General features: G+C 41.1%; 1 protein-coding gene across 3 annotated transcripts; it reads left to right on the plus strand.

Annotated features, from left to right (window-relative positions):
• The first annotated feature begins 5,754 nt into the window (after window positions 1-5,754).
• On the plus strand, window positions 5,755-69,999 carry WDR37 (WD repeat domain 37). 3 transcript variants are annotated; one of them, XM_050942259.1, is made up of 17 exons: window positions 5,755-6,118; window positions 14,125-14,156; window positions 17,087-17,264; window positions 19,860-20,024; window positions 23,086-23,182; window positions 26,956-27,051; window positions 27,214-27,278; window positions 28,780-28,863; window positions 32,350-32,485; window positions 34,119-34,190; window positions 36,289-36,333; window positions 39,062-39,138; window positions 44,197-44,434; window positions 45,012-45,153; window positions 64,309-64,443; window positions 64,802-64,916; window positions 66,671-69,999. In XM_050942259.1, the coding sequence occupies exons 3-17, from the start codon at window positions 17,127-17,129 to the stop codon at window positions 66,800-66,802; spliced, it is 1,737 nt and encodes a 578-aa protein (XP_050798216.1). In that variant the 5' UTR covers window positions 5,755-6,118; window positions 14,125-14,156; window positions 17,087-17,126; the 3' UTR covers window positions 66,803-69,999. The 3 variants fall into 3 exon arrangements, with proteins under 3 accessions (XP_050798216.1, XP_050798217.1, XP_050798218.1); XM_050942260.1 differs by lacking the exons at window positions 14,125-14,156; window positions 19,860-20,024 and having other exon boundaries at window positions 5,758-6,118; XM_050942261.1 differs by lacking the exons at window positions 14,125-14,156; window positions 19,860-20,024; window positions 28,780-28,863 and having other exon boundaries at window positions 5,761-6,118.
• Window positions 70,000-118,752: the final 48,753 nt, after the last annotated feature.

Consider the following 118,752-nt stretch of genomic DNA (forward strand, 5'->3'; position numbering starts at 1 on the left):
GCTTATGATATCCACCCGTGGGTTGGGGTGCCTAAATTAACCGGGTTACACCTTGAGCCCACGGAAGGGTAAAGGTGGGGTGCCCTAGAGTGTGTAGGTAACACCCCCTTTCACCCTTCCTAAGTAGGAGAAATGACATAAAATTAGAAAAGGGAAATTTGGGCTAGAAAAAATTGTTACCCTGTGGAATAAGCTTTCAAGGGAAGCAATGGAAGCACAAGTGCCTGGGACATTTATAAATACTGATTAAACTTCTAGTGAGTAGGTAAAATATATTTCTTTGACTGAGTTCTTCTACATCAGCAATTTAAGAAACAGCAACAAAGAGGTAAGGTGGAAGAGGAGAATCAGAAGGCAAAAAGGAAGAGAAACAAAGGAGTGTTAGAAGAAAAGTAGAAAAAAAGATGGGGGGGAGGGATTTTTGTGTTTATTTTTTATTTAAAAATAAAAAAAAGCACAATCTTCACTGCTTTAGCGTAAGCAGGGAGGAGAATTAGACCCCTGGCCTTTCTTGGTTATGAACTTTCTGTGAGGTGTGCAGATACCAAGTTGATGGGTTTGCTCTTAAAATAATCCTACATTATTTAAGACCAAGGGCCATGTCAGCACTTAAAATTTAGGTTGACATAACTATAATGCTCAAGGGCATGAAAAAGCCACACCCCGAGTGCCACAGCTAGGCCAACCTAACCTCCACTGTAGACATGGCCAGATCAACAGAAGAAAGCTACCATCCCTTGGAAAGGCAGTGCACCTACCGAGATGGAAAAATCCCTTCCATTGCTGTAGGCCGTATCTACATGACGAGGTTATGCCATCCTAGCTGTGGCACCATAACTATGCCACTATAGTGCCGATAGTGTAGACATGGCTAAAGTGACCTTACAGGTTTCTTCTTACTAAAAACTATCCAATCACAGTGGTTAAGCAACCTTAGCAGAATGCTTCTGCTAAATGATAAGCAGTGAATGAGTTAATAGCATTGAAAATGAAAATATTATATTTAACCTTCAAAGTTAACACCCAATTAGAGGAATGTGATTGTTATTTCCTTGATGTAGTATTTCAGTCTGTCTGCAGACTCATTAAAACAGTGCTGGTATCTTTATAACCATAAAGACTAGAAACTTTCTTTAAAATTTGTAAGTTCTGCAGAAACTGATGAGGCCTGGATTCCAGGCTCACAATGGCCAATTCAGACTATTATGAGTGTGAAAAGTAGCACAGCTTTTAACTTTTAAAATATGAAATGTGCAGTTAAGACCTCCACGGTGTGTAGCAAAAAGCCAACTTTAAGGTCAGTACCAATTCTTTACTTTACACAACCAGAGCACATCAGTGTCTCCATTTGCATGACATGCTTTATTTCAGTGGTAACCATACAAAAGATCACATACAGATATAAATATTTGAATTTTATACTTTGGTGGGAGGGTGTCCCTTTGTCATGTGATTTACTTAAGGTCGTTCCCTAGTTGCTTCAAACATAGTTGGTCATAAATGTCTTTTCATCAACCATGCACGAAATGATCTACATTTATTACTTCCTTACTGCAATACATGTAGAAAACCCAGTTATACATATTTTGTACCATGCATTCGGAAGAGGAGGTAGGAGAAGCTGAATTGGGCAAAAAAAAGTAGAGGTAGTATCCCAAGCTCCACTCATTTGAAATGCCTATCATAATACATTGCGCAGATCATAATGTGATTCCCTAACAATTAAAATGGAGTTAACAGGGTTGGAAGTAATATCTGTATTTTAGATAAAATATATTACCAGGATTATTCCCAAAACATTGTAAACCCAAGAAAATCAGAGTTAAGATTAAATTTAAAACTAATCAAAATCTATTCAAGTATGTGTCAAAGTTAGACTCAGGACTCACAGTTTGTCAGACCACTCTGTTTTATTAGCATAGTGCTCTGCTAGTAACACCCAGATTATGTGAGCACCATGCAAGACACAAACTATCTTATTTATACAGATAAAAGGGTGAGAACTTAACAAGATAACAAAGGAAGCAGAATCTGATACATTTACCTGGCCTAGGCATGCATATCTTATTTCCTTACTATTACCGATCTTCTGCTAATGTTTCGCCATTAGCACCATTGTTTATGCCTAATGTTTCTTTTCCTAGCACCTGCATTTCAACATTTCTTATTTCTGCTTAAAGATACATACAACATTTCTTTAATCCATTCTTATTTTTACAATATAATTCATTCTACTTTCACAATCCCTCCTTTTGGTCAAACTACGCCATGACCAACATTTTACTAGGTTCCACATATTAACCATACTTTATCTCTTTGTTCATCAGCGATATTCAAAATCATCGTTTTAAGCACTCTGTTTTGGGGCAGTCACCTGGGTGGCATGCCTTACACAATTTTGGATACAACAGGAGACTAACTGAAAACATACAAAAATTATTAGGATTCCAAACAGGATAGTCAGGGCTCCCTGAAACAACCAGTTTCCTATGCCAGAGAAATTGAACAGGTTACTTAGCCACTTCCATAAAGAACTCAGCTCTTCACGGGGAAGATATGCGATTTGTTCTAAGTGACTAGCGCGATCTATTACCTCATTGGTATTGACAGGTATAAACACACAACATTGTTTTCCAATGACAGCACGAGTTCCTCCTTTGGCCGCTAGCACTATGTCCAATGCCTGATGGTTTTGGAGGGTCACCTGTCGGATCGCCCCTGTTTTTTTGGCCAGGGCTCTTAAACTTTCTCCAGTTTTATTTGCCATTATTTTAACTACTGCTTGTAACCTCAGGAGCCTTTTTGCATGGTATATTTCTCCTCCAAGTGGGATAAAGAAACTACCAATAGCCTCTTCCCAGATGTCATTACTGTTCCATATTGTGTTCAGTGGACAAGGTCCTCCAGTGAGGTCTGGGGAATTGAGTGGGATAGCCAGGACAAGAACACCAGTTTGAGAGTGGGCTGGGATGTGGCTGCAGACCCAGCATTTAGAAATATTAAGGGTCTGGACTATCCACACTTGCTGCTGGATAAAAGAATTGTCATTGTGGACTCCCCAGACCTTAAGAGACCAGCAGCCGAGGAACAGGCGCCACCAGAGACGCATGTTGGAGGCAGGGCCCTTCTGGTTCTGGCAACCTCAACTGAGGAAACTGCAGTCACGGTTTTACGTCCACCGGGCAGCAGGCACTAGGCTTGCTACTGCTTCTTCTGGGCCTTGCTTTAGGTCGTCGTCTGCCTCTAGGAACCCTTAAGAGAACGTAGATTTTAAGGTATTGCAGGCTGTTCCTCTACGTCTTCTTCTGGAGTCAAAATTGACTCTGCATGGTCCTGAGGTGATGATTGGTTCGCGGGGCTGGTGCATTCTTACACTGCAAAGCATGTATCCACTCTGTGATGCCAGACAGTTTAACAGCTGTCTGGCTAGTAAGCAGTGCCTGATGATTCCTTGATGTTCTTTAAGTCTCTTTACTACTTCTTCCTTGACTCTAGCTATAACAATGGCCTTCACACCTTATCTTTTCCTGATGCATACATTCCTCATTCACACAAACAGACTGAGAATACAAACAGCAGTATTTTATATCGAGCAAAATGGCATTGCAAATTAAACCTTACTAAGTTTTACAATCAATAATCAAGACAATTTACATTGAGACCCAGGCCTTCAGTGTTTTTCTAATTTACTTAACATAGACACAATAGAGAATCCTGTCTCTTACTAACTAAATCTTAAAACTAAGTGTTAGAGAGGGCCCAATTTGTAATGCATATGGGAAAACAGAATCTTATAGTCCCAGAGGGTCATTTCTTTCTGCTATTCAAAAAAGGTGGCTAGCAGGATGAAATCAACTTATACATTAATTCTTATGGGACATTATAAAATCCTGCTCCTACATATCCCCCTTTTGACACTAAGATTATTAATCGCCAGTGTCACTTCTTATTTAGTTCACGTAATAGAAAATACTGGGAGGTGATTTGGGCCTGTGGCTTTAGCTTTGCATACATTCATTTTATCCACCAGCACATTTTAAACATTTCAATTAAACACATACAATTTAAAACCAAAAACAATTAGAGGTAGTATCATTAGTATGCCAGTAGTTGTGGGAGACCATCCAAAGAATATGTTATACCAATGGTAAGCTGTTATGTCTTTCTGCAGTGGCAATTCTTAACATGTCCCCATTTGCATGTATAATATGAATGGTCCCGTTTCCCACATTGTTTTTTTCTAGGAACTATGTTACATTTTTACCTTTTAAACGGATGATTGGTAGCAAGCTGAGATTTTTTGGTTGTGGCAAATGGTAAATGTGATTATTGGTAAACACAGTACTTACATTACATGTACATTTGCCTACTGGTGGGTTGCTACCCATTATACAATACTTTGGTCTAATTATTAATTTTATCCCACATACAGGATCCTAGTGAGATGCCTTTACCACAGGGCTTTGGAGCAACAGGCATGGATAAGCAACCCACTTTTGAAAGATCCCAGGTGCAATCTGGGGAGTGGGCTTTCTATATCTTTGCTTCCAGAGCCTGTTGGTGTGTGATTTTAACAATTTCTTCACTTAACAAATTTGGTCTCACCAAACTTTCCCTGGGTCTGTTGTTCTCTCTAGGGTGCAGGGACATGGAACAGCAATGCTGAGTAAGGTTGAACCACATATGAAAAATCATCTTCCATACCTGGAAGGAATCATTTGGCTAGGAAATGTGTAGCTAAATGCGATCAGCTTTATTTCGGCTTGTGGATCGTCTCTTAGCTAATCCCAGATGCTTTTGTTTGCCTGTAACCTTTAAGCTGAACCCTCAACAAAGCTATTTTGGGTGCTTAATTTTTGGAATAACTCTTTTAAAAATCTAGCAAAAGCCAAAAAGTTCCAGATGTATTTTCTTCCTTTTTTGATTATAACAACATTTACTTTTTAAGAACATGACTGGATTGTTGGTGTCCTACAAGGTTTGCGCATATGCTGTTTGATTAGCTGGTGGCAATAGCTAATTTCCTTTGTTTTCTTTTGAGCTCTTTCTCAGAGTTTGGGGGGGGGGTAAAAAGGGCTTGAGGGTACCCCAAAGGGAGACATTCCCAAGTGCTCCTTCTTGGGTCCCAGGGTTAGGTTTTTTTTTTGTTTTTGTTTTTTTTGCATTTGGGTTGTGGCAACATTTACCAAGCCAAAGTCAGAGAAAAGCTGTAACCTTGGGAGTTTAATACAAGCCTGGAAGGGCAAGTATTACTTTTTAGAATCCTTGTGGGCCCCCAGCTTCTGCACTTGAAGTGACAGACTGGGGATTCAGCCTTGACAAAGTCTTTAATGCATTTTACCCTAAAATGCCTGACCCCCACTCTCAGTTAATGCAGGGTTTGCCCAGGCTGCTAGTATCACCTGTGGTGGGAGCTACACTGTGATTTTTCTTCTAATTTCTCTTTTTTAATATAAAAAAGGTATTGTTACACAATCTAAAAATTAAAAAAAACTTTAAAAATATATTTAGGAAGTACTTAAACTGTTAAAGCACTATGTATGGTGTAGTGAAGTCTCATTTTCGTATCTAGTTATACGAGAGTTCAAAATATTTCCCCCCAACTCATCCCCATGACACCAAAAAGCAGCACGAATTGCTCTCTAAGGTGCCCAACGCATGCACAGCCTCTGGCTCCGCACGTGCACACGCTGCCCCACTGAGCTGCACAGACAACAACCCCACCACCCAGCGAGCCGCTCCGCGTCCGCAGCAACCTTCCGCCCGAGCACTGCAGACACCGACCTCCTGCTCACGTGATCTACACCGTGGCTGTCTGTCCCTCGGGCCGCCCCGCTCTGCCTGCAAGCTACGCTCTGCGCAGCCCCCTCCCTTCTCTATGGTGCGGGAGGAGGCGGCGCTTCCGTTCGGAGCCGGATGTTGGCGGGTTTCTCTCTTGCGAGCGGTTTCTTGGTTCTTCTCAGCTCTGAGACACTTCGGCCCCCGGCCCAGCTGTCACCCCCTTCCGCGGGTCCTGTCCCCTTCCGCGCTAGGCCCCGGCGCCGCCCGTCCTCTTCTCCCGTCTCCTCCACTTCCTCCGCGGCGCTCACTGGCGAGTCGGCCCGGCCGCGGGTGACAGGTGAGTGCGGGGCCTCGGTTCCCCCCCATCCTCCGCCATTTTCCCGCCCACGGAGGCTGCCCCCGAGTGGGGACGGGCGAGGCGGCCGGTGGGGGAGGATCTCAGAGCAGTTTGTACCCCCCCCTCCCGGCCTCCTTTCCCCGGGACACGTTCCCTTCTCTCCCTGCGGCGTGAGGCCCTCCCCATTCCTCCGCGACACAGGGGTGGGGCGGGGCTGTGGGCAGAGCCGCTTCCTTTCTCCTCTCGCGGGTCGGGGTGATGGTGGGGAGGGGTCTGAGTGGGCCCTGGCTGTGGGTGAGGGGCGCGAGATCGCTCCGTAGTGGGGTGGAGGGGATGTCGCTGGGGGGCACTGCTAGGGCGGCACAGGTGCGCTGAGCCGCGGGTGAGGGACATCGCCAGCGCCCCGCATGATGTAACGATACGGGTTTTAGACAGGTTGCGGATGGACCCTGGCCGTGCCCTGTGAGCTCTTCACTGTGCGGGGCTATTTGATTTTACAGTTATTGCCCTGAGCTGCAGCAGAAATAACCTCCCCATTTCCCCTTGATCAGGGCTGAGTGCTGATCACATGCCCAGTACGTGAGGAATAAGTTGACTTGAAGAATTTCCATTATTGTATTTTATCTGTGAGTTAAATGGCTGTTACAGATTCCACATGCACAGCATAAGTCAAATGCTGCCACTGCTCAGTTAGCATACAGTACAGCAGGGTCATCAGGAAAATGTTTATGGACCCAGGCAAATTATCACTCTTCCCAAGGTGACATAAAGATCTTTTAACTGTGTTTATAAATTAAGATTTTTAAAGCTTCACCAGCCATGTTTCTCCCTCCTTCTCTGGAGTGGTCCCTTTCGAAATGAATTTCCAGGCGTTATCAGCATGTTTAGGTGTTTCATTTTCTTCCTAAAATTAGGAAATAGAAAAGCTTTATACAAAGACTAGAATAAGTGTTGTATTTCAGGAATTAATGCAGGTATTATATCCCTAATTGTTGTGTTTGTAGCAAAAACTTTTACATGTCTTGTCTTTGACAAATTGGAAATGCTATCAAATTCAAAAGTAGACACTTAATTGTAGTCATCATTTTAATACATCCATGGAAGGTTTATCTAATGAACTGGCATAGCTCCTTTGAATTTATTTCAACTCCACTGAGTAAACCTTTCAGGGAAACATAAATGTGTGGTGTTAAAAATATTCCTTCATTACAGCAAAATCTCATTTCATTTCTATATAACAAGTAGGTTTAGAAAAAATGAGTACCCTTTACTATGTTTGCATGATAAAAACTTAGTTTCATCAGTAACATACTTAGTTTTAGGAAGCTTCCAAACTGCACTCACTTTTCTGTTTTTTGTGTGCCCTTTTACAGCTTGTATAGGTCAATGCATCATGCTAGGAAAGGCGTATTTACAAACTGGAACCAAATTAACTAAATCAGTTTTAATTAACAACTTTAAAGTTGTTTCAATGTAAGTCTGTGTGAAGTCTTATTTCAAATAGTGTCCTATTCTGATTTAATTTAAATTGTTCTTTTCCCAATTTAAATTAAACTGAAATAGAAAACTCTTAATCTGAAATAAGTATCCATATGTAGATTTGCACTTAAACTGTGAATTAAAACTGATTTAGTTACTCTGGTTCCAGTCTGAGTATAGACCAGCCCTTTGTGTCTTAACAAACGTTAAATGTAACTTTGTCCTTGATGTGCACGAGGACAGTTGTTTGAAAACATGGTAGCTGGTTTTAGTTAATCCAAGAGATTAGTGTTAACCATGACCAGCTAACGTGTTCTTAAAAATCACTTGTCCATGTCTATACTAGTTACTAAATTATTTATCATGTTAAGTAAAACATACTAGTACTGTCTAATATAATATACTTCCCAGTGGAGCTGTGGCCTAATGCTGCACTTCATTTTAAAACGGAGTTTGCTTAAATAGATTGTGTGTACTGAAACTGTTTTGTTGAACATGAGATGAAGTGGTTAGTTTGGAACAGAATACTTTATTCACATAGTAATACTTGCATAGCTTACCAAAGTGTAAAAATGACCGAATCCTAGGATCGTTGTAATAATACAGAAATATTCTTTTCATCAATAGATCTTAAAGTGCTTTGTAAAGGAGGTATGTGTCAGATGGGAAAACTGAGGCACAGAGGGATATATAGACTTGTCCAAGGTCTCCCAGCAAGTCAGTGGCAGAGCTGGGTATAGAACCCTGGTGTTCTAAGTCCCAGTAAGGTGCTCTATCCACTAGGCCACCTTCTCAAGCATTTGTCAGGAGAGACTCACAGTGTGCTAGGGGTTCTTCCAGTAACTACACTGCTCTACAGCCAAAATGCTTCTGAAATAAATGTAGTCCAACTTTACTAATTCTGGGTCACTGAGAACGAAAATGATGCTTAAAATTGTTGATTGGCTCTAGTTTTCAAGATATGCTATTGGGTCAGTATATACGACCCTTGACTTGGGAATGGCGGAGGATAAGTGAGTTATAAAGGGAAGGGATCTCAATTTAAATCAGAAATGACTAAAATACATCTTTGACTGGATCGATGAATAAATCTATGACTGGGTTTGGACAGTAGTTGCTTTTTAGGCAAAACAATGAATGATGCAATCTGAAGCTGGTATTGCGTCATACATGATATGAATTGCATCACGTTATTCCTAGAAGTCATGGATGATGCAATCATAACGAAGCTTACATCACTCTGCTGAACAAATTGCCCTATATCAGCTCTAGAAATCACACAGTGTCGTGCTCTCTTCTTTGTCAGTGTTTGATTTTGCAAAGGGACCCATTTCTGTTTAGCCAAAGAGAGCAGAGATGCCTCGTACTTGTGTGAACAGTGCAGATAACTTCTGCTATGTATGTGGTGAAGTGACTTTTGCATCACAAAAGTGCAGTATAACCACTATGGTTAAGAAAGCCTATCACTATTTTGGCTGCAAAATTGGAGATCAGGACAAGAGGTGGGCCCCACACATATGCTGCAACACTTGTGCAACAAATCTTCGCCAGTGGTTGAACAGGAAAAGGAAATCTATGCTTTTTGCAGTGCCAATGATTTGGAGAGAGCCAACAGGTTATACCAGCAATTGTTACTTCTGCATGGTGCCTCCAGTTGGGAAAGGGGTGTCAAAGAAGAAAAAGTGGACTGTGCATTATCCAAACATTCCATCAGCTATACGCCCAGCATCCCACGGAGAAGGACTGCCGGTTCCTAATGTACCAGAATCATTCTCACTTGAGTCAGACGAGGAAGAGGATGAAACTTCTGGTCCTGAACCATCAATGTCACAGGACCCACATTTTCTCCCATCCTCCTCCTCTGAACCACACCTCATAACACAAGGTGAACTGAATGACCTTGTCAGGGATTTGGAACTACCCAAGAGTAAGGCAGAGCTGTTAGGCTCCAGACTACAGCAGTGGAATCTCCTGGCAGGCTATCAGGGCAAATGGAGCCCATCAATGCTTGCAGACTATTGCTGGACAGTGACGAGAGATGCTCCATTTAATGAATACAAGAAGCGCCGAGTAGACACTGAATAGGACTAAACTATGTACATAATAGTTTTTTGCCTTTTGTTTCATAATAAATTTTATTTATATAACCCTTTTGCTGATTTTTGAAGTGTTACATAAAGAGGACAGGTGAAATATTATCATGTAAAGCAACCATAAACACATGAAAAGACCTAGGTTTACAATTTATGATTAAAACTCACTATCTACACAATATACATAGACATAAAATGTAAAAACTTAAATATCTTAGAAACAGTAGCCAATCAGTTGTTTTAATTGTCATAATTGAATTCAGCACATCAAAATACATAATAAATATCACATTTTATCTCTGAAGCAGACGATTTCTCAAAAATTGTAGACCAGTGCTATTGGTCATTGTTGTCTATTCCTGATTCATTGATAGATGCTACATTATGTGGTGTTGAGTCTACAGTCTTTTCATAATTTAAAGAGCAGTGCTCAGTTTGGATGTTCTCTGGATTATGTTTGACCAGTTTTAGAGTTTCACTTAACGTTTGAAGTTGGAGGATTGGCATTGCAGTGCTTGTGTGTGCCACTTGAATAGCATTTGAGTTTTTGTGGTGTATAGTGGATATGTTAGAGCTCTTACAGATGCTTTGAGACAAGGTGTTGTATAAATGTTGGATTATTCTTGCTAGTGCTTGAGTGAGCTTACTGAGAAGTATTACCCTTGGAAAGTCCTTGATGCATATGTGTGTGTGTGTGTGTGTGTGTGTTTCAACTGTTTAACCAAGAAAACACAATAATCCAATAGCCAAGTAATGTACACACGAGGTTTATTACTGTTAGAGATTAGTCTATTTTAAAAAATGAAATCTTAAGAGCATTATAGCAATTTAGCTACTGAGGTTTTCAACACCTGGATACTGTTTATCCAGTACCTAACACAGTGAGGTCCTGGCCCATGAATGAGATGCCTAAATTCTACCCAATAAGAATAACAACTCCTCAAATACTCATAGCTTTTGTATTCACTTGGATTCCTCATTGCTTCTTGATGGTCAAATAGCTGTAGCCATTAAAAAAAAAAAAAAAAAAAAAGCCCTTTTCTGTTTGATTTACAAGAAGACTGCATCCTACTGTTAGATTTGCATTGTGATGCATAAATTTGAGACATCCAGAATTGTTTGGGGGGAAGTAGTTTGTATCTTTCTAAGAAATTAAAATCTGTTGAAATAGCATGGAGGCCACTTAAACATATCTTATTGGAATATCAGGCAACGATTCACTGAAAAAACGTGCCTTCAAAACTCTTGTATAAAGTTATCAGGTCACTGCGAAAATGTCATTAATATGAACTAGTGTGCTGTTGAATAGCTCGTGTTGTACCTAGGGAGGTGAGCTTTATTTCTGTCAGTTAAATTGAAGCAATAAAGATGTGCTATAAATTTGTCTACTGGGTAGATTTAGAGATTTGTCCACTTTCAGTATATCAAAATTTTACATTTTCTAGGTCTAGCTGTTGTCAGAGTCTAGATACTGCGCTGTGAGATCATTTTTTTTTTTAAAAGCCTTCAATATTTCTGTATTACTATTCCAGGTGAAAAATAATCCCTTGAGAGAGAATAAATTCATACATTTAAAAGGATGGTGTCACTTTGCTTTACCGTGGGAGGCACTGAGTTGGTATCAAATGAGGTAGAGCATTAGACTGAATCTCAGGAGACCTGCCTTCAATTCCTAGCACAGTCATAGACTTGCTGTGTGTGACCTTGGGCAAATAATTTAATCTACCATTTGTGTCAGTTCTCCATCTATGAAATAGGGATAATAATTCCCTGCCTCCCATATAATTATGAAGCACTTGGATACTATGTTGATGGGATCCACATAATTGTTATTGGATGACAAACATATACTTCAGATTTCAGCTAGGCTAATGAAAGTTGGAGCCCTGAGATGAGTCTGGGGCAGTATTTTCTGTCTCTTCGGCACATGGACTTTTCCCTAGTACATTGCACTTGCACTTCACGGGTGGGTTCTCTTCCTGTCTTTCACATTAGCCTTTGTCTAGTTGGCTGAATCTTATGGCTAGTAGCTTCCTAGTTAACTTTTCAAGCCATGGCATTTATAAAATTCATAAGAGTCATTTGTCAGCGAGCCTAATGGGAAGTTCACAATTACCATCCCTAGAGAAGTTCCTTATCCTTCTAAAAGTAACCCAATACTGGAAAAAATGTAGTAGTTTGTTATAGCAAGTAAATATGTTGTCACAATAGCTACTGAGAGTTTACACTATTACTGTCAGGGTTTTAAAGAAAACTGCATGTTAGTTATGCCATAATAAACTGTATGTTTTGTGTATGTAATGTTGAAATTGACATTGCCTGTGTTGCAGTCTACAATTTTGTTTTCTAAATTATAATATGCTACAATGTATGTTGAAACTAAATTAGTCTTGTAATAAGTGTCAAGTAGATTAATTATTTAATCACTCTTACAATGCTTATCCTTAGCTTTAGCATTGCTACTATGATATCTGATATGGCATAATGTTTTAAATGTGTATTGATTTAGAAGAAACAACTATTCTTTTATCCTAAAAAGCCAGTTGGCCTGACTTTCAATCTGCAGCACGCTTGGAACTCCCACTGAATTCATGGGAGCTGCGAGTGCTTAGTTTCCCTGAAAACCAAGTGTTCACAGAGTACCTCAAAATGAAAGTGGTGTATTCCCTCTGATTCCTAGAGCTATATGCACACTGAGAACATATCTGCATAAGCTAGGAATTAAATTAAAAACTTTTGTTAATTTCAAAATCAGTCACATATATTGAAAGGCTTGCCAAAAAATAATTAATCACTCTTATTTTCAAACGTGACCTGTGGGAAAACAATGACTTAAGTGTTTGACATCAACATATTTCATGGGACTTCATTTTAGCGATTATCCTCCTGTTCAACAGTAATAAGGAAATTTCAGATCTAGTTTATTATGCACTGCACACTAAAATAGCTAGTTATTATTCTGAAACTTAATGTTTGATAGGGAGATATTCAAAAGTACTTAAGGGATATAGGAGCAAAAGGTAATGGGACTATTAAGTTCTTTATTTGCTTTTGAAAATCTTCCTCTAAAGTATTCAATATCAAAATAGATCGAACTTAACAAAATTGATCAGGGAATGAGGAAAATGAACTTGGTTCTTAGGTAAAAGAGATCTTGCTGTAAACTCTTCACATTCTCCCTGACCTCCTCCCTGTTTTTTTCCCCCAACTCTTACGTTGTTTTGAATGAACAAAAAAGGAGATGCAGTGCTTTAGTCATTCCATCTGCACTCTGACGCTTCATAGAACGAATTTCCTCTCTGGCTTGTAGCAACAAGCTTTCCCCTTGCATTCTTTCCTTGCATTACACAACTTGTTCAACTCCTGAACAAAGAGCAACAGAGAAGAAACATGCAAGCAGAATAGGCTGATTGTTGCAGTAAGTTACTTTCTGAAAAGAATGGAAGTCTAATTTTAGTTTGCACCTTCATTTGAATTAGTGACTGCCGCTTCATCACCATAGTTCAATAAAGCACAACAGTAATTTGTTACACAAATTTATTCCGACGCTAACAAAATACTGTAACTGAGTCAATATATGGTAACTTTCATTACAGCAAGGTAGGTGATAGAGCTTTACTTTCTCACATTTTAAAATGTTTATTAGTTGTATCAAAAAAGGATAATTGAAATATATGAATAATATGGCATTGTAAGAATAGGTGATTATTCAAAACATAGACTGTACTCTAGAGTACATCATTTGTCCCTGCTTGTGCTGATTGGTAGCAAATGAGTTTGATACGCATCTTTATTATGTCAAGGCTTGACAAATCACTATGGGAGAAAATACTATCCAGGCATTTATTATAATACATGAACTGTCCCAAGCTGCTTGGCAGAATGAGTATAGATACTCATTGTGCTGATTTTTATAGTACATGTGTATTAGCACTCAAACAACATTCTAGCTGCATTTTAAACAATATTGCATTATTAGATCCCGCTGCTGTTTTCAACACAGAGTTTGTTTGTTCTTGATCAGCTGCCCCCCTTTTACACTAAGAATTAGCTTGAGAAGTTCCATTTGGTTTGGGACCAGGGTTCAGGAGGCAAGTGGATCATTGACCCATGCTGGCTCTTCAGCCAGGTAGCACTATCAGCAGAGAAGAGATGAGTGTAGCTCTTTTTTTCAGAAACCATTGATAACACTCCTTGAATCAGCAGGAAAAAAAAGCCAATATACTTGACTAATCAGACTAACTACATAACATGACAATTTTAAGTCTTTCTCCTTGTTTGGGTCAAATATGGTGCTTAGTATTGATGTGTGGTTGTTTTTGTTTTTTTTTTAAGTCTGGCATGTTTTAGTTACTAAAGAGTTCAAGTTAAAGATGTGAAAGACTTCGGTTTATGTGCTGTTTTACTAATCAATATTTAATATGGTTTTCATAGGATATGTAACATGACACTGATACTCTGGACAGGTAACTTTAATTGTTTGAAAGCATTACCCAATAGGGGGCATCCAGGTAACTGCCAGTAATGAGCACCTTTTATTGTTTTATGCTGTAGGATCATATTGCCAAAGATCTTTTTTGTGAAGCCTACACCAAAGAAAATATAGCTTATATTGTGATCACGTTTACCTTTTACAAAGTTGTAAAAATGATTTTTTAGTTAAAATGTTTTCATATTTAAAACATTTAAAGGGATACTGTCAACTTAGCTAATTCAAACAGTCAATTGTTTAAACAAATCTTAAACCAACACATACTATTTAAAATTTAAAAAAATTCTTAATTATCGGGGTTTTTGTTGTTGTGCTTTGCTCCTTTACTAAAGGTTTTTATGGTGGACACGGGAGTAACAACAACTCTAAATGTACTTAAGCCCATCCCTTCTGTTTCCCCTCCCCTCCCTCTGTATGCACATGCTTGCCTGCTGCCTCTTCAATGTCACCTTTGCTGCTGCTGTACTAGTAAACACCTTCATGCAAGGGCTTGGGAAGAGTGCATGTGAACTGTCTCCAGAGTAGTCCATGAGTCTTGTGGTTGTGCTGGTGCATGAGAAAGAGTGTGTGCAACTGATCATTAGTGAAAGTGTTAGAATGCTATCAAGTGGACAAAATAAACTGAAATAGTAGAGACATGTTTTCCTCTAATCTTTCAGTTATCGTAATATTAGTAACAGGTACACATTCTTCAGAGAGAAATGATTTTTTTCTCCAAGTTGACTGTACCAAGTTATTTGTTTTTTTTTTCAATATGAAATGTATTGTTATGCAGCTGCCAGAACTAGTGGGGGAAAGAATTCTAGAAAGGACTGTTGTGAAGCAGTCTGTAAAGACCTACCAAAATGAAATACCTTGGCAACACAATGGCAGATGAAAATTAATAAGCCAAGGCAGTGCACATGGAGAGGAATAGCGTAACCTCAAAGCATCCTTGCTGATCAAGGACAGTGACTCAAAGTGAAACATTTAAAACTGATTAAAATAAATTGTTGGGTGTATCTTAGAGTTGTTTGCTACATCAATCCTATTTTTATATGTAACTAAGTTTCCTTTTATGTGATAAATAAAAAAGGAAACTTGGATGAAATGAGAAACATCCTACACAAAAGTACAGTTCTCTCCCTCCTCCATGCATCCCAATGATTTTGTGAACTTGGTTGTGACTAGTTCCTTCTAATAAACCACAGACAAAAAAGAGTGAGGAGGCAATGTGAAGTACCCAGTGAGACTTAGTGGAAGTATTTTAGTGAAGCAAAGATACTGTTGTAGCCTGGGTTTTATTTTAGATTCATTGTGGGTTTGGTACTGGAAGACAATTTAGTGGGACTCATAGAACTGAGATGATGCATCAAGGGGCCCAAAAGCTCTAAAAAATAATCTTTGTATTTTAAATAAGAAGAGTGTGTGCGTGTGTGAGAGAGAGAGCATTCAAGCCTTAACTAACAGTTGGAGACCATCAGATTTTTTTTTTAACTACAGCCCGTTTTTTATTTTTTTTTTAATATATATAAAAAAAATCAAAGCAAATTGAAGGACATTGTTTACTTAGCCCATAATACTTTTCAGTAAGTTACTTTTGTCATTGGCTGACTATCTGATAATGTAGGATTTAAAAATGCTGAAAACCAAATGAGTTAACATGTAATCTTGTAAAGAGTGTGATGGTGCTCATTCCTAGCTTGCTCAGGCTTTAGTATTTTGGCAGATCTGAAACTGGAGATGGCCATGGATTTGATTTAATTTTTCTACTGATTAACTTCTTTAGGAAGTTCAGTTAATAGCTCAGCCTTAATAGCTGTGCCAACTCTGCTCTCCTTTTGCTATTCTTTGGGTTGTGATTACTTTTTCAGAAATCATTAAGGCTGGAGAATGAATAATGTTTTCAATTACCTCAATGTTACATTATCAACAAAGTTTTAAATCAGTGAGAACTTTAGATATTTGAATTGCTTTATAGTAAAACTGAGATTGCACAAACTTAAATGTTTTGAAACTGATACTTAAACCAGTTTTAAAACAACTATTATAATTCCTGGATTTTTTTCAAAATTAAACTAAATCTTTGACAGCAAAGTATATGTTCTCCAATAGTTTATGCAATAAATAATTTGATTTTCTTAAATTGAGAAACACTATGGGTCATGCATAGTAAATTTAGCTGAAGAGATACTGTCAGGTATATAACTTGGCTTTTGTTTAAACAGCCTTATGAAACCTAATATTTATAGAAATGTTTTGACTAACTAAAAATTAAATGAAATTGACTGTAAACAAATGTGAAACTGACAAGGCTAGTTTCTCGGTGCAAGCTGAGTGAATGTTGGAAAATCTAGATTTTCAAATTTTTCAACCTTATTTTAAATTACTAGTATTAGAGGTAAAAAGCAAGCATGCTTATGGAATTGTGTAGACTAACAAACAGTGGTTTTATATATTTGTAACCTGACAGTGTCCCTCAATTATCAAGTCCCTGTACTTTCATTTTCCAGCTGGGTTTTAACTTTGCATGCATTTCAGTGAAATACAATATGAATATTGGTTGTTTCCTGGAAGCATTTTGGAGCTGTCTCTAGATTTTAATTTGGGAAGTGGTTAGTAATCACAAGATAGTGAAATTATTTTTTTCATTTTGTGGAGGGTTAGTAACGAATGAAAAAGTGCAGTGTAATGTGATTCCATTCTCTGCTTCTAATTATTCAAATGCATATACTTAAACTCTTAAAAATTAGTTACTTAAATTATAGCTGTAACTTTAATGGAAATCAGTCCCTCCTGGAAGGACTTAATGAAATCTAAAATAAAACTAGAATTCAATAGACCTAAATGTTTCCATTCCAAGAAATAATTTTTACTGTGGCCTGTTATGTAGAGCAAATTGTAATGCTTAATACTTGTCCTTAGTTTATCATAGGCACCTAAGTGAAGTTATTTCCTTGAAGTAATGCCCACAGAAAGTGGAAGTTTTGCAGCTGCTCGGCAAGCAAAGCAGAAGCGCAAATCACACAGTCTTTCTATACGAAGAACCAACAGTTCTGAGCAGGAAAGGACGGGATTGCAAAGAGAGATGTTGGAAGGGCAGGTAAACTTAACAGATTGATATTCAAGAACTAATTTCTTAAAACTCTTTACAAATAAAGAATGGAACTGTCTTATTTCTTTGTGTACAAAAAATAAGTACAGACTTAATTCATGAAGAATATCTAGTTAAACTGGAACTTTAAGTGGACAGATGTTAATGGAAAAACGTTACAAATTATGCTGTAATACCCTGCCATAAAATAAATGCCTGTAAGAACATAGCCTAGCCACATTTATTGGGAAATTGGTTTTAAAAGTGAAGCCATGTTAAAAACAGTTGGTACAAATCATGCTCAAGTATAAATGAGATCATTGTGCACTTCCTTTAGGGCAGGGAATGACAAATCCAGGATTCTTGTGTAACCTTCATTTACCTGATAACAGATACAAACTTGACTCCATTTTAACCTGAAGTAATTTTGAATGCTTTAGTAACACACTTTTTCAATACAAATGTAGAGTTTGTAAGGAAATGGGGTGGGAAGAACATAATATAAGTAAGTTCCAAACAGCCATTAACTTCATATACTGGGTAATATGGACTTGGCAAAGAATATCAAACTTCTAACTGGATTGTCCAGGACAGATGACTTTTGAAATACTAAAAACAACAGATCAGAAAAGTCTGGACTTATTTGTAGTCACAAATCTTCAAAGGAAAAATAGGTCTAACTGTGCGAGGTTCTCTGAAAAGTTACCCCCTCTGAGGAGACAAAGGTATATTGCTTCATTTTGCTAGACAGAAGCAAAAATCCTTGTAATCAAGCCCATAATGTTACTCATTTAGAGTTGGTAACAAGCTTTTTCTAAGTTTTGGGTTAGTTTGTAACTTACTTCTAAAGAAACCTGTACTGTGTTTAACTTTATAGTTAGTCTGTATTTTTTCAGCTTATTATATAAACATCCATTTTTGTGTGTCATATTTTCTGAAGTACTGAGTAAGTAATGTCCTTTCTGAGACTATTTTCGTACCTTCCTTCCTGATGTAAACAAGCAGTGATAAGGGACAGTTGAGATACTGGCCTAGCAGAGAGGGCACATTGGGTAATTTTGGATTACTCCAGGCATGGTCTAAAAGCAACCAGGACAACAAGGGCAAAGCTTGAGGGGTTAAGAGCTGCTGACAATTTTACTTTTATATGGTAAAATATTAATATAAATTAAAGATGGGTAGTTTTGTTTAATATCAAAGAATACAAACAGTTAGTAGGCTGTTAAGCTAAGGGGTATGCCTACACAATAATGTAAGCCTAGGGTTAGTGGGACTTGAGTTAGCTGACCTGTGGCTTGAACGTCTACATTACATTTTAACCCTAGCTTAAGGATCTTCTGACCTGTACTAGGGCTCTTTCTTTAGCTGTAGGCTCCTGGTGAACTTGCTAAACTCTGCTGACAAGCACATGTGTGATATTGTCTAATAGCTGGTTTACATACAAACTTTTAATGAAATCTGTTTCATAAAACAAATTATTTCAGATCAAGTCTGTGTATAGATGCTTTTTTATTTCAGAGTAAAAGTGGTTCAAGTCATTTTTAGCTAACTTGCACTAAAGGTAACTAAATTTGATTTAAATTCACATTTTTTGTTTCAGTATAAGTTTGTTTGTAGACCAATTTGATTTGTCTCCTTTCTTTAACAGTTGTTCTTGTCTATCCCCAGTCTTGTCTTGTCGTAGATTGTGCTGGGACATTAATTTTTTTGTTTGTACAAAACCGAAGTAGTTTTTGAGGATAGAGGTTGATTAAAGTGGCGCACATATTGGGTCATCTAGTCAATCCCCTTGGTATCCTGATTAGATGAAATGTTATTATTTTATTAATAAATGTTGTAACTTGTTCCATTGCTGAAATTTATCCTCCCCCCCCCCCAGTATTACTTCTCCGTCCTCAGTGATTGCTGACTGTAGTGACTTCACTTCCTGATTGTGTTCACTTCCCCACCAAGTGAAGTAAGCTGTTGTTGCCTCTGGAGAAGCCTTTTATCCTCAGCCTAAGCATTCAGATGAAAAGCTTTCTCCTTAATAGCCTTTGAAGCAGCTGATGGTGTAGCCTGTTGGTAGTGTCCTTTTCCCTGCTGCTAGGTAGCTTCTGACCTAAATTTTACAGTGCCCCTATTTTATTGTCAGCTTCACAACAGAAGTTGGGACTACACTCACTTGCTTTTGTTGCCTGGCTCTGTTTTCCTTGTACCTTATACAGTCTACTCAGTGTGCTCTTTGTAGCTGCTTAAACTAGGAAATAGAAGCAGAGGTTTGAAATTTAAATGATTAAAAATTTGGATTTTGCCTGTTCACTTTTCTTTTTATAAAATGTTTTGTGATGAATCCCATTCTGAAGTTTGCAAATTGAAACTTGAGTCTGGAAGTTAGTTCATATTCTCAGTGTAATTGTGGCTATGTTGCACATATTACATACCTTAACCTAAACTCATCCAGGTGTGCATAGCATGGACCTGTAGGTGAGTTAATATTGGATTATTTTCAGTTTTCAGACTTAACATTGCATTAACATAGGTTTATGTGGATTTAAGAGATGCTGTCACTTGGTGGTCTTTATCCTATTTATAACATGTCTTGCTGGTTCGCATTTTTTCCAGAGACAACATTATTTGGAGTGTCTGATAAATCTATCTTTGGAGAAACTTAAGTTTGCTTACTTTTTACTGGCAACTGGGACACCTGGTCAGGCAGGCGATTGTGGTTTAAGGGCTCAGAGTTTTGAGCTATGCAAATTATTTCCCATCTGCTTAAAACACCCACAGGTATTACTAAATTTGCTTCTTTATATCTTGTGAGTGTAATAATTCTCACTTTAGTGAAAACTTCTCTAAAATAAAACATACAGCTGTCAAACTGAAAATGTAACACAATTAATAGCTCACCTTCAGTTATTGTGTAATAACAACAGAAGAAAGGAAAGAGAAATGTCTCAGCCATAGTGCAAGGATGTTTTACAGTTAGACACATAATGAATTGCAAAACTGGATATTTGAGGCTAGGTAGCTGATTTGCATAATCAGGGTGTATAGCTGTTTTTTACACTGTTCTGGCTATTTGTAATCCTCCTTCTCTAGTACACTTTTTTGTATTTAGCAGTTCTAAGTAGTTTGTCTTCAACAGGAAATTGCTTCAGTTTCACTCCATCTAAAGAGATTCTACCATGTATGAGAGAAGATGAAAACAAAAAATGTCCTGTAAAACTGATGAAAGTGAAATGATATCTTTTAAAGAAGCTAAATCCTTTTGATTCATTACCTACTTCCTTCTGTTTTACTCACCATCCTCTCAACAAGGCAGCCAAAGGGCTTGGTAGCAGAATTATTTGTATTAAGAACAGCACATAGAAATCCTACTGCTCAAACAGAGCGTGAGAAAATTGCTTGTCCCAAAGACATTACTATCTAAATACATAACACATAGAGTGGAAGAAAAGTACTATGTATCCCCATGTTGCAGATGGGCCAATGAAACAATGAGATTTGCCCAAGGTCAATACTGGAATTCTGTGGCAGAACTTAGAATTGAACCTAGATCATTTAAGTCCCTGTCCAGTGCTGTTACTACAAGAACGCCCTTCCTCTCTTGAATAACTGTCGTATTTGTGTATACAGGGGAGTATCCCAGCTCGTCTATTTGAATTCAGTTCTGAATACAGCGTAAAGAAATGTGTTGCATTTACTATGGAGAGAAAAGTCTTGATCTGTAGAGAGGGAAGGAGATTATTAGAAATAATGAGATGAAAGGAGAGAGGAGATAGAGATGGATGATGGGTGGCCAGAATAGCTAACTGTTCAAAGTGAATGTTTTTTGAAATTTGGCAACCCATTTTGTTTTATATATATTTAATTTGATACTTTGTTTATTACAGTTGGAGAGTACTTAGGTTAATAAACTCTTCAACTGTTTTTAATTAATTTTTTGTACTTCCAAGATATGACTACTTCATAAACTGGAAACACCTTAAGCTATAATATAACATACACACTTTTAATTTATAAAAGCATTTATACAGGAAAAAACAAGCAGCATCTTGGTATAAATTGCCCTCTAGCAGAAAATAAGAAATTCATTTAACCCAGCAGGTTAGATATTTGTCCTTTACAGGCAAAACAGCATGAAAATTAAGCCATTATTACGTATGTGTAAAATACAGCCCAAGAGTTTTCTTGCTTGTGTTTTACATTACGAATTCCAGTTTTTCTCTGTACTGGAGAATGGGAGAACTGCTGAGATTGATTTAAGAGATTTGAAATTGGTGCTGTAGTTTCCCTTTTCCAAAAGGAGGTTTAGTCAAATTGTTTATATTTTTTGAGTTGTTTGTTGAAACCTGTTTAACTGAAGACTCCGGATTACTAGATGAGAAAGCTCTTTCTGAAAGAGTAAACATCTTCTCCCTTTTAAGTTAGGTCTGGGAAGCTACACTTAGATTTCAGTGCCACCCACACTTGTGAGTCTTGTGTTTTTGTTGAAAGTTCGGAGTATAATTTTCTTATGGTGGTTAACATGGGTAGGTTTTGGGGAAAGTTGGTGGGTTTCCCCCCTTTTTAAATAGAGATTTGAATGAAGAAAATTTAGAAGGTATTAAGATAGCATAGAATGATACAAAAGGAGCAGTGGGACAGGAGGCTTGAACAGAGTGATGGTAATACAGAGGAATAGGAAAAAATGAGCAGAGACATGGTAGGCAGGGGATAGCTGTGCAAAAGCTTGAAGCTGAGAATGAGGAAATTTTGATGTAGAAGACTTGAGTGAGTAGTGTTAGTCATGGAAAAGAAGATTTTTAGCTATGGCATTTTGCATAAACTTGAGCACAGCAAGAGGGGCTGTAGTAGTCAGTGTAGGAAGCAAGAATTTTAGCCATGGAGGTGTGGATGACTGAGTTTTTGAGATGTCAGGAAATCAGGTGTGATTCTATTCAGGTCTCTCCCTACACATAGAGGCTGTAAGCAAGTCACAAGTTGAAAACTTGGGTAATTAGGAGGATGGTGATATCAAATGTTGTAGACAAGAGGAAAATGGAGTCCAGTTTTCAGCTACAGTGTGTTTGGACTGGTGCAGAAACATTACATGCTAGATTGGCTCCATTCCTATTCCCTTTCTTTCAATTCAACTTGAAAGTTTATCTTGGACAAAGAAAATAAACTCCCTTCTCTTCAATTTAATTTCCAGTTTTCCAGTTATAATGCTGCATTATTTGGGGGTGCCAACACTGCTGGAGAATGTTTTGTTAAAAGCAAACTTTCTTTTGGAATTTAGATGATAAAATCTCATGCAGCCAGAAGAGTGTGAGTTGACAATAGTTGAACTTGTGATTCCAAGAAGTCTTGAGGTTTCAGGCTTTTAATTATTACAGTTAGAATTACTTGAAGTTAATGTTGTTTTACTTTTGCATGTGTATCTGCTGACTTGCTCTATTAAAAATGTAATAATAAATAAAAATATGTGGTGTTGTATGTTACAGAACTTCATAGGTATTGAATAGCTTTATTTAAACAATCAAGATACCAGTTAAAAATCTCAGGTCACCACAATGAAATACTATATTTTGTCTTACTCTTCAGCATCAGACTGAGTGAAAATATAAGCATGCTACAATAGCAAAATAATTTACATGTTAGACTGTAATTTTTTGCATTGCAAATTTGTGCTCTGCTAACAAACTAGTTTTAATAAAATAATTTCTGAACATTAATAACTTTGGTCCTCAGCAATGCAACATTCATATTATATCATAACTTCAGTATTTACAGAATTAACTGCTGATAGTTTTTTAAAAAGTAAACTTAAAACTTGGTATCAGTGTTAACATTTTTTCCCCTCTAGGATACTAAACTTCCTTCATCTGTTCGGAATACACTCTTGGAGCTTTTTGGGCAAATAGAGCGAGAGTTTGAAAATCTTTATATTGAAAATTTGGAATGTGAGTATGATTTTCTTGTAACTTGAAAACTATGTGGAATTAGATTATAGTAGGATTCATTGTGGTCATAAAATATTCTGTGTGCTAGAAAGTAATGTACTCTTATTTTGGATGTTTCAAACAGCCCAAAATCATATCCCTAAATTGGAGTCTGCCCCTTTTCTGAAAAAGTGCCTTGGGATCTTTTCCCCAAGGAGTTAGGACACCTGTTGTCTTACCTGAAAGACAGAACTCTGGTAGCATTGTGCTCCTTAGCACCATACTAGGGAATTGTTTCAGTATTGATTCAGAAGGGAAACCTACTGTCTCCCATACCATCAAGTCCAGCCCCCTGCTTGAAGCAAGTCCAATCACCAGACAGCTTTTTGCCCCAGATCCCTCAATGGCCCCCTTGAGGATTGAACTCATAACCCTACCTTTAGCAGGCCAATGATCAAACCACTGAGCTTCCTGCATGACACAGGTGTTTTTAGAGGTCTCCAATCAAGGTATTAATTGGACCTAACCCTGATTAGGTTGTGAGATCAGATAGGATTATAGTTCTAGAATGTCTACAGGCTCTTATTTGTTGTTAGTGTGGGCTACTTTAGTAAAGAGGATTCACAGTAGGTATATTAGCATTATGTAATACCTGGGGTTTCCTGATTAGTTAGTGTATTATACACAAAAAAAATTAAAAGAACATTGTTGCAAAGTCAAGCATGCAAAAGTTGGGAAATGCCTAGGGTCTTGTTGAAAAAAGTATGTGATCATGTAATTTAAGACTGCATCATAATGCATATACACAGCTCCTTGTTTCCAGCCATTGTGCCCAGCCATTTGCAGTTTCCCTTCCCAGCTCTTCATCGATCTCTGTCCCTGCCCTGGCCTACCATTATGTCCCATGCATGTTCCCCATCCCAAACGTCTCTAATTTCAGTGTCCGTCCCGTCCCCCCCACATACACACACTCCTGCACTCACTGTCACAGTCTCATTGCTGGGGCTTTCTCCCCCAGTTACTCATTTGATACGTCTCCTCTTCCACCCACTGGCTCCCAGTCCTACTCTCCATGTCCAGCCAGTCCCTCCTCCCTTTCCCCCGGGCTCCTTGTGCCAATTCTACTGAACCAACAGGTCTGCTTTGTCTCCCTCTACATACAAATCGACCACCTTCCTCCTCCATGCTCCCTGAGCCCAGAAGAGTGGTCATTGAGAGCTTGCGGGGTGAGGGAGGGGAGTGTGTCCCTGATCTCTTTAGGTGCCCAGGCCTGGCACAGCCTCCAGCAGCCCAGAACTGTAGTTTCAGGGAAAGTCCTGCTCTGTTCTAGGCTGGAGACTGCCCATTGTGGACGGAATCTTTAGGGAATTTAGCTGCTCAAATCTAGGTTTCTACTGAGTATGTGCAAACTTGCTATTTTTTTTCCAAATGCCTGTAATTTGGCCAAATATTGATGGATTTTCACAGAAACAGCAAACTGTACATCCCTGGCACAAAGGCCACTTCACCAAATTGAGGTCTCTGCTCTAAAATATGGAAGTGTTAAGAGCTTTTGAGAGAAAAGGTTCTCAGACTTGAACTTGGGCAAAACATATTTTTCCCTGGCCTTGTTCTCTGAAGTGGCTGAATCATTTTGGCTGAAATTTTCTAATAAACTTTAGCCTGAAGCAGACACCAGGCATGGAAAACTTCAGTCGGGCAATTAAGTTTGGCAAAGTTATAAACAATTGAAAACAGTGTTTTATCATAGGAAGCATAGGGTAACCTTAGTTAGTGGTGCTACCAGCCCTGCTTATAAAAAACTGTATAGTATAAATGGTGAGTGTGGGTAGTTTAGAGAAGTAATGGTAAAAGTACATTGTGCAAGACTGTATGCACACAGTATCGGAACACTTCAATGAAACACATTAAATACATAGTACAAACATCAAATCCTTCTTTTAAAAATAAGTTAATCTTAATTAAGTTAATCTTAATTAAGATACTTCTAGGAATAAAATGCATTACTACTGGGAGAATTCTGCGCCAAAAATTAAAAATTCTGCGCACAATATTTTAAAATTCTGCATATTTTATTTGTCAAAATAACACAGTACAATCACACCAGTTTCAATTATTTTTGGTCATTTATTTCCAAATACCTATCAGTGAGTGTGTCTGTAACAATACAGACAACAAAGGTTCAGGAAATGTTTTTTGACAAATTCCTTACTAGGCATATTAATACAGAACTGAGTAGTAATTCATTTAAACTACTGTTCTGTATTGTATTTCCTGTACTCCACAAAGCAGTGCAAAGGCTGGGAGGAGTCAGGTTACAGAGGAGCTGAGGGAGAGGGAAGTAAATTGCTGGGAAGGACCCTGGGTGTGAACTTGGAGGGTTGTTTGGTATGGGTGGGGAAAAGTATGGAATAGGTGTTTTGTGAGGAAAGGGAGGGATTGTTAGGGAGCTTCCCTCATGCAGATCCTGGGTGACCCCTAGCCTCTCCCATTCTGTCAGGCACATCTGCCCCTGTCCCCATGTGTTCCTGCATCCCCATATGTCCTTGCACCCCCTGTCCACATGTCTCTCCACCCCTGTCAGACACTCACTTCCTCCATCCCCATGTGGCCATGCACCCCTATCCCCATGTGGCTCTGTACCCCCTCCTCATGTGGCTCTGTGCCCCCACACAGCCACTCCCTTGTCCCTACATGTCCCTGAACCGTCTCCCCCGGCCTCCATGTTGACCTGCACTTCCACTCCCATTCAGCCCCTGCCCCAGTCTGTCCTCCCCCACTAGCCCTTATGATCCCCGTCTGACCCCCCCAGCAGCACTCCCATGCTGTCTGTCTCTCCATAGCCCCTGTCTCCTGACCTGTGAAGAAGGTTCTAGAGGCTCTTTCTCTTCCCTAGCTGGCTGGGAGCTGCTGTATTCTAGCACCACAGCGCCCTATGGTGGCAAAAGGTGGAACTGCAGCAGGATTTTCGTAGAAGCTTTTTTTGAGCAAACAATTTAAAATATGGCTCATTAATGATGTGTATACACAGTAGTGCAGAATTCCCCCAGGAGTAATGAGTGTTCTTGTTTAATCTTATTAGCTTCAATATGCTGTTGCCCTGATGGATCTTTTTGATTTTCAGCAATGCACTAACTTCAGATGAATAGCATACAGAAGGAAAAACTCTGCTTTATAACTTAATAGAACCTAGAAATGACTTGCTATTTGTGGATGAAATAACTGCTGTGAGGCCACAGACTTCCATTTACTTCCTGAATTTCCATTTTTTGAGTGGAGTTAGTTTGATCATAGAATCATAGACTATCAGGATTGGAAGGAACCGCAGGAGGTCATCTAGTCCAACCCCCTGCTCAAAGCAGGACCAATCCCCAGACAGATTTTTGCCCCAGATCCCTAAGTGGCCCCCTCAAGGATTGAGCTCACAACCCTGGGTTTAGCAGGCCAATGCTCAAACCACTAAGCTATCCCTGCTCTCCATGGGTTCTACACACATTACAGGTATTGTCCTGTTAATGTTCAGTCACATCTGCTAGCAAACCATAATGAGAAGTGACAAGATTATTTGGCAGTGTTTCCTTGGAACCTGGGTTAAGGTTTATCATTGGTTGGGAAGTTCAGCATGACATTTTGTCTTTGTTTAAAACATGCAGACTGCTTTTATAAGCTTATAAGAATCTACGCTTGTGACTCATAAAATAGATGACTTAATACCACAAAATTCCTTAGAGTACAGTATTTTAATGATCTGCTTTTAATTGCTTATTTATATTAACTTTTTTTGCTACTGTTAGTACGTCGAGAGATTGATACACTTAATGAGCGCTTAGCAGTTGAAGGACAGACAATTGATGGAGCTGAACTGAGCAAAGGACAACTGAAAACAAAAGGTAAGATAAATATTAATAAATATTAGGTTTTCTGTAGCTTGCCTTTCATACTTAGCTTTACAAAATTTACAGTTTAGTTAAAGGGAATTCATACCATTGCACAAAGAAGTTAACAAACCTATTACCCGAAATATTTTCCTTTGAACTTATTTGTCTCAACAGCCAGTCATAGTACCAGTCAGCTTTCACAGAAATTGAAGACCACTTACAAGGCATCTACCAGCAAGGTATGAGACAAACTAAACCTCTCCTTAATGTTCATGTGTACTTATGAGACTAATGTGGTTGTTTTTACATTATAACATGTTGTGTGTTAAGCAGTATAGTTCCATTTCTAAATAAACATGCCTAGTAAAGAATAGTATCTATGTTGGATTCAGCAGTTATCCCTTCAGGAGTGCTATACTAAACTTCTGTAAGATATGATTTTTAAGAAGGCTAATAGAAATTGGAGTGCGGGGGGGGGGAAAGATTTTATGGCAGTGTAAACTACAAAAGAGTTATTGTATTTTCATGTTGAAAATACAGAATTAAATAAGTTTTGACTGTGAGGACTTCTTTGGGAATGACCTCTAAAACTATCCTTAGAAGGCCTTGCAGTTGAATTAATTTAGTGTGGTTTTGAGCTTTGTCCTATCGCAGGTTGTCTATTCTTGATTTTCAAGTATGTGATAATGGATAGGATCCCAACGTCTCCATCATGCTCCTTTCCAATTGGCAGATAGTGCAAGAAGGGGTGCCTATCTCTCTGCAAAGTTGCCACAGTCTTCCCATTTATGTCCCAACTTTGACATTTCTCTCCATTTTTAATCTTATTTTTCTGTCTATCTTGTATGTTTTATCTACTCGTGTTTTGTCCCTCTCATTCCCAAGCCACTAGGTGTCTACACACTGCTCTTTTTTTGCTTGGCATGAGGATTATTCATTGGTAACTTCCTGGGGAAGGGTAGCAGAGGTCTTTGCAATGAAAAATGGTGCCTGACCTTGTAGATAAAATACATGAACTGTTCCCGTGGTTAGCTTCATTATGTGCTGCTGTGGGAGTATACAGGCATTGTGGGAGGTTTTTACAGGAACCGTTTACTACTCTACTTGGAAGTGTGGGAACATGGATACAGTATGGTGAAGCTTATGCACCTTTTTCAGGCCCCACTCTCTTCACTGCTCCCTTTTCCCCCTTGAATTAGTCTGACAGTCTCAAAGGCCTGCCAACAAGCTGGGAAGACATTAGTATAAGAAAGTAACTGCTAAAAATTAACACACTGCTAATTTTTTGGGTGAGTCAAAGTTAACATTTTGTATGTAATTTAGATAAATAAAAAGTAAGTAGATGCACTGGGCTGACTTTAAAGTCTGTATAATGAGCATGGATTTCTTTAGACAAAATTCATATATAGGAGAAAAAAGTGGATAAGAATGGGATGTTGTTTTTTTTATCATTTAGTCCAGTCTAACAAGTTTGTTCCCTTACTCCCTGAAGATTTTATATAGTTCCTATTGTCATGTATCAGTGTGAATGTACTGATGTGATGAGAATATACTCTCATTTTTTGTAATGCATAAGTTGCAAATTCTTTAACAAGGCTAGTTAAAATCTGGGCAACATAGGATTAATTGTACAGTTTTGTAGTCACAGAATAGTATTTCTCATTTTGATGAATATGCAGAAACTACTGTTTGTAAAGCAGATGTTGAATATTTATCTTCTCTTAATTGCTTGCAATGTAGCATTCAAATTCTTTCCCGGGGAAAGCAGATGGATCTCGCAACTTCTGCGTGGGAAACTGGGAAATATGGGGTGGAGACTCATGGGTAACTGCTTTGCTTCCCAGTGTGCCAATATGCATGTACAGCTAAGTAGTGGCGAATGGTGGAACATGCAGAATCTCATAATTTTTCATGGGTATCATAGCTGTCAACTGTGCCATGTCAGAAGACTTTACTCTCTTCATTGTTACTCATTTACTGCTCTTGCTTATAGATACAAAACAATGAATCAGGAGAGTGTAAAAGACTGCAGAGCAGGTAGCATCTCTTCCCACTGCGTTCTGCAGAGTTTAACCTCTGCAATTGGTGGGAGTGAGCTCATTTTGAACAGTCACTTTTCTGAGTGGGAAGGTAGTCACTCTTTCTTTGGCTTTGTAAAACAAAGAAACTATAATGTGCTGAGAGACAGAAGTTCAAGAAAGATATACAGAATAATATCTGGTTAAGAAAAGAAAACTTCTCTTGCACTCAAACACCATAGGAAAATGTGCCAAAAAGCTGTAGGATAGCAAGTGCATGGCTAAGTCAGAGGGAATGGAGCCTCAGTTTCCCACTTTGAGTGTCAGACTGCTGTATTGTGCTTCACTGATCAGGTTCTTCATTCTTTTTTCTACTTGATGCTGTACTGTAGTTAAATGCAATTTTGACATTCGCCTTTCGAGGTGTAGTAAAGGAGTAGTAAAATATTCCAGTAAATAAAATCATCTGTATTTGAAGTGGGAAAGCAAAGGAAAACAGATTCGGTTTGTTCTCTCTCCTGTAAAGATAATATCTGGTACAGAATTCTTATTCCTGAGTTTTAGCTCCTCGGTGTGGCACATTAAAAACTGCCCAGGCTTCAAAAGATTGTTATCACTAAGTCAGTAATAGTGGTCTTGGCTGTGAATCAACCATCAGTGGTGGCCATACACCAATCTGAGGAGAGTCAACTACTGTGTTTGAACATTACAGTCAATTCTTAATTGGTGGTGGTGGTGGTGGGGTGCTGGGAAGGCTGCTTCCACAAAAACTAAGACAACCCCAAAGAACTCATGCATAGAAAAAAATCATGGCTCAAAATCAGAAACCACAAACTTAGAATTCTAACATAAACACCACCTGAAACAAACCCATCAAATTTGTGCCAAGTGCCAAATGGTTTTCAGAGAAGCAGAATTACAAGGTAAATAACTAGCTTTTCCCTTTGCCTGCGGAGGTTGTGAAATCTCCATCTCTGGAGATATTTAAGAGTAGTTTAGATAAATGTCTATCTGGGATGGTCTGGACAGTATTTGGTCCTGCCATAAGGGCAGGGGACTGGACTCGATGACCTCTCAAGGTCTCTTCCAGTCCTAGAATCTATGGGCACCATTTTTAACAGAATTCTTACTCTTGAAGAGTAAGTAATTTAAGGATATTTCTAACAGAAACATGAAGCAATGATTACTAAAAAGGGCTTTAAAAATGAAGGCAAATGCCAGATGCTCAAAGTATGGTGTGTCTAAGTACATGGCTTAACAAGCCTGCCTTGTTGAAGCTCTTTCCCAGAGAGACTTTAATGACAATTGGAAAAAAATGCGTCAAACTTAAACTGACAGAATCTTTTTCCAAAACTGAAGATAAAATAACGTTGTCTAGGTTACTTTGTAATGGCATTTTCAAGGGGGAAGTGTGGGCTCAAGAGCTGAAAGGTGTGTGTATATGTAACTTTGAAATTTGATAAACAGTTGAGAGGTATGTTAGTCCTCTTTCTGTAACTTACTTCTACTGTTCTGCTTTGCATACATGGCTCCATTTTGTTTTAAGGAGTATATTAAATCTGAAAGCTGCATTTTTAAGATTTGTCTTGAAGGTTTTATGATTAATTCTGCAGTATGGTTAAACTACTAATCTCTACCTTGTTTTGTGAGGATTAACCTGTTTCCTTTTAAATGCATCCTTAAGTGATTGTTGCTTCTGTTGATTTGAAGCTGTTCTGTTTGTTAACAATTTAACTTTGACTTTATGGAGGATTTCATCATTAGAAGACAGACATGCAAAAAACCTGAAATATTTTAATTCTCAATATTCTTCCAGGCTTTCTCTGTTTTTTGAAGTCTATCTTTCCTGAAACAATTTCACTTTGTTTTAATCACGTGATATTTAAATGCCATGTCTGCCTTGCTCAGTCATCACAGATTTAATAGAATTTCATTCTTAATAATATTTTTCCTGAGTAAAACCTCTGATAGAGGAAATTCTTTGTAGCTGAAATGTAGAGTTAATTATTTAAGATCTATTTGCTTTTAAGTCCAGACATTTTAGGGTTTGAATTAACAAGTGTCTGACTACATAACTTAAAATATCTGTTCATAATTATACTTCTGTTAAGAATTTTTTCAGGATGTATCATTTACAGAGTTTGTATCCAACTTTGGGGTACCATCTTCCTCATAGTACACTTGTTAAATGAGCCCCAAAGCTTGTGAAAATGAAGGAGTAGTCCCTACAGCATAGATGAGCAAAGCTTGTTTTTTTTATCCCCTTTGTATTGGGGGATTTTCTATTTATACAAGCTTAATTTCAGCGTATTTCTGGAAGTCTGTCATGTTCTGACAAGGCAAATCATATTTCTATCTTGCTTTCTCTTCTTTATATATTACACTTCCCTTTGACGGAGTTTATCCAATTCAGATACCGTAATATGGATGGGTCAACACTGTTTTCAGTGTTCCTGCACTAATATAATCATTTATTTTTCTGTAAGATGGGTATATTTCCCCTTGGTTCTGTTATCTGCTTTCTTGTTCTGTTAATGCTTACCTAAATACTAATTTTGATTTAATAAAAAGTTCTTCGTAACAGCACTGAATCTAAGGGAATGTGACCCGCAAGTGGCTCAGATATAACTTTGTTAGCCTCTGATTTTTTTGACACTTTTGTGAAAAAATACTTCATTATCATGCAAAAAGGACTGCCTGTATATGCTAACTCGTACATACTGCAAAATGTTAGACTTAAAGCTAATTGATTTTTTTTTTTTTTTTTTTTTGCAATTTTGAAGAAAAGTGGATCAATATTTTTGGATTTTTTTTACACATTTTTGGCAGTTCTACATATTATATGCAAACAAATTTCCCCAGACTTATATAATACAATACAGTTCACATCGGACAGCAAAATACAAGCTATCCTCAGGCGCATAACCATTTGTGGGAAAGGAAGGGGAAATTCTTATAGCCAAGGACCTCTTACCAAACTGAATGGAAAGCTTAGACATTGGGCCAAATTCTTCTCTGTGGTATCTGTGCAATCTCATTGTATTGCATTATTCTAACCCCGGACAAAATGTGTCCCACTGTCTTTATAAGAAAACTTCAAAGATTTATTTTTCTTCAGTTAAAGGTCAAGAAACTCTCTTGATAAATAATGAACCATAAGAAAAGTGAGAGCTGACTATAAAAATGTTATCTATTTATGTTAACAAAGGCTGTGTATACTGCCTTTTTGGGAGTGATTAATAATTATCTGCAGATTGATAAGAAAAATAAATTGTTGTCTCTGCTGTTATAGATTGTATCCAGTTTCAAAACTACAACATCAAGGGCAATCTGTCAACTGGTGAAGGAGTATGTTGGCCACAGGGATGGTATTTGGGATGTCAGTGTCACGAAAACTCAGCCAGTCGTGTTGGGGACAGCATCTGCTGGTAATGTTTTAACTCTGGTATCTCTCACAATGTTTGTGTTAGATTCAGTAAGTGTGATTAGATTTAAAGCATAAGTGAAAGTTTAGTTGCATTCTATATATGAGAATGTCTTCATGGGTCTTTTATGTTAGATCTGAATTAAGTTGCATTTGTTTGGCTAACTGTCCTTTCAAGTAGTTTATATAGTTACCCTGATAATAGAATTATATTAAGGAGGTTCAGCATCTTAAGCTCTCTAAACAAAATGAAATGGATTTATCTGAAATTCTGTTTAGCTGGGCATATGTGGGAAAGTTCAAGCATCCTAGTTGAGTGTTCGCCTTCAACCCTGTGTTAGCAGTGATCCACTTACAATTTAATGGCTATTCAGTGTGCGAAAAGGAATGGATGTAGTATCATTTAGGGAGCTCCTTTTTTACCCATTCAGAAGTCCTATAAGGTGGTTTTGGGTTGTTGTTAACTTTGAGGGTACTCGCATGGGGTACCACAATTGAGGGAGATGACTTATTGTTAACTGTGTACATATAACCTGTGTCTGGTTTTGTGTGTGTTAATGAGCCCTTTAGGAAGCAGTATCGTTAATATAGTGATGACAGTTCTCTTCTTTGTTTCTGTGGGATCCAGAAGTGCAGTAATGATTGCTTCCGTACATTTAATTGAATGGTGTCTGAGCCGTACAGCTGAAAGTAAACCCTGGCTTTTGATGCTACTTAAGCATCTAGAAACAGATGAAGATCTGTAAGGATCACAGATTGAGGACCTTATTAATACATATTCTCCTTTAGTTGAGAGGCAGATACTACAGCCATCAGTTCACACTTAAATGTTTTTTTGGCAAAACCAGCATCACCTCCGTATGAGCCCCTATCTTGGATGGGCATTGAGAAAGTTTCTTCTTGGCTGGATAATATGTTATAATTGGTGCTACTTTAGAGAGTAGATCAGCATGTGGAGATGCTTAGTGGTTTGCAGTGTATGGAGCACTTAACCTGTGTGCGCCACAGAGTGAACGGGCTATTGCTTCTCGGTACAAATGAGTTGTTTTAATTAATTAAGCCCTGTGTGTTTTAGGTCCTCATTGAACTTAGAAACCTCCTTTCTCCTTTTGTTGCATCTCTGCAACAGATCAGCATGGATGCTCTTTACTTGCAAACTGAGGACTCCTATCTGTTGAAAGGCCTTCTTGAGTGAATGAAGCAAACACTCTTGTGGGTTCTGTTTAAGTTGACTTATTTTTTCCCCATCACTTCAGTTGTGCAGTGTTTTTAATGGCATAAAAACATCCTAAAATTGATGGGTAAATAGTTTCATTCATCTTTTTCTAAGTAATAGAATACAACTTCTAGAAGTAGATCGTGCCTGTTAAAACTCATCTCAAAGTAACTTGATTTAAAGTAGCAGCTTCCTGTTAAATGTTATAATTGACACTAACCATTTTTTTCAAGTTGCAGTGAATGGAAACTTTGAAAATACAATACGGCTTTCCTTTAAGTACTTAGTCAATTGAAGTTTATTTCATTTGTCCTTCTAGCAATTACACTTTTCACTGTAAGGCTTGTATAATAGTAGTTGAAAAATAAAATTTTGCATATACTTGAAATGCTTACAAATGCTTCTGCTTTAACCTTTGTAGACCATACTGCTTTGCTGTGGAGTATAGAAACAGGAAAGTGCCTTGTCAAATATGTAGGGCATGTCGGATCAGGTAAGCGCATACGAGGTGCTTGGAGTGGTGTGTGTATGTATGTATATGTATTTGTATACACATTAATCTTTCTATAATGGCTTCCATTATAAAGGTTCCCAACTCTATTAGAAAACTCCATTGTAAAGGTTTCAGAGTGGTAGCTGTGGTGTTCTGTATCAGCAAAAACAATGAGGAGTCCTTGTGGCACCTTAAAGATTTACAAATTTATTTGGGCATAAGCTTTCGTGGGCTAGAACCCACTTCATCAGATGCATGAAGTGAAAAATACAGGAGCAGGTATAAATATGTGAAAGGATGGGGGTTGCTTTACCAAGTGTGAGGTCAGGCTAACTAGATAAATCAATTAACAGCAGGATACCAAGGGAGGAAAAATCTCTTTTGAAGTGGTAAGAATGGCTCATTACAGACAGTTGACAAGAAGGTGTGAGTAACAGTAGGGAAAAATTAGTATTGAGGAAATTAAGTTTAGGTTCTGTAATGACCCAGCCGCTCCCAATCTTTATTCAGGCCTAAACTGATGGTATCCAGTTTGCAAATTAATTCCAGTTCTGCAGCTTCACATTGGAGTCTGATTTTTAAGTTTTTGTTGTTGAAGAATTGCCACTTTTAGGTCTGTTATTGAGTGACCAGAGAGATTGAAGTGTTCTCCTACTGTTTTTTCAGTGTTATGATTCCTGATGTCAGATTTGTGTCCATTTATTCTTTTGCGTAGAGACTGTCGGGTTTGACATACATACTACATTTATTTAGTTTATATGCAGAACACTTAAACTTGATGAAGGTCCAAAATTATCATGTTAATACAATTCTCATTGACTTTTATCTTTGTGTATAAACTAGTCTATGTAGGCTTATGTGACTAATAGTTTTAGAATCATAGAATTGTAGAACTGGAAGGGACCTCAAGAGGTCTAGTCCAATCCCCTGCACTCAAGGCAGGACTAAATTATCTAGATAATTCCTGACAGGTGTCTGTCTAACTAGCTCTTAAAAATCTCCAATGACAAAGATTCCACAACATCCCTAAGCAATTTATTCCAGTGTTTAACCACCCGGACAGTTAACAAACTGTTATGTGCTCTCTTCAGTCTTCTCCAGACTAAACAAACCTCTTCCCTCATAGGTCATGTTTTCTAGACATTTAATCATTTTTGTTTCTCTTCTCTGGACTTTCTCAAATCTTTCCACATCTTTCCTGAAATGTGGCACCCAGAACTGAACACACTACTCATAGCTGAGGCCCAATCAGCACAGAGTAGAGCAGAAGAATTACTCCTCGTGTCTTGCTTATAACACTTCTGCTAATGCATCCCAGAATGTTCTCCCCCCCCTTTTTTGTAAGTGTTACACCGTTGACTCATATTTAGCTTGTGATTGTCTATGACCCCCAAGATCCCTTTCCACAGTATTCCTTCCTAGTCAATCATTTCCTATTTTGTTTGTGTGCAATTGATTGTTCTCTCCTCCGTGGAGTACCTTGCGTTTGTCCTTATTGAATTTCATCCTATTTACTTCAGACCATTTCTCCAGTTTGTCTAGATCATTTTGAATTTTAATCCTATCCTTCAAATCACTTGCAATCTCTCCCAGTTTGGTAACTTCCACAAACTTTGTAAATGTACTCTCTGTGCCATAATCTAAATAATTGATGAAGATATTGAACAAAACCGGACCCCACTCGATATGCTTTCCAGCTTGACTGTGAACCAGTGATAAATACTCTGAGGGAACAATTTTCCAACCAGTTGTGCACCCACCTTATAGTAGTTCCATCTAGCTTGTATTTCCCTAATTTCTAATAAGAAGGTCATGTGAGACAATATTAAAAACCTTTTGAAGGTCAAGCTATACACATCTACCATTTCTCCCTGTCCACAAGGCTTGTTAACTGTGTCAAAGAAAGCTGCTAGGTTGGTTTGACATGATTTGTTCTTGACAAATCTGTGCTGCTTTTACTTATCACCTTATCTTATCACAAGCCTTCAGGATAAAATTTGACTCTTCACTACTTTACAAATGTTTTTACTATTTGACTTCTTTTCTAAAAGTTTTTTTCCTGTAACTTTGGCCTAAAATTTGGTTTTGTTTTATGCAGTAAATTCTATAAAGTTCCATCCAGCGGAGCAAGTAGCTCTTACAGGTATGTAGAATTTTTGTTTCATGTATTGTGCTTGTCATAAGAAAGTAAAAACAAACCACTCTTTTTACTGTAACACCCTGTGATAGCTTTTGCTGAGTAGCAGATATTTTTGATGTTATCCCCATTTTTCCCTCTCCAATTCCCTACTATTTATTAACTCATTCTAATTTAATAAGCTTTTGGTGCAGAGAGCATGGCTTTTCTGATTTGGGAAATATCTAGTAGTCCTTAGTGTGCAGATTGGAATAATAAACATCACATTGACATTTTACATTTTTATTTTCTATTCTAATTTTCTTCAAATAAAGAAAAAACTAATAATACTTTTTAATATTAATGAACCAACTATAGACTTCAAAAGGCAATAATGGAAGGATATTCTCTGTATAGTGGCTGATATGTTATGAGTGTGACAACTTTCTCGTTGGCCATAACATCATCAGTACTGCGCTGTGTTCAAATCTGTAGGATGTGCTTAATCTTATGGTTCATATGATTCAGCGATAGATGTTAGCTTTAGGATTCAGGCGACTGAGATTCAGTGCCTGTTTTGCTACAGGCTGCCTGTGTGACCTCTGGGGACAAGTTACTTAATATCTCTGTACCTTACTTCCCCATAGGTAAATGGGCATAATGGAACTTCCTGCTAAACAAGGATGATGAGGAAAAACATTTTCAAGATTGGGAGGCATACAAGGGTTCTGGGGACCATATACATATCTATGAAAGTGAATATTTCTTTCCAGCCAATCATGTGGTGGTTTTTCTCTAGCATTTATAGTTGACTCTGCTCAAGCTTAGAGTTACATAATAGTGAGGACCATACCATAATCACATGTCCATTTTGGTCAATTTCATGGCCATAGATTCTTAAAAATTGTAAATTTCAGTGTTGTAGCTGTAGCATTTCTGACCCCAAACAGGGTTCTGTGGTGGGGATTCGCAAGGTTTTTATAGAGGGGTCGCAGTATTGCACTCTTACATCTGTGCTGCTGCTGACGATAGCGCTGCCTTCAGTGTTGAGCTGGCTGGAGAGTGGTGGCTGCTGCTTGGGAGCCCAGCTCTGTAAGGATGACATGGTATGGTATTGCCACCCTTACTTCTCTGCTGCTGCTGGTGGTGGCCCCCCTACAATAACCTTGCAATTCCTCTCTCCCCTCCCCTCCCCCCTGGTAGCCCCCTTTTGGAGTGGAACCCCCTCCCAGGTCTCCCCCTGAAAATCTATATAGTATAGGGTAAACGTACACCAGATTTCATGGGAGAGACAAGATTTCATGGTCTGTGACATGTTTCTCATGGCCATGAGTTTAGTAGAGCCCTAGTAATAGCAGTAAGGTTGAAATTATAAACCTCGCTTTCCTTTCTCCAAAAGCCAAAGCTGAGTTTTCTCTGTTTAATTTGAAGTTGCTCAAGCAAGCCACTTTTGAGAGATGGAATGCTGAAAAATGGCAAAGTTCTTAACCGCTAACTATTTCTACACCAGTGGTTCTCAAACTTTTCTACCAGTGACCCCTTTCACGTAGCAAGCCTCTGAGTACGCCCCCACCTTACAAATTAAAAACACTTTTAAAATGGTGTTAAATATATTAAAATGCTGGAGACAAAGCGGGTTTTAGGGTGGAGGCTGACAGTTGGCGACCTCCCATCTAATAACCTCGTGACTGCCTGAGGGGTCCTGATCCCCAGTTTGAAAATCCCTGTTCTACACTGTCCTCTAGTGTGAAGTAATTTATAATTGAAAAAAATAAACCCAGAATGCTGAAGGTAGGAAATTATCGGATAAAGTTTTAACACCAATCTTGATTGTGCCCTTGTTTTTACCAATCCTCGTCCTCCTCCTAGCATTTCCGTGTAGGGCCACAAATCCTCACTAAAACATGCCAGAGAAGACTCATTTAGAACTACCAACCACATGTGCTGGAGATTCCACTATGAGCCAGAAGCCATCTCACTTCATACTTTCTTGTAGGGGCAGTAACAGAGACCAGCCTGTACCTTTTTCGTTATTACATAGATGAGCAGCAGATCCCACAATATCCTGTGCACCTTCACGTGAACTTGAAATCCTCATGGAATGTACATTGTATAGGCCATGGGTGTGTGAGAGTTATCCTTATTCAAAGAGAGGCTATTGTTTCTAATGCACGTATGCTATCCTGATTTAGGTTTCCATTATGCAGCAACCAGTAGGTCTGTAACCTTACAGAATTTGATGCTATACTGAGCTACCTCAGGTAGAAACATATTTGTTGGTTTGGATTCTACTTAGAATCAGACTTAATTTTTGTGTCTGATGATAAAAATTCTTGGATGACAATGGGAAAGAAGGGGGGGAGATAATTCCTTTTTATTTCCTAAAGCATTAAAGACACAACATCAGTTGTTTTACTAATATAAAATCCATATTTAAATTTGCTAGTAACATCTTAGTGTTTTGGAACAGAAGACTAATAAAATGTTCAAGCATACACTATTTTCAACGGTATGTTTTCCCTAAAAGAAAGTGAATGTTTTCGAGGAGTAATTAAGTTGGATTACTTCTCCCCTTTTGTGTAATGAATCATGTTCTTAGCAAACTGTCAAGCCTGGGAAGCAACCATTTATGCTGAGTCTTACCAAACTTTGTTAGAAAAAAGTGTTATTCATGCAGCATAGCCAAAATGTGAAAACAAAACATTTTCTTTATTGTGTTTATGGAAATATACTTATTCAGTTTATTTCTGTGCAGCATCTGGAGACCAGACAGCTCACATTTGGAGATATATGGTACAGTTGCCCATGCCTCAGCCAACAGCAGACTGCAATGTAAGCAATAAACTTACACAAACTAAAAATTGATCCTAGGGCAACTTCATCCAATTTAGGTGGTGTGATTACATGTAAAAGTGTAATAGACTCTTTTATTTAAAGGGATATTTTCAACTCAACTTTGGCCCAAATGTTACATATTTGTAAAAAGACAATTATAAAACTCTGCGGTCAATAGATTAATTTCTGTGGCCTTCCTTTAGTGTTTCCAAGCAGTATATTGCAGCACTGAATCTGAAAGTGCAACTGACTTCATTGATTTTTTTTTCCAAATGAAGAAAAGTGCATAATTAAACAGAATAGTGACAAGTAAAATTTTGCGTTGTAATCCAAAATATAGTTGTTAATAAAGTTGTAGAAAATAAGATTAAAGTTGAGTGCATCTCTAACCACTTTGAAAAAAAAAATTGTTGAGACACATTAGTAGGTTGTTCATGGGTCACATGTATCAGTCTTAACTAGCGTGAATAATGAACTGGTATTTAGCTTAATCTTGTATCCATTCATCGATATTTAGACTTAACTCAGTAGAAGTTCACTAATTTGTACTAATAACAGCGAGGCCTATTATGGATTACCAAACTTTCTGAATTAGTCCCTGATCCTGCAAATGCTTAAATACATACATCCATGGGACTATTCACAAATGTAAAATTACTCTCATTTAGTAAAAGCAGCAAAGAATGCTGTGGCACCTTATAGACTAACAGACGTTTTGGAGCATGAGCTTTCGTGGGTGAATACCCACTTCCTCAGATGCATTCCTCTCATTTAGTGACTCTTATAGTATCTGGGCTTACATAAGTCCCAAATTCAGCAAAGCACTTATGGGCTTTAAAGAGCCTTAAACGTGTTTTAAAGTTAAACATGTGCTTAAGTTCTTTTCTGAATTGGGGCCTTAGAGAGCAAGTATAATAAGGATAATGCCTCTATGTATTTCATTAAAACTGATCTATACTTAGTAAAATAGTCTGGTTTTTTTTTTTATTTTAAAACATTATACAGATGTACTGTAGTACATTTTCTAAAAGTAATGTAATATTAGTAATTATGGTCTCACTTCAGTCTTTTGCTATTAAATCTTTGCCAAGAACTAGGGGGAGTCTGTCAGTTATTTATATAGTTATATAACAGACATCTGCTAACTTAATTTTGCTCATCCACAAAGCCGCTGTGTTCTACTGTACAGATTCTGGTGCAGTGTTTTACTTGAACTGCCAGATAGACAATCTAATCTAATCTAATGAGACTGAGCTCCATCAATGTATTTGAATGTGCTATACATTTTGGGTATGTCTACTCAGCCGAGGAAAACCCATGCCAGCTGACCCAGACTGCGGGGCTGTTTAACTGCTGTGCAGACTTGCAGGCTTGGGCTGGAGCCTTGGCTCTGGGACCCTGCAAGGTGGGAGATCCCAGAGCTCAGGCTCCAGCCAAGCCCAGAAGTCTACACAGCAATGAAACAACCCTGCAGCCTGAGGCCCATGAGCCTGGGTCAGCCATGGTTTTTCTTTGCTGTGTGGACATTTTCTTTTAGGCTGAAAGGTACCAGCTACCACACAAGAAACCCTAGTTTTTTGTTGCATGTATAACTTAAGGTATTGTCTTCCATTGTATGCGGTATCTTCACCCTTTCTGGTCTATGGTACTAGTGTCTCTGGATTTCAGGCCCACTCTGATATCTGCAACCTATGTGTAGGGTAGGTTAGATGGTGTACAGGTTAATATGCAGTCTGTCCTTGGAGGCTAGGGTATGTAGGAATTGTCAGTGTGATAATGCCACAGTAGGGTTTCTGATGTGTGAGACTAGTCTGTTTTAACTCTGATTCTCATGCACTTGTGCTGCAGTGTTTTGGTTACAAACACTGTAAAGGAATGTTTCATTCCAACAGTTTCTTTGATATGTTTAAGATTTCAGTGTAAATGCTTCTGAAGGTATTTAAAATCTTTTTAATAACTGAAATTTGGGACCTAAATTGCATGTGTGTTATTGCTTTTTTTTTTTTTTTGTTAACCACATAACCTTATCAGTCCCTCTAACTTGTTATCAAACTAAATACTCATACTTAAAAAATAAAGCTGTTAAAAGTATGTTTAAACTGGATATTTTGCTAGTGGATTTCTGTGCAAAGAATCATATACCCTCCTTCCAGAAATTGAGGGCAAAACATAATAGTGAGCTAATATGTGACTCAGTCAAGTAATGAGTGGATATGCAGTTAACACTGTCAGTATTTCTGTTGTAACTTTCAATTTTTAGCTGTCTGAATGCCGACCATTTCAGAGTATTTCTCACTGATTTGTCATGGCAAATATAATTCCCTTTCAAGTTTGCAAGGATCTATTGTAGATTTTCAGAGAGAGAGCCTCTCTCCCCAGTGAGTTTAGCTAGTGGAAAAGGTTGGGTGGAAATTTTTACCAAACTCATGGTGAACATTTTTATTATATATGGTGGTTTACTTTTTTTTGGCACTTTCCATTTTCAAAGAGCTATACAAATGCTCCTCCTAGCACCCAAATCTGTTAGGAAAGTAGTGTTTTCATTTTGCAGATGCAAAAACTAAGGGGATGTCTACACTGTGAAGGCTATACCGGATTAGCTACAGTGCTATGGCTATGCTCGTATAACCCTGTAGTGTAGACGCAGCCTACACTGACGAAGAGTTTTTTTTTTCCATTGATGTTAGAACATCACATCCCTAGTCAATGGCAGCTAGACTAAATGGAAGCATTCTTCCATTTACCTGTTTGCGTCTATACTGAGAGTTAGGTTGGCATAGGTATGTCTCTCAGGGATGTGGATTTTTTACATCCCTGGCCTACGTAGCTATGTTGACCTAAATTTAAGTGTAGACCAGGCCTCTGGCACAGAGGTTGCTTTTCCAAAAAGGGAATTATTATCAGAATGAAGAACAGAATTTTGGAGTTTCTAGCTCCCAGTCTCTTGCTGCATACACTGGACTACACTTGTGTCAAAGGAAATGTACGTTTAGACTTACGCGCCCTGGCAAGACCTTCTGATATAGTAATTAATGTAAACTTGTAAACTACAAGCAAAACTAGATGCTTTGATAACCTCTTACAGGTCTTCCTCTGTGTAAGATGCTTGCGGGGTAAGAATAGTTGTGGTACAGTACTAATTTGTACTTCCACTACAATGAGAAAATCTCTGTTCGCAAGAGATTGGCCACTAAACAGTGTATTTAAAGATTACAATATTGCAGGATTTTTCTTGGTATCACCAAGATAGCAGGGAAGAATTGCAGGGATGGGAGTGGATGACTAAGGGTAAGTAAAGGTCTGTCGAAGAGTTAAAGGAGTAATAGATTCATAGATTCGAAGGCTAGAAGGTCTGATGTCCTGTATAATACAGGTTATAAAACTCCCCCAAAACAGTTCATAGAGCAGATCTCCAAAACATCCAGTCTTGATTTAAAAATTGTCAGTGAAGGAGAATCCATCAGCACTTGCGTAAATTATTTCAATGGTTCATTACTCTCACTTAAAAATTATAGGTGTTATTTACATCTAACTGGTGTGTGTGCACCATCCATGCATTGATCCCATGTCTTGTGGCTCTCTCTCTCTTTCTGTAAAACCTTGATCTCATACCTTGTTCCATTGTGTGTGTGTGTGTGTGTGTGTGTGTGTGTGTGTATGTGCACATTAATTTCATGTCTTGGTGTGTATGTCATGGATTGACACTAAAATTGGATGCTTTCGCTTACTCCCACCTGTCTTCCCTGCATCCCCAGCCTTTTCTGCACGGGGAAACCGAACCCCGATATTATTGCGGATGAGAACAGGGGAAGTTCCAAAATTAATAGAATGACATTTGACTCACCTAGCATGTGGAAGAGGAGTGGGGTGTGAGGGGAGAAGTGTGTCTGGATCTGGTCTTTAATCTCCTCTCATTATAAGGCTCAAGATTCTGAATCTCTCTGACCTCCCAGATCTTTGGGGTGTTGGTAACTCAGCAGGAAGATACTGGGGTGTCTCTACTGGGGGGCTTCCTGGGAATGTGCTTTGGCCCTGGGTGCTATCAAGTCCTGTTCTGTTCTGTGGTGGGTTTGTCAGCAAAAGTGAAAGTAAAATGAGAGCGGCTTGGACTTGGTCCCCAGGAAGCTGCTTGGCGTGCTTTGGAGTCTGGGAGATGCAGAGACTTGATGGGGAGCGAGGGGACCCCAGAAGCTCAGCCCTCTGAGGAGAAACTGCAGTTGAGGAGATGGCACCACCACCATGTGCAGTCCAAGTCAGAGTGGACCTGAGGATGTGGCCACTGGGCCTATCAGGAGCCCAGCCAGCCCTGGTGGAAGTGCTTGGCCCTTGCCTTCATTCTGCAACCACAGACCCCCAGGAAAGGAGGCTCAGCAGTGCCTGGTGCTGGTGGATACAGGGGGGGATCTGATTTGTAGCTGGGACAAGGCACAGGAGTTGCTGTGGGATGGGAAGCGGAGCAGTTGCTTCTGTCAGGGAGGCACCGGTATCCTAAACACCAGCTGCAGACAGGCCATGTGGCGTAAGAAATGGGGAGGAGCAAGGTCTTTGGTGACTGTGACCTGATGCCTCCTCCTAGACCCCTTTTTGCCTCCACATCCTCCCCTTTCCTGATTTTGCCCCTTAACCTCTCTGTGACTCTACACATACTTGCCTTCAACCGCTCTGCTTTCCCCTACATCCTCTCAGTAATATTGTAAATGCTATTTACCCTAATTATTTAGTGCTTAATCATAATATATAGCTCAGTGTCATCTAAGAGATACATATGTTCTAGTGAAATATAGTAGGCTACCCCTTGGTAATGCACACTACAAAGGCTTTGCTGGAACAGCTATATTGGTATAGTTATACCAGCAGAGCCCCTTAGTGGAGATGCAGCTTATGGCAGCAAAAGGAATACTCGAGGGTTAAACCATCTCCCTCATGTAGCTGTCTGTGTATCATTGTTGGTTTTATTGCTGGTATTGCTATGTCAGGGGAGTGGGTTTTTTTAAAGTACAACTTCCCATTAGTAAATAGAAAAGATGTTCATATATATACTCTTGTGATTAACAGCAAATGTCTGGGGAAGATGAAGTTGAGTTTTCAGATAAAGATGAACCTGATGGAGATGGAGATGGTTCCAGTGACTGTCCCACTATCCGAGCTCCGTTAACCTCCCTGAAAAGCCATCAAGGAGTAGTCATAGCAGCTGACTGGCTGGTTGGAGGGAAGCAAGCTGTAACAGCTTCCTGGGATAGGACAGCAAATCTGTATGATGTGGAGACATCTGAACTTGTCCATTCACTAACAGGTATCTCTTTGCTTATACGAAAGCTTTTTAAGATTGCTGGATTGTGTCTTGGTAATGATCACTCCTTCCAGACATCACAATCTTCTGGGTGAGTAATGTGTCTTTTGGAGGCAGGAAGGGACTTAAACATAAAGCTTAAGCTACAGGGAGGAGCATAAATATTACATCGCTATTTATGTATGATATTAATTAATTGAATGCCATGAACATGTAATTATTCTCCTTTGAGCATGTGGTAAAACGTGTAAAATTGAGCAATTTTTTTGAAACTTAGTGCTGCAGTTTTTCTCAATACTTCTTAAAAGTTTCGTTTTTCATACCTGTGCTACTTCAGATGTCAATAATATATGGCTACTTAATTATCAGATGAAATGACTATTCATTAAATTGTATCTTCCAAATACAACTCTAAATGTCTGCCACAGCAGTAGCATTACTAATTACTGTTACCAGACCAATTACAATTTTTTACCATTTTTGGAAAAATTGTGTCTGAGCAGCATTTCATTCCAAATGTTTGTGGAAATGAAAAGTCTTGCGTTTTCGTTACCTTATGTGTTCTCATCTGTGGTTGTAGGGCATGACCAAGAGCTAACCCATTGTTGTACACATCCCACTCAACGTCTTGTGGTGACATCATCACGTGATACAACCTTTCGTCTGTGGGATTTCAGAGATCCTTCTATCCATTCTGTGAATGTCTTTCAGGGCCACACAGAGTAAGTGACAGTTGCTTCACAGGTTTTTTACATATTTAGAAGGGATTAAATGTTTTGAGTTGATAAACTGTACCAAAAGATTCCTGTACTTTTTATGACATTAAGACCATCTCTGTGTTAGTTTAGGAAACTTTGCCTTTCACAGAAACCCTTTAATACTCTCCTGCAAATGTAATACTGTGGCATTTTAAATACTAAAAAAGCAATAATTGCACTTGCTGTGTTGTTGCTTACACAATAGGTCTCTTTTTAATTAGGCATCTTTAATAAATAGTTCATACTCTTTTTACATTTAAATTTATTGTAAATTCTTGTTTGTGCAGTGCAGTGTGGGTAGTTTAGGAGCGCTGCTGTAAAATATTGATTAAGAGAAATTTCCTGGCCCTTATATGTTATCTTAATGGTGAAATAAAGGTGACTTGTAGAGAACCAAGAAAACAAATTAATGGCAACATTTTAAGTTTCTATTCTTCTTTTTCATTTTGTAGTCATTTGTAAGTATAAATTGTGAAGTTAAAAATTAGAAGCATGCAAATATTTCAGACACTGTTTCACCTATCCAAAATGACTGATCTGTTTAACACCTTTTGTGATGAGTTTTTTGAGATTTGATGCTGATCTGCTGGCTTCTACTGAAGATAAGCAGAAGTAGCTGTATGAGTCTCTAAATATGGTGGCAAAGCATACCCTTTTTGGAGTAAAACAGTAATGAGGGAGGTGAGGAAAGCAGAAGGTAAACATTCTAAATATCTTACCCAAGTTAAAAAGTGGTATAGATTTTAAAGCCTTTGCTGCTTGTGAAGTTTGAAAGCAAAGCTTGACTACCAGAAGGGGTGTGTGGGGTGGGAGGGGTCGTTTCCCAAAAGGTGAGCACTGACTTAAATAGGAGTTTCCTTTTATTCTCAATTAGATATTTCCATGTTGCTTAATAATAATTTGAAATTTGCTATATCAATAGTTTTTGTAAGTGCCTACCTCCTGCTGTTCCAAACTCAGATACACTATCTCAAACTATGATGGGTGCCAGTGTATCACAATTAGTCATTTGCTGATCTGTTTTTTCCCTTACGGTAGAATAGACTGAACCATGGCTTGAGGGCTGGAACTGGTCTGTGGCCTCGTTAATTGTGGCCTATACATAAGAGAAATTAGGTTTTGTGCTGCTCATACTCCTTCCCCCTGTGCTTTAATACTCATAGTTATACATACAGAGCACAGAGGGGAAAAAATGTAATTTGAAAATTAATGCTTTACCGGTGTATTAGATCCCTCACTATATGCTCAATGATGTCATATGGCATGGATCTTTAGAGGCTGAAAAAGTTGAACAGGATAGAAGACTTCAGATGAAAAATTACCATTTGCAGATTGTGGCGGGGGCTATGTTTTTAACACTAGAGACAAATTTTGTCCATTCTTTGGTCACTCTTCCTTCAGCTTCAACCACCACTCCTTTCTCCATTTGCCGTTCTCTTTTTTATGTGTAATTCTTTTGCATGTTTGTCACCTTTAGAGTCCTGCATCAGAGTTTGGTCAGCATTATCTTACTGATTTTATATAGCACTTTCTCTCCTGCCAATAATTAATTTTAAAAAACTCTTACTTTATGTATATCAATTATATTTTTATCTACTTTACTTTATTTTTGGTATCTTTATATCAGAAGAATGCTTTTACAGCCTTAGAACCTAGAGATGCTTACAATTCATACTTTGTGGACGAGATGATGCTTTGCTCTAAGCAGGATATTATTCCTGAGAGATATTCTAAGCTTGCTTGTAAGAGGAAAGTTCTGTAGTTCATAGATGATGTACTTCTGGTCCATGTGTCTGTTTTTATGTGTTGCACATAAGTCCCACAATGTGCTAGCACAGTTGAGTATGCTCTGCTCCCATTATGTAGTGTGAGAGCAGCTCTTTTGTCTACTGGAATGAGGTATAAGAGAAGGTAACCCCATTGTAGCACTGACAATTTTATTAGGCTCACACATTAAAAGGAATAGTGCATTTGTCATGGTGACAGGGCTAGCTGCACCTCTGTCCCCCTTGTGATCTCTCAGTGTAGACCACAGGTGTTGGGCCTCTGTGTCTTTACCTATCCAGATTTGGAATTTTGCAGTTCTCCAACTCATAGCCCATGTCATGGCTTGGAGTACTTGTGTATCCTCTGTGTTATCACCCAGAGGTTGGAGTTAGGCACCTCTGATTCTTCCCCTTGGGAGTCTTGACCAGTGGTATATAGTGACCATAAGCTTTCTTACATCAGAAGTACTGTTTGTTTAGCAGTAGGAACAAATCTTTTAGAGAAAAAGGATTTTCAGTCTGCTTGTATGTCAGTCTTACCTGAAGTCTTAGTACTCCTTGATGGTAACCTAGGTAGGCCTAACTTCTTCTTCATCCCGAACAGTTTCCTTTGTGTAACTGGTTCCACTGAACAACTACAGGCTCTCTTGAGAGATTATCACTTTAAATTCTGGGAGTGGGTAGTTTTTTGTTGTTTGACCTGGTCCTTGGTGGTTCCTAGTCGGTACCAATTTTGTAAACTGGTTGAAGACAGAAGTAGAATCATCAAAGCTTGCAGTTCTAGCATTGTTCCTTAACAATTTTTTAAGTGTCAGTTGATGGATGGGTAACTGGAGCAATCTACGTTTTCCCTGCGTGTATTCCAGATTTTTTTTCCTAAGACTATTCACACAACATCTTCAAGAACTGTCGTGCTATTTATAGGCTGATTGGTTTGGGAATATGTAACTTATCTTTTATCTAAAAGATCCAAGGGAACATACAAGTACTTTTTAAAAATTGACTGTGTATGTATATAAAAGTAGTGTGGGTGATGTAGATTGTGAGGAATAGATAGTATTCATGTAAATGATTTAACTTGCCACTTTTGTGTTTTTTCTCCCTGAAGTCACACATTATTATTGCCACTTGTTCTGGTTGAGATTCAGAACCACTGTTGGATCCTGTTGGTACATGGATCAGAAATAAGTTTTCCTTCCCCCATCAGAAGAAATGTTTTTTCAGTCATTTTTATTTTTAAAGTGGGAGTAAAACTTTACACTTCATGTTCAGGTGGAGCCTAGCATCTGCTTGGTCATCTTAATCAGCAGGAGATAGTAAGTAATCTGAGACTAAATGTGAATTTCTGTAAGATTATAATTCAGAGGTATTCTGAATACCCTTCTTACCTGTGCCATGTAGAGCGTTCATCACAGAGCCCTACAGTTAAATATTTGCAATATTTTGTTCAAACTGCTTTCAGATCATCTTCCAATAGATGGCACCATAACCCTTTATTAAATGCTGAAAATGTTCCATGACAACACTTGGGCACTCAGCCTCCAGAAGAGTCCCAAATTTAGGAAAAGAGAAGACAAACCAGAATGAGATTCTCCTCAAACATCCATTGATTTAGCCGCATAGAGCTGACACTAGTTTCTCTGTTTTAGATAGGTTTATGCATCAAGCAGCTGCTTGTGTAAAAAAATTGGAAACATGCATGAGGGAGGGAATCTAAACTAGGTGTTAACCATAAACAGCTTTTTTTTCAGCACAATATTAAAACTCAAAATGTAACATGGCTTAAAAGTACAGTCTCTCTGTCCACATTGAAGGAAAACAGTCTTCAAAATCATTTGTGTTCAAAGTGTAATATCGCATGATTTTTGTGAGCATCTTTAAAAATCATAAATTGCAGCTAACATGTTTTCTGAGAGCTATCCAAAGTCTTTCAAGTTGAACATTGAATTATTATATTGCTGCACACGTGCTAAGCTAATTCTAAAGCATGTTACATTTTTATAAAAGCACTCTACATTAAATATACTTCTTGAATTTTTGCTCTCTCTCTTAAAAAGGTAACAATGAAAAATTAGACTACCATTCATGTAGTCTTGATTTTAACAAATAGGGAGGAACTCGTTGAGAATTTGAAAGTAGAAGGTAGCTTGGGTGAAAGTGATCGTGAAATCATAGAGTTTGCAATTCTAAGGAAAGGTAGAAGGGAGTGCAGCAAAATAGAGACAATGGATTTCAGGAAGGCGGATTTGGTAAGGTCCCTACTTGGGGACAACTGAGGAGAGTTGGCAGTTTTTCAAAGGGACGCTATTAAGGGCCCAAAAGCAAGCTATTCCGCTGGGTAGGAAAGATAGAAAATGTGGCAAAAGACCACCTTGGCTTAACCACGAGATCTTGCATGATTTAAAAAATAAAAAGGAATCATATAAAAAATGGAAACTAGGTCAGATTTCAGAGGCTGAATATAGGCATACAACACAGGAATGCAAGGGCAAGATTAGAAAGGCAAAGGCACAGAATGAGCTCAAACTAGCGATGGGAATAAAAGGAAACAAGAAGACTTTTTATCAATACATTAGAAGCAAGAGGAAGACCAAGGACAGGGTAGGCCCACTATTCAGTGAGGAGGGAGAAACAGTAACAGGAAACTTGGAAATGACAGAAATGCTTAATGGCTTCTTTGTTTCGGTCTTCACTGAGAAGTCTGAAGGAATGCCTACCATAGTGAATGCAGATGGGACGAGGGTAGGTTTAGAAGGTAAAATAAAAAAAGAACAAGTTAAAAATCACTTAGAAATGTTAGATGCCTACAAGTCACCAGGGCCTGATGAAATGCATCCTAGAATACTCAAGGAGCTAATAGAGGAGGTATCTGAGCCTCTAGCTATTATCTTTGGAAAATCATGGGAGACAGGAGAGATTCCAGAAGACTGGAAAAGGGCAGATATAGTGCTAATCTATAAAGAGGGAAATAAAAACAACCCAGGAAAGTACAGACCAGTTAGTTTAACTTCTGTGCCAGGGAAGATAATGGAGCAAGTAATTAAGGAAATCATCTGCAAACACTTGGAAGGTGGTAAGGTGATAGGGAATAGCCAGCATGGATTTGTAAAGAACAAATCGTATCAAACCAATCTGATAGCCTTCTTTGATAGGATAACGAGTCTTGTGGATAAGGGAGAAGCGGTGGATGTGGTATACCTAGATTTTAGTAAGGCATGTAATACGGTCTCGCATGATATTCTTATCAAAAAGCTAGGCAAATACAATTTAGATGGGGCTACTATAAGGAGGGTGCATAACTGGCTGGATAACCGTACTCGGAGAGTAGTTGTTAATGGTTCCCAATCATGCTGGAAAGGTATAACAAGTGGGGTTCTGCAAGGGTCTGTTGTGGGACCAACTCTGGTCAATATCTTCATTAATGACTTAGACGTTGGCATAGAAAGTACACTTATTAAGTTTGCAGATGATACCAAACTGGGAGTGATTGCAACTATTTTGGAGGACAGGGTCATAATTCAAAATGATCTGGACAAATTGGAGAAATGGTCTGAGGTAAACCGGATGAAGTTTAATAAAGACAAATGCAAAGTGCTCCACTTCGGAAGGAACAGTCAGTTTCACACACATAGAATGGGAAGAGACTGTCTAGGAAGGAGTACGGCAGAAAGGGATCTAGGGGTGATAGTGGACCACAAGCTAAATATGAGTCAACAACGTGATGCTGTTGTAAAAAAAGCAAATGTGATTCTGCGATGCATTAACAGATGTGTTGTGAGCAAGACACGAGAAGTCATTCTTCCGCTGTACTCTGCGCTGGTTAGGCCTCAACTGGAGTATTGTGTCCAGTTCTGGGCACCACATTTCAAGAAAGATGTGGAGAAATTGGAGAGGGTCCAGAGAAGAGCAACAAGAATGATCAAAGATCTTGAGAACATGACCTGCGAAGGAAGGCTGAAAGAATTGGGTTTGTTTAGTTTGGAAAAGAGAAGGCTGAGAGGGGACATGATAGCAGTTTTCAGGTATCTAAAAGGGTGTCGTCAGGAGGAGGGAGAAAACTTGTTCACATTAGCCTCTAAGGATAGAGCAAGAAGCAATGGACTTAAACTGCAGCAAGAGAGATTTAGGTTGGACATTAGGAAAAAGTTCCAAACTATCAGGGTGGTTAAACACTGGAATAAATTGCCTAGGGAGATTGTGGAATCTCCATCTCTGGAGATATTTAAGAGTAGGTTAGATAAATGTCTGTCCGGGATGGTCTAGACAGTATGTGGTCCTGCCATGAGGGCAGGGGACTGGATTCAATGACCTCTCGAGGTCCCTTCCAGTCCTAGAGTCTATGAATCTGTTTGATGCATGTATACCAGACGTAATTAAGAGAAATCAGTAGGTGCAATTCACAAAAGAAACTAAATCAGACTTCCAGGCTTGATATCCTAGGCACATGACAAAAGGCTAGTCTTACTTCCAAAGAATGCATCTGTTTTGGTGTGGAGTTCCAGTGGTTAATTACCTTCACAGTTTAAAAATTTGCAGTTTATTTCTGGTCTGAATTTGTCTAGCTTCAGCTTCCAGCCATTGTATTTTGTCTGTTGGATTGAATAGCCCTCTACTATCAAATTTCTGTTCTCTGTGTAGTTAGTTACAGACTGATCAAGTCATCTCTTAACCTTCCCTTTATTAAACTAAACAGATTGAGCTTCTTGAGTCTTTCACTGTAAGGCATTTTTTCCGGTCCTTAAATCTGTCTCATGGCTCTTCTCTAAAGCCTCACCTCCAATTCTTCGATATCCTTCTTTAACTGTGAATGACAGTACTGGAGTATTTCAACAGTGGTCACATCAGTGCCAAATACGGAGGTAAAATAACCTCTCTACTGCTACTCCTCTTTCTTCCCCTGTTTATGCTCCTAGGATCTTATTAGCCCTTTTGGCCACAGCATCACACTGGGAGCTTGTATTCAGCTGATTATTCACTATGGTCCCCCAAATCCTTTTCAGAGTCCCTCCTTCCCAGGATAGGAATCCCATCCTGTTAAGTATGGCGTACCTGCTTTACGTCTGACTGCTTTGAAATGCATATTGTTTGCTTGCAGCCAGCTTACCGGGCGATCCAGATTGCTCTGTATCAGTGATCTGTCCTCTTCTTTACTTCCTATGCCCCCAGTATTTTGATCATCTGTGTACTTTATTAGTGTTGTTGTTTTCTTCCAGGTCAGTGGTAAAAATATTAAATAGCATAGGGCAAAGAACCAATCCTTGAGTACCTTGTCAGGAAATCATCAAGTGGTGTGTTTCTATTTGTGGTTAACCAGTTTTTAATCCATTTAATATGTGCCATGTTGATTTTGTACGTTCTAGTTCTTCTTCAAGTGCTTGCTCATGTCCATTGCATATTAGGGGTATGTGCTCACCACATGCACCGGTGCTAGAATTTTTCTCTCAGCAGTATCTGGGGGACCGGCCCTGGTGCCCTTTGGAGTGGCATCTGCATAGCGTGGTATAAGGGGTGCTGTTGGCTTCTCCCACCCTCAGTTCCCTCTTGCAGCGAGTGAAGGTGCTGGTACATCTGTCACTTTGGCTAGCGTTGTTTCTTTCTCTGTTCTTGCGAACTTTGAAACCCTGTAAAATAGTTACATATAGTTAGTAGTTCCTTAGTTACCCTTAGTAGTAGTTCTTGAACTCTTCATTAATCCCGGACAAGAACCAAGCCGGGGGTCAGGACATGCCCCGGTCCCCAGGCTTTAAGCCCTGCACTTTCTGCAAATGGCCTATGCCCGTCAACGATCCACATACCAGATGCCTACGGTGCTTAGGCAAAGGACACATAAGTGACAAATGCTGTATCTGCAAGTCCTTCAAACTTAGGACGAAGATGGAGTGCGACATCCATCCAAGAGCACTCCTAATGGAGTCTGCACTCATTCCGGCACTGGAGCAGAGGTTCAACTCCACACCGAGCGTGGCGTCTGTGCTAGTGTTCCCCCGGTGCTGTCCACAAGCTGGCACCGGTCTCCCTCAGTGGCTCCGCTTAAGAAGCCGAAAAAGACTGAGAAGAAGATCTCCTCTCTCCCACAAGGGAATGGAAAGGGCAGGGAGAGAGCCAAGACCTGTGTCGGGCAGCTCAACATCCCCCTCGGGAAGTCGGGCCCCAGCTCAGGTCGAGCGATGCAGCCCATCCCATGCTTTGCCTGCAACTCCAGATAACGATGCCTGAGGCCTTTCAAGCAACTCAGGAGATCCTGGCACTCTCTACTTAGACTGTACCAAGCCTTTCTGTAAATGAACTCAACTCTTCATTGCTACAGTGTATAGAATTAAGGGTCACCCAGTGTCCCCGCAGAGGATTTCCAATTGGATTACCTCGTGCATAAGGACCTGTTACAACCTGATGGGGGTTCTGCCACTGTCAGAGCCCACTCGACAAGAGGGCAGGTGTTTTCGGTGGCCTTCCTGGCGCACATCCCGATCCAGAACATCTGTAGAGCCACAACGTGGTCCTCTGTTCACACATTTACGGCTCATTGTGCCATCACTGAGGAAGCCAGGGACGACACTGGGTTCGGCAGAGCTGTGTTACAATCTACGTGTCCGTGAACGCCTACCCACCTCCAGGGGTACTGCTTGGGAGTCACCTAATATGGAATGGACATGATTAAGCACTTGAAGAAAAGACAGTTACCTTTTCATGTAACTAGTATTCTTCAGGATATCTTGCTCATGTCCATTCCATGACTGCCTTCCTTCCCCACTGTTGGAGTTACTGGCAAGAAGGAACTGTGGGTGGGGGGACCTGGCAGCACTCCTGTAACCTGCCATGCGGGCACCACTCCAGAGGGCACCAGAGCTGGTTCCCTATGGATACTGCTGAGGAAAAAACTTCCGGCACCAGTGCATGTGGTGAGCACATACCCCTAATATGGAATGGACATGAGCAACACATCTCGAATACCAGTTACAGAAAAGGTAATTTCCTTTTTCTTAATTAAAATACAGTTTGGTATCAAGTCAAAAGCCTTGAATGAGAGCTGCTGAGTACTCTAAAATCCACATGATGACTTACGTTGTGGAGGTATGATAGAGGGAATATTGGAGTTGGAGCACTGCCTGAGCATTTGGAAGGGGAAATGGGGAGAAGGAGAATGTTGGAGATGCTGAAACTGTGCAGGGAAGAATGGGGTGGAAGGAAGGGAATAGACCTGTTCACTGGGGGATGTTGAGAGCTTCAGCACTACCCTTCATAACTCCCCACTGAACCCATGCCATGAAAGCTCTGTCCTCTTTCAAAATATGTCCCACTGACTCTATGCTTGTCCGTGCACTGTACCTGCCTCCTCACTCTAGCACTTCAGCCTGCAAGTTTCATGCCAGCACCAGCCTCTGCATGATGAGGAGAGTTGAGAAGGGAGGACTAGGTTGTTTGGGACAAGTGGAGAAACAAGAAACAATGCAGGAACAGTGAAGGGAATAATATACAGCCAGTGGCATTCAGTTACCTGGATAATCATCGCTAAGGAGCCAGAAGTGGTGGAGAGGGAGAGCTGGGCTGTGACCCATGGCGCTGTTAAGAGAAAAAAACATTGTTTTTAAACAAAGGGAATTAAATGCTAAACAACTTTAACATAGAGTTAAGGTTGCTCAGTAGTGTGTCAGGCCCTCACAGGTCACATTCAGATATGCTCGCATCTCTGAAAACCAGGAAATAGAGTTAAGGCACATGCTACTCTACAACGCAACCTTACTCTGCCCTCTTCGAGTGATGCCCCAACATTCCAGTAACACACACACACCCTTACAGATGTCATGGACTGCTCTGGGAACAGAGTACATGAGCACTTGGACAAAGTGTAACACCATAGCTCTAAGACAAAACTTGAGGTTATGTTAGGCATAGTGAACATGAGCTGTCAGACTCACAGTGAGCCTGCCTACTCCACAAAAACCATGCCTTTACTCTTGACCTGAGGATTCCTGCAGAAACACTGCCTCTGCGTACACCTCACTGTGTACCAGAGACCAGACTGCTGACAATCCCTGTAACAAAACTGCCTCCGTGTGCAGCTGCTGATGCAAACTGCAGAACTCCTGACGGTAATGAGGCATACTTGATCCCTCAAAGTACATGTGAACTCCTCATATCTGTGACAGTTCTTCCAACCTGCTCCTACCAATTCTTCCATTATTCAGTATAGCTACCTCAAAGACAGTGCATTCAGACAAATGCTATCTTTCCTCTTTGGTTGTTTTACAGTCAGAGGTCAGACCTTTGAAACCATGTAAGTCTCATTACCAGCGTACCTATTTTCACAGTCCAGCTGCAATATTATGTAGCTATCTGTACTCAGTTCCTATCTCCAATTCCCAAAGTATCATTACAGGATTTAGCTCTTCAGGAGAGATTTAGCTAATAAAATCAGACTGGAACTGAGGAACATTTGTGAGGAAGAGAACTGTGAAAGTTTGGAACTATCAGAAAACTGTGATCCCTCCTCCTGTTTGACAGTATGTTAATTCTCTGTGGTGGTTCTAGGCAAAAAATACCAAGCTTTACTGGGAGAGAGAAATTGTGAAACTTGGAATCTCTCTTTCTGTAAAAGAGAGCCTTTAAATTTCATTTCCTAAAGAGAAATGGACTTAAAAAACCCTTGTTAATGAGGGGACTGGAGACAAATATCAAATGAGGGCAGCTTCTGATGTCTGTAGTACTAAAATGAGAGTGGCTGTCTTGGAGTGATACTTTTAAGCGTACATTGACTACAGGTTTTGAGGCTGTCTCAAAAATTTCAGCAGAAACTAGAAAACCTCCTCTTTCTTGTAGAGGACCTGCTTCTGGGTTTGAAAGAGTGCAACACATGTTAATAAAGCCTCCCTTTGTCAGCTGGGTGCAATCATCTAGCCCTTGTCTTCTTTTTGAGTATTTAGAGTTAAAATTGCAGTAGTAGGAATTCAGGGGTGCCCAGAACATCTTGCAAATAACCCTGGTTTGTTCAAGCCCCATGCTCCCAAGCAGTACCAGTCTTTTGTTTATGAAAGGTTATAGTACAGGTAAGCAATCAGTTTCTACCTTCTACCATCATTGGCCCTAATCTTTGGAGACTTGTGGATGCTAAATATTTTTGAGAGATACTGAATCAGCATCTGGGAAAGCCCACCAATTTTCTTCCACCAAGCTCTTGTGAGTACAGTTCTATTTGGACTATCAAATGATGGAAAAATCCATTCCCTTCTTGCAAGAAATGTCTAATCCATGCTACCTACAAAGTATTGTGTATTTTTCCAGCTACTTTCTGATACCAAAAGTCCAGTATCACCCATCCTGGATATTGGAGACTTCAGCCAGTATTTGATCAATGAAAATTTCCAACTGAATGTGTCTAAGATGTAATTCCTAACCTTGCTGGAAATATCTGCAGGTTATGTGCTTCTGAATGAAGTTCACCTCTGTGCAGAGGACCCGGACAAGACTACACACAAACGAAACATTGCAAAGTCGGATTTACGTTGACACCAATACAACTGATTAAAGTGTGTCTACTTCTCAAGGTTATTCCCACTCCTCCACTCTGCTAGTGATGCTAGCACTGAGGCTTTGTTCTCCATTTCTCCTTCATCTATGACTGTGTAGTTACTTACTGTCCCTGTGCATGGAATGCCCTCCTGGACTGGTTTTCCAGACTGCTTTCTCATATAACCTCATTAAGACCTTCTCTGTTAATGCAATATCCATAAGAAATTGGTCAAGTGTTCATATATATAACTTTTCTTTTCTTAAAAAGTTTAGTTTCATGTTCTGTTCAAACCCCTAATTAATACCTGTATGATCCTGTTATTGTAACCTTTCGTCTTTCCTCCTTCGTTTTGTTTGGTTTTGTTACCCTGCTTCGCAACTCATCTGTAAATGGATTAACTGTCCTGGACAGGGACCATGTATTTTTGTCTGTACTGTAAAGCACTTGGCACGGTTTTGAGCACTGAAAGTAAGTTCTTAGCCCTGAATCTTGAATCTTTTAGAGTCAGATTTTTCCATGTACACTTTCAGGGTCCTAAACTTGTACATCTAAATACTAGATTTTCATTCACAGATTAGACACATGCATGTGCACATGACAACATGCAGCAATGCTGACTTAAGACAACTGTTCCATGCAGATTGCAAAACAGCATTATCAAGTTGTCTGTACACTGTATATTTAGCAGTATGGTTTTGACTCTTGCCAAATTAGGGTGTCTCCCCAATAGCTTCCTGACATTTCTGGATAGTATGACGAGCATGTCTTGGATGTCTCAAGTCCAGTGTTGTGAGTTGTGATATCTTACTTATTCTTGCACATTCTTCCCACACACTTGTGTAAAAATAATTTTCAAGCTTGTTTATCTAGTTTTTATGGCCTTTTTAGAGTCCTCTGTGGAGATGTTGAATCTTTATATTGGGATCTAATATAGTAAATACTCTGGAATATCATTTTCTTACTGCTTTCTGACAAGAATTACTACAAGTATTTGACATATTCTCTATGTGCTCACCCTTCCCCACCTTCTCTGTAGAGTTGGGCATAACAATTTCTTTAGTTTTTCATTGCAACTGCAGTATAAAAAAACTGACAGTTGATGCAGTTACTGGCCATTAAGCCTCACCAGCAGGTGGGCTAAAGACTCTATTTGTATCAGTTTTGACAATATTTATAAGTGGACCAACATTTTGGCATTTGATATGATTTTAAATTGATTTAAGATATTTGAGATACACATGAATGGAAAAGATCCTACATTTCCTCCCCTGTCAGTAAATGGACACATTTCTCTCCTTTTTCCTTTCCTTTCCTTTCATTTTGTTTCAGCTGACTTGGAATAACTCCAATAAAGGAAAATAAAAAATTGTCATCACTTTCGCTGTAATAATACAACACATTTTGGTTTGTAAACCAAACTAATTTGAAATTAATAATTAATGCCTACAGTGGGAAATTACTATTTCACCAAACTAATGGGGAAAATATTAAAATATAAACTTAGCAAATTATTTCAAATTTATAATTTGAGATATACAAATATATAATTAGAATTTAAATTTGTCTAACTGTACTTTCTCTACTTTTTAAATAATGAAATATGTGATGTTGGTTTTTACTGGGTGCATTGCACTGATTTTTTAACTAGACATTTTCTTACATCGTTATGTCTGTCCAGAGAGCATAATCAAATAAATAATCTCAAAGTGCTTTAATAGTCATTTTCTGTAATAGTGGTGTACAGCATTTGCTATAATTGCATTAAAATCAGGTATATGGAGGAGTTGTTACAGGAAATCTCCTTTATGTTCTAAATAATTATTTCGTATTTTATTGCTATACTATGGAATAATCAGTAATGCATACTATCTGAATTAGAATAAGAATCAATTATGCTAGAATTGAAAGAGAGCCTTTTTTGTGAATCTAGAAAATGAGCCAAGAAATTCTAACAACATAAGAACAGCCATAATGGGTCCATCTAGTCCAGTATCCTGTCTTCTGTCAGTGGCCAATGCTAGGTGCCCCAGAGGGAATGAACAGAACAGGTAGTCATCAAGTGATCCTTCCCCGATCACCCATCCCAGCTTCTAGGAAACAAAGGCTAGGGATACCAACCCTGCCCATCCTGGCTAAGAGTCACTGATGGGGCTATCCTCCATGAACTTACCTAGTTCTTCTTCTTCTCTCTTTTTTTTTTTTTTTTTTTTTCCTGGAAGGATTGCAGTTGTGCGGTTACTTTAAAATGTGTTCATGACAGGAATAAAATGAGATGGGTTCCTTGCCTTGAATAGCTTACAGTTTACTAATAGGGCATGTACAGGGGCAGTAACACATCAGGGATGTACTACTGGGGTGACAAAACAGTGGGGAAATAAGTGACGAAGGAGCACGTTTAGGATATGTTGGGGGTATAACTATTGGGTTGTATTCAAACTGTCATCACCTAGCCCTTTAATTTATGATGGTCAGATAGGGAGAGCTCAGCCGATGGTTAGTGATAGATTTGCACTGACTTTTTTACTTTTGAAGTAGTTTTTTGTTTGTCCTTTGCTGGAGCTATTCTTAGAAAAAAAATTACTTCCAATTTGGCTGGAAGGGTCCTAATCTAAATTTATCTAGAGAATAAGTGCAATGAGAAATACTACTTTTTATCTAAGTGAAAATGTTTGTTTGTTTCAACAGTCATGTTTCTAGGTTTTATAACGTGTACTTTATATAAACATGGTAATACCTTTTATTGGACAAACTTCTTTTAGTGAGAGAGACAAGCTTTCAAGCCACACAGAGCTCTTCTTCTGGGGAAGGTAATCAGAAGAGCTCTGTGTGAGCTCGAAAGCTTGTGTCTCTCACCAGCACAAAATGGTCCAAGATATTACCTTACCCGCCTTGTCTGCCTAATATCCTAGGACCGACACGACTGTAACTATACTGCATTTGTATAAAAATAACACTTTTGAGTAGTTATTTATTAAATAACAATAAATCAGTTATTCACAATGTCCAGGTTGTTTGTCTTTGTAAGTCCAATTTCAGAATGAATCTCAGCTGGCTGGCCTGAACGAAACCCTAGTACCTAGTCATAACTTCTCACAACATATTTAGTCTTCAAGAGCATACAGGCATCTTCCTCGATACGAAAAGCACTGTATTATTGTTATATGTTTAACACTTTCTAAAATAGTGTGTACTGCAAATAAAGGAAACTCTAGTGTTAATTTTTTTTGATGTGGTGCCAAAAAACATACTGTATCAGCATTTCATGGTCCAACATTTTCAACATCATTTTTTTCCCTGTGTGTGAAATTTCAGCAGATTGTTATGCAAAATAGTTTTGTGTCTCTGTGTGACTGGGGAGACAGCTGTTAGTCCTAATGAGGAGTGCTAGCATCACAGTATTTCCATTGATTGAGACCCACGGAGGGAGCAGAATGTTCCAGATCAGGCAGTGGTGTGTGGTGAGAAAGTGCCATGCTGTCAGCTGGAAGTATATGCTCGGCTGCTCGCTACGACAAGATAAATGAGTTTTGCTGGGGTTTGGCAGAGTCTGAAGCTTTCCGGGAGAACAGTAGTAGCAAACCAAACTCCCTGTGGGACCCACAGTTTAAGGTGTCATAAGACGACTGCCTCTTTGCCAGTTTTTTTGTCCTACAATGCCTGTCATCCTTTTGAGTTATTAAAAACCTAATGTCTTTTAGCATTCCATTAACACGGGGTCTAATGATCTTTTGTTGATGCTTTTTATTAATTTAGCCAAGGGGATGTTAGCTACAGTTTTAACTTGTTTAGAACCACTTAAAGGCCAGTAATAGCAGAAAAAGTGAGAAGTTACTTAATCTCTTCCTTTTTTTCTTACATTAATATTTTGTATTCAGTGCAGCTAAATCTTTTTTTTTTTTTTAAACTTCTAGGTCTCCAAATGTTAGGTGCTAACACATTAACTGGCTGCTTCAGCAAACCCCCTGAATTCAAGTTCTGTTTTAGTTTGTAACTGAAAAACTTTGGCCTTCGTTGTTCCTATTTTGTCTAAATTAAAGAACCTTTCAGTTTGATGTGATTTTACCAGTCTCATATCAAGAAAAGCCCCAGATTGGAATAGTAGAGGGTTTCAAATGAGCTATGAGAACAGCGTAGCACTAGCCCACACTCTTAAGCCAATGGTATTGTTTGCACCCATTTCTGAATTTAATTTACAAGCAATTTAAATGTTTCACTGAATGCATTCCACCTTAAAGAAACTTAAGCTTGGTTTGTAGTAAACTTGTTTATCTAGCAGTAGTTTAAGCTCTGATAATTTACTGCTTGTTGTCCATCTGCAGGGAGGTGGTGGCAACTTCAGCTTCTCTGGGTATGTCTACGTTGCAATTAAAAACCTGTGGGGGGCCCATACCGTTTAACTGCAGTCTAGATGTTCGGGCTTGGGTTTGAGCCTGGACTCTGGGACCCTCACTTAAACAGCCGCTTAGCCTGAGCCTCACAAGCCCAAGTCAGGTGGTATGGGCCCACTACATGTGTTCAATTGCAATGTAAACATACCCTCTTTACCTCTCCATTGAAGAGATCCAGGAGAGGAACAGTTCATGTGGTAGAGGGGGGGAAAATCTCATTTGGTGGCTTTTGGGGAACCCCTATGAGAAACTTACTACTGAGGAGTGTCCTGGTTGCATGAAGAGCTAGTGTAGTATCATACAGAAACCATGTATTTGTAGGTTATACTTTGGAGGAAAGAGTTTCTATTTGTTTAACTCTGTTGCATGGTATGGAAAAGACATGTACCATATAAAACTATCTAGCCCAAGAGTGAAGTAATTTTACCATGAAAGGGTATTCATCCCAATCATCTAGGGCTCCTGTTATTTTGCTGTCCAAGGGCTCCATCCTGCTCTTGTTATCAGTGGGAGCCAGATTGTGTCTTTGGTTTTTGTGACCCCAAAAGTATTGTGTAGGTGCATAGATGCCTTTATTTTTGTGCTGGGGAGCATGGAGTTCTGAAGATTAGGTTGTGAACGCCTTTGATTCATGCTGTGTAAATTTCCCTGGATAGCTTAGTTGCACTCTAATAGTGCATTAAGAAACTTTGTGTCATTAATACAGTGGAGTTGAGTCCTAATTAGAGTTTAATTTGATGTCAATTTAAATTAAGAGGGCTTGCGTAAACTGGTCTGTTGTGACCTGGATAGTGCTAATCTCAATCAGTAGTCTGAATAGACATGAAATCAAATTCTCACAGTACAACAGAAATGACAGGAACAACTGACATCTTAAATTAAAATTACTAAATTCCAAGGAATTGATGTGCCTGACCTCAGCTATGGGATAGGTTATTAAATCACATCCATAGAAACTGAGCTGAGAAGCGTACTTTAATGATTTAGGAGAGGGAAGCAAATGCCTTGAGAACTTTGGATAGTTGGAAACTAGCCAACAAATTTTTAGTTGAGAATTTGTGTATGTATTAATGAAATAAAATTGAAGAAATAGGCCAAAACCCCTGAGATGTGTCATTTCAAGTTTAACAACTAAATGGCTATTCCTTTATGGTCACTTCTCATAACATTTTCATCCTTCGTTAGCGTTCAGCAATATATTAGATATTCTGTATTTACCTTTCCTGGCGACATTTATTCTTCCTTTAGAGTGCTGAGGTATACATATCTGACCCATTATACTTAAATCTGTGATATGATAACTGAGACCTGTGCTGTTCAGTATGTTCATAAATTATTTGGAAAGGGGAGTGAAAAGTGAAGTGGCAAAGTTTGCAAATAATAAAAAAATATTCAAGATCGTGAATGTAATAAACAGATAGCTAAGGGTTAATGTTCTTTTACCTGTAAAGGGTTAACAAAGGGAACCAAACACCTGACCAGAGGACCAATCAGGAAACAAGACTTTTTCAAATCTGGGCGGAGGGAAGTTTTGGGTGTGAATTCTTTGTTCTTTGTCTTGGTTCGGTGACCCTCTCGGCTCTGAGAGTGATCTTTCTATCTCCAGGCTTTCTAATCTTCTGTTTCCAAGTTGTAAGTACAAGGATAGTAAGACAATAGGTTTATATTGTTTTTTTGTATTTACATGTGTGTAGTTGCTGGAATGTGTTAAATTGTATTCTTTTTGGATAAGGCTGTTTATTCCTTTTTTCCTCTAAGCAATTGACCCTGTATATTGTCACCTGTTTGAGTGTTTTTCACTGGTTAAGGCTAAGAAACGAAGGGAGGGGGAACATCTCTTTGTGTTAGAGTTACAAAGCCTGACTTTGCATACCCTCTGGGTGAGGGGAGAGAAAGATTTGATCTCTCGGTACTTGTGTTTCAAGGACTTGAAGCAGGGAGTATCCTAGGGTCCCCAGGGTGGGGAAATCTGGGAGGAGGTAAAGAGGGGGAAGGGAAATGGTTTTTTCCCCTTTGTTGTGAGACTCAAGGAATCTGGGTCTTGGGGTCCCCTGGGAAGGTTTGGGGGGACCAGAGGGTATCAGGCCCTAAAATTCCTGATCGGTGGCAGCGCTATCAGATCTAAGCTGGTAATTAAGCTTTGGAGGTTTCATGCTAGCTTCTCATGTTCTGAACTCTAAGGTTCAGATCTGAGTAGGACAGTTATGACAGTGAAGTCCAAACCTGACTAAAGAATTACAAAAGTGCGTGACTGGGCAACAAAATGGCAGATGAAATTCAACAGTGATAAATGCAAAGTAATGCCCATTGAAGAAAATAATCTCAATTACACATATATACATATGGGCTCTAAATTAGCTTTTACCACTGAAGAAAGAGACCTTGGAGTCGCCATTGACAGTTCTCTGAAAACTTCAGCTCAGTTTGCAGCACCAGTCAAAAAAGCTAACGTGTTAGGGACCATTAGGAAAAGGATAGATAAGATAGAAAATATCATAATACCACTATATAAATCACAGTGCCCCCTACCCTTGAATACCTCTAGTCACCCATTCTCAAAAGAATATAGTGGAATTGGTAAAGGTTCAGAGAAGGGGAGCCAAGTTGATCAAGGGCATGGAGCGGCTTCAGTACAAGGAGAGACTAAAAGTATTAGGGTTGTTCAGTTTAGAAAAGAGACAAGGGTGGACAGGGACATGTTAAAGGTCTATAGAAACATGAATGGTGTTGAAAGAATGAATAGAGAAGTGTTGTTTACCCTCTCTCACAATACAAAACCCAGGAGTCACCTGATGAAACTAGTAGGCAACAGGTTTAATACAAACAAGAGGAAATATTTTTTCATACAACGTACAATTAACCTGTGGAACTTGTTGTGATGGCCAAAAGCATAACTGTTTTCAAAAAAGAGCTAGATAAGTTCATGGAGGGTAGGTCCATCAATGAGTATTAGCCAAGAGGGTCAGGGATGCAATCCCTGTAGTTGAGTGATCCCAAATCTCTGACTGCGAGAGATTGCAAGGGGAGGATGGGGTAGATCACTCCAAAATTCCTACTTAAGCTCTGGTACTGACCACTGTTCAAGACAGGATACTGGACTAGATGGACCATTGGTCTCACCTGTATGGCGGTTCTTATGACCAGTTAGTTTCTCTAGTCTATCTGTACCAGTGGAACATTTTTCTCTACAATGTTGTTTTTCCTAGTGCTTTGTCCAGTTTAGCTTTATGTCCTATGTGACTTGGCTTCCCTGATTTCCACTGACAGTTTATTCAAAGTCTAATGTCTCTCACTTGAAGACTTTCTTAAGTTTTAGTCACTTTGGTTTGAAATTATCTATTGCAAATTATACATTTAAGGGAACATAAGAATAGTTAACAGAAGAACTTGAAATCAAGGTTCCTTAACTCTTCCTGAAGGTTTGATTTATTATTCTTTTTTACTCCCAATTGTTTAGTACCGTGACATCAGCTGTTTTCACAGTGGGCGACAATGTTGTTTCGGGTAGTGATGACCGTACTGTGAAAGTCTGGGACTTGAAAAATATGAGATCTCCTATTGCTACTATCCGTACAGACTCTGCAGTGAACAGGTAAACAAATAATCAGTTGAGTTAACCTTAAAAGTTAAAGTGTATTGAACCTGAACTAAAATTCAATGATCAAGAGTGAAAACAAAGCTTGGGTTGGATTTGTAAAAAGCTTCTTAAAAAGTAGATAATTTTGCTTTCCTGGAGTTTCTGGTGGTAATTGTGCATCCGTGTGTGTGTGCCACAGATGATCAAGCTTATTCCAATAAAAAAAAACTTAGCTGTAATACACTCACGATACTGTTAAATTTAATAGTAAATATTCAGCCACATCACTGTCAATGAACTCAGACTTGTACTGTCAAGTCCTATTTGTCAGGCTCAGTTTTGTACATAACCTACTTTTATCTTTTCTGTGCAGGATTAATGTATGTGTTGGCCAAAGAATCATTGCCCTTCCACATGACAACCGTCAGGTTAGATTATTCGACATGTCAGGAGTGCGATTAGCACGGCTCCCTCGCAGTAACAGACAGGTAGCTGAATTTCTGGAGTGAAAATTTTGTCAGTTACTGAAAATTCGCATTTAATACAAAACATTTTGGGTTTTCTAAATTTGGGTAAATCTCCTTGCAAACTTCGGAACAGATAAATTAATGTAATTTCTTTTTCTGAATCCACAAAATAGGTATGATGTATATCTTCAGTTCAGCTGGTTTCACCTTGACTTCTCTGTGCTGAAGTATTTGAGTTTTTTTCAATGTTATAAATGAGGTGAAGAATGTTTAAATACCACTTGAAGTCTAAATGTAGAGCCTATCTTAGAACATGGATTTGCTCTGAGAAAGGACTGACTACCTAACATCTTGAAGTTCCAGGTCTCTCAGTGATTGCTTATTAAATTTGTTTAATTTACAAGTAAAAAAATGTTGCTGTCCGTCCTGCAAACTGAAGTTTTTGATAGTGATGCTTTTTTCCCATGCTTGTGCTAGTATCCATTTTGTACTTGGGTCTTGGCAATACAGTTGATGTGTAGGTTAAAAAAAAACAAACAACCCAACATTTTTCTCTCCTTTTGTCTAGGGGCTGTAATGTTAACCTGAATAATGTAGTAAAAACAGTCATGAAAAATTTAGCTAGTGTGACTCACAATAGCCACAAAATAGATCTGAGTAATAAGCCCCTGGCCCCCCAGCAGTAGGAGTTTGGGTATAGGGGGGCTCAACGCTGGGGATTGGAGCATGGGGTGGTGCTTACCTGATGGGAGTGCTCCCCAGAAGGACAACAAGAACTCCTCTTCTTCAGCTCCTAGCTCCACATGCTGTCTTTGCATGCAGGTGCTGCCTCCGCAGCTCCCATTGGCCGCAGTTCTCAGCCAATGGGAGCTTCAGAACTGGGGTTTATTGTGGAGGAGAGGCAGCATATGGAGCTAGGAGTTGAACGTCGCTGCATCCCAGGAGCTGGACAGGGAGCCTGTCCCAGCACCCACGGTGCCCCCACTGGGCCACGCCCCCCCCAGCACTCATTGGGCGGCCCCTGGAACATCCCCTCCAGCACTCGCAGTGCTCCCAGACCTGCCCCCCTGTCCCGTAAAGTTTTAGTCAGGGGTATATAGTAGAAGTCATAAACTGGTCATGGGCCGTGAATTTTTGTTTACTGCCTGTGACCTGTCCATGACTTATACTAAAAATACCTGTGTCTAAAACGTAGCCTTATTCATGGCATATAAACAGCAAGGAGTCCGGTGACACTTTAAAGACTAACAAATTATTTGGGCATAAGCTTTTGTGGATAAAAAAACTCACTTCTTCAGATGCCACTGTACTCCGTGTTGGTTTTGTGGCTATAGACTAACACGGCTACCCCCTGATACTTGACACCATTCATGACATATACATTTTCATTTTACAAACTAACTTGTTCTTGAACAGGAACCATTGACTTCCATTTTTTTTTTGTGCTCTGTAACATGCCAAATATACTTCATTGTATTTGAGAACTTTTTTTTTTTTCTGATGGAAGTATGCATGGCAAGAGAGTGACTAAGAATTTTTAATAAAAATTAAAAACATTTTGTGTTCTGTTAAACACTGGAGCTCAAGATACTGGAAGGTTTATCCTGGTGTGACTTATTAGATAATATAAAAAAATCTATTTGAATAGCTTTATTTGGTAAATGAAACAGATACTTGTATCAGTTTATCATGAGTTAGTATAGTGAATAGGTTGCTAATTTGAAACATCTTTCTTGTCTAATGTAATACTAATTTATTTATTTAAATTGTAATAGGGCCATAGAAGAATGGTTTGCTGTTCAGCTTGGAGCGAAGACCATCCAATATGTAACCTATTTACCTGTGGGTTTGATCGTCAGGCTATTGGCTGGAACATCAACATCCCTGCGTTGTTACAAGAAAAATGAGATGCTGGAAGAATTTTTGCTTTTGTTGCCATGGACTTGTAAACTTATTTTGTTGTTGCAGACTCTTTTGAATATTAGTCTGCCTTCATTGTAAAAGTTCTCCCTTAAAAGGAGCGCTTTGCAAATGTTGTTGTTACCACATTGTGCACCATTTGCATGTAATGTACAGAAAATGTGACTTTTTTAAAAATTAGTTTGTCTTGTGTATGAACTTTTATATCTTAGCATCCACTGGTCAGTAGAAAGGAGTTCACTGTTATATAGAGCACATATGTGTTCGTAAGCTATTCAGCATTTGCTAGATGAACATTAGGGCATTACATTTGTGACTTTAATGTGAAATTTATATACTTATTGTGAAGAATATATAGTAGTCTCTTGCATTTTCCATAATTTTACATATCTGCCTTATGTTTAAAGGAATCTGCAGGGCTGAACTTCAAGAAGTGTGAATTTCAGTACTAGTATCATGGTAAACATTTTCTTGTTTGCATCTGTCTGAAGTATGATTTTTAGTGCTGCAATGTAATGTAACTTCAACTCCAATTTTATTCTAGTTTCTGGAGAAATAACACGGATTTGAGAGAGAAAAAGCAAACAACCTCTTGTAATGTGCATAGAATGCTGCGTTAAAACATTCAGGCTGTTTTTACACATTTCTCTTGAAAAAGAACAAGAAAATGTTCATTCTGCCCTTCATGCATAAAGCTCATTCCAATCTTATAGCTTCTCACACTAGCAAAAATCCAGAATATTGTGATTCTAATCACTGAAATCTGTTCAAGCAAAGTTTTAAAGCACTTTAGTTTATAGCTATTGTTATAAACCATTTATGAAAGTTTCAGATGTTCCACTGAATGTGAGTTGACTTGTATAGGAAGGATTTGACACTTTTTGGTTACCTACCCAGAAAGGAAATTGTGTTTTTGTTTTTACACCTTCAGTGAACATATTTTTAAATGGGTTCATTTCCCTAGTTTTATTTTGAGCCAGCAATATGAAGTAAATGAGTGCTACCTCAAAAAATGAATTTCGGTCAGGATAGGTTGAGTCTTTCCATAACCTCGAAAAAGTGCATTTGGTCTGTGTCTGAAATACTGCCTTTAAGATGAAGAAAGACAATTATGCCAAATATGATTTTTAAGATGATTAATACTTAAGGCTAATGGGGCAATACCACAGATAAACATCACATGTCATCTTTGTTCTTGCAGCTCTAACTAGGACTGCTGCAGTCCCTTCTCCATTCGAGAGGGAATAATTCTGTAGTTTTTCCGTCCTTAGTCCCAAGTGATCTTACACTGGCTTTACTCCTCACTGTGTTTAGCCTTGTTGTACTGGCTGTTGAGTTATTGCCAGCTGTTGCTCAAATAAGCAAATGCATGTGGCAGCTGACATTTTCAGAAGGAAGAGGAAGGCTGCTTCAGAGGGACCTTTTAGCTGCCCCTAACTGTCTGACATATCGCAGCATAAGATGAAAGATCAGAGTAATTAGATGGTGTTGTCTTATATAGTAGGATGTTTAAAGTTGATTAATATCTTATGGCAATTATTATGATCTTTTAATTACATTCTTATGATTATATAAAACAATAGCTGAGCTTGAGTCCTCTACAGCACTGTTTAGATGGAAGTTGAGAGGCTGATTTGTTAACCAGATTTTTCATTCATTAGTATATGAAGGCATAGAGGTGCAGTAGAAGGGGAGAATAAGTGCACCATTAAGTAATTATGAAAAAATTGAGGTCCTAACAGAAAGCTGAAGCATAAAACTATGAAGGGATAAGAAGGGGTGAGGTACTTAATGGAGAGACTATAACAGAATGTATGTGGTGACTTCATAGAGCAGAATGTCTTAAAGTAGCTTGATTTTTTTCAGAACACTTGTTTTTCTGAATTACAGTATATATTAGACCCTCAGTCTTTCATAATTGCCACACTTCCATACCTGCTGATGAAAGGTTCAGGTGATCAGCTGTAGGCTTTAATTGCTGGTATCAGAAGACTTTTTATTTAAAGGACACTGTCACAGTATCTACAGTAATTGTAAAGTTTTTGTTTCTAACAATTTGGAAGATTAAATTTAAACTCATCAGATTTTTTTTTTTTTTTACTCTCTGGGGCATACACACTGGGTTGGTGTTGGGCTGCAGGCATTTTTTTTTTACAAACAAGACTAAAACATCTTTTTGTTAGAGAGGAAGGAAAAGAAACATAAGCATGGATGTAGTCTGGATACTTCAAAAAAAAATCCATACTTTTGCCATGTGCACCTCCTGCTAATAGAATCAGAGCAACTCCAGGCTGGTCCATGTCTAGTATCCTGAGCAATGATTAACCATTTAATTTACATGGACTTGACAAACTTAGGTTGGAGGAAAGCTTAATAGTGTGATCCTACTATCCTAAACTGTCTTTAACATATACATATGTAACACAGGGCCGTTTGATTGTATGCAGTTTAATTGTCATTGCTTCCAGTGGCTGCTGACCTTTATATCACCAGAGGGATCAACCTCTGACATCAGAAAGGAGTACACACTAACTTATTTTCTCGGGGGATGGAGTGGAGGAACCAACCAAGGTGCTCGAGACAAGTTCTCAGGAGCAGACTAATTCTTAATCAGTTGAATGACTGTAACATCTTTTAACTTTTATATATTCACTACTTGGATGTAATATCGAGGCCATAAATTTCCCCTTCCAGTAGGGCAAAGATTGGTGGTGGACAATGTTACACTGACTGAACATGTGCAAGCATTTCAGTTTTGGCCATGCATGGAATCAGGAGTATTCTAAAGAGAGAGAATCAATGCTGAACTAATTATATCCAGCATTTCATAAAATGGAGGGAAGTTGCTGTTACATATTTTCATTATTGATGCAGAACTTCACTTGGATGCATCACTGGACAAATTCAAAGATCTTTTGTGTGTGTGGGGGGGGTCCCCATGAGGAGTGCACATCGGTTTTCACAGACTTAAATTCTGTACATGCTTTAGAGTCAAAATAATTTGGTGTGAAACATCTTATTTGTTTAAGTCTATGAAAGCCAATTTCTTTTGGGAAAAAAAAATCCTGAATTTATTAATATGTGAAACTACTTGTTTTTATTTACTTGTATTCGGCTGATTGTTTTTACATGTTTAGTGTTTTCTTCATTACAGTTTGAAAATGCATTAAATCATTCAACAGAGTTTTGTAACTTGCTGTTTATAAACTCTGTCATTATTACCTCAGTATTTCAGCCCTAAGGGAAAGCAATCAAATGATCCCCCCACCACCACCATAATTTTCAACCGTGATCCCTCCCTTCGCCTTTGGTTCAGTTTCCAAGGCAATGGCAGTCAGATTGTTGCTGGAAAAGGGCTAAAGCTGTCCTTGAAAATATGACTTCTATGTTGTAATTTGCTATGCTCACAGTTCAATATGGATTTTAAAAGGGTTCAAATGTCTTTTATTTCCATTTTTCCCCAATTCCGTATAAGCAAATCTTTAATTCCATTTTGTTGCACAGGTTATACACAGCCTCTGTGACTGTTTTAAAAAACGTATAAAATTGATTTTTGTGCTTAAAGACAGTTAAAATGGATACAGTACAATTTTAATTTCTGTGTAGCTCCCCTTTGAGTATCACTTTAGAGATGGAAAGAAACCGCTGATATCACTTACAATAAACTGAAATCAAGATTGTGATCTTATAGATTAAAACATCTATGTAAAAATGAAGAATTACAATTGCTATGGAAACTTCTTGCAGAATTCAAATCCATCCTAAAATGTTAATGTAGAGTTGTCAGTATCATGTAACCATTCCACGTTCTTGTCTGGTCTCACAAGTGAAGCAGGATCATGTCTAGCAAGCAATAGGATGCAAAACCTTCAAGGAGGAAAACCTAGAATACGTGTGGGTTTGGAGCTTAGGATACAATAGGTGGCACTATTCTGACTTTCTGAACTAGTGTTGTTAATCGGTGTTGCTGGATACCCCAGGCAACTGGGAGGAGGATCTTGACTGATTTGAATGCAGAGCAGGCAAGAGCCAGACCCAAGCCGGGGAGGGAGTAGATTGGGAGACAGACCCTGTGGGAAGGGGAGTTACTAGGACAAGGAACCTGGGGGGTGGGGCAGAGTGGGGAAGGAAACTGACTGGAAGTTGGGGTGGGCGAAGTGGTGAGACTGGATCTGGCTGGGCAAGAAAAGTGGAGTAAACCAGTGATGAGATGGGGGCGGGGAAGAGCCAGGATGTGGTGAGATGATGGAGTATTTGGGGAGGGCACTGAATTCAGATGAGGAGCACTGGGAGAAAAATTTGGACTAGGAACAAATTGGGCATGGAGAAATGTTATTGTAGGAGGGGACTGGAGAGACAGATTGCTGGAGGAACTGGGAAGGGAGGGATCTCTGGGTGAGGATGTAGAGCTTAGGGCTGTGGGAGGGATCTCTGCCTAGGGATGTAGAGCTTAGGGCTGTGGGAAAATGGAATGATTGGGCAAGGAGAGTGGGAGTGGCAGGGAGACTGGGAAGAGGTGTCTGGAGGGATGAGACTAGGGTTTGCTGGGCAAGAAGATGGGGACTGGGATGAGAAGCCTGAGAAGTGGAAACATGGAGTGGCTAGATGAGGAGAATGGGACTTGGATGTGGAGCCCAGGGTGGGAAAGAAACAGGACTGGGACAAGTTGGAGGCAAGAGGGCAGGATGGGTCTTGCTTGAAGAAAACAAGTGGAAGTCGGTACCTGCTATAGCATGCTCCTCAAGCCTGGAATGGAACCCAATCTTGGAATCTAAACTTTTTAATCATGAACCATGTAGGTGTCTGTGATGTCACATGATGGGATTTCTATGTTTTCAGTTGCTTTTTTAAAAAACTCAGGCAGCTATGCACACAAAACTAGGCTGAAAAAACATTAAGGTTGCAGAGTAAAGAACTTAACAGTTGGGAAATGCTAGAATTAAGACTGCATGTGAAACTTTAATTTGGTCCTCTTTGTATGTATTTAGAGTAGAGTTGGTCAAAAAGTTTCTGATGGAATATTTTTCTGCTGGAAAATGCCAGTCCTTCCAAACATTCTGTGAGAACTTGCTGGTTTCAAATAATTTTGTTTAGAAAAAAATCAAAATGAAGCATTTTGATAAAGTCAAAACCATGTTCCTGATCACATTCAAAATGAAAAATCAAAATGTTACAAACTTTATATTTTCTATATTAATATATAAACATTGTCAAGGGTCTAAATCTAAACAACACATTTCAGTTGCACCAAAACGTTTTTTAATTCTGTGGGCATCCAGAATTCTGCCATTTCCTAGTGTCTGAGTGATCGATTTTGCAACTTTTGATGTTCTTTTAATGTAGTTTGTTGTTGTTGTGTGTAGTATTCCTTAGGTCTTGATATTGCTGTGCAATCATCTATGGTCAGTAATGAACTCATTTACACTTAGAGCTGGAGTAGACTTTAAATTCAGTGTCCTTAATTCCAGGTTCAATTGTTTTTTGTTTAAAAAAAAACCCTAAAATTTCATTTGAGTATATTCAATTTCTATCTTCAAGTGTTGTGTACTGCTGCTAAGCCTAGTCAAACAGATGGTGCATTCACCACCAGAAGTGACAGCATGGCAGTAGTAGGTAAGGATTCTGGATATAAAAGATCCTGTGAAAATCAGCAATTCTCTTGGAACAGTGTCCTTCCTAAGGACGCAAGCAATGGTTACATTGAAATGTCTTCAATTAGGGTGCACACGCTAGCAGTTTTTAGACTAGGTATCTTTGCTTCTTACTCTCCTGGCAGGAGCAAATTAAATTGGTTGAAGGAGATGCCATTTCACCCACTCCTTTCCACAACCCAAAAGCATGGGGTTTGCTAGCACATGAAAGTTATGCAGTTTAAATAAGTGAGATTTTAAGCCAGTTTAATTAAATCTGCAAAAGGCCATGCAAACACTCTTACTTTGGTTTAAATTATGTTTATTGCAGTTTAGCTTACTAATCAGAGAGTCTTTAAACTAAACTGAAGTAAGGATATGTCTATACTAGAAACACTACAGTTGCCTGCTGCAAATGCATCACTCTAGTGTTGACGCTGACTAGAACGATGGAAGTGTTTCTTCCACTGCTGTAGTTAATCCACCTCTCTGAGAGATGGTAGCTAGGTGGATGGAAGAATTATTCCTTCCACCTAGCAGCGTCTGCACGGGGGCCTAGTTTGGTTATACATTGAACAGGGTGTGATGTTTTTCACAGCCCTAAGCAATGTAGTTAAACTACCAAACTCTAGTGTGGAGCAGCTCTGAGAGTGTCCACATATTTAAGTTAAATCAGTGCAGCTCTTGGAAGGACAAAGTCCTCGCTACAGCTCTTTACTTGGCAGAATTTAGCACCCTGTTCAAAAGCCCTCCAAAGTCAATGAAAAGACTCCCATTGACTTCTGTGGGCTTTTGATAGCACCCTAACAAGTCTCTTTACCGATTAGAATACATATGTACAGACAGTAGGGCTGTCAAGTGATTAAAAAAATTAATTGTGATTAATCGCATGATTAAAAAAATCATGCTGTTGAACAATAGGATATCATTTACACCTCTTCCTCGACATAACACTGTCCTTGGGAGCCAAAAAATTTTACCAAATTATAGGTGAAACCACGTTATATTGAATTTGCTTTGATCCACCGGAGTGCGCAGCCTGGCCCCCCCCCCCACGCCCCGGAGCTCTGCTTTACCGCATTATATCCGAATTTGTGTTATATCGGGGTAGAGGTGTATTTAAATATTTGTGGATGTCTTCTACATTTTCAAATACAAAGTGTACAGTGCTCACTTTATTTTTGATTACAAATATTTGCACTGTAAAAAACAAAAGAATAGTATATTTCAATTCATCTAATACAATTACTGTAGTGCAATTTCTTTATCATGAAAGATGAACTTACAAACGTGGAATTATGTACAAAAATACCTGCCTTCCAAAATAAAACAATGTTAAACTTTACAGCATACAAGTCCACTTAGTCCTACTTCAGCCAATCGCTCAGACAAACAAGTTTGGTTACAATTTCCAGGAGATAATGCTGCCCACTTCTTGTTTGCAATTGTCAGAACTTTCCTACTCCGATCTGAACCTTAGAGTTCAGTACATGAGAAGCTAGCATGAAACCTCCAAACTTAATTACCAGCTTGGATCTGATATCGCTGCCACCAGCCAGAAAAATTCCAGTGTCTGGCTCACTCTGGTCTCCCCAAAACCTTCCCTGGGGAACCCCCAAGACTCAGATGCCCTGAGTCTCACCACAAAGGGAAATAACCCACTTCCCTTCTCCCTCTTCCCCTCCAGGTGTTCCCTCCCTGGGTTCCTGGAAAGAGATACAGATTCAAGCTCCATTAATCTAAACAAAGGGATTCCACCCTCTTTACCTCCTCCCAGATTTCCCTGCTTCAAGTCCTTGAAACACAAGTACCGAGAGATCTAATCTCTCTCCCCCCTCACCCAGGGGTATGCAAAGTATGCAAATCTAACACAAAGAGATTTTCCCCCTCCCTTCGTTTCTTAGCCTTAACTAGTGAAAAACACTCAAACAGGTCTTAAAAAGAAAGAAAAAGGACATAAAATGGTCTCTGTATCAAGGTGACAATATACAGGGTCAATTGCTTAGAGGAAAAAAGGAATAAACAGCCTTATCCAAAAAGAATACAATTTAACACATTCCAGCAACTACACACATGTAAATACAAAAAAAAATATAAACCTATTGTCTTACTATCCTTGTACTTACAACTTGGAAACAGAAGATTAGAAAGCCTGGAGATAGAAAGATCACTCTCAGAGCCGAGAGGGTCACCGAACCAAGACAAAGAACTCACACCCAAAACTTCCCTCCGCCCAGATTTGAAAAAGTCTTGTTTCCTGATTGGTCCTCTGGTCAGGTGTTTGGTTCCCTTTGTTAACCCTTTACAGGTAAAAGAACATTAACCCTTAGCTATCTGTTTATGACAGCAATGTCTCTTGAAAGTGAGAACAGACGTTCTCATGGCACTTTTGTAGCAGGCGTTGCAACATATTTATGTGCCAGATGCACTAAAGATTCATATGTCCCTTCATGCTTCAACCATCATTCCAGAGGACATGCCTCCATGCTGATAGCAGGTTCTGCTTGATAACAATCCAAAGCAGAGCAGACCGACATACGTTCATTTTCATCATCTGAGTCAGATGTCACCAGTAAAAGGTTTATTTTTAATTTTTTTGGTGGTTTGGGTTCTGTCAGGGCCATCCCTAGCTATTCTGGGGCCCTATACAGCCCCCTGCAGGGGCGTGGGGGGTCCAGGTCTCTGGGGGGGGCTTGGGGATTAGGGGGAACCATCCCCCAGCACTCACCATCCCCGAGCGGCACGGCTGGGGCCAGGTCACTGCACTTCCTGCTGCTGGTGGGTGCAGGCCCGACACTCCTTCAGTCCTCATGGGAGAGGGGGCAGGGTTGGGGTGGAGCAGAGGTGGGAAGAGGCAAGGGATGGGCTTTGGGGAAGGGGTGGAGTGGGGGCAGGGCTGTGGTGGAGCAGGGCCGGGAAGAGGCAGGACTGGGGTAGAGCAGGGGCAGGGACTTTGGGGAGCGGGTGGGGTGGGGTTGGGGTGGAGCAGGGGCTGGAGCAGCATACAGCTGTGCAGGGCACCAGGAAATTTGGTGCCCCAAATTTCCAGGTGCCCTATGCAGCTGAGTACTTTGCATATGGGTAGGACTGGCCCTGGATTCTTTAGTTTCTGCATCTGAGTGTTGCTCATTTAAGACATCTGAAAGCATGCTACACACCTCGTCCATCTCAGTTTTTGGAAGGCACTTCAGATTCTTAAACCTTGGGTTGAGTGCTGTAACTATCCTTAGAAATCTCACATTGATACCTTCTTTGCATTTTGTCAAATCTGCACTGAAAGTGTTCTTAAGAGAAACCATGTGCTAGGTCATCATCTGAGACCACTATAAAACCTGAAATGTATGGCAGAATATGGGTAAAACAAAATAGGAGACACAAATCTCCCCCAAGTAATTCAGCCACAAGTTAGTTAATACTTTTTTTTAACGATCATCAGCAGCAGCATGGAAGCATGTCCTCTGGAATGGTGGCCAAAGAATGAAAGTGCATACGAACTTTTAGCATATCTGGCACGTAAATACCTTGAAATGCCAGTACAAAAGTGCCATGCAAATGGATGTTCTCACTTTCAGGTGACATTGTAAAAAAGAAGCAGTCAGCAGTATCTCCCGTAAATGTAAACAAACTTATTTGTCTGAGCAATTGGCTGAACAAAAAGTAGGACTGAGTGGACTTGTAGGCTCTAAAGTTTTATACTGTTTTGTTTTTGAGTGCAGTTATGTAATAAAAAAAAATCTACATTTGTGAGTTGCGCTTTCACCATAAAGAGATTGCACCTCAGTACTTGTGTGAGGTGAATAGAAAAATACTATTTCTTTTGTTTGCCATTTTTACAGGGCAAATATTTGTAATAAAAATAATGTAAAGTGAGCACTGTACACTGTATTCTGTGTTGTAATAGAAATCAATATATTTTAAAACATATAGAAAAACATCCAAAGTATTTAATAAATTTCAATAGGTATTGTTTAACAGTGTGATTAATTGCAATTAATTTTTTTAATCGTGATTAATTTTTTGAGTTAATCATGTGAGTTAACTGTGATTAATCAACAGCCCTAACAGATAGCATTCCATTTATATGAATGCATCTTTTTGTGGTGGTCTGTTCTTTCTCAAGAAGCATCTGTACTGTATGTAAGATCATAGAATATCAGGGTTGAAAGGGACCTCAGGAGGTCATCTAGTCCAACCCCCCCATTCAAAGCAGGACTAATCCCCAACTAAACCATCCCAGCCAGAGCTTTGTCAAGCCTGGATGTGGAAAGGGGAACAAATAATCCATTAACCTCATTAAATAGATATTGAAAGGTTAGGTTTTTAAGATGCCGTGATAACACCTCTGAACAGCTAGTATTTTTTCGTTTTAAAAAGAATGAAAATGAGATAAAACTAGAAATCTGATTTAATTTTCCTGTTAGTTTTTTTGTTAAAGCTTATCTAAACTTTAGCAATTCCACAAAGACCGGCCTCGTGTAAATGCAAAAGTAAACCAAAGCACTAGGGCTGTTGATTAATGGCAGTTAACTCACACAATTAACTCAGAAAATTAATCATGATTAATCTCAGTTTTAATTGCACTGTTAAACAATAGAATATTGATTCAAATGTATTAAATATTTTTGGTTTTTCTACATTTTCAAGTATATCAATTTCAGTTACAACACACAATACAATGTGTACAGTGCTCACTTTATATTTTTATTACAAATATCTGCACTGTAAAAATGATAAACAAAAGAAATAGTATTTTTCAATTCACCTCATACAAGCACTGTAATACAATCTCTTTATTGTGAAAATGCAACTTACAAATGTCTCTCCGTGTGCCCTCCCTGCCACGAGACTAGTCAGCCTGCTTGAGCTAATCCCCCTCAGTTCCTTCTCAACTACCACTGGCTAGAGATGGAGCTATTAGCAGTCCTTTTGCGACTGTTAGGTGCTGCTTTCTTTGTAGCCTAGAGCCTAATTTTTAGTAGTCTAGTGTCTTTTTTTATCTTTATACTCCAGTATATGTGTGTTTCTGTGTATAGACAGATACAGTTTATTTTCTTTCTTCCTGCCCTTCTCGTTGGAGCTCCTCCCCCCCCCCCCCCCATGGGCCATGCCCAGTTCTCTGGGCTTCAAGAAGTGTCTCTCCTGCAGTGAGGCTGTCCCCATTATAGATGTGCACTCACATTCAGTGCCTCAGGGAAGAACACGTTCCTCAGAAGTGCACGCTCTGCCAGCAGCTCAGACCTTGGTCTTGCAGGGACAGAGAGCTAAGGAGGCGGCTCTCAGACCTTCTCAGGACTCACGCCAAGAGTCTCCGTGGCAGGAGTCTTCCCACAGCCCTCAACATCCAAGGGCCATGAGGTGAAGAACTCAGTCGCTGCCCCTCTCACAAGCTGAAAAAAAGAGTGGGAAGACCCCATAGCGAGCCGCAGGCTAGTCACAAATGATCCCTAGCATGCTCGGTATCTTCAGTACCTTCAGCACTGAGACAGGCCAAGCTCAACCCATGGCTCAAGGAAGACTATGGCAGCAGGTACTGTTGACGTTCCCACAGACCCAATGGGCAAGGGCACTGACTCCATGGCACCTATGGAGAAGAATGAGCAACAGTCTAAGGCATCATTGGTACACGATGTCCCATCTGGTACCTGATCGGCTGGTGCAGACAAGATCTCCGTTTTCCCCTTTCCCTGCACTGCTTGTGGCAGCAAGTTGGTTGGCACCACTGGAATTCTGGCACTCGAGGGACCTCTGCATAACTGACATACTAGCGTCTCCTCAGTACCAGGACCTCCACATTGAGTCTCCGCTCCACATGGGAGTTTGCTCCTCTGCCTTGCCACACTCCCCCACTCTCCAGTGTGGACTCAGACAATGAACCGGAGGAGGGTATATCTCAATACTCCTCCCAAGCCCCTTACACTGCCCAATACCAGCAGGGCCCCTGGGCATATCCTCCGATGGCCTCACCATCGCTGTCCTGGTATAGCCATCTATGGGCACCACCACTCGGCTCCATGCCACTGCCATCCCAGTGTACATACTGAGGCTGCTGGGCTGCATACCGCCCCCATGCATCTTAGACTTCTAGTCTCACCTGTGAGCCTCTGAGAAACGCATACTTGGCCACAGCATCCAGGGCTTCGGGGCCCCCAGAAGGAATTTTGGAGGAGTATGAGGGCAATGTCAAGGAGGAGGCGATCCCCAAAACAATTTCCTCCTCCACCCCAGATGAGGCTGTCATGTCGCCACCACTGTAGGAGCAGAGGCCTGTAACATGTTTAAACCACTGCCAGCATCTGGGATACCAATTGTTATGATTATAGCTGAAAGCTGCTAAAAGGAGGCCTTTCTGAAACCCTAGCACAACTAGCAGACCAGGAAGGGAGGGTGAAGTGAGTGATCTCAAGGAGTAATCATGGCCTCTGCCCTCCTGACTTGTTGTTTTTATGAAGCATGCTGTTTTGCAAGATGGAAAGTCTGGCAATAGTTAACTATTGCTACACAACTGGTTAACTGATGGAAAGTTCCCCCACCTGACTGATTGAAAATTGCCCACCTGACAGGCTGGAAATCTCCACCTTTAACTTAGTGTCTGCTCAGCAGTTTTTTTCATGAACAAGCTATGTCTACTAACAAGGATAAATAAGAGGGGGAGAGGTGTGGACTCTTTGGGATCTCTTCATGCACACAGTTTGGAGTCCCCCATTGGCAGCTGAAAGGTGGGTCAATCAGGTGGCTGCTGCTGTATCACTCAAGACCCACACCAAACTTCAGTAATTATTAAGGATTGGGGATGTTTTGCTAAGCTGTTGTGAACACATGCAAGTGCTTGAGACTAAGTAAAGCATACCTTTAAGTGAGAGCATTCTTGTGTTTTCCTGTTTGTGCCAGCCATCTATTGGTCGGACGGCCGTGTCTCCCCTGATTTATTTCCTGACACCACCTTGCACGGAGTAAAGTTACCAAGAGCTTTGGGTTGAAAGAACCCCGGGTAACACCACCATCCCTGGTGAATGGCAGTCAAGAATGGGCAGAAAGAGCTGTCAGGAATGCCTGCCTCAATTTTTCTACTTCTCCTCAGAGGAAAGACTATCAAGATTATGATCGATTATCTGGATTGGATTATATCTACCGCAAGTTGAAGTGAAATCCCCCTCTCTGTGTGCTGAAAGAATAAAATTATGAAATTGGTCTATATTCCATCACATTCACGTTCTAGCAATGTACTTTCCCAGTGTGCAAAGCACCATGGCCAATGTCCTCAGCAGGCACTTCTTCCAGAAATACAAATGGGAATTGGACTCATAAACGCTAGATTATATATTTTGAAAATAAGGACATCTGGGAGTGGACCTCTGTCATAAACAGATAGCTAAGGGTTAATGTCTCTTACACCTGGAAAGAGGTAACCTGAAGCACCTGACCAGAGGACCAATCAGGAAACCAGACTTTTTCAGGTCTGGGTGGAGGGAAGTTTGTGTCTGAGTTCTTTGTCTTGTGCCTGTCTCTCTCTCGGCTATGGGAGGATTTCTGTCTCTTACTTTCTAATCTTCTGTTTCCCAGTTGTAAGTACAAAAGATCAGATAGTGAGTTATATGTTTTTTTGTATTTTACATGTGTGTAGTTGCTGAAGTGTTTTGAATTGTATTCTTTTTGAATAAGGCTGTTTAGTCATATTTCTTTTAAGCAATTGACCCTGTATTTGTCACCTTAATACAGAGAGACCATTTTTTATGTATTTTTCTTTCTTTTTACATAAAGCTTTCTTTTTAAGACCTGTTGGAGTTTTTCTTAGTGGGGAACTCCAGGGAATTGAGTCTGTGCTCACCAGGGAATTGGTGGGAGGAAGAAGTCGGGGGGAAATCTGTGTGTGTTAGATTTACTAGCCTGACTTTGCATTCCCTCTGGGTGAGGGGGGAAGAGAGATTAGCTCTTGGTACTTCTGTTTTCCAAGGCTGGAAATGGGGAGGGTGGAATCCCTCTGTTTAGATTCATGGAGCTTGCTTCTGTGTGTCCCTCCAGGAACACCTGGAGGGGGGAAGGGAAAAGGTTTATTTCCCTTTGTTGTGAGACTCAAGGGATTTGGGTCTTGGGGTCCCCAGGGAAGGTTTGGGGGGACCAGAGTGCCCCAAAACACTCTAATTTTTTGGGTGGTGGCAGCTTTACCAGGTTCAAGCTGGTAACTAAGCTTGGAGGTTCTCATGCTAACCCCCATATTTTGGACGCTAAGGTCCAAATCTGGGACTAGGTTATGATAACCTCTTCATCACTGCCTCAAACAAGAAATGTCATCTGATCCATTCAAGAAGAGGTCTGGGCCTCCATTCCCTAGGGGACACCTTTCTCCTATTTTGGACGAAGGGTCTATATTATGCATTTCCCCCAAAGTCTCTAATTCTAAGAGTGATGAACAAGATGAGGAAGGACAAAGTCGGGATTATCCTAATAGTTTCCAGTGTGACTGAGACAAACATGGTACCCTTACCTCTTTTGATTGTCTCCTTGTTCAGTGATCAATCTTCCATGCAACCCTCATTCCAAGATGTTGGCCAACTGCTTCATCCCAACCTAGAAGTTCTCCGCCTCAAGGTGTGGTTCCTTTATAGTTCTCTGGGATAGAGCCTACCTCTTCTGTAGAGGTATAGCAGCTGTTATTAAACAACAGGCAAGAATCCACCCATAGTACTTATCTTCAGAAATGGAAAATATTTAGCTATTGATCTAAGCACCAGGGATTCAGACCTGAATCTTCCTCACTTTCACGTATCCTGTATTACTTGCTCTAACAGTAGAAAATGGCTCAATCAAAGTTCCTTTTGCTGCGATAACTGTCTTTCGTTCCCCAGTGCGAGAAATCTTAATATATTCTCACCCTATGACTGTTAGGTTCGTTAAACAACTGGGGACTCTTTCTTCAAGTAAAAGACCCCACTCCAGTTTAGGATCTTAATCTAGTTCTCATAGGTGTCACAAGTCCCCCATTTCAACCAGTGATGTCCTGTTCCTTACCAAACTTGTTTCTGAAGATGGCCTTTTTAGTAGCCATTACATTGGCTTGAAGAATTGGTGAAACTGGAGTCTTGATGGTGGATACTCCCTTTACAGTATTCTTCAAGGACAAGGTTTTCCTAAACCCACACCTTAAATTCCTACCTAAGGAGTCATCTGAGTTTCATATGAATCAGGCTATCCGCTTACTGTTTTCCCCCCTGAAGTCAGGGCCGGTGCAAGGAAGTTTCATGCCCTAGGTGAAACTTCCACCTTGCACCCCCCACCCAGCTAACCCCGCCTCCCTAAGGCAGCTAACTCAGCCCCCCACCTGGGGAGCCACCCCCGCAGCAGCTATCCCTCCCACCACAACAGCTAACCCCTCTCCACCTCGTCCCCCCACGGCAACTAACCCCGCCTGGGGAGACTCTCCCCCATCCCCCCGTGGCAGCTAACCCTGACTGGGGACACCTGATCTCTCCCGCCCCCGCCACGGCAGCTAACCCTGCCTGGGTTTTCCCCCATCCAGCTCACCTTGGCTCCGCCTCCTCCACTGAGCATGCTGGCGCCGCTCTAATTGTCCTCCCCGCCCAGGCATGCGGCACCGATTGGAGGAGACTTAGAGCTGGGCTGTGTGCTCAGCGGAGGAGGCAGAATGGAGGTGAGCTGTGGCAGGGAGCTGTTCCCCTGTGCGCCTCCCCCCCATTACCGCGGGCAGCCCTCCCCGCCTGTCCCCCCACCCAGCTCACCTCCACTCCATCTCCTAGCCTGAGGGGACTTTTAGGCGCCCCCAATCACTAGGTGCCCTAGGCAGCCGCCTAGTTTGCCTAAATGGTTGCACTGGCCCTGCTTGAAATCATATAACTCATATCAGGAAGCTTCTTCCCAAGTCTTAGACATCAGAAGAGCATTGGCTTTCTGAAATGGTTTGATCCTATCTAGATAGAAGTCTCCTAGACTATTTACCTCTATATTGTAGACAGATCTAAGGGATCCACTATTTCTATCCAGAGACTATAGAGGTGGATTTTGAGGTATTTGCTATGATACTGTGAGTGCCCAGTCTTCTGTTGGAGTATTGGCCCGCTCTACAAGATCATATTCAGTGTCTATGGCCCTACTTAAGGACATTGCAGTAACTGAGATTTTCAGAGCTGCTATGTGGTCTTCAGTACATACTTTCTCCAAACATTATGCCTTGGTCCATGCTTCAAATCTGATGTGGCAGTTTGCAGTGCAGCCCTGTCTTCAGTACTGGACTCTATTCCAGTGCACCCTACTCTTTCCAGGGATACTGCTCGGAAGTCATCTGGAGTACCAATAGGGATACCACTCGAAGAAGGAGGAATGGTTACTTACTGTATGTAGTAAGTGTAGTTCTTCGATATGTATGTCACTCTAGGTGCTCCTCTACCTGCCCCACATCTCCACTTCAGAGATTCCTCTATGGAGTTTTGAGGTAAAGAAGGAAATGAGGGTGGTTCACCTGCACAGTTCTATATAGCCTTGGTTCAGGACATGAGGATACATAGGGTTCTTGTGCTGGCCAATGGGCATTGCTAGTGAATTTCACTAATTGATGGTGCATATGCATGTGAAGGGGAGCATAGGGATACACATCTCAAAGTGCTACGGTTACTGCACAGGGTGAGTATCCCCTCCTTCTTCCTGCAGGTGAAATGGTATAACCCAAATCTAAATGATATTTTTGACTCCTGTGATACAAGGCCATGATCCCTTTAATAACAGATTTCTGGGCTAGTACAAGTATGGTCAGAAAAGCTCATAGTTATGTGTCTCGTGTGTCTCCAGGCTTGATTTAAGGAGCTCCCTGTTACCTAACGCCTATCAGGGAAATGTATTGTTTCAGACAGACTGCATTCTGTGGCTGGAAAGAGAGTATTATTGAGTGAGCATGTCTACAAGATTGCAGCTTGAAAAAGTAAAATCATTTATCTTACATGACACAAAATGTGAAGGACTAAGGAGAATTCTGAAAGGCCAGTCAACGAACAAGACAAGCTGTAGAATGATCACTGACGACTACCACTGAGCAGGAAAGCACCCGGTGAAGATGACTCTCTTTATCTTTCATGTTATCACTGGGAATGCCAACAACAGAACTGTTCACAGATTTTACTACAGACAAAAAAGATTGTCCAGGATGCCTGAAATAACATTGTAATACTTCATGGAAAAAGGTGAGTTCAGAAATGGTTTCAGCCACCTTTACAATTTTCCATGTTTTCCAGAATGTAGCGTCCTTGTTGCAATAATGGATTTTAACCAAGCAAGTGAGCAAGTGGATGGACATTTGAGTAGGACATAATAATTGGCTGTTTCCATATATCAGCTGCTAGATAGCTGAAAGATAAGTTGTGGTGTGACATTCTAAGGCAGCATTTCTCCAAACTGGGGCTCCTGACTTAAAAGGGGGGTTGCAAGTCTATTGTGTGTGTGGAGGGGGTTGCGAAATCACAAAAAATATTGCCTGAGGGAGGGAAAGCTGGAGCAGCACAGAAGTAAGGGTGGCAATACCATGAGCATGCTCCTATGAGTATGTACAGAAATTTGCTATCACTTTTGGGGGGGGGAGGGTATGTCATCACAGCCTGAAATATTTTCAAAGGGGGGCCCAGAAAAAGTTTGAGAACCCCTGTTCTAAGGAATTAACTGCCTTTGAGGTAACTGCTTTGATGGGGTGGAAAGCATTTGGTACTATATGCTCTGCAGGAACAGGGTATAGATGAAACTTTCATGCAGTTGCCAAGGAACAACTTCCTTGCTGAAAGTATGTATAAAAATAGACATCTATAGTGAGAGACACTACAAGCATCTCTCCAAGCTGTTCAAGCCTTGTCCAGAAAATACCTTTCTGGAAACACAGAGAGCAGCTGAGCAGCCTTAGTTTTCGATGGAGCAGACAGAGGGTCTCGACCATGAATGCCAATGGCTATAATTGAAATGCAATCAGAATAAGTACAAAAGAGAGCGATGGAGCCACATAGATAGTGATAATGTAGAAGAATATACCTTGGACTGCTGCTCAGGTCAAATAGAAGCCAGATGGAAGAAATCAAGAGGAAAGATTGAACTCCCTAGGAGGTTCTCTTTATGGCAGACTGAGGGAAGAAACAGTCTCTGAGAAGTCATCTATGGAGTTGATGATGCATGTTCATGCCAGAACTTCTATTGACTGAGCATTTTTCTCTTTTAAGAGAGAGAGAATACTTGAGGATAGTTAAGAATATATGCACATTAACTCTCATATCTATCAGCCCTAGTCTGCTTTACAAACATGATACCTACACGGTATTTATCCCCATTTAAAATTTCTTATCCTTGTGCACAGCATTTCAGTCTCATTTTCTTCTAACCATGTGCATTATTTCACGTATTACCACTTTTAGATCTAGGATCACCTTTGTTCTTTTCTAAGCACTGTAGATTTTCTGAATCCCTTATCTCCTAAATATAGGGTCTGTGTGTGTGTGCGTGCACACGCGCATGTGTGCACACATCAATATGTTTGAATATAAGTATGTAGTGTATGTGTAAGGGTTTATTTTTAACATTGATTTATTCTGTCGAACCAAATTTGGTATTGAAAAATATCTGGGCAAACTATTAAAAAAACAAACAAACCTTTGTTATGTTGAAAGATGTAAACTACACCGTTTTACAAAATTAGGCTATAAATAGAGTTTGCGGGGGGATGTCTTTTCCCATTCCATGAACATTTTTGAGATATCGAAAACTTTCCCTATCCCAAATCAGGACAAATAATTTAAATCTTTTTAAAAAAAAAAAGTCAATGGAAAAGGTGAGAAATTGATTTTAATTGATTTTTAAATATTTTGTTTTGAGGTGCATCTTTTATGTAACCTTTTTTATATCTAAATTTACTAATATTTTGAAATAAAGTTGTTTCAACATGAAAAAACTAAACATTTCTGGCTCCAAATGTTGAAACATTTTTGACATTTTCAAAACTTTTTAAAAAAAATTTCAAGTTGGGAGATTCATCAAACCTGACTCTGTAGTGAACAGTTTTTGTTTCAACAAACTGGCATTTTTTTGTTGAAAAAACAGTTTGTTGAAAAATTCCCCAACCAGCCCCATTTATAGTGTACCCAATGCAACCTTCATGCAAGGACAACGAGAAGTCTGTTTTTGAAGTTTTTTTGTTGAAGAATTTCCACTTTTAGGTCTTACTGAGTGACCAGAGAGACTGAAGTGTTCATATGCCAGCAATACCCCTCTGCCATGCACATTGGCCAAACCGGACAGTCTCTACACAAAAGAATAAATGGACACAAATCTGACACCAGGAATTATAACATTCAAAAACCAGTAGAAGAACACTTCAATCTCTCTGGTCACTCAACAACAGACCTAAAAGTGGAAAATCTTTAAAAAAAAACAAAAACAAAAACAAAAACAACCTTCAAAAACAGATTCCAATGTGAAACTGCATAACTGGAATTAATTTGCAAACTGGACACCATTAGATTAGGCCTGAATAAAGACAGGGAGCGATTGGGTCATTACAAAACCTAAACCTATTTTCCCCAATACTAATTTCCCCCTACTGTTACTCATACCTTCTTGTCAACTGTCTGAAATGGACCACTCTCATTACCACCACAAAAGTTATCTTTGCTCCCTTGGTATCCTGCTGTTAAGTGAATTGTCTCGTTAGACTGACTTCACACTTGGTAAGGCAACCCCCATCCTTTCATGTATTTATACCTGCTTCTGTATTTTCCACTTCATGCTTCTGATGAAGTGGGTTCTAGCCCATGAAAGCTTATGTCCAAATAAATGTGCTAGTCTCTAAGGTGCTACAATGACTCCTCGTTGGTTTTGCTGATACAGACTAACACAGCTACCACTCTGAAACCTGTCTTCATGTAAGCGAGTCTTTGGCTAGCAAGAGGAAAAGGGGTGTTGCATTTTTAAGGGCTCCCTTGCAACAGGGAGCAGAGGGAGAAATTTACATGAATGGACATAAAGGGCAGGAAACAGTTGGGGCCAGATCAGGAGAGAATCACTGCACTGCCCCTCATTCTATTGAGACCTAATGAAACCACATCCACTGCCCCATCTTCTTTCCAGCGTGGCCAGACAGTTAGTACATTAGATGAATACAATGCTGAAAGCACCAAAGCCTTGATCCTACACTGAAAATCACACAGAGCCTGGCCCCCTGTACTTGCATATAGATCTGTGACAAGTGCACAAGAGAAAAAGAAATATAAATAAATATCACTAGGTGAGGCTAATCAAAACCCCATGCATTGCTCTGCTTGAAAGAAAAAATATATGTGGCTCATTCTACAGCAGAAACAGAAATATAACCTTAATATTTAAAAGCCTAGTAGAGTCTGAATCTGGGTTTTTTAGGGTGAGATACCAGGAAGATAAATTAGAGCAACTTCAAAAATTACTAATCTCTTTAAGAGTTTGTTGTACAATTGCAATTTGAGAAGGATGTTTAGAGAATGTTTTATTATATTGTATCTTCATAAGTTTTGCGGGATAGGATGTAACTTATTGAGCACCTCTTTGAGTATTCTCTTTTTAAGAGAGTTAGGCCCTGATGCATCAAGTTACTTAAGTGTGCTGTTGTTATAATGTTCTCTTTGTATTGCAGCAGCCATCTAGGAGCCATCGCCAGGGACCAGGACCCCACTGTGTTAGGTACTGTACAAACACACACACACACACAGATAGTTTCTGCCCCAGAGAGCTTGCAAGCTAAGAATAAGACAAGAGTCGACAGGTGAATACAGACAGGCAGGGAACCACAACTAAACAATGAGTAAGTGTACATGAATGGTATGCCTCGCGCTTGAAGTTATGCATGTGCTTAAGTATCTTATTTAATTGGGGTCTTTTTTTGTGCTTAGTCATTTAAAAAAAATCATAACTACTGTGAGATCCCCACAGAAGAGATCCTCCCAGTGACATCTGCCTGCCTCAAAATAGCATGAGAGGGAGACAAATGAAAAGCCATTTGCAAAAACAAGCTAGGATCAAACTTTTCTTCCTACTATTCCTTAGAGAACTGTGGCGATGTAATACGAGGATTATCTCTGTTAGCAACCTCCCTCAATCTTATTATTGAAATATTGGAGGTCAGGGACGTTTTTTCCAGGGCCTCCAGACTGCCTCACATTGAAGCTTTGTGTTGTATTGATATACTCAAAAACATTTAAAGCTATTTAAAACCAGCTTAATTTGATCTTGATCCTCAATTAATATGCTTTTGATATTTTTGTCCACCTGTTCTCCTGAAATTTACAACTTTCGAATCTTAAGAGAATGGTGTCTAGCTTTTGATCCATTTTTTAAATTTGTATTAAGCTGATATCAAGTGTTTAAAGTTATCTCCTCTTCAGCAGGCACTGCAGAATAAATGGCCTTCGAAAATAACCCATCCTGTTGACCAATGTCTTTTAGATATAAACAAGGGCAAAGTGCAAACATAGGCCCTGCATCCTGCAAGGTGAAAATCCAAGTGACTTAAATGGAGCTTCCTGTAGGAAGAAGTGTCTAGTCCTGTGTTTCAGCTTGCAGGATCAATCAAATAGTCACTTTTTCAGTTGACAAAATATATTGGGTAATGTTCGCATTCAAACTATTTAATAAAAGCCATTGAATAATTTTTCCATGAGCACATTTGGCAGGTTATCTTCTAAATTCTACAGCTAGTGTAAAGGCAGCATGGTTTAGTGGTTAGGGCAGTGACTACCCCTAAGGATGCTTTAATTCTAGTCCTGACTCTGCCACTGATTTGCTGTGTGTCCTTGGTCATTTCACTTCCCCTCTTGATGCATGGTTCCTCTTTTGTTCTGTCTCTTTATAGTGTAAGCTGTTTGGGGCAAGGAGAGTCTCTTACTGTGTGTCTAGACAGTGCCTAGTACAATGGGTCAATAATATATTTTTCTTTTAAATTGCCAAATGTATGTGAAAGATATTGTGAAACAAAATTTGAATATTGTTCAATCAGCGCTCATTGCAAATATTCACAGGTCAAAAATTGTATGGTTTGGATAGCTACAAAAGTTACGTATTGCTGTCCTTACGTGACGGGATGTGTTATTTAACTAGGTCACCCACCATAAACAACCCATTTGACAATTAAACATAGCATTTTAAAGGGGCTTTCAACAAACATTAAAGCGTTTGTGTGTAATAATGGACTTCCTGTGATTATTCTCTCTAGACAATGAGTAGTGCTGGAATGTTCTTGGAGAGTGAATGTGACGGAGGTTGTGCACATAGTTATTATGGAAAACCTGTTTCATTATCGCTCAGCTTTAGTACTTCTGAAAAAACATGGACAATTTGGAAGCACAGTTTCTAAAGCTGCTTTGGGAAATTGGTTCTGATTGTCCACGTTCTGATTGGTGGGCCTTTCTGTGCGGTTTGGCCTGTGACAGACAGACAGGGCATAACAAGATCTAATGGCTGAGAGTTGAAATGAGCAAAACAAATGTGAAAGCAGGTACACATTGTTAACTGTGTGGTATGCAACCATGGTAGCAGCTTACAAGGGAGCTGGTAAATACTTGGAGCCTTTAAATCAAGATGGGATGTCTTTCTAACAGGTGTGCTCTAGTTCAGCCATAAGTTACTGGGCTTGATGCAAGAATTACTGGGGGAAATTCTGTGGCCTATGTTATGTAGGAGGTCAAAGTAGATGATCTTAATGATCTCTTCAGGTCTTAGTCTATGACAGAGGTTCTCTAACTGTGGTCCATGAGTTCCATTCAGGTGGTCGGCGGATAGTTCTATCTAAGGTGCGTACCTGGGCAGCCGCACACAAGAATGAAGGGCCACCCACCTAATTAGTAGAGCTGTGCAGGTGTGGCTTCACTAATTAGGTGCCTGGATCCTGGAGAAGAAAGTTAGGTGGTGGCCTTGGGGGGGAATAGAAGGTAGGTGGGCGGGGACAGTGGTGTGAGAAGAGGGGTGGGGGGAATTTGGGATGTGCAGGGCTGCGGCAGCCAGAGAAAGAGGTGACTTCCCCAGCTCCAAGGCTGTGGCTGTTGGGGAGAGACAGCCCTCTTTCCCAGCCCCAGCTCGGGGGCTGCTGCAGTGGGGGGGCAGGGGGTGGGGAGCGGGCACATCCATCACATTAGAAAGGTAAGACTACTGATATTAAAATGAGTTGTGTGCTTTTATTTTTAGAACAAAAAAAAGTTTGTTTTTTTTATATAGCACTTTTATCCAAAGCGCTTTACAATAGTTAGCTAATGGTACAAACAACATCTGGAAAGATCATTAAGTGGTCCACCGAGACCCTCAGCAATTTTCAAGTGGTGCACAAAAAAAAAAGTTTGAGGACCACTGGTCTATGAATATGTCTAACTCACACATGAAACAGGCATATCACTGGTCTTGTTGTAGTTGCAAAAGAGTTATTAATTGACCCCCGTTCAGAAGGCAGGATGTTCTGCAAGCCATTTGCCTGTGAATTTCCAATTGGCTTCAGTGGGTGCTTTGGGCAGGCTCTGGCTCTGGAACTCATACAACATCTCCTGTCTTTTTCTTCCTCTTTCTGCCATCAACTTTCTTCCTCTCCCTCATCTGCCTCTCTCCCCACTTCTAATCAGTTTCTAATACCACAATGTGAGTCCATCGGCCATTGAGCCCCACATGTGCGGGTGGGTAAAAGGGGAAATAGGGAGCCACAAAGGCTATGAGGCTATGCCAGCCTGAGCAACAGGCTAGAGCAACAGCAAAGGAGCACCTTACATGCTGCTCTGTGGTTCTGATGTGTTTCTCCCTAGCGCCCTTCCTTGTGTTCACATCCTGGTCTCTGAGGATCATCAAGAGGAATTTTTTTCTTTCACTTTCTGTTTGTGTGCCCAAATCTTTCTAAAATGTCAGTAGAATATGATTCTTCTTCTTACAGCAGGGAAAAGAGATTGCCGAGTAATCAGATTTTTGTGACTCCAAGATGCAGTATTTTAATTGACTGCTTCTTAACTGGTGCCTGTCAACAGAAAGACTTGAAGTTTCTTACTAGACAAATGATGCACCAATCATTGCAATAAATAGTTAGTGGGCCTGAGTCTGAGAGCGCTTGAGCTCTGTTGTGACAATTGGACATACAAATTTACCTGAATTGTGAGTTCAACTGTAAAAGATATGTAAAAGTTTGTAAGACGTAACAATGACCTATAACAACAAAAGCTGATGGGAAAAGGTATGAAAGGGAGACAGAATAACTGAATTAGTCTAAACAAAAAGGCCAAGTTGATATGAGTCAAGGATTGTGTTGAAATTTTGAAATTATGCTTGCTAAAAACAGGAGATGTGGAACCGGAAGTTAATGAGCCAAAATTGGTATGGTGAATATTAGGCCTAATTGGAGGACAAAATAACTAGGGACTGGGCTGTTCTACTCATCAGTCCCTTTGTGGGTCCTTAAATGAAAGAAAAAAAAGGATGATAGATGGAAAGAACAGTCAGAGGCTCCCGGAGCGAGCTTCACCATCATGACTGCCACTCCCCCTGCTTCCTGGGACCGGGGCCTTCACCATCTGGATCCTGATCCCTAGTAGAATGGGCTAGAAAGAAAGGGGCTTCAATGACATTGTCAACCCTACTGGCTTTCGCTGAATCCCAAATACCACCTGGGATGATAGTTGGTTATTACAATTTTTGATACCACCCCAGAGACTGTCAAACGGGATTTTCCTTCTACAAACTCGCTCCAGCTAAAGGGGAAGAAGGAACAAGAGATGTTAAAATAAAAACCCTGTGTAATACTTTGCATTTCAAATGCTTTCTCTTTCCCTCTCTTTTCTGTGTCTTCAACAGAAAGTTAAAAGGATCTTTAATGGTATGTTTGCCACAGTGCTATGCAGGAAAAGGTCTCTGTAGTCCAAGCCCTTGTCCTTGTTTAACGCCATTTAATTTTGGACAGTGTCTGGGTTATGTTAACACCGGCTGCTCATTTATTCCATCTGAATTAATACAACAGCTCCCTAATTCGATGAAAGCTGCAGCCCCAAAACCATGCAAGATCAGGCCTTAATTTTTCAGTCACAGGATTTTCTCTTTTCAGATCTAGCTACTTATATTCTTCTATCTGAGAGGCTTGTTTTATATGAACTTTAAACCCAGACAACATGACATTTTTGCTGCCAGAGGCAGGGCAGAGTGAGGGGCACAGTGGAGGATAGCTGGTTCTCTCAGTGCATTATTAATGCCCAGAGCACTTGCTACTATCACTTACTTAATCTCGGCTTGACCAGCGGTGCCTGGAACTGAATCTCAGCCTTCAGAGCACTTTGATTCACTTGCTTGCTATTCAGTAATTTGGAGCTAGGAAATGGTATTAACTCACTCAATAGTAGTTATTTATATACATATATAAAAGCGTCCTAGAAATCTTTCACGTCTTACACCATTCTCACTAGGATCATTGAGGCTAGCAATACATGCAAACACACCTGCTATTGCTCAGTCCCCCTCCCCTCCCATTTGACACTAGATTTAACTGTTGTATCTTGTCATCATTCTAGATTATGGTCACTCTGGAGCACAGACTGCCTTTGCACTGTTCAAATGAATAGAACATAGCACAAAAAATCCCTGATACCCGATTGGGGCCCTCAGGTGTGACTTCAATGTAAACAATTAGAAGTGTGATCTTTTAATGCATAATGTTCACTAATATGTTCTCTCTGTCTTGGATAAGTTACAGATTTGTAGTTTGAGATTATATCATGTATTTAAAATAAATGCAATACAGCAAACCTTAGTAAGAAGGTGATGATGGAAGGAAACCGTGTTAATAATTTGTGATGCAATAGGAAGAGAGTTTAAAGGGATGTCATCTTAAAAATCTCCTTTCTCTTTAATTTTTTTTTAAACTGTGATTGTTACAAATAACACCCAAGATTCCTCTGAAAGAGATTAGAAGGGGGGAAATGTTCTGTTGGGGGGTTTTTTTTGGTTTACATTGGGAATGTATGTAGTTCCACTGTAGTTTGTATTTGTGTGGGTTATTGTTTCACAATACTTTGTGCTTGTGAGGCCTACCACTCAGCAACAGAAAAGAGAATTTTTTTTTTATAAAATAGGAAAATGTAATTGTAAAACCACAACATTTGGCAGCTGTGTGTGTGCGCCTATATTCTTGTTGGCTCGTGTAATAGATGAAAATGTGTTAGTCATTTTTTAAATTGACTGGATTTCAGATTGATTATGGCTTTTATGTTCTCATGCTGTTATCAGAAAAAGGTATCCGCTTTATCTCCTCTTTTAACAAAATAGGACCCTGATCCTACAATGAATTCTGCACAGGCAGACTCCAATGATATCAGGGGTAGGATTCCCAACTTTCTGATTGCAAAAAACTGAAAACCCTTTTCCCCACCCTTTCCCCGATGCCCCACCCCTTCTCCAAGGCCATACCCCCGCTCACTCCATTCCCCCTCCATCTGTCGATCACTCTCCCCCACACTCACTCATTTTCGCTGGGCTGGGGAAGGGGGCTGGGGTGAGGACTCCGGCTGGGGGTGCAGACTCTGGGGTGGGGCCAGGGATGAGGGGTTTGGGGTACAGGAGGGGGATCCGGGATGGGGCAGAAAGTTGAGGTGTGGGAGGGGGTGAGAGCTCCAACTGAGAGTGCGGGCTCTGGGGTGGGGATGAGGGGTTTGGGGTGCAGGAGGGGGCTCCAGGCTGGTGCAAGGGGTTGGGGAGCAAGAGGTTGAAGGCTCTGGCTGAGGGCTTTGGGGTGCAGGGGCTGGGGCAGGGTGTTGGATTGTGGGAAGGGATACAGGCTCTGGGAGGGAATTTGGGTGTGGGAGTGGGCTCAGGGCTGGGGCAAGGGTTTTGGGTGAGGAAGGGGTTCAGGGTGTGGGCTCTGGGCAGTGCTTACCTCAGGTGGCCAATGGAAGCAGCTGGCACATCCCTCTGGCTTCTAGGTGCGCTGCCCCTGTCTGCAGGTGCTGCCCCCACAGCTCTGGTTGGCTGACTCTGTGCCTAGGAGCCAGAGCGACATGCTGTCCGCTTCTGGGAGCTGTGGCCAATTGGATTTTTAGTGACTTGGTCAGCTGTGCTGACCAGTCGCCAGTGTCCCTTTTTGACTGGCCATTCTGGTCAAAAATTGGACGTCTAGAAACTCTAGTCAGGGAGGCTTAGTAATCAGACTGTACTTATTGCGGGATCAGGGCCTATGTGAATATGTTGAGATTTATATGCAATTCCTAATGTGGTCCTGCTTCCTGGCACATGGATGCCACACAGATAATACATTGGATGCCTAGCACAATGCTGTCAAGATACTGGTTCAACATTTCCTTTCATCAGTGAAATGATCCAACTATTTAGGCCTTGAGTCTCCTCTTATTCCACCAGTTTTACTCTGGAGTAACTCCATCAACTTTTGAGAGTGAAGTTAGATCCTTTTCCTATTTTATTGGGGAGGTGGGAAAAGTTTTCTTTATCAGGAATTTCCCTTCAGGGAAACAATTTCAGTTCTTGTCCATATACTCTCCAGTCCTTAAAAAGGGGATGAGGGGAGGAATTCACTCTTTTTGTTTTCTTAAGGAATAGAATATGTTTGTTTTAAAAAAAAATTAAACGTGCAAATCCTGATGACACAGCCCTAAGGAGTTGCACCATTCAATAAGTGATACTAATTACTTTAATTTTGAATATTTTTCTATACATTATTTTTAGCTAACCAATGTCTGAGAGATTAATCAGCAGCAGGCTTCAGGGAAGCTTCAGGGAGCCTTAAGGAAGAGTAAATTAAGCATTTTGACTTTGTGGGACTCAAGTTTAAGGGTGACTTGTATCAGAATGTGGTGGTCTCAGTCTGCTGCTACTGGGTGCTTATCTCAAGACAGCAACAGAGGATTTGGCACAACTAATAGTATCCTCTCTGGAATAGCAAGATTGCTGGCAGGCCTGTACTGTGAAGTTTACACATCATCTGCTCCCTGTGCTGTGCTTGTCTGTATAGCCAGTGAACCATCAGGCCCTCACATCTGGGTGTGCTTCTATTAATCTAATTTGCCTCAACCCCCTAAAGAGTCAGATTATGGATTCATTAGAAAATACTAGAGTTGGCCCAAATTGGAACTCCAATTCAGAACACCCGTAAGTCCTGGGGCATTTCATATATGTACCCTAACTTCATGTCTAGAAAATTCTTTTTATCAGCTGTGTGTCATACATGCCTCCATCCCGCAGCTGTGTCATAATAACTGCATTCCACGGCTTGGCTTTTCTGCTTATATTTAAACCTCCTTCTGTTTCTGGAAGGTGCTTGAAAATAGCTGTCACATTGATCAACATGACAATCTCCTTAGTTTTGATATAGACAGACTTGTTGGTCTCTGCTGTTCTGTGGTATGCTTCCTCAGATCTTGGAGTCCATATGGGTTTTTTCTGGTCTCCACAAAACCTCTTGTGCGAGTGATAGTGCATTTTGGGGGGAATTTTAGTACACAGCAATGTGTTGTTAGTTACAAATACCACTAGAGGGCAAGCCAAGATACATGGAAAAGTGTTTTTATAACACTATGTACATTTGGTTTATTTGAAGCGCAATCTAAAATATGTTGATCTATAATTTATGTGCCTGGAAGGCATTGTAAGGTAATATAATTGGTCTGCCAAGGCAATGGTGGTGTTTGCTTTGAAATATGCCTACCAACAAGCTATCTTAAAATAAGAATGAATGTGCCATATTTTTTGATGCACTGTTTTTTTTTTTTTTAAATAATCCTGATCTTTTTTCATTAACCTTTTCCATGCAATATTTGGAAAAAAACAAACTCTAAAAATAACAGTCACTTCTTGTTTTAAAGACATGGTAAGCACTTTTCACTTTGCAAAACAGTCTCACAGAATTACTACCCTTTAAGAAAGTGCCTCAACATTGGAAGAAGAAACATTAGATGTCATGTCTGTTAGAGTCAAAACTTGTAGGTTTCTGTTGTGAGCTGTTTTCTTTTTCAGCATGCTTGTTTAGCCAGGATTGTACACAGCAAATGTGTTCCTGAATGAATGCCCATATGTGACTCTTTCTGGAGAATAAAATGTCTCCTAGATATCCTTTCAGCAGTCAATATACGCAGTTAAGTGAACAGCAACAATAAATTAGTGCATTTAGTAACAAGCAGTGGGTTTTAAGTTGCTACAATGAATATTGGATACCCAGACACACACACAACCTGATCCAAAGTCTATTTAAGTCAATAGACTCCTAGTGACTTCAATGAGTTTTGGATCAGCCCTCATATAGCATTTTAGGGTCATTGTTTCTTGTTGCTTCTTTTGAGTGTTAATGTGGGTCCTTGTGACTAGACACAAGATCTAAACTTCCTTTTTAAATTATATAAATTATTAGAGAGACAAGGTGGGTGAGGTAATATCTTTTATTGGACCAACTTCTGTGGGTGGAAGGGACAAGCTTTTGAGCTTCACAGGGCTCTCCCTCAGGTCTAGCTAAACAAGGTGGGATAGATTGTTATGCGTACGAGACAACTTAACATGAAGTGGGCAGTTAACACCTCTGCAGTTGTAGAACAATGGTAGGCAGCAGGGCATAGGCATTGACTTTATTTTTTCACTGTATGTGTGTGCCTGCGCTCCACCCTGAAACCCCTTCCCCTGAGGCCCTGCCCTCACTCCACCTCTTCCTGTCCCCGCTTCACCCCCTTCCGAGGCCCTGGCCTCGTTTCACCTCTTCCTGCTCCCCACTCCAACCCCTCCACCGAGGCCCCCGCCTGCCACTCGCTGCTCTCCATCCTCCCCCAAGCACCTCCCCCAGCTGCCGAACAGCTGTGGCTGGTGGATGCTGAGCAGCCACCATTTTTTTTCCGTGGGTGTTTGAGCACCCGTGGAGTGTGCGCCTAAGCAGCAGGGTGTTACAAGTTGTTGCAGTGGGCCATAAAAGCAGTCTGTTGCTGGACACTAAAAACATGGATTTAACAGAGTTCTGAATTTAAGTTCTCAGGCTCGTCTTTTGAAGATGTTGTGCAGGTTTCTTTTGACAACAAGGATTATGAGGTCAGATATGAGGTGATTGCTTTAAGAAAAGTGTTTGCCCATAGGTGATAAGGTGTTTGTCTTTTATCATTTTTCTGTATGAGCTCATTCAAGAGTGTTGTGATTGGTTTTATCCCTGTTGTTGTGGGGACATTTGATACACCAGATGAGATATTGTGATGGGCATGGGTAGGACTCATGGATCTCAAAAGGTGTGTTGTGGGGCTACAACAACACTGCAAACAATTTTAAAATTATTTTAAATTGAGACAAAGTGGGTTGGGTAATATCTTTAAATGGATCAGCTTCTGTGGGGGAGAAAGGCAAGCTTTTGAGTTCCTCCACCTAGGTCATCTTCAGGTCTGGGAAAAGTAATCTGAGTATCACTGCTAAAGTCAAGATGGAACAGATTGTTAAGCCTAAGGAGTTAACACATGTTGCAAGAGACCATTCAAAATAAAGTAGGCAATTAACACCTCTGCAGTCGCAGGACAAAGAAGGATGAGTGGGTCATATCCTGGGACCAGCATGGATACAATTCTGCAACCAATATTTTGCAATACTAACACTGCAAACAATATTTTCAATTACTGTAAGTCAATGCTATATTTCCACCCAGCTAGATTTGTTATTTAATCAAAATTCCACTCCTACTTTATTTGGCCACAGATGAACTGGGGATAATTCTTTTCTCAGGACTGTTAGCAAGTTGTTTTCTGGGGGCTAGTTCCATCATACTTTTTTCTCATTTTACAAAGACGATGACTTTGGCACAGACAGAGGTCAATGACTTGCTCAAGGTCACACAACAAAACAAAGAAAGAGCCTGACTCAGAACTCCTGACTCAATCTCATGCTTCGTCATAGAAGGCTTTGCCAGTTTATTCGTTTTTCACCCAGTTAAATATAAAGTACTGTACTTCAAGGACCCAATGCTTTATTTTCCAGTTTAGTTTGGTTTGAAAATGTAACAATAAAATGTGTATCAATGCAGTTTGAGGTGCTGAAAAGTAGGCAGTGTCAGTCCATGAATACAGTGGATTTAGGCTAAATTCTACCTCCTGATCTGTGAGGTGAATCTTTGATAACCAGCTACAATGAAGTACATTTAGGGCTGAAATATGCAACTGGTGGTCAGTGGAACTCTGTCATTCCAATCCGTATTTAATAAGCTGGATCTGCCACTTTTCTGCTGTAGGAGTAATTGATCTCCAAAAAACTGTGTGGGGTTTGCCAACGGGGTCATGTTTAGCACTACTAACCTTGATTTTTCTGTCTAGATAGAAGACAGGGCTATCCTAATTCAAATTCATTTTAAATCACTTCTTCCAGGTAGCTCCAGAATAGGTATGAGCTTTTACTAAATAAAAAACACAATAGCATGTTCCCTACCCCTGTATTTCCAAGTGCATCCTGACTTCTGGGTACCTGATGAAAACCAGCTGCACAAAAATGTCCTGACCTGCATAGAAGGGCCTTGGGTAAAGCGACTGGACAGGCTCAGCATGAAGTTCCACAGCTGAGTTCCCTGGACCAAGAAGGCCCTAGTCCTGGTCCCATACAGATGGACAGCAAAGACTCACCTGTCAACTGCTTTGAGGAAAACAGTGTCTCAGCTAACTCAGATCTAGATTGTATACTGTTAGCAAGCCCATACATGGAGTCTGTTTAATCAGAGACATGGGTTTGAACCAAAATGCCAAATCAAACACCCTTGATCTCTGGGGAAGTGTGGATCCAAATGTGAACTTTGTGGATCAGCCACAGAAGCTGTCTGGGCCCTCTGTGTAGATGCACAAAATTCACAGGGCTATGGCTAGAACTGCCAGGATACCCTGGGTCAGAGCAGTTCCAAGGTTATGCCTCTTCCCCCTCTGTAGCATTCACCCCATGCAGCTGGCCCATCCAACGCTTATGCACTGCTGGTATACCATGTCAACCCTAATGACAGGGAGCACCTTACCAATGCCTCATCCTTGCATGGGCCCTCTGCAGAGGGTGAATTCACCCCATGAGTACACAGTCAGAGTTCCAGTTTTCTCTCTTACACCTGTTTTTGCAACTGTCTTGTTCTGTTCATCTACGGTGAGATTCACTTCAATGCAGAAGAAAGCGCTTTGAACCACCGTGGACCTCCCTGGCATTCTCTCCTTTTGGAACATGGAGATACTCACAAAAGTGATTGTCAGTCTGATTTCTAAAACTGCACTTGTAAAAGCCATGGGTAGGTGGGGAAACATCACATTATGATGAAAACATATCTTTTAACAGACAATATTACATTTCTTAGCTTATCAGTGTCCCAATAAGGCACCTCCTTCTGAATTAGGAGAAAAGAGTGGTGCCTCAACAACTTGTTTTGGTTAGCTAAAGACTACAACCTGTAACTAAAAGAAAGCTGCTGGAACAATACACAAACATGTTTGATACCTAAGGCACTGGTATCCTCAGCTGACTCTAAGAGTTCATTAAACCTTGCCCTGTAAACTTATGGACCAATTTTGTCTCATGCTGTCTACTCTGCCAAGTTTTTACTGTGTAATTCCCCAAACAGGATAAGTTCCTAAGCATTCAGCCAGCAGCAGTAGCAGCAGCTGAGCATAACCAACAGAGTTTCCACTACTTAACTCATTGCCATGCCTCTTGCATACTCCAAACCCTGATTTTTAAAACTGATCCATTAAAATCAATGCAGCAGCATGACGGATGGTGTATGTCCCTATAAGGGCTTTTTCGTTGGACATTTACTCTATGCCTGAGGGCATTCCAGAGGTTAAGCATTCAGATACCCTCAGGTTAGTGGGTCCTTTTTAACAGGCTCATTGCTTGACTAGAAGCAGCAAAGAATCCTGTGGCACCTTATAGACTAACAGATGTTTTGGAGCATGAGCTTTCATGGGTGAGTGCCCACTTCGTTGGATGCATGACACTTCGTCGGATGCTCTGCTGGTCCCGCGGCTTTGGTGGACCTCTCGCAGGCGGGACCAGCGGACCCTCCGCAGGCACACCTGTGGGAGGTCAACTGGACCCGTCTGCTGCCCTCCTGGCTACCGGCAAAGTGCCCCCCGCGGCATGCCGCCCGAAGCATGCGCTTGGCGTGCTGGGGCCTGGAGCCACCCCTGCTGACAGAAGATGCACTTGTCTAAATGATCCAGGACTTGGCACAGCCTAGTCTCATGTTCTTCTAAAGTGCGCCTGAACACCACTATGTCATCCAGGTACATCAGACACACTAGCAGGTGCATGTCCCCTACCATTCGCTCTGTGAGTCACTGAAACATGGCCAGAGCCCAAGACACTCCTTGGGACATGGAATTAAATTGGTAAAACCCCAAGGGGCAGATGAATGCTGTTTTCTCCTGGTCCTCTGGTACTATAGGTACTTGATAGTATCCACTGCAGAGATCAAGGACAGAGAACCAGCGGTTGCCATTCAGGCTATCCAAGGCTTCATCCACCAGGGACATTGTGTATTGGACAGGGATCGTTCGCCGGTTCAGAGTGCAATAGTTGACATACATGTTCACCTTTCCACTTCTCTTTCATACTACAACGATCAGCGATGTGTAGGGGCTCCTGCATTCCTCAATGATACCTGCTGGAGCCGGTTCCTGTAGGTGTTGCCTGACATCTTTGATATCAACAGGTGCTGATCATCTTGACCTCTCTCGAAAAGGCCGACCATCCTGCATTCGGATATGGTGCTCCACATTATGCACACACCCAACATCCCACTCGTGCATAGAGAAAACAGCCTTCCTCTTGACTAACTTCTCACACAGGCGGTCCTTCCACTCTGCAAGAATGGAGGAATCCCCAAACTGGAAACTATCTCTCTCAAAAGATCTAGACTTGGTGTCCTCTTGGGATGGGAGGCCCCTCACTCGCTGGTATGCAACTTTACATAAAGTGTGCATTGGCAGCTTCTGCAAATAGTTGTTCCCTGCCATCTCATGGCACTTCTGCACCAATTTCTGGAACAGATTTGCATTTGTCCCTTGGATTAAAGGTGTAAACTTTCTACCAGCACCAGTGTTTCTATTTCCTGGGTTACCTCTGAAATGTCCTTTGGAAACTGAACATTCAACAGGATATATCCCTGATAAGGACAGGAGTCACAGCCAATTCCCCAGACTGCCAGGCCGGATAGGGGACGCAAGGGTAAATGCTGCAGGTGTTCTCGGGAGTAAGATTATTAAAGTAGGGTGATCTGATGTCCAGCAATGCCTCACACAATCATCCTTCTATACAAATGGGTACTACATCCTGGGATCCTACCAGTCCATCTGGGTAACCCGTTTGTGGTTTTTGCTGGGGAGCCTTGGAACTTCAGGGTCTTGAGTTGCTCCTTCCCCAAGCCCCACTGGCATTTTTCTGAAGCTCCCTAATGGTTTGTTGCAATCTCTGAGATACCCTTGCATGGTCTGTCTTGTTTTGGCAGTCCAAGGCATAGTGCCCATCTCTCCCACACTTGTAACAGAAACCTTCTCACTGGCTATCACCCCTCCTGTTACTCTCCCCTCTTAAGGATGGCACAGTATGTCCCTGAGCCTTCATCACGGCCACTTCTCAAGTCAAATCTCTCAGCGCCACTGCCACTGATGGGGCCTCTTGCATCTCTCCGAGCGCTGTAGTAGTGTGACTCACTGCCTTCTTTGGCTGCATCACTGGGTCCACTTGCAACAATCGCTCCTCCTCTTCACGTATTTCTCAAATGAGCTTGTGGAATGGGGGTGGGTTTGGTGCCCACTCCCTGAGCTGCAGTGGCCACAACATCAACCCATCTTGTTGGGTGCCCCAAAGGACCTGGTCCAACCTAGCAGAGTCCGTATGCTTGGTGGGGATTCCTTCCTTCCGCACTATCTGCTGTTGCAAATCCTCTAGTTCTCTGATGAAATATGACAACTATTCATGGCACTCCTGATAGGTATGGCAGAAACAATATTACAGGTCTTTACCACTATCAGTAGCACCGTAGACACTCTCAAGAGCGGCTAAATAGTCTTGTACCATTGCAATTGGTTGGGAGTCTTTCAGGGCTCAGACAATTTCCATGGCAGGTCCCCTCAGACATTCGGGCTCAAGTTTCTGCTTCTCAGCATCAGAGCATTCCCACTCTTGGACAAGGGGCACTGCAAAATCACTCCAGGTCTCATAATCAACCTCCCCTGAGGGCATGGGTGCCACCCCCAAGAAAGAACACAGCTGCTTGTTCAGTGCAGTTTCATATGCCATCTTCAATGCATCTTTGAGGGTGTTCCCCAGCTCTTTGGCCCACTCCAATAGGCTGGGTGCTGCAGGTGTTGGAATCCCTCCTAATGCCAAAATTAATTCCTTTCGTGTCCACTTCTCATCCATAGTCAGATCTTGCAGTTTCTGCTCTAATGAATCCACCTCAAGTGACATGGGCACACTAGTAGGGGACTTCTCTGGCCCCAGAATTGTCCAGGGGTACCTCCTACTTGCACCTTTTTGGGCACTTTATCAAGATCTGTTTCCTTGGAATGAGTACATAGTGCTACCATGCCCTTCACTTCACAGCTATAAATATGGTTGTGGACCTTCGCTTTCCTCAGTATTTCCACTGCATCTAGGCTCTCCTCAATTTCATTTGGTTCCCTCTCGGCTGGGAACCCTGCCACCCTTGGCTATTGAGATTCTTTCCCCTTGGCACAGATCTTCTACTTATCCCCCTCTCTCTCTTTTATTTTTTTTTAATTGAGAAGAAAGTCACTCAGGTATTCCTTTGCTCTGTGAAGGAGCGCGCAGGGTGTGTGATATAGGGGTGTGTGTGTGTACTGCAAGTCCCCCTATGGGTCACCAAGTGTAACTTTAGCGCCCTCATGGCCAAGATGGAGTCTGGTCTGTAGGCAGCTCTGGCTAAGAGAAGGCACATGCAGGAATGCAGCAGGGAAAGTCCCTTCCACCCCAGGGGCACCTGTTCCAACTAGTGGCGGATTAACAAATTAGCCGCCCCTAGGCCCACAAAAAATTGCTGCCTCCCCGTGCCAGCTCACCTCTGCTCCCCTGTGGTAAGCCTGGGGGTGGGTGGAGAAGGGGAGTTGTGGCGCGCTCGGGGGATGGTGGAGGAGGAGGTGATGGTGAGCTGGGGCAGGGAGTAGTTCCCTGCCCCCACCCCCCAAAGAGTTACTCCCTGCGCCCGCCAGCCCGAGGTCACCTCCGCTATCCCCCAAGCACCTCGATACTTGCTTCTTCCTCCCTCCCTCCCAGCACTTTTGCGCTGCAAGCCTGGGAGGAAGGAGGGAAGCGCGGTGAACCTGGGGGAAGAAGTGGGCCGGGGATTTGGGGAAGGAGCAGAGTTGGGGAGGGGGCGTGAGCAAATTTGCCACCCCTGCGAATTTGCCGCCCTGGACCTAGGCCTTGTAGGCCTAGGCGATAATACGCCGCTGGTTCCAACCCTCCTGGGGTGAACACACACACACCAGAAGAGTACAATGACCATAGAAAAGGGAAATATTTATTCACAGAAGGATGAGAGGGGAAAAACAACAATGGGAAATATAGGAGAAGCAGAGGGAAACATAGGAGGAGCAGTAAAACATTCAACACAAGGCCCCACAGGCCCAGTGGAAGCACAATCTGGAGGGGCAGGCACCAACCAATGTGTCTGCACCCAGAGTTCGAGAGTCCTGGGCAAAGTTCCAGTCCAGTGGTGAGTCTTGGGCATAGGAGCTGGAGCACCCATGGAGAAAAATTAGTAGGTGCTTAGCATCCACAGCAGCCAAGCTCTTCCTTCTCCCCTGTGCTGCCCAGTGCCTCTCCCCTGCCAGTGGCCCCACTGATCACTCCTCCCCATCCCTCCCAGCACCTTCTGCCCACCGCGAACAGCTGTTTTGCAGCATGCAGGTCAGGTCCGGGAGGGTGGATGAGGAATGGGGATGCAGCGTGCTTGGGGGCAGAGAAGGAGTGGGGCTTTGGGGAAAGGGGTGGAGTGGGGGCAGGGTCTAGGCAGAGGGGTAAGTCGAGCACCCACGGGTAGAGGGGAAGGTGGTGTCTATGGTCTTGGGTGCTCCTGATCGTCCTTGGTGCCAGTAAACTTTCCTCAACAAATTCCTCCTGTGTCCTCTTCTGCTGCTCTCTGCAAACCACACAGAGCGACCACCTCCTCACTTAACTAGCTACAGCCTCCCTCCTTATTCCCAGTGGAAAGTCACAAGCCCCAGTACTCATGGCCCCATACAATGCTGGGCAGCAGTGATACTGGGTCCATCTCTGGTTTATGCTTCTCAGGCAATTCCTCCCTGGCACAGTGCTCCTCCTGGCCCCTGTCCTGAGGAGTCTCCGATTGGCCGCTCTGTCCTTCCCAGGCTTCAGGCAGGTTTGTGGCTGCTTCACTCTGAGAGAGCCTGCTTGCTGCAGCCCTTCTGTCTAGAGCTCCAGACACACACCCTCTCAATTTGCTCCCTCTCCCCCCAACAGCATTTCTTCCTTCTTGAACAATCCACAAGATCTAAAAGGCCATGTTCTCTGAACCCCAAGGGGATTACAATACATAGTGTATATATGTACAAAGTTCTGAGTGAGTTACGCAAGTTAACTCAAGTGGATAAGGGGTAACCAGGGAAAGCTGATATTTATGAAATTACAAAGCTAAATATAGAGATACTCTCGCTGTGTGTATGAATGAATGAGTGTGTGTGTGGGGGCATGTGAACCCCATATATATATTAAAATATACACAGATATAAAAATGGTGGCATGGAAACCAATCAAGTAACACTGGTGTTCTCAGCACATAAGGAAGTAGGGTATCAGGCTCTGTATATGTATTTCCGTTTTCCCACCCTTCAGAACCTGTTGTTCTTTTTAGACTGTGAGCTCTTTGGAAACAGGGATTACATCTCTCTCTGTGTTTATGCAGCATTTACCACAGCTGAGCCCCAGTCTGGATGGCAGCCTCTGTACACTACCAGCAATAAATATGCATTAACCGTGTCCCACTCCTTGCCAGCATGTAGTGTAGGTGTGCCTTTTACATGGCAGAACACAGTTTCAGGAATGTTTGAGAAAGTTTTAAATACAATAATTGAGACTATGTTTTGTATCCCACCCCCTGGCAAGCCAGGGTCCAACTGTGCAAAGCTCCAAGGGCGAGAAAAATTAAAGCTAATAAGTGAGAAACAAATTATTGTAAATTGCCTTTCTGTACTTAAAAATGTCAGAACTTTAATGTCTGATTGCTTGGGCCCTTGCTGGTCCCCACTGGGAAGCTATGAATCTTCCTTGCCCACTGGGATGAAGCTTCTGTTTCTGGCTCTGCTGGGTGCCAAGATGATGGATCTTAAGCTGTGACATGACATGTTTATGTACAGAAAAGCTGTTACTGGAACAGGACTGAATCTTACTCTTTCTGGGTCTCAGGCAAGGATAATATGAGGTGGAGGGGAGCTGTCACAAGGTGGGTGGCTCTTTAAATGGAGAAGAGTTCCAGCCCCACCTGTGACAGAGCCACCACTTTGAGGCTGCAGAGCCACCCCAGGCCATGAGGTGGTGCTCTGATAGGGTGGCTCAGGTCTCCTTAAAATCTCCATGCAGTCCAAAGTATTCAAAAACAAGATTCCCCTTCTGGGACCCAATTTATATAGTCCTTATACTGGTCCCAGTGGCACTCCAATTTCCCTCATCTAGTTCCACCTGGGCTGGCAACACAGTCTTTCAAAACAAATGGAATTCATGGCAATATTTTCTTACTAATCCTTCCTTCAGAGCTTGGAGGCCACGCCACATCATGAGGCAGCATCCTTCCCCTGTGAGAGTCTCCCCGGCTATCTCAGGGTCTCCTGCAGGGGCTTTCTTGATCTGCACAGCCATCTGCCACCACCTCCTGTTTCTCCCCAGGTCTCTTCCTTATCTAACCCAGAGGCCTGACCAGGTCACATGACCCATCAGGCATAGGACTGTCCCCATTTTCCCCAACCTTGGGAGTAGAGCTGTCGCAGATGTGGCTGAGCCCCATCTCCCTACAAAGGGCCAGCCATGCAATGATAAAGGCAAATTGCATATTGAGAGGGGAGGAGGAAACATTTCTCAGTCAGGCTGATTTTAAAGATGGGTGGCTGTTTGCATCTGTCCAAGCTTTGCAATATGTTAGAATGAGTCAAGGGGCTGTGGTCATGTGGGTGTGATACATTTCATTATTGCATACATGCCTCATAACTCCAGAGATTGTGGCAGATTCTCCATCACTGGCAATTTTAAAATCGAGATTGGATGTATTTTTAACAGAGATGCTGTAATTCGAACAGGAATTAATTCTCAGAAGTCCTGTGTCCTGTGTTTTAATGGAAGTCAGGCTAGATTATGACAATGGCTTAAGCACACAGTTAAGCCTCATTGACTTCAATGGGACTTAAGCACATGCTTACCGTTAAACATGTGCTCAAGGTTCTGGAATATGGATGCCTTCCTGAACTGGGAACAAAATGATCACTTGATTCAACTATTAAGATGACTAGGACAAACACAGATAATTATGGGTTTGGTGCTGCTCCCATTCACGTCAACGCCAAACTCCCACTGATTCAATGGTGCAAGATCAGTCCCTTTCTAAATATGCATACAACTTCATATGAATCACTAGACGTGTATGAAATGTCTGCCTGCAGCTTCTGAATTGTGTATTCTTCAGTATTTCACAATAGTTACACTGGTACTGGTGCATATTTTTGGTGTATTTCAAATAATTGGAATAATTACACATATAATTCTAGTAACTGGTTAATACAGATTAGATGTTTCTAAAAAGTAACAATGATGAGACTTTCAGTAATTATGGGGAATGGAAGTAAAACTTGAAGAAATGTATAGGCATAGTACGTTTATACTGACGATTTTTACTTTTGATTGATAGCAAGAACATGCAGTTATTGCAGATGAGTAATAATATTGAAATATGCAGTGTTCCAGGTAGTGTTTTAACCTTTCTATTTTTTTTGGTGACAGATCAGGCTAAGTTCAATGCAAAGTCCTGATATACATTATAAAAATATTAAAGATGACCTGTAGAGGTCTAGTTTGAATTTCCAGTATTTTTTTCAATATATTTTATTTATTTCAAACTGAATTGCTGCAAAACAGCTAAACTAATGGGACTTGCCAGTACAATTATCTGAAAACATTCTTTTTTCACTGTTTAGGTCTCAACCATATAGCTCTGTCTCTGATATGATGTCCCAGGGAGAGACATGATAGGTATAATGGTATTCTGTAGAGCAGGGGTCCTGAAACTGTGCGGTGTGCCCCCCCTAGGGGGATGTGAAGGAACGTTGGCAGGGGGACACCTGCAGCGGGGCCTGGGCCAGTCCCCATGGTGGGACGGGAAGGGAAAGCCACACAGCACGCTCTGCCCCCAGCTCTGCTCCAGCTGTGGCCCCGGCTCCCAGTCCAGCTGCGGCTCTGCATCCGGCTGTGGCCCTGTCTGCTGGCTCTGAATGCAGCCTGTTTGTGGTTCCACTCCTGGCCCCAGCTCACACACCCTCCAGCACCTTTGCAAATATTTTCTTTTACAGTAGAATCTCAGAGTTGCGAACACCAGAGTTATGAACTGACTAGTCAACAGCACATGTTATTTGGAACTTGAAGTATGCAATCAGGCAACAGCAGAGCCCCCTCCCCCCCAATAAAAAAATAGAGGCAAATACACTATAATACTGTGTTAAACATAAACTACTAAAAAATAAAGGGAAAGTTTTTTAAAAAAAGATTTGACAAGGTGAGGAAACTCTTTCTGTGCTTGTTTAATTTAAATTAACCTGGTTAATAGCGGCATTTTTCTTCTGCATGGTAAAGTTTCAAAGCTGTATTAAGTATCAGCAGGTAACCGTGTTAGTCTGTATCCACAAAAACAAAAAGGAGTCCGGTGGCACCTTAAAGACTAACAGATTTATTTGGGCATAAGCTTTCGTGGGTAAAATATCCACTTCTTCAGATACTGTATTAAGTCAACGTTCAGTTGTAAACTTTTGATAGAACAACCATAATGTTTTGTTCAGAGTTGTGAACATTTCAGAGTTGTGAACAACCTCCATTCCTGAGGTGTTTGTAACGCCAAGGTTCTGCTGTAACTGCTTGGTCAATTCTACTTGGCAGCCAGCATGGCCAGACAGTTGAAAATATACACTTGCAATAAGCGATTCACATTATTATTATTATTATAGTAACCCTTCTGCCCCTCTGAGTTGGCAGCAACAAGGGCCGGGTTCAGTATCCAGGGGTTCCGTTTCAGTAACACAATGCATAACCGGCTCGAGCCCCCACCCAGTGACCTGGGACACTCACATACCACACCCTCCTGGGCGCCTCTAGGAGGCAATACTTCCCCTCTCGCAAGCACGGAGTCTGAGTGTAGCAAAATCTTTTTTAATAAAGGAAGGAATCAATGCGGCATCCCATTGGAGAAACACCACAAATAGGGTTATAACACAAATCATAAACAAAAACCCATCTCCAAGTACGTTTGGCACTGTCCTTTTTCCCCTTAGGGTTTTAAGTCCAATCACCCCAAAGTCCAACAGCCCAAAAGTCTCTGGTCAATGCCACCCCAGAGTTCGAGAGTTTATCTGTAGAGGTCCCTCCCCCCAGCCTGGTAGAAAGGGGCACCTTACGTGGTCTGGGGCCAACTGCCCTGCCTCTCCGTGGGTTCTGCTTCCGCCTTCTCCACGAACTGCTCCGCTTTACCAGCTGCTCCACTCTGCTCCTCCAGCCGTCCTCAGAAACTGCTCCGCTCCACCAGCTGCTCTGCTCCATGAGCTGCTCCAGTTCTTTCTGCAAACTGCTCGGCTCCGCTCACTCTGTGGGCCGCTCCACCCGTCCCACAGCTACTCCGCTCTGCCAGCCGCTCTGCTGCCACCAGCTGTCCCGTGATCCGCTCCAGCCATCCCTGCAACTGCTCCACTCCACCAGCTCAGGCTCCCCCACTAGTTAGCACAGTACTCAGTGCTCTCAATTCAATAATTTTAGCTCTTTAGTGATTTCAGCTCTTAGTGATCTCAGGTCTTCGGGGGGAGCCCCAGTGCTAGTGCACCATTAGCCCAAAATGCGTTCAGCTCAGTAACCTGTATTTAGATTCTTGAGGGAATAAAAAATTCAGCTCTGACATTCCACAGTGAAGAGAGAAGGGGGTGCAACTGGTGCTTCTGGCTCCACAAGGCATAGATACCTATCCCCAGCCTCTCTCAGTTCACTGGGTTTTGGAACCCATGTCCCTTGTCTAGCAAGTACCACTCAACTGAGGGTGAGTCATTTGTCACCAAGCAGTCCCACCGCTCAGCAGTCTGGGATAGAGTAGGCGTGCCTATGCAAATACACTCTCTGACATTCTTTCCACCAGATGTCAGGGTAGAGCTTATCCTAACTCTGCTTACATCATTTTATTAATAAACATTTTATTGTGCTAGTACCTAGATGACTTCCTGGTGGCAAGAAATGGTACTGTAGCCTACCATTAAAGAGCCATGGTTCAGAGATTGAACACTACCCAACAGCTCCATGTGACAAACTGCCCTGGTTCCCAGCCAAGGAGGGCTGGCCATAGATCCATCTGGGCCCTATCAAATTCTGCTCCTAAATAGTTCAGAGACTGGCTGCTGTTTCTTTTCTCTCCAGGATCTGAACATCCATTCCTGCATCTTCAGCCCTTCTAGGCCTCACCGGCTTGAGAGAGGTGCAAGCAAATAGGTTATTTTACTGAAGTGTCAATAAGAGCTTGCATTAAGGGCTCAGGAACGCAGCGCTAGAACCCTGGTAAGATCTCCCCACTGCAGGCAGGACTGCTGTCACCTCCTGCACTCTGTGCCAAAGTACTGGACAAATGATATTCCAGTTTGTGGTGGTTCTTCTGGTTTTACAGGGGTTTTGTGTTTTTTGGCTTTCTAGGCCTTCTGTTTGTTTCAGTCATCAGTATTTGGATGTTTTAAAATCCTTTTGTGGGCTCATTAGCTTTGCTTTCAGGTGCTGAATTGCTTAAGCAAGCAAAAAACAAAATAAGACTTGAACAGTTTCGGGGAATAGAATTTTACTGTGGCTCATTGGGGCTAGATATATTCTGTGCTTATACTTCCTCCTAAACCTATTTCCGCTTGTTGTAATTGTCTTTTCCGTAGTGAATCCTTCAGGTCACTTGTATGATGCTGGCGGATTCCAAGAGGCAATTGCCATTTTCTTGAGTGTTGTGGCTTTTCTGCATTTGAGAGTTTTTGACAAGGCGGGGAAGGGAAATTAGAGGTACACCCAGCTCTCGAGAAGTGCTCTGATGAAATCATGTTTCACTCTCAAACCAAGGAATCTCTTTAGTCGTCTTCTTATGGACTGTAATACTGCCATAGCCTTTAGCACTCATTACTCAGCTTCAGAGTCTCAAAACCAGCTGCCTGGGGTATAGCTGTAATTTCACCACTTATTCCCTTGCTTGTCTATCTGGAGTGATCTTGTGCTGTTATCGTGGCTGGTTTTAATCAGGCTGGAAATCCAAGACATTTAATGGTGAGCTGCGTAAGCATCTCTGAAGACTCTTTCCTTTTATTAAATACAGATTTTCTGCACATGTAGGGCTGCTGAAAGGAGCTGGCTGAAAGCCCTGGCAAGTCTTTTTGCATACAGTACAGGCAGTGACAGTGTGGGCTTCACCCTTGATCTATAGGCATTGACCTTCCCACACTTGCCTCTTCACCTTCTTCTACACAGTCTCCTAGACCCAGGAAGCCCCTTCCTAGCCCCCTATGTCATAATTACATCCCTCTGGAAACTCAGTACTGCAAGGAGGCTTTATAATCTATGGCCATGTGTGATGGTTCTCGTGTCTGTGAGTCACCTTGTTACTGCCTCCAGCACGAGCAAGTCTTGCTTGTCCTTTCAGCCTCTCAGGCACTCTCCTCCAGGCTATGCCAGCCCTGTCTTTGCCTTACAGATTAACAAGAGGTGCTCTCCAATCCCCAAGTCCTCTTGAAGCATTCCCCTGTAACACCCAGCCCCGACACACTCTACTCTCAGAAATCCCACATCCTCTGCCCCCGATGGAGTTGTGTGCCTCCATTTTACCTTGAACCACTGCTTCTATATAACATGCAGCACTTGTAATGAAGCAAAAGAAGCTTTATTTAAGAAAGAATGGGGATTCCACTAGAGACAAGAGAGCGTGGTGGAAACAAAATACAAGACAAAATCATAAAATGCCCATTCGGGCCTACACTTTATTAATGTTATCTTTTCTAGCTAGTAAAGTAGGTTTCCCTCCCAAAGTTCAGCGTTGCAGAGTTGGCTGGCTTCACAGGAACTACTGTTACATGAAAAACACCCCCACGCAACAAGATGTCTTCTCAGTGACTCTCCCCACTCGGTGTTACATTGAATCAGTCTTTTGTCTTTATTCATAGACTGGGAGTGATCCCCTGTCTGTTACAATGGTCTTTTATACCTCCAAGTGGTTTTGATTGTTTGCCCTTGTCTGTGATGATTTTCCTTTGACTTCATTGTGAGGGGCAATGGTAGCCAGTCGAGCCTTGCACCACATTGTGCAGTGCTTTCCTGGTCCCAGAACCAGTGCGGTTCTTGCCTTGGAATCTCTGTTCTCCATTCTGTATGCTAATAGAGATGCCTCCCTGTCCCGGCTAGGGGAGTTTCCTTAATCCTGTCACCCTTGTCCAGAAGGGTTTAGGTGTGTCTTCCACTACCTTTTCATTGCTTTTTGTAAGTCTTTCTTCTGATTGGCTTTGGTTCAAGCCAGGGCTTGCCTTTGGAGCAGAGCCCGGAGCTGGAGTGTGGACCAGTAGGTTTTTGCCTGGAGCATGACTGGAGCCAGAGCGGAGCAATTCAAAAATTTGATTGCTCCAAATCCCTGGTTCAAGCACATGCTGGGGGTGGGGGGTGGGGAAAGGTCTTTCGTGAGTCAGACAGGCTGGGTACTGCTCCCCAGTTCCCCAAGAACACAGAGCTGATAGGTAACATAGTGGGGAAGTATGTGATGGTCCTTCGTTTTGGTACCAGCCCCTGAGAAAGTTCCATCTTCTGCACAGATGAGCATAGGCACCGATTCTGTGGGTACTCCGGGACTGGAGCACCCCTGGGGAAAATTTGGTGGGTGCTTAGCACCCACTGGAAGCTCCACGCCCCCCTCCCCTCTCCCAGCTCACCTCTGCCTCTGCTCTGCCTCCACCACCTCCGCTGGGTGCACCACGTGCCTGCTTTTGCCCCCTGGCTCCCAGTGCTTGTGCCGCGAAACAGCTGATCTGTGCGGCAAGTTCTGTGAGGGAGTGGAGAGGAGAGGGAACATGGCACGCTTGGGGAAGGGGTGGGGCTGGGGTGAGGATTTGGGGAAGGGGTCCAATAGGGGCAGGGTCGGGGCGGAGTTGGGGTGGAGACGTTGGGGAAGATGTTTGAATGAGGGCGGGGCAGGGGCGGGGAAGAGGTGGAGTTGGGGCGGGGCAAGGGGCACGGAGGGGCGCAAGCACTCAGCGACACTGGGGAAAGTTGGCGCCTATGCAGATGAGTTCTACTGTTAGGGTAGAGAGTTCCATTGTGTCACAGCAGTGATGCTGTCAGCCATAGTCTTTCCTCGGTGGTGTAGGAAACCTTTGGACACCCTGAGCTCAAGCCATGCAGTATCATGGAGCATCATTGCCACTATGAAGCCTTCAGATGGTAACCCACTGAAACAAATATGGTGCCCCTATGCATTTAAAATATAAAATAAAACTGAGGCTCTCAGACAGGGCCTTCATCTTTGTCTCCCAGTGCATGCTGGATCTAATTTGTGCTGTCAAGTCTATTTAGTTTATAATTTCCTTGCGGGAAGTCCTATAGCTTCTTTTTCCTGTACAGGATCAAACATACTTTTGTGCTTCATAAACAATACATTTGATACCTGCACTGCTGAGTGCTGGTCACTCCTGCCTAAATAGGTAACATGGTCTTGAATTGCTAATGATTTGGGGCAGTCATTCATCCCTTTTGTGCATCACCACCGCTTCATCATAGAATCAGAGAATGATTGTGTATGTTTAGCAGTAGCCTGCTCTCTGCAGGCTCAGCCTGGAGAAGCAAGAAGAGCTACTCTCTCTGGGGAAAATGCAGAAGATCTTTCAGCCATAACCATATGTAGCAATACTGCTGGTGTTTTAAATTGGGGTGATGATATCTTGACAAGTGGTTTCGAGAAACACAACACAAGCACTAATAGAGGCTTTAATAACATGACAGGATTTCTAGGGAATATCTTTATTCCTTCTGGTTTTATTCTTTCTGAGAATAATCAGACCATGACATAAGACTAAGTTTAAGAACCAAAAAGCTGAGTTGAAGATAAAATAGTTTATAAAAAGGGTTTTGAAATGTTGGAGAGCTGCCAGTTCATCTTGATTGGAATGAGTTCTGTACTGTGATGCTGATGTGCCTTGAGTCTTTATGAACTATGCTACTTTGCAATTAAAGTACTATTTCAATTTGGGATCTCAAAGCACTTTGAGGATAACAGGAAGGGTAAATATTGTTGCCCTTCTGCTGAATGATAGTAGATGTCAGAGGCTTGCAGGTCAGCTTCCCAGTGGAAAAGATATCAGTGATGTGGAGTCTGCATATAGTCCAGACGTAACTTGTTTTATTCACCTGTATACAACAGTTCTGGCACAGCAGTGGTCAGACTGAATGCAGCAATCTGTATTTTTCTGTATCGGGGGTAGCTGTGTCAGGCTGCATCCACAAAAACAATGAGGAGTCTGGTGCCACCTTAAAGACTAACAGATTTATTTGAGCATAAGCTTTCGTGGGTAAAAGACCCTCTTCTTCACTATAGATGCCACTGGATTCATCATTGTTTTTTGTTTTTTTTTCTGGAATCTCAGCCCAATTCCCAGGGAACAACTCTGCCTCAAAGACTGGGCCTAATCTGAGACCAATACAGAGAGCAAATTCTCCTGCTGCTTGCACCGCTCACTGTACTAGTCCCTTGCTTAACCAAACTAATGACACCCCACAGCAAAGGTCCCCAAGGTTGAACATTTGCTTGTATGCTAAAGAAAAAGAACCTAAATGACTATGTGGAGCAGCGCTGCCCTGTGACGGCTGTCATAACAAAATTATTCTCTTCACTTACAGATGGGGAAATTAAGAGACAAAGAAAGTTAAAGACCTGCCCAAGGTTAGTGGCAGAGGCGCGTAGTGAATCCAGGACACTTGATTCTCAGCCTGGTGACCATTCCATCAGACCACACTGCGTGTCTCATTTATATTGCTGAGACCCTGTCTGATGTTGTTAATCAAGCAAAACTCCCACTCCTATTAACCTAGGGCAGGTCTACACTACTGCTTAAGCTGATCTGATTTACGTGGCTTGGGGTGTGAAAAAGACACCCCTTTGAGCGACGCAAGTTATGGTGACCTAAACTCTGTACACACCGCGCTATGTCAGCAGGAGATGCTCTCCTGCTGACATAGTTTCCGCCTCTCACAGAGGTGGAGTGATTATGCTGATGGGAGAGTGCTCTCCCATCAGCACAAAGCGTCTTCACCAGATGATGTAGCGCAGAGATCGGCAATCTTTGGCCCATGACCCGCCAGGGTAAGCCCCCTGGTGGGTCGGGCCAGTTTGTTTACCTGCCGTGTCCGCAGGTTCAGCTGATTGCAGCTCCCACTGGCTGCGGTTCGCCATCCCAAGCCAATAGGGTCTGTGGGGAAGTGGCACCAGCACATCCCTAGGCCCGACCGCTTCCCGCAGCCCCCATTGGCCTGGAACAGTGAACCGCGGCCAGTGGGAGCTGCGATCGGCCAAACCTGTGGACACAACAGTAAACAAACTGGCCCGGCCCGCAAGAGGGCTTACCCTGACGGGCCGTGTGCCAAAGGTTGCTGATCCCTGATGTAGCACTTCTAGTGTAGACCTGCCCTAGTAAAAGCCACAGTAACAGAACCTTAGTGTCCATGTTTTTCTTGAGTTTGGAGTAAAGGCAATAAAGAGCCAGAGGTGAGCTAGGAAAATATCTACTTTATTAAGATGCTTAATTTTAACTGAGTTTCAGTTCAGAGTAGCCTGAGGCTGTATTTCACACTGGCTCTGAGAAATGCCAATTCTTCCCCCACAGCACATTCAATAACAAAACGCTTAACAAATGTAACATCACCAGAACAACTCTCATGGTCTAATCACTGATCCTGAGAATGAGACATTATCACCTAGTAACTTAGTTCAGACTAACCCTTTTGTGGCTGCCGTAATACTATGTGTATGTGTACCACAGCCCCTTTGCTTCGTATGATCGGAACTGCTCACCTGTGTGTCATAAGCCCTATACTATTAACAACTAGTAGAGATTCTCCATTAGCTAAAGTCATCGTTGCCTGTGCTATTGAAGCTCTGTATACTGTCACCAATCCATGATCACCTAGAACTTAATTCAGAAGGGCAGCCTTGTTAGTCTGTATCAGCAAAAACAGCGAAGAGTCCTTGTGGCATCTTAGAGACTAACAAATTTATTTGGGCATAAGCTTTCTTGGGCTAAAACCCACTTCATCAGATGCATGGAGTGAAAAATACAGTAGGCAGGTATATATATTACAGCACATTAAAAGATGGGAGTTACCTTACCAAGTGGGGGGCCAGTGCTAATGAGGCCAATTCAAACAGGGTGGATGTAGCCTATTCCAAACAGTTAACAAGAAGGGGTCAATATCAACAAAGGGAAAATTACTTTTTGTAGTGACCCAGCCACTCCCAGTCTTTATTCAGGCCTAATTTGATGGTGTCAAGTTTGCAAATTAATTCCAGTTCTGTGGTTTCTCTCTGAAGTCTGTTTTTGAACCTGCCTACTGTATTTTCAACTTTATGCATCGAATGAAGTGGGTTTGAGCCCAAGAAAGCTTTTGCCCAAATATATTTGTTAGTCTCTAAGGTGCCACAAGGACTCCTTGTTGTTTTTGCTGATACAGACTACCATGGCTACCACTCTGAATTAAGTTCTAGGTGATCATGGACTGGTGACAGTATACAGAGCACTTTTACACAGTAAAGAATTAAGGCCCAAGATTATATGATACGTCAGTTCCCACCATTAGCTCTAACAACATGCCAGTAGTGCTGTTGATATGGTCAGGCTAAGCCAGGCCACTCTGAGGGATTCTTCATTCTGAGACAAGATGAGGCCCTTTGCTGGAGTTCACTGTATCATGTAGTTGCCTTGGATGCATAGCATTTAGAGATAGAGGCTTAACAAAAGTCTGCCTGAGGACAATGAGATTGTGTGCTTTATTACTGTCTTTTGTATTTAAATGGCCAGTGGGGCAGTTAACATAGGGCTCATTACGCAAGAATTTCAATAGTTTTCTCTGCTTATTCATCATAATATTTCCTCTGAGAATACCAGAAGCTGTGATTAAATATGGGAGTAATTCATGTAGTTTTTCTATTGATGTTTTCATCACCTTTTTTTTTTTAGGGGGAATCTAATTGTTTTTGACACTCTCTTTCTGTTGTATTTGTGGCAAATATGCACAGCCCTTTGCATGTGAATGCCTGCTTATTGACTTCTCTTGGTGGTTATTCCCTGCTGGCTCCACAAACAAGCCCCAATCAGAATGATCAGTGCAATAGCGTTAATGATCTAGGTGGGTAGCACTGTGTTATAAGATCCACAGGACAATCCATAGTAGGCTCAATGGACTATATGCTACAGTCACCCTGATCCTGCATTGTGTAGTGCGTGGGTAGTGTAGGCCACTGGGCTGCAGATAGGTGCAGCAGTCTGCCTGTGCACTTTGGACTATGCAGGATTGAGGTCTAAGAAGTCTGTTCATCAGTGAGACCAAGTGGTGGAAGGACTGGTGAATAACGCATGAGATCTGGGGTATATCCTCACCTCTGGCACTGATCTGGAAAATTCTGGGTAGCTCACTTCGTGTCTCTGTGCCTCATTTTTCCACACTTATAAAATGGGAGTACTAATAGTGATTTCCTTTGCCCTTGAAATCTGTGGATGAAACCTATGCAAACTAGGCATCATTAGTATCCCGCCATTTTGCAGGAATGTGTGCATATCTTCTGAGTACCACTGTTTGAGTAGACAAGGTAGGGGGAGAAATGTGGGGGGGGGGGGTGTGTCAAAAAAATAAAAAAAAATAAAAAAGGAAATTTCCACAAATTAAAAAAGATATTTTGAAAATGCGAGCAGCTTGATGGTCAAAAACAGGGAGGAAAGGTAAACAAATGTGCCAAAAGTTTTCTTAATATTTTATTTTAAACATTGACCTTTTGTTGAAATTTCAAAATTTGACCAGTGCTATGTTTGATGGACAGGATGAACACGCTGTCCTTTGACCATTCACCCTTGATTTTTAAGAGTCACAATGAGCTTAAGGGTAAAATTTTCAAAAGCTTTGACTTTTAATGGGACTTAGGAGCCTAACTCAGTTAGAGACTTTTGAAACTGTTAGTCTTTGCTTCCAAGTGCTGAATTCCTGCTTTGAAAATATACAGGTCACTTGTGCTAAAATTCAGGAAACTATAGGGATTTACAAACATAAGCCTCCCCGCCCTCCCCCCCCAAAAATCATCAGAGCATTCACAAATGGAACATAGGAGGACTATAAGAATGGCATAAATACCACAGGAGTAAAGTTTGCCCATTTACTGATGAGTACGTTAGCAAATTTGTTTTCTCATGATCTGAGTAGCTCTATTGCTGATATTTGCGGCTTATTCAAAGAGTAGATGAAGAGAAGGTCTGGACAGCCACAGTTCAGACCTGGAGGAGGAACCATTTGAGAAGATAATTTCGTCTGTGTTCATTCTATCATATTGCTAGCAGAGGAAGCTAATTCCACCTAATTGTGCTAAATGCCTGGTGATTTGGAGATGGGAACCTAATTATCTTCATCAGATTGATTTCATTTTGGTTACTGCACAGCTATTAGTGGAATGACAATAAATTTTGGTCTCTTTGATCAGGACTGGAGTTTAACCAACATTCCTAAAGTCATTAATGTTTTATGCCTCCCCCAAGCTAATGATTTGATTACAGTGCAAATGTACTGCAGCCAAACACTTCATCTATACATTATAGGTGATGGATAATGGATGACAAAAAAAACAGGTTGCAACTAGAGATACTGGTCTGCAATCCTGTGAAATCACGATTATCCTTGGAATTCAGGGAGAGGACATATATTTAGAGGCTTTATTTTGACTGCACACTGGCCATGTAAGATTAGCAGCATCCAGGTGAGCCAAGTCCAGAAGTTCTGTCAGCTTGGTTGTTCCTTTCCTTGGCTCACCTGGGAGAGCTGTAGCTTATGGGCGAGGGGTCATGGTTCACGCCATGCATATGGTGCACAATGAGTCTGACTACATGATACCTTTGGTTTAACCCTGTCCTATCGATGGCCATGATTTCACAAAGGCACCAACAGTCTGTTCAGTGAGTTCTGTTGTAATGTGACGAGAAGTAACAAAGCCTAAAAATCAGGCCTGTGATGATCAGCATTAGAAATGGCTACTGTTGAAATGTTCCTCCATACAATGTCCCATCATTGCTATCCATCTCTGTTAATCAACTTATTTTTATTAGTCTCTTGGGTGTTACCTTGGTGGATGATGTCATCAGTGTTTGCCATTTATTTTCTTCCCAACACAGCAATTCTGGGCAGACCTGCAGTGCTGGAAGACAAGTTCCTGATACCCTGTGGAGTTGTTCTCACAAATTCCATCCTGTAAAAGGAGTAGACGCAATCTAATGCAGCAGAAGAAAATAAGTAGGACCAATGTCCACTAGTGTGAGCCACCTTTCGTCACAGGTGGCTGAAATGTAGGATATTTGTAGCTGATCCCTTTTATTGTCAACTGCTTTCATACTGTGATCCTGTGTTACAACAGAAACAAGTTTCAAGTCCCTCCCCCCACTTAGCCATGGGCGAGGGGTCATGGTTCACGCCATGCATATGGTGCACAATGAGTCTGACTACGATACCTTTGGTTTAACCCTGTCCTGATGGCCGTGATTTCACAAAGGCACCAACAGTCTGTTCAGTGAGTTCTGTTGTAATGTGACAAGAAGTAACAAAGCCTAAAAATCAGGCCTGTGATGATCAGCATTAGAAATGGCTACTGTTGAAATGTTCCTCCTGCTTTCATACTGTGATCCTGTGTTATAACAGAAACAAGTTTCAAGTCCCTCCCCCCACTTAGCTTATGGGCGAGGGGTCATGGTTCACGCCATGCATATGATGCACAATGAGTCCCTCCCCCTCAAGTCCCTCCCCCCACTTAGCCATAAAGAGAGAGAGTGTGGTCACAACCT

The sequence above is a fragment of the Gopherus flavomarginatus genome, chromosome 2 (genome assembly GCF_025201925.1).
Source record: "Gopherus flavomarginatus isolate rGopFla2 chromosome 2, rGopFla2.mat.asm, whole genome shotgun sequence".
In the NCBI taxonomy this organism is placed as follows: Eukaryota; Metazoa; Chordata; order Testudines; family Testudinidae; genus Gopherus; species Gopherus flavomarginatus.

What these genes read in the sequence shown, in the direction of transcription:
- WDR37 (XM_050942259.1), top strand. Translation starts at nt 17,127, where the DNA reads ATGCCCACAGAAAGTGGAAGTTTTGCAGCTGCTCGGCAAGCAAAGCAG. An exon ending in TATGGGGTGGAGACTCATGG is followed by an intron (nt 28,864 to 32,349) that starts GTAACTGCTTTG and finishes CTGCTGTTATAG; the next exon opens with ATTGTATCCAGTTTCAAAAC. An exon ending in ACAGACTCTGCAGTGAACAG is followed by an intron (nt 64,444 to 64,801) that starts GTAAACAAATAA and finishes TTTTCTGTGCAG; the next exon opens with GATTAATGTATGTGTTGGCC.